The following is a 142,525-nucleotide window of genomic DNA, read 5'->3' on the forward strand; positions in this document are numbered from 1 at the left end:
ATCCTCCTGTCTCCACCTCCCAACATTAGAACCACAGGCACACCACTACAGTAGGTATCCTGATGTACGGATGGAGTTCCGGTCCTGATGTTTGGCGGCGAGCCCTTTCCTATCTCCTGGATCCAGCCCCTGGAATCCATTCTCCTTTCTCTTTCTCTCTGAAGCGGTGTCCTACTACCCACCCTGCCTTTCCTAACCCTGTCATGCAGAACTGTCCATTGTTGACGTGTCCCTGACCCTTTCTCTTCATTCCCAGCTCTTGTCTGAACTGCCTGCATGGCCTAGCTTGTCAGGTGACTGTGGACGTCTTATCCACTCTAGAACATTGTAAGCTTGTTGCCACTCTAGCTTGTCAAGTGACTGTGGACATCTTATCTGCTCTAGTACATTGTAAGCTTGTTACCACACATCTTTTTTTTTTTAAATTGTCTAGTGAACCAGGACTGTGTCATTCTGATTAAATATTTATTGGGGAGGGATATGTGTTTTAAAGTAAAGCTTCTGAGATGGTTCCCCGGGGGTGGGGTGTGGGGAATAACAGGTCATCATCACAGGGAAACGACTGGGAAGATGATGGCACACTCCAGGTTGATTGATGTCTTTGACACATTGATTCAACTCCGTAGAGTTGCTGGTGGCCTCTTCCTGAGAGGATGGTCCCTAGTACTAGGGGTTGTCACATGCTGAGGCAGCCTGTGCCTGCAGTGTGAGAGGCCAGCCCAAGCTAGGACCAGATGAGGGAGCTGATGGGCCCTCTGGAATGTCTTCTCAAACACTCAGTAAACATGTATGATACCAGCCCTGTGAACTGGTCCTAGATGGCACTGTTACTGTTACCCTTTTCTGTGTTTTACATTATTATCATCAATATTTTATTTAACTTCATTTTATGTGCATTGGTGTGAGGGTGTCAGGTGCCCCGGAACTGGAGTTACAGACAGTTGTGAGCTGCCATGTGGGTGCTGGGAATTGAACCCCAGTCCTCTGGAAGAACAGCCAGTGTTCTTAACTGCTGAGGCATCTCCAGCCCTTTTCTGTGTTTTAAAGCACTGTTTCTCTGGAGAATTGGGACAGGGTTTGTTAAATTTATGTTTGGATTTTGATATAATGTCTTTTTGGGGAAATCTCTTCCTCTTCCCCCGATTTCCCTTTCTCCTTAAAAACATTGATTTATTTTTATTTTATGTATATGGATGTTGTACATGCATGTATGCTTGTGCACCATGTGTGTGTCTGCTGCCCACAAGGTTAGAAGAGAGCACTGTATCTCCTGGATCTGGAGTTACAGATGGTTGTGAGCTGCCATGTAGGTGCTGGGAATCAAACCCGTATCCCGTGCAAGAGCAGCCAGTGATCTAAGTCACTGAGCTATCTCTCCAGTCCCTTCCTTTGGTTTTTTGTTGTTGTTGTTGTTGTTTGTTTTGTTTTGATGTTTTGTTTTTTTCAAGACAGGGTTTCTCTGTGTAACAGTCCTGACTATCCTGGAACTCGCCTTGTAGACTAGGCTGACCTCGAACTCACAGAGATCTACTTGCCTCTGCCTCCCTAGTGCTGGGATAAAAGGCATGCACCATCATATCTGGCTCCTTCCTCTGGTTTTTAAGTTCTCACATTTTTATTTAGTGTGCGAGTGCATACACGCACGTGTGCATTTGTGTAGGTTGGAGGGCAACTTTCTAAATTAGTTCTCTCCTATGGTGTGGGTTTTGGGATTGAACTTGGATCAGCTGGGTGGCAAGCACTTCTACTGGCTGAACCACCTCAACAACCCTTCCTTTGGTCTTTCTGAGACAGTCAAGGTTGGCTTCGAACTTATGTCGGTTCTCCTCTTTCTGCCTCCTGGTGGCTTCCCTCCCAACTTTACTGGGCCCCAAAGAAATCTCTTTAGGTTTTGTCTTAATCATCTGGGAACCTGGCCGTCCTTGTAACCTTTCCCAAGTTCTCTTTCCTGGGTACCACACCTTCAGCTCTCCATCCCACTTTGCTCTGAATCTGCAGCATCCTTTTTAGACAGGTGATCTGGCCTACTGGTCCAGCCATTCCCTCCCTTGGTCTCTGAGCTCCTGTATGTGGGTGTGAGGAGTTGCCCCCACCCCACCTCCTTGCCTAGTTCTGATCTCTTGGAAGAAAAAGGATCCCCAAGATATCTAGGAACCCTTGGCCATTGTCGCCAATTGATGACATCATAGAGTTTGAACCAGAAAAGGAACCCCAGAGAGGGTAAACATCCATTCCATGACTGTAGGACTCCATCCCTGAAACACCTGGGACAATGGAGGTTCTCCTCTCCTCAAGGCTTGCTAGGCCAGACCAGTAACTACATCAAGGTAAACTGTCTTTAGGAGAACCTCCTAGACGTTCTTCTTTAGAAGAGCAGCTGGGGATGTAGCTCAATCAGGAGAGAGCTTGCCTAGCACACACGAGTCATGGGTTCTGATTCTCAGCCCTGAGCAAATGTGGAACGGCGAGGCTTGTCCTCAAACCCCAGCACTCAGAGGGAGAAATTCAAGGTCATCTTTGGCTATTAGTGAGTTAGGAGCCAGCCTAGGATACATAGAACCCCATTTCACAATAACATGAAACAGCCTTGGCATCGTGGAGGCAGAAGCAGGTTAGGTTTCTTTGACTCTGAGACCAGCCTTGGGCTAGGTAACAGGGAAAGGAAAGAAAAAAGCATATTTTCCCTCATGTTGCAGCGCCACGCTTACTTTCTCTTGGCTCCATTACAGAAAGAGCTGGTAGGTAGAGACGAGTTAGGTTCCTCCATCGCCTGCCTTCCCAGAACAGGCGGCTTCATTCATTAGTCCTCGTTCAGAAACAAGGTTCTCCTGCCCGTGGGCAATAAAGGGTCTCCATGGCAGTGAGGACAGAGCTCTCATCTCCTCTTGTGGTCTCCAGAGCTGACTGCAGCAGCAGACAGTGCGGGGCCCTTGTTATTTGAAGAAACCAACGTGTGAATGGCCAAACTAGCAAATGAATGCGTTTACTGCTGTGGTGTGACTCCGTTCATCTCTCTCACCCAGCAAGGCCCAAGCTTTCCATACACAGTAGAGGCTCTGTAGGAAATGTGTCCCCGTTGTGCCGTGTACGCGTTCGCAAGAAAGAGAAAGGCTTATTTGTATCTGCAGGACAGCATAGTAAATAAGGAGGAAGCAGACTGTACACTCCGTCCTTTAGATCCTCTGAGTGCGTGCACCCATGCACACACGCACCATGGACCCTTCGGGTAATAGCATAAAACTTACGGATCTTTTCTTAGAAAAGTGTTAAGTGCATAAAATAAATAAGTGCATAAAACAAAACAAAACAAAAATGTTAAGTGCATGAAACCACTTCTTAAGGAAGTGGTACTAAGGCTGGGGAGGCATTCCTATAATTCTGGATTCTTGGGAGGCCAAGCTGAGAGTTACAAGTTCAAGATTGACTTGGGCCACATAGAGAGTCTAGCCTAGACTACCTAGTAAGGCTAACCTAGACTACATAGTAAGTTTCTGTCACAAACCCTCGCTCTACTCCTGCCAAAAGAAGAAAGTGGTAAACAATATAGTTATACATGTACTTACTTATTAATTCATTATATAACAGCCAGGCGGTGGTGGTGCACATCTTTAATCCCAGCACTTGGGAGGCAGAGGCAGGCGGATCTCTGTGATTTCGAGGGCAGCCTGATCTACAGAGCAGGTTCCAGGACAGGCTCTAAAGCTACAGAGAAACCCTGTCTCGAAAAAATAAACAAACAAAATAATAGTTCATTATATAACAAATGCCAACAGAACCTATAGCAATCATAATTTTGAAGCTCTGATGGGTGTAAAACTTATTTTGGAGACATTTACAACAATAGCATAAAGATATCTGTAGTTTCTGGGCTAACAAAATGATTCAGTGTGCTAAGGCTCTTGCAGCAACCTGAACCTGTTCCCCAGGACCCATGTGGTGGAAGAAGAGAACTGACCTCCCGAAGTTGTCCTCAGACTCCACATGCATGAAGTGACACGTGCTACCCACCCCACAAACATAACTTTGAAAAGTCAGTGGTCTCTGCTGAAGACAAAGTCACAGGTGCCGGTCACGACTGTGGTCCTCATCTCTAGAAACATTTAGAGATTTCTCTTTGTCTATGACAGTTCATAGTGTCAGGTGCATGCCCCTCTCTCTCTTGTTAGTAGCTGGGGCTCTTGACTTTTGCAGGCTGTGAGAAATGTATGCTGTTTTATTCAACCGGCTTCAGCCTCCTTCTTATCTGCCTGGCACTCCCACTGTCAGAACCCTGGCTCTTCGGGGTCTAACTTTTGTTTATTTTGCATTCTTGTCTACTTCCTGGGAGCCAGGCGAGTCTTGCAACTAAGCAACTCTTTCTTTCCCCTGCATTAATTCGAATCAGTGGCTATCTAGTGCTTAAGTATGTGGTCTTCTATAGTCTAAACAGTACCTTCAAAAACATTATTACTTCTTTGAGAATTTCATCTGGTCTATTTTGATCATGTTCACCCCAACTCCACCCAGGGACACCCCCACCTCCCTGTGCCAGTCAGTGGTCCTGTAAACAGTAGCTTTTAAAGAAAAAAAAAAAAGGTGTTTAAAGCCAAGAATGGTGGTGGTACATACCCGTAATCTCAGTACTCGGAAAATGGAGGCAGAGGGCTTGGGGATTCAAAGCCAGCCTCAGGTACATAGTGAGTTTGATGCCAGCCTGGGCTACATGAGACTCTGTCTCAAAAAAAGATTAAAAAGAAATTAAATTTTGATGTCTAATTTATTGTTGTGTGTTTTCATATTCTATCGAAAATAACAGATCAAATATGGTCCCATGTTTTTATTATTTTCCAGTGATGTATCTTATGTATTTCACGTGTGCATGTCTAGGTCTTTTTTTGATTTCGGCTCTTTGCATATGTATTTTCCTCCTCGTTTCATTAAGGATCTGCTGCTGTCCCTAAGTGACACTTGGCCTGCCTGTTCTGATTCTTGCTGGAGGTAGCACATGTCACCCAGCTTGGTGACATTCTCTTCGGGTAGCTTTCTTCCTCACATGTCTGGCGACTTTCAGTCCTGTCAGCTTTTCACCCACGGGTCACCCACTGCTCGGGTCTGGAATGTTCTGGGTCAGGGCTCTTTGGTCTGAGTCATTCTGATACAAGAGAAAGGAGAGGTCCCTTGAAAGCAGAGTCCTGGGCACCCTCAGATCCTTAGGGAACCTCTGGCAGTGCAGCTAGCCTTGTTTTTGTGAACTTGACATAAACTAGAGCCATGTGGGAGGAAGGAGCTTCAATTGGCCTCTATCAGGTGGGCATGGTCATGATGAAAGATTGACACGTGAAGGCCCCGCCCATTGTGGGTGGGGCCACCCTGGCTGGTGGTCTTTGGTTATATAAGAGCGCTGACTGCGCACAAACCGAGAGGAGCAATCCAGTACCCAGTGTTCTTTCTAGGTCTCTCCCATCAGTTCCTGCCTTGAATTCCTGCTCTGACGCCCTCACTGAAGAGATGATGGACCCTGGACTGAAAATGTAAGCCAGCTAAGCCCTTGCTCTCCACCCCTAGTTGCTTGGAGGTCATGGTGTCTATCACAGCAACACCAAGCCACCTAGGGCAAGGAGTTAAGAGTTGGTCCTCAGTGTGTTCAGAGTAGGCAGCCCTGTGAGGTTACCCACCCCACGGGACTAGCGGGACTAGCGAGTGAGTGTCTGAGGCAAAGTAAGCCTTTCTAAGCTCTTTGCCCAGTTGTTCCGCTCTTAATCCACCAATGCCTGTATGGGCCTTGCAGGCTGAAGGGTCTCCCAACGGCGAAGGACAGCAATTGCTACTCTTACGGAGTTAATTCACTTTGGCAGAACCCAGGCCCTCACCGTGCCAGGCCGTCACTGACTGCAGAGTGTGGTGTACACCGTCGGCCCAGAAGCAAAATTTCAGGTGCCCTTCTCTCACCTCAGCCATCTTTACCGGCAGAAAATGCCGTTTCCTGGGGTGTAGTTGGTACACAGAGAAGGGACGTCATTTTACACATTGTCGTTCTAAGGCTTACTCTATTATAATCTTTTTCTTAGCCATTGAGGCGCATGCTCTTTGTTTCTTTTTCTTTTTGCATTTTGTATAGCCTCTCATAAGCAGAGATAGGCTCGAGATCCCGTTTTCCAGGTGCCCCAGAGCTGATGAAATCATTTACGTTATGCTTAACTGTAGAAAAGGCTAGTGAGCACACTGGGGTGAGCCTGAGGTGGGGTTAATGCAGAGGGCAAGGAGGAGACAAAATGGATATTTCCTAAGGAAACCAGCAGCCTACTCAGGTCCCAGGTCAGATCAGACCCATCTTGGAGCCGCCCTGCTACCAATCCGACACCGAACATACCCGCCGCTCACATCATGACTGCCTTGACTGTTCCCAGGTCAGATCAGACCCATCTTGGAGCCGCCCTGCTACCTACCAATCCGACACCGAACATACCCGCCGCTCACATCATGACTGCCTTGACTGTTTTGTCTTTAATCTGCTTTGTCTACAAGTTTTGAGCCGGCTGCATGGTTCTGTTCTGGCCATCTCTGACTCCTCATACCCTTGCCCTCCCGTGCCTGGGACCCAAAAGGCAATGGATACGGAGCCAGATCAGAAACCCACCTTTTCTCTCCAAGACAAATGAAGCAGTGTAGTTGGTCTCTGGCCCAGATTCTCGTCTGTCAGGGATTCTGCGTGTGTGTAATGAGCTCAGGGCGGCCTTCAGGCTAAGTCAGGCAAGGGTGGACCGCCCTGGGATGAAAAGCTTGGATCTGAGCTGCTAGACAGTGTCTGGGATTGTACACAAAAGAGAATTGAATTGTAGATCAGCTGGGAAGCTAGCAAGCCGGCCCCAGTGCCCTTGGCGGCCTGGGCTGGAGCCTGTGGGAGCGCATAGCTGACATTTTTTTTTTTTAAAAAAAGAATTGCGATTAGGAAGTCTTTTGCTTCCTCTGGGAGAAGGCTTGGATCCAATGGGCCCGAGGTAGGATGGAAGCTTTTGTTTTGTTTTGGTAACAAAAAAAATAAAATAAAATAAATAAACCTGATTTGGCTTGGGTGTTATGAGGCACCAGGCAGATGAATGTTTTGCCTGGTGTTTAGTGAGAAGCAAGTTTGAGAGCCTGTGGTCACATTTTGGCGACAGCAAGTGTGTGGAGAAGCTGTGACCATGGTTTTGGAAGAGGGGGTTCCTACTGGACTCTCCAGACGCTATCCTTATCTGGGAAACCTCCATGTACCGTTTCACAGTAAGTTCTGAGGTCTGCTCCTGGCTGGCGCCTTATCAGAAGCACTTAGGGCAGCGGTTCTCAACTTGTGGGTCACGACCCCCTGGGTTGCATACCAGGTATTTATAATTCCTGACAGTAGCGACATTACAGTTATGAAGTAGCAATGAAAATAATTTTATTGTTTAGGTTCACCAGAATGAGGGACTGTATTAAAGGGTCGCAGCATTAGGAAGGTTGAGAACCACTGGCTTAGGGGCTGGTACCACCTCCAGATGGTGGAATCACCTCCAGATGGCGGCATCCTGGAAAGCCCTCTCCAGGGCACTAAGGGGAGGCCTGCCCTAGGCATCTCGTGAAACTTCAGGCAGGTTTTCTTTGACACAGAATACTCATCACCCCGCCTCGAGTTCATGTCTCATAGGCTGTCCAGACAGGGCTGGCGAGGTGGCTATGTGGGTAAGGGTGCTTGCAGCCAGGCCTGACTTTGGTTGCTGCAATACACAGGGTGGAAGGAGAGAACCCACTCCTACAGGTTGCCTTTTAACTTCCACATGTATACCGTGTGCATGCACGCTCACATGTGCATGCATGTGTGCATACACACATATAAGTAATTGCCAAAAAATTAAAATTTAAAAATTCTCTTTGACTTTACTGGCATGCTGTCCTGACATCCTTTTGTTATAGTCTATTGTTTATATACTGTGTACGTGTGTGCACACACGTGTGCATGTGTGTGATTACATGCATGCCATGATGTAAGCGTGGGAACGAGAGGACAATCTTTATAGAGCCTTTTCTTCCATCGTGTGGGTTTGGGGGATGGAACTCAAGTTATCAGATCCATATCTACTGAGCCAGCTTGCCAGTCTTAGAGAGAATTTTTGTTGGATTTCTTTCCATTTTTATTCTATGTGTTTGGGTGTTTTGCCTCGATACGTGTCTACATATGGTTTGCCTGCAGTGCCTGTGGAGGTCAGAGGAGAAGGCTGGGTCCTCTGCAAGAGCAGCAAGTGCTCTTAACCACTGTGCCGTCTCTCCAGCGCCCCCTAGGGAGAACTTCTGAAACATTTCTTGTTCCTGTACATTGCTCTTAGAAAATAATGGGCTCCGTGGTGACATTTTCACAGCATGCATGTAACATGCTTTGATCTGAGAACACCACTTTATATACATATGCAGCATGGACTGGCAGACGTGTGTCTAGCGGCATTTCAGGATCTGTCAAAAATCCTGTCCTGATCTAAAGCCACAACCTATTTATTTATTTTTTTGGTTTTTTGATACAGGGTTTCTCTGTGTAATTCTGACTGTCCTGGAACTAGCTCTGTAGACCAGGCTGGCCTCAGACTCATAGAGATCCACCTACTTCTGCCTTCTGAGTGCTGGGATTAAAGGCATGCACCTCCACTGCCGGGCAAATGTTAATAATGTTTTTCTTTTGTGTTCATTGATGCTTTGCCTGTATGCATGTCTGTGTAAGGGCATAAGAAGCCCTGGAACTGGAGTTACAGAGAGGTGTGAGCTGTCGTGTGGTTGCTGGGCATTGAAGCCAGGTCCTCTGGAAGAATAGTCAGTGCTCTTAACCACTGAGCCATCTCTCTGGTCCTCTCCTTCCCCCAACCTTTGTCTTGTCTCTACCATGGAACTCTGGGATCAGGCACAGTTACTATGCTGTGAGGCTTTTATGGAGGCTCTGGGGATGCCATCCTCTGGTTCTTATGCTTGTATGATAAGATGGCAAGTGCCTTACCCAAGTAGCTGAGTCGTGATCTGCAGGGAAAGGGAAAGGCGGAGAAGGGAAGCAGGGAAGGAGGAGGAGCAGGAGCAGAGTGAGCTTTGACCTACAATCGGCTTTTGGAACCTCAAAGCCCACCCCCAGTGACATACTTTCTCCAACAAGGCCACACCTCCTAATCCTTCTAATCCTTTCTAACGTTGCCACTCTGGGTGACTAAGCATCCAAATACATGAGCCTATGGGGACATTCTTATTCAAACTACCACACTGGCCTACATGAGACCCTCATCTCAAAATAAAACCAACACAAATAAGACCTCAAGTGGTCTTATTAGTACTGAACTTTTCTTACCAGCTCTGGGCCTCACTTCTGCACCCTAGAAAGAACTAGGGCAGAAGGGAATGAGTCCTGAACCCAGATCTGCTATTCCTGATCTTCCATGAGCACGGGTATTGACTTCTCTGAGCTTCAGCTTCCCGATGGTAGAATGATCTCTAGGTCCCCTGTTGTTGGAAGCTTCTAGGTGGCCATGCCACTGAGGTCCTCCATGCAGTCCCTGACACCTATTATTGCCACCTTTGTGGCTAATGTCTTCTTCACCCTTGTCTCCACTCTCTGTGGGGCTCCAGTGTGTGTGTGTGTGTGTGTGTGTGTGTGTGTGTGTGTGTGTCAGTGCTCTAGATGTGAACATCAGGATCCAGAGGGGACAAAGGGCAAAGCTCCCATGATGCCCAGGGTCTGCACCCTCCTTCTCAAAGGATGCAGAGTGGCTCGACCCGGTCTAGGCTTTCGGTGACTCTTCTGTCAATCTCTGTTCTCAGAGTTCCAACTAACCAGCCGAGGATTGTCCTTCGGAGACGTGGGAAGAGAGAACCCTCCCCAGTTCCACGTGCTTTCCATAGACTGTTCAGTCACTCTGCAAGGACAGCAAATGCTGCCTCTTGGGGAAAATGCAAGTGAACACAAGTGAAGAGCTGGCAGCTGCAACTCAAGTTCCCCCAAGGCAAGTGGGCAGGCACGTCAGGGATGTGGGCTTGGGCTGCAGACCTGTGACCCGCCTCAGGCGGCTTCCTAGCTTCTAGAGGATGTGTTAGAGACCCAGTGTGGGGATCTGCAGATAGATGTCAGCATTTACATACATTCCAATTCCACTGCCTGGGCCTGGAGAGGGACAGTGTCCCAGGGTTACACAGCAATTTGAAAGGCGCCTAGACTCACTGCAGTTGAGTGTCTGAAGTGATGAGGCTAATGCCATTTTGTTTTTGGGTTTTTTTTTTTTAGTTTTTTCGAGACAGGGTTTCTCTGTAGCTTTGGAGCCTGTCCTGGAACTAGCTCTTGTAGACCAGGCTGGCCTCGAACTCAACAGAGATCCGCCTGCCTCTGCCTCTGCCTCCCGAGTGCTGGGATTAAAGGCGTGCGCCACCACCGCCTGGCTCATTTTGTTTTTTGTGAGGTTTTTTTTTTTTTTTCCAAGACAGGTTTCTCTTTTCTCTGTTTAGCCCTGGCTATCCTGGAACTCGCTCTGTAGACCAGGCTAGCCTCAAACTCAGAGATTTGCCTGCCTCTGGCATTAAAGGTGTGCATCACCACTGCCTGGCTATTAATGCTTTTTATATGATAACAACTCGCCAAGATGGAACCCCCCCCACACACACACACCAGTATCCATTTGATCTTCTTACTATTTTTGGATGTGTACATTTCTGTGTGTGCAGATACATGTGCATGTGTGTGTGTGTACCTGCCCAAAGACAAGCTCAGAAGCCATTCCTCACCTGTGCTTTGAGACAGTAGCTCTCTGGAACCCGGGTTCACCAATTAGGCTAGGCTGGCTGACCAGCAAACCCCAAGGATCTGCCTGTTTCTGCCTCCCCAGCGCGGACATTACAAGTGTGTGCTCCCACACCCAGCTATTTTTCCACGACTTCTGGAGATCAAACTGATGTCATCTGCTTGCGAGACAAGCGCTTTACCATCTCCCTAGCTGCCCTTCTGGCTGTCTTCGGGATAGGATCTCACTATGTAGTCTAGACTGGACTCAGATCCACCATCCTCCTGCCTCAGCTTCCCCAAAGCTGGAATTGCTGGTGTGCATCATCATTTCTGGTTATCCTTCCCTGTCAGCTTGACGTCTGAATGTCTTCTCCTGTGGCTGTGATAGGATCCACTGACAAAAGCAACTTAAAGGGCAAAGCGTTCATTCTGGCCCCCAGTTTGGGAGACTGTCCATCATGGTCCCCTGCCCTCTCGGCGGGGCTCACAGCAGCAGGCTTCAAGCAGCTAGTCATGTGCCATCTACAGCCAGGACACAGAAAGCAGTAACTGCATGCTGCTGCCCCGCTTGCTCTCTCCAGGTTTGACAGTCCAGGATCCACACCAGGTCCTGGCCACAGTTCAGATAAATTGTCCCACATCCATCAGCTTATGATAGTGCCTCACACACATGCCCAGAAGGCTTCTCTCGGGTGCTTCCGGATCCTCCAAGTTGACATTAACATTCAGTGTCTGAGGTGGCGCAGTGTTGTTGAGGGACACAGGGACTAGGAACAAACAGTGTGAATGGCAAGTAGGGTGGGCACAGACCTGTAACCCCAGATGATCACAAAGCTGAGACAGAGGATGGAGGAGATTCAAGGGCTATGCTGGGATATGGAACAAGTTCAAGGCCAATTTAGGGAGACCCTGTCTCAAAAATTTAAAAGAAAAGTAAAATCAGGCTTGAATGTAGTTTGAATGTAATCAGGCCCCATAATCTCATAGGGAGTGGCACTATTAGGAGGTGTGGCTTTGTTGGAGTAGGTGTGGCCTTGTTGGAGGACGTGTGTCACTCACTGTGGGGGCGGGATTTGAGGTCTCCGATGCTCAGGATACTGCCCAGTGTCTCAGTCCATTTCCTGTTGCCTGCAAGATGTAGGACTCCTGGCTCCTAACCCAGCACCACATCTGCCTGCACACCACCATGCTCCCCTTCATGATGATAATGGACTGAACCTCTGAAACTGTAAGAGAGTCACCCTGATTAAATGTTTTCTTTATAAGAGTTGCCATGGTCATGGTGTCTCTTCACAGCAATGGAAACCCTAACTAAGACAGGGATATAGCTCAGTTATGGATAACTTTTGTAGCTGTGTGAGCTCCAGAGTTGGAGGGGCTGGGAAGGGGGGAGAATTAGAAGGATCAGCGCATCACAGTGGGGTGTGGGAAGCTAGGTCTGAAGTCCATCTTCAAACTTCGACTTTGCAACTTACCATCTGTCTGAGCTCAGGACGGTATCTAACCTTCTGAGTCTCAGTGTCTATACCTGTAAAAGGGAGAGACAGCGCAGGGGTTGTTGTGAACAAGTGTTTCTACTCTCTCTACCCGACACAGAACCTGCCGTGCATAACGACTCCACTGATGAGTTGGTAAGAGCTGGTTGAACCCACACGAGGGAAGCCAGAGCTGGCAAGGAATGAGGAGCTCACTCGTCAGCAAACCATGAATGAGCTGTGGGTTTCAGGGTTACTGGAAACCCACACCAAGAAACCAGGAGCCTCAGATGCGGGCAAATGACCCAGGACAGGAAGCCTCTGTCTGAAACTCACAATGCTGCCTAGACCAGGGTTTTTGGGAAGACAAACACTTGACTTACAGAGATGATTTTGATTCTGTCAAAGGAAGAGAGAAAGGAAGGAGGCAAGGAAGACAGTTCTAGATGCCCTCACAGTCCCAGAGAGGCCCCTGGGCTTGCTTGGAGTGATGGAGAATGCCCTTCCACAGCAGGAAGTGTTCACACGGAAGAAACGGCACAGCCCATGCTGCCAGCGTGGTGGGCCACAGATAACGCTCATTTCTGCCTAACCTCTGTACCAAGCAATGTCCTGACAGTGACCTACCATCACCAAGCCTCAACAGATTCCCAGAGCTCCTTCCCCTCCCCCACTCATCTCCTGGGCAACAGTTGAGAAGGTGGTTAGCAGAGGAAGACAGAGGGCCTTGATGTCATCAGCTAGATTCTCCATCATCTTCACTAATGGGATGGGGAACACTCCTTCTCTGTAAGATGCTTCCAGACCCAGGACAGGCTGAGGAGCCACCCCTGTGTCAGAAAGGCAGGCAGGTGTGTGGGGGTAACTGTGGACTTTGTAAGCCTGTCAGGTAGAGACGGCAGGACATTTTCCCCTAATGACGAAGCCAAACCATGCACTGGCTCATGCCTGTAATCCCAGCCCTTTGGAGGCTGGGGCAGGAGGACGGTCTTGAGTCTGACACTCCTAATGGTTTACATAGTAAGCTCCAGGCCAGTCTGGATTATAGAGCGAAACCCTCGAAAACAAACAAGGGCAAACCCATAAACAACAGAAACATATAGTATATAATTTATATTATGCCCAGTGGGTGAGGCCATAAACTCAGCCCTGGGAAGGCTGAGGCACATGAGTTGCCGTGAGATCCAGACCAGCACAGGCTGTTGTGTTGTGTGTTTGGCCCAGGCTCTGCCCTAGGCTGGGTCAGTTACTGGGTCTCGTCAGCACAAGCTGGTGGAGCCTTTGGGACCACAGCAGTTCTTCTGTGCCGGAAGCAGAAGGGAGGACAGGACAGGACAAAAGCCTTCACTGTGTGCCCATCTATAAAATACTCTTGCACGCTTGGCCCCACTGTAATTATCTTGAGGTTCTATGCGTTAAAGTGGAGAGGAGGTGAGATTAGTGTCGTCGGGGGCTGGGAATATACTGCCGATGGCTATGGGGTTCTTCAGGGATGATGGGCATTTCATTCTATGTGTGTGTGTGTGTGTGTATGTTGGTGTATGTGTGCTGTGTATACATGTCGGGGGTGGGGTACAGGTATGTGGATATGAACAGCAGCTAGAAGAGGATGGTGGGCACCCTGCTCTCTCACTCTTAGCCTCAATCCCTTGAGATGGCACCTCTCATTGAACCTGGAGCAAGGCTGGGAGCCAGCAAGCACCAGTCATCTGCCTAATCTCTCCTAGAACTGGGGCTGCAGATGTGTGGCCACGTCTAGCCTTTTTATGTGGATGCTGGGATCCGATCTTACATTCCTGGGCTATGGTCAATTCCTTTTACCCACTGAGTCATCTCCCCAACTCCATAAGAGGCATTTCCTAGCATTAGATAGTGAAGCCACCTGCACCCTATAAACACATGGAAAATAACCAGTCTTTAAATCTCTGAGAGAAGAGCTGTTGGCTTAGGAGCTGCATTTCAAGTTTGAACATTGATAATTAAATAAATGAATATTGTCATTATATGAGCAGCCCCCAAAGAGTACACAGAGAGATTTATTTATTCATTTGGCAGTGGTGGGGATCAAACCTAGAGCCTTTGGTGCCTGTTAGGTAAGTTCTACCACAGAACTACATTCTGAGCCCTATAGGGTAAAAATAAAGAAAAAAAAACTCATAAAGAAGGATGACTCAGTGGTTAAGAGCACTGGCTGCTCTTTCAAAGGACCAGATTCAATCTCCAGCACCCACATGGCGGCTCACAACTGTCTGGAACTCCAGTTCCGGAGAACCCAGCATCCTCTTCTAGCTGCCTTTGGCTCTTCTTATGTATGGTGCGCAGACATGCACGCAGGCAAAACACCCATACAGATCAAAACAAAATACAAAGGAGCAGTGTGGAAAGAAGACAGAACCAGTCAGGGCAGACCAACGCAGTGGGTGCTGTGTCCCATGTTCAATCCTTATGTTTGCACCGCACCCAGCAGAAAGACTGAAGGGAGCTGCGGAGGGGGTCAGTCAAGGATGGGTACAGAAACACTGCATGGTTGTCTGCTAAGCCAGCTCCCCCAAAGTCAGAACCAAGCAAAGAAAGGGATACAAGCAAGACAGGAACAATGAAGATGCCAAAGCAGGCCAGGCACAGAAGGATGAAGGTGCCAGATAATCGTGTGTGTGTGTGTGTGTGTGTGTGTGTGTGTGTGTGTGTGTGTAGGGGGGGTGTCCATCTGTGACTGTACATCTTGAAATACTATCTTATCAAGTTTTACGAAAATGCAGAATTTTGTTTAAAAAGATAAAAGCTAATATATAAAAGTTCCTTTCACTGCTATAGAAAGTTGTGTCGGGGCTGGAGAGATGGCTCAGTGGTTAAGAGCACTGGCTGCTCTTCCAGAGGTCCTGTGTTCAATTCCCAGCAACCACATGGTGGCTCATAACAATCTGTAATGAGATCTGGCGCCCTCCTCTGGCGTGCGGGCATACATGGAAGCAGAATGTTGTATACGTGATAAATAAATCTTTTAAAAAGAAAGAAAGAAAGTTGTGTCCTCCTGGAGGAGCCACTGCCTTGCAGCTTACTTGAGTAAGTTATGCCTCTGCTCAAGCTTTTCATGGCCCTTCCAGTCAGTCCACAGTAACAGGGAGCATGCACTGTGTGTGTACCAGGCGCAGTACTCTGTTTATTCATGAACCTTCGCATCCGGTGTGTCTCCTTGGTCAGACCATCTCATAGTTGAAGGAACTGCAGCTTCTGCAGCTTCCCAAGCAGGGTGCACGCCTTCAGTCCCAGCACTCAGGAGATAGAGGCAGGTGAGTTTCTGTGAGTTTTAGGTTAGCCTGGTCTGCAGAGTTCCAGGACAGCCAGGGCTACATAGTTGAGACTGTCTCAAGACAAAGTCTTCCCAGGTCAAAACTAGTAGAAGGTCAACTGGAGCCTCAAGCTACATATCCTGGCCTCGCATCCAAGCTTCATTCCAAAGCTGCATCCAACACATAACTATGTGAGAGGTGCAGCCTTCTCAACCCCTATCATGATGGGATGTTAGCACATAAGCAATCCAGTTACTGTGATGTGGGAGTGTCATATATCAATCTGTTGATTTCATTGGTTAAGAAATAAAGAAACTGCCTAGGCCCCTTGATAGGCCAACCCTTAGGTGGGTGGAGTAAACAGAACAGAATGCTGGGAGAAAGAAGCTGAGTGAGTGAGTCGCCATGATTCTCCCACTCCAGGCAGATGCAGGTTAAGATCATTCCTGGTAAGCCAGCTTGTGGGCTACACAGATTATAAGAAATGGGCTAGTCCAGGTGCGAGAGTTAGCCTAGAAGAGGCTAGATAGAAATGGGCCAAGCAGTGTTTAAAAGAATACAGTGTCCGTGTAATTATTTCGGGGCATAAGCTAGAGCTAGCCATGTGGGCGGCTGGGTGCTGGGGACGCAGCCCCGCCGCTCTTATTACTACAGAGTGGCGCCCAACGTGGGGCTAAATCCACTTAAAAACCTGAGAAGGCTTAAAAATAAGGGAGTGTTTAATACAGATTTTTGCTGTTTGTTGGTGGCGTGCTGTAGACAGATTTCCTGATTTGGCATTAGCAGCAGAAAAAACGCTGCGTCATTTTAAAACACGGCTTCCTGGGGCTGTGCTGCCAGCGTGAACTCTGGCTTTAAAGCATTTCAATGGATTTGATGGGACTGGATGTTTGTGTTCCCTCTTGGGATCAGACCTGAGACCGTGCTGATGGCTCAGCGCTCCCCAACTGCACCTGGGCAGAAGGCCGAATCAGGCTTAGGCAGGCGGAAGGACATGGCGTGTTTTCAGACTGCGCAGTGCTCTGCCTGTCAGATTTGGCTGTAACTTGGATGAAAAGAATTTCTGTGCTGCACGCTCAGTCTCAGAATTAAAGTGCTGAGTGCCGCTCCTACCTGGCGGCCCCAGAGCTAGCACAAAATGGTACTTCCTCCATTTTGAAATTTTCCTGACTCAGCAGCAGGAAAAAACTGGCTGTTTTCAAATGCCGGCTTTCTGGGCTGTGCCGCCATTGCGATCTCTGTCTGGTTCCTGTGGAAGACAGAACTTTTGAATGGAGCATTTGGAGTAAAGTGCTACGATTTGTTTGATGGCAACTAGACTGCTGTGTGCCTAAAAGGGGGACATTGAGTGCCGCAGCTCAGAGGCACAAGCAGCTCCGCCATGCTAGTGGTGCAATGTGCAAGGATCAGAGGCACGAGCGGCTCCGCCATGTTGGACTGGGCGGGGCCAGCAGGCAGTACCTGTTTTTGAGCTAGGAATGTCACAGCTTAGATTCTTAAGCACCTAGTGATTTAAAGGCGCAAATCAAAAGTGCTCCTGGATAGTAAAAAATTGCAGATTCACAATAGGACAGATTCAGACCACTAAATGAGTCACACTGTTGGATGAATGTACGTAGGCTTGGGAGAGAGAAGAAAAATAATATAGAGAATAAAGTTAATGGTTTTTAAAAAAAAAGGTAAAGTCCTTAAAGAGACAGAGTACAGATAGTTAAGAGATAAAAAGAAATAAAAAAAATAAGCCATGTAAAAATGGAAAATTCACAGAGAGTCTGGATTATGTACATTGTGTTTTCTTTAAAATTTTTGACTGTGAAGGAGCTAAGTACAGAGAGACATTTCATTACATGGGCTGCCAAGCTAAACCAGAATGGATATAAGGGTATTACGATTTCAAAATTTGGGTCTAAGGATATGATGCTTTGGAGAGGGTCTTCTTTTGTTTTCACAGAGGACCAGACCTTGTAGATTACATCTATCCCAATTTGGTATGATAGACCACGCCCTCCTGAAAGGTTGCTGTGAACACACTCAACTGCCAACTGAGATAAACCTGGCACACAGGTTACACCCTAAATGATCTGATTAACAGATTAATTAATTAACAGATTAATTAATTCCTATTCAGTAGGAAGCAGTTTGGAGAGAAAAAACTGTGCCCATGTTCCCAAAATATTGTTTATAAATGTTCTTTTACATTTAAAGGGGGATATGATATAGATATGAATAATTTGCATTGGTATGGATTTTAAGGTCAATTTTGTTATATGTATATGTATTTCTTGATCTTGATTAAGGTATTGTGATTGTGTATTTCATTTAAAAATGCACTGTATAATTAAGAAATATAGGTTGTTAATGGATTATCATCAATAATAGTAAAGCTTGTAGTCATGTTAGTTAGATTTTCTAGATATATAGAGATGTATTTCAGTTAGATAGACATTCTTCATATCTTTCAAAGACTGCAGAATATGGCATTTTAAATGTTTTAATAACTTAGGGCTTTTCATGACAATGAGACACTCTGCTCCTGGCAGCACCAATCTACTTCAAGAGGAAGATGGGCATCGAAGAGGATCCTTATGGAGTTTGATAGCCATTTGGGCAAGAAACTGCTCTTGCCTGGACTGTTGCATAAACTGGACACAGAGAACCCACAGAGAGAGGACTGCTGAACTTGCCAAAAGGTGAGATGGTCTTTCGGGGTTCCTGATTCATGAGAGTCTGCAAGACATTCTGCAGGACACAGCAGAAAGTGATTGAACTGTCTTTGAAAATTCCTGCTTCATGGAAATGTCTGCTGGATATCATGGGCCTGTAGGCCGAAGATGAATGCCCCAACGGTACAGAGGAACTTTGGGTGACTGTCCAGGCAGCGAGATATCTCTGTCATTTCTAGAGTTTGAAGTTTCTTAGTTCTTGTTTACTTAGGTAACATTATATCCTTCTGGAGTCTTTGATGGAGTTGAAGAATGGATAGATAGTTATAGTTTTCCATTGTTATGATAAAAGATAAAGTAGATATAAATATTGTAACTGTAATTCTTACTTGATAACTGTTTTGTTATATGTAATTTTGCTATGTTAAAGTTAAAGCCTTCCTTTTTTTGTTTAAACAGAAAAAGGGGAAGTGATGTGGGAGTGTCATATATCAATCTGTTGATTTCATTGGTTAAGAAATAAAGAAACTGCCTAGGCCCCTTGATAGGCCAACCCTTAGGTGGGTGGAGTAAACAGAACAGAATGCTGGGAGAAAGAAGCTGAGTGAGTGAGTCGCCATGATTCTCCCACTCCAGGCAGACGCAGGTTAAGATCATTCCTGGTAAGCCAGCTTGTGGGCTACACAGATTATAAGAAATGGGCTAGTCCAGGTGCGAGAGTTAGCCTAGAAGAGGCTAGATAGAAATGGGCCAAGCAGTGTTTAAAAGAATACAGTGTCCGTGTAATTATTTCGGGGCATAAGCTAGAGCTAGCCATGTGGGCGGCCGGGTGCTGGGGACGCAGCCCCGCTGCTCTTATTACTACATTACTGTAATCCCCCAACACTCTGAAGGAGAAGAAAACAGATGCCAAATTCCATTTCCTTTTTATAGAGACCTTTGAGTAGAGGGGTTAAGTGTAAATATCAAATCAAAACTGGATGCTGCAGACAAACACCAGAAAGGAAAGTGTGCCAGTTTTGGTTGTGCCCTGTGCCAAGCTCCAGCAGAGCTCCCCACTGCCAACCTTTGTGACTCGGCCAGATGCCTGGCTTTGTACCCAGATTTGAAAACCTGGGCTCTGGGCTTCCCCCCTGGTGTAGGGGACTCCTGTAGAAGCTGCAGCATGCCAACTGTTAGGCAAAGCATGGGACAGTCAGGAACTGCTCAGGTGTTAGAGGTTGGACAATGGGGCCGTCAATCTTGACTATTTGGATAGGATTCACCCCTCAGCTTTCCTGATGTTGAATTAACAAACTATACATTTAGGGAATTTATGTGCACACAGAGAGTGAAATTATTACCCCAGTCAAGTCAACTAACAACCATTATCTCAGTTGCTTTTTTGTTTGACTGGATAAGTTCTTGATCTGCCTTCTTAGTGAGTGCTGATACTCAGTGTATTTAACCATCACCACGCTGTGCGTCAGGTCTTCAACACGTGCTCATTGCAGATAACTGGAAGTTTTCAGGTACATGAGACTGTCTCAAAAAGAAAAAAAAAAGATAAAATGATTTTCATCATAAAGTATTTCAAGGGGGAAAAAAAGGTAGACTTAAAAAAGAACATTTTAGAGCCAGTAAAATAGCTTCGCAGGCAATGGCACTTGCTGCCAGGCCTGACCAATTGAGTTCACGTGGTGGAAGCAGAGACTTCTGCCCTCCCATGCTCACAGTGGTGCATGTGTAAGTGTGCACACAAACAGACGAAAGAATAGCGTAGCATGGCTCTCTCTCTCTCTTTTTTAAGATTTATTTATTTATTTTGTTTACAGTGTTCTGTCTCCAAGTGTGCCTGCAGGCACCAGATCTCATTACCGATGGTTGTGAGCCACCATGTGGTTGCTGGGAATTGAACTCAGGACCTCAGGAAGGACAATCGGTGCTCTTAACCTCTGAGCCATCTCTCCAGCCCCTAGCATGTCTCTCTTCTGGTTGTGTTGGTACGTGGTGACCCAGGGAGACATACAAAGGTCACACACCTAAAGTAATAGACTTCATTTCTGCAGGACTGTGATCTCAAGGGTTAAAACACTCACTGGTATTCTTGGACTTCTAAATGAGCACCGTGCATGCTTTTAGGATTAGAAAAATAGGTTTTATTCTGAGATCCTCATACCATGTTTTAAGACAGACAGAGAAGGGCAGATGGGAACTAGGTTGTGCATCTGAAGCCGTGGCCTTTTAAAGATGCCTCAGCTGGTCCCCAGGTCTGCTGGTCACTTCCCTGAAGTACCGCTGGGCTTCTACCTGCAGCCAACAGTCCAGGAAGTACTCCACTGGAAACTTTGTCACTTTATCCGGTTTCTCGGATCCTTCTAGAATCGGGCCTGTACGCTATCCTAGGTCAGTCCTCGGTATCAGGGCATTTAGCTCCTCAACTGCTGAGGACAGGAGGACATTGCAGAGGCTCTGATTGATCTCTTCTGAACTTAACCTTTCTTTAGGATCAGGAGACCTAGTTTCTGAGAACAGAAGACCCTCGGGGAAACAGTACAGCCAGCGCCTCTACACCATGGGCCAGAGCTGCCAGCGAGGAAAGGTAAACTCCCCACCCCCACCCCAGGATCTCACAAATCCCAGACTGACCTCAACTTCCCATAATTAGGAATGATCTTGAACTCCTGACCTTCCTCCCAACTGCTGGGACGACAAGCACGTAGGTGGTGCTGAGAATTGAGCCCAGGGCTTCTTGCACACTAAGCAAGCACTCTCTCGATGGAGCCACACCACAGCTCCAGAGCGGAGGCTCCTCCATCTCATTCTCGTCTGTCAAACCTAAAACACCTGTTCGGGCTATGGTGGAACATGATGTCACAAAAGACGTCAATCTGAAGGGCCCCTGTGACCGCTGGCCTCTGAAGTATCCACCCCCATCTTCTCCTTTATTCCTCAGCCAGGGTAGAAAAAAAAGTCTGCTCTGGGAAAGGAAAAGCATTTCCAAACCACGAGGTTTATTTGGGATGTCATTGCTGCCTCCCTGTTCCCCCCTTTCTGTGCCCTGTCTGGCTTTGCCAGCCCCAGGCAGAATGCCACCAAGAGTTTATAAAGCAGTCCAGGCCAGCCTCGGCAAGGTGGCACAAAGCAGCTAGTGTCACAGGCACCATGTGGCAGTCAGGAGGCTTGGACGCTTGTCTGGAATACAGGGTCGGTCCATGGATCTAGCCTTGGTCTGTGTGGTGCTTGGGAGGAGAGAGAGAGAGGTGGGGGGGGGCCTTTGGGGTCTCAGATTTAAGGCTGATGGCCGAGCATTAGAAATCAGTACATCCCTCAAGCAGCTAAAGGGAAGCTTCAGTCTTCACTGCCCTGAGCCTCTGTCTGGCGATGAGCTACGCCAAGGCTGCCCCAGTTGCACAAGCCATCCCAACGGGTCTCTACATTTGTGGCTCCTGGGTCTGTGGATTCATCCAATAGTGGGTTGAAATAGTCGGGGGGAGAAATTGCATCTGTGCTGGATAGACAGATTTCTTCTCTTGCCACACCCCCCATGATACATTGGACCAGCTACTAGCACTGTGTCATGTCTCCTAAGTGACCAGAGGTAACTGGAAGTCTATGGGAGAGGCTTGGGACATGGGCTTGGTAGGTAAAGTACTTGCTACACAAGCATGAGGACCCAAGTTCTGGTCCCCAACACCCACGTAAAAACTGAGCATGACTTTGTACATCTGAAACCCCAGTGCTGGGGGAAGGGGGAGGGGGAGACAGATCCCAAAGCCTCGATAGCCTGATAGCCTGGTTGATAGTCACCAGTTCAGTGAGAGACCCTGACTTAAAAAACGCGGTGGGGCTGGCGAGGTGGCTAACGGTGCCTGGCTGTGCAAGCCTAGTAATGGGTTCAATCTCCAGGACCCATGCAATGGTGGAAGGGGGGGACTAATAAAGATATCCACCGATAGCCACATGGGTGCTGTGGCCACTCCCCTCAAATGGAGTAAAGAGTGACTGAGAAAGGTACCCGGTGTCGACCTCTGGCCTCCACGCATGTGCTCATGGATGCACACACACATGTACACATACACAACCACATCAGAACATGGACGTTCTATGGGGGAATGGGCACAGATGGCTGCAGACGCTATACAATATTGCAAAGGGGACTTGAATGTCTGTGGATTTTAGTCTCTGAGGAGACGCCAACTCCTCTACACAGACATAGCAAGGAAAAACGATATGCCCTGTGCCGGCCCCCTTACATGTCTCAAAAGGAGTAATGAAGTAGCAATGCACTCCTTTTACTGATGGGGGAACCGAGACTTGAAGAAGTTCAGTTACTGGCCCAAGCTGGATTAGCCAGCCAGTCTCAGGTCCAAGTGGTTCACGAGGGTCTCCGTCACTCCAGGAGTCTGTTCATCCTTCATCCACATCAAACCCAAGGCTGCGGGCACAGCTTGTGGCTCCATGCCTGTCTTCTTAGTGCCATGCCCCCTGCGGGCTGTCCTGAGCTTAGACACATACTCTGGATAGTAGGTTTTCACTCATGGCTTAAGGAAGAAGCGAAGTCATGGTAGCCCACCAGTAGCTTTCTCCATGACTGCTGTCTTAGTCTTGATTCTCCTGTGCTCTCTGAAGTATCTGTAAGGTTTCCTCCGAGGCCCTTCAATGGGATGTTTGCTTTGATGGGCTGTGAGTGTAAGACCAGCCTAGACAGCCTGGGCCCTGGGTGCATGCAGAGTTTGTGTGGACGGTTCTGTTTGCTCTGGTCTTGGGTCTGTAGTGTGGCTTTCCCCACCTTTGTCAAAACCATGAAGTCTGCGGGGCTTCTTTCCTGTGGAGCCGTCTCGGAAGAGGGCCCAGTATTGCACTTACAAAGAACAAGCATAACATCAAGCAGTTCAGGCAAAAGCAGTTTCTGGCCCAAATGGCTAGCAAACTCCATAAGGAGACTCTTCAATGCCCATCGTCCCCTTAAAGTAATAGGTGCATCCAGGAGCCGACATGCCTCACTATTGAGAAGTCTAAGTTCTTAAAGTATTTTAAATGCCATATTCTGTAGGTCTTTGATGAAAGATTTGAAGAATACCTATCCATCTGAAATATATCTCTGTACATCTAGAAAACCTTGCTAACATGACTACAAGCTGATTATTACAGATATCTATTAATATGTATTTCTTAACTATACATTATAAATGAATTACACAAACAGAATACCTTAAACAAAAACAGAACCATATATACACAGTATAACAAAATCAACCTTGGGCTGGAGAGATAGCTCAGTGGTTAAGAGCATTGCCTGCTCTTCCAAAGGTCCTGAGTTCAATACCCAGCAACCACATGGTGGCTCACAACCATCTGTAATGATGTCTGGCGCCCTCTTCTGGCCTGCAGACATACACACAGACAGAATATTTTATACATCATAAATAAATAAATATTAAAAAAAATACAAAAATAAAAAAAACAAAAATCAACCTTAAATTTATATCAATAGACCAAGATCCATACTAATGCAAAGTATTCATCTTTATATCATATCCCTCTTTTTTTTGACTGCGAACATTAATCACTTATAAGCAACCCCTTTTAAATGAGAACAATCATTTATAAACAATCATTTTGGGAATTTAGACGTAGTTTTCTCCAAACTGCTTCTTGCTGTTTGTTGGGCAAAGTATTTTCAAGGTTCATGGAGACCTTTTGGGGGGATCTTGTTCTATCAAACCACCTTAGCCCAGAAGGAATCAACAGGTTTCCATACTCTGTGGAAACAAAAGCAGAACCTCTTTTCCAAAGCAACATTTCCTTAGACCCAAATTTCAAAGTCAAGATACCTTTATGATGGTTTAGCTTAGCATCCTGTACAATGCAATGCCTCTCTATACTTAGCTCATTCATAGTCAAAAAAACTCAAAGAAAACACAATAATATACATAATCCAGACTCTCTGGCTGGCCTGGAACTCACTATGTAGCAGAAGATGACACTGCACCTCTGATCCTCCTGTCTCCATCTCTTGAGTGCTATAATTACAGACGTGTACCTCCACGTATAGTTTATTTGATGCCCGGGAATCGAACCAAGGGCTTTGTGCATGCCACGCAAGCTTTCTCCAAGCTGAGCTACATCTCCAACCTCATGGAGCTGCGTTTTCATTACCCATCAGCACAGCTGCCTTAGGGGCCAGTCCCTAGTGAGCTACTGACTCTCTGCAGGGATGACTGAGCCTCTGTTGTTCTCCATTTGTTGTTTTCAAAAAAGATTGATTTATTTTATGTACAAATGTTTTGCCTGCATTTATGGTTAGCACGATATTCATACTCAGTGCTCTAGGAGTTCAGAAGAGGTTGTCTGATCCCCTGGAACTGAAATGAGGTGTGGTGGTGAGTTACCACGTGGGTGCTGGGAGCTGAACCTGCGTCCTCTTCTAGAATAAGTGCTCTGAACTGCCGAGACATTTCTCCAGCCCTCTTTCTCTATCTTTGAATTACTGGTGCCTCCCACAAGGCTTGGCTTTTTTGTGAGGACCTGATAAGTGTTATGTGAATGAATTCACGAGTAGGAACTATCTGCGGTCATTGCCTTCCACCCGCAGTCCTTAGTCCCCTTTGCACCATTCCTGGTAATTGCTTTGGTTCCCTGGCTCGACTGATCAGCTGTAGCATCAGTATGTGTGAATGCGGGTGTCAAGCTGCCTCTGTAACACTTGTCTTGTCTTGTCTTGTCTTTAAGGCCATAGATGTTGAACAACAAATACAACCCCCACTCACAGAAAGTAAGGTAAGTTCCTAAATGCATTTTGTTGTTTCCTTCTAAAACGTGTGTGTGTGTGTGTGTGTGTGTGTGTGTGTGTGTGTGCATGTGTGTAAGAGATCTTGTGTGGCTGTTCTGTCTGCTTCTCTGTAGCTTTGGAGCCTGTCCTGGAACTCACTCTGTAGACGAAGCTGGCCTCGAACATGCAAGAGAACTGCCTGCTTCTGTTTTGAGAGGGTCTTACTGTTTAGCCCTAACTGGCTGGCCTAAAACTATGTAGACCAAGTTGGTCTTGAACTCACAAAGGTCTTGCTGCCTCTACCTTCCAAGTTCTGGGGAAAGAAAGGGAAGGGGAGGAAGAAATGGTAACGAGTTTTTAAACCCTCAAAGCCCTTCCCTAGTGACACATCTCCTCTATAAAAGCCACACCTCCCAATCCTTCCCAAACAGTTCCACCAACTGGGGACCAAGCATTCAAAATGGGAGCCTATGGGGGCCATTCTCATCCAGACCACCAAACCTGCCTGCCTTTGACCTTGGATATCTAACCTCCCAAACCAGAAGACAATACATTTATGTTGTCAAGCCGCCCAATCTGTGGCATTATATTATGGCAGCCATACCAAAAATTGACTTAACTCATCAAGGTGGGAAAAAACAAACTATTCATCTGTCAAGGAAAGGAGAAATATATTGTGGTATGTCCACACAATGGAACATTACGTGACAACAGAAAAACAGAGTTCAGATACATAGGCCACGGACAAACCTTAAAATTATTTCAAATAAGAGAAGCCAGTCATGGAAGACCACATATTGTGTCGTTCCATTTATATAAAATAATCAGAATAGGCAAAGATATCAATTAAATGTTTGCCAGTGACCCTGTGTATAGAAATTCACAGACTGATAGCTACCAGAAAGAGGAAGAGGAAATATCCTATGGTTGACTGCGGAGAGGATGTACTCGCTCCGAGACTGTATCAAAAATGACTGAACTCTACCCGTGAAGCCGCTGCATTAGCTGTGTGTGCTGCTGCCTGCCTGTAGTTTCGGCTCTTGGAGGCTAAAGTATGATCCTAGGAGTATGCGGCTAGCCTGGCCAGCCTGGTGAATCCCGCGCCCCCCCCCCAAAAAAAAACCACACACACAAACCAATAGTTAAATAAGGGGCTAGAGAGATGTCTCATCATGGGTTAAGGATACCTTGTTCTTACAGAGCACCACAGGGTGGCTCCAGAAACACCTGTAACTCCAGGCCTAGGGGATCTGAAGCCCTTGCCTGGCCTCTCCAAGCTCTGTACACACATGGTGCACATATATACATGCAGGCAAAACAGCCATACATAGAAAATACAAATAAATCCTCAAACAATGACAAAATCAAATGGCTGCTTTTTGAATTTACATCTCAGGGAGACGTTCCTTTGTGTAGCAGAGATATGGCTCACTGTGTGACCCACAGCCTGTTCCCGCCTTTCTCCCTTCTCAGCTCATTCCCAATTTCTGACTGTTCCTTAGTCGAGTTGCATGCTTGCAGAATGAACACACATCTTTGCATGAATAAAGAAGCAGTACTAGGGGCCGGGCAGTGGTGGTGCACACCTTTAATCCCAGCACTCGGGAGGCAGAGGCCCTGTGAGTTCGAGGCCAGCCTGGTCTACAAGAGCTAGTTCTAGGACAGGCTTTCCACAGCTACAGAGAAACCCTGTCTCGAAAAACAAACAAAAAAGAAGCAGTACTAGGGCTGGAGAGATGGCTGAGTGGTTAAAGAGCACTGGCTACTCTTTCAGAGGGACCGGGTTCGATTCCCAGCACCTATGTGACAGCTCACAACTGTCTGTAACTCCAGTTCCAGGGGATCCAACACCCTCACACAGAAATACATTCAGGCAAAATACCAATGTATATAAAATTAAAAATAAATAAATTACACACACACACACATACATATGCGGTGCTGTTTCTAGTTGATATAATCTTATCTAACAAAAGAAAGTGAAATTCAGATGAATACTTTCAAAATGAGTCAGCCTTAAAAACATGTAATTTCAGCCAGGTGGTGGTGGCCACAGCTTTAATCCCAGTACTCTGGAGGAGAGGCGGGTGGATCTCTGTGAGTTTGAGGCCAGCTTGGGCTACAGAGTGAGTTCCAGGACAGCCAGGGCTAAACAGTGAGACCCTGTCTCAAAAAAAAAAAAAAAACAAAAAACCAAAAACAACAAAACAAAAACCCAGAACGTTCCTGTATACCATGGCTCCTTTATTTTTGTGTCTTATTTTTACTTTTGAGATAGTGTCTCACTTTGTAGACCTGGCTGGCATGGAACTTGCTAGGTACACCAGGCTAACTTCAAATTTGTGGCAATTCTCCTACCTCTGCCTCCTAAGTTTTGAACATAGCAGAGCTTCTTAAGAAGCTACTATGTGGGCTGGAGAGATGCTCAGTGGTTAAGAGCACTGACCGCTCAGAGGTCGTGAGTTCAATTCCCAGCAACCATTGGTGGCTTACAACCACCTGTAATGAGATCTGGTGCCCTCCTCTGGCCTGCAGGGACACATGCAGGCAGAACACTGTATAGATAATAAATAAACAAAAAAAAAAAAAGAAGCTACTTTGTGACCCACCTTGTCTAAGAAATTTTTATATGACCCTAAGTACATAGTTATATAAGGAAGTATACAAATCAAATATTTTCTGATAATAATATTTAAATTATTCACATATATGTATATTTAATTTTTTTAATGTAGGGTTTTACTGTGTAGCCATGATTGTCCTGGAACTTGCTTTGTAGACCAGACTGGCTTCAAACTCATAGAAATCCTCCTGCCTCTGCCTCTGCAGTGCTGGAATTAAAGGTGTTATTGTTACAGTTGACTTTAATTTTTAAGTTAATGATTGTGTGGGAGGGGGTCGTCAGTGCGCGTGCCTGAATGTGTGGCGGTCAGAAGACAACTTGGCCAGGCAGTTCTCTCCTATGAGTTCCATGGGTGGAACTCACTCTGTCGGGTTTGCACAGCAAGAGCGCCCTCTACCAGCTCTGATGGGCGTTCATTTTTGCCATCTATTAAAGAGGAAGGTAATTTGACTGCTAATAAAATGGGCATGCTTAGCCAGGTGGTGGCACAGGCCTTTAATTCCGGCACTTGGAGGTGGGGCGGGAGTGGGCTGAGGCCGATGGACCTCTGAGTTCTGAGGCCAGCCTGAGTTAGTTCCAGGACAGCCAGGCTGTTTAGAGTAAAAAGAAAAAAAGAAGATGAATGTGTTTGTTTTCATATAGAATTAAACCTGGGCTTAATATTTCATCCTCAAGGATATGCCAAATATTTGTGTTTTGTTTTGTTTTGTTTTAGAGACAATAGCTGCTGTTTAACCTTACCATCATCAAAGCTGAGCAAACTGCTTCCCACAAATACACAGAACAGGATGGCAGAAGCACGTTTAGGGTCATTTCCGAAATCGTTAGAAATATTAACCCCAGGCTAAAATCCACTTAACAATTTTTTAATGCTTGTTAGCAACCCAAATGGCACCTTACAGGAGCTGGAGACAGGGCTCGGCAGTCAAGAGCACCAGCTGCTCTTCTGGAGGACCCGATTTCAAACCCCAGCACCCACATGGCAGCTCACAGCTGTCTGTAACTCCAGTTGCAGGGGACCAGACACTCGATGCAAAACATCAAAGCACATAAAATAAAAATAAAAAAGTTTTAAAGAAAAGATTTGAAAAAAAAAAAATACAACATACTGCATAGTCCTGGAACTCACTAGGAAGACTAGGCTGGCCTCGAACTCACAGAGATCTGCTTGCCTTCACCTCTGCCCTGAGTGCTGGGATTAAAGGCCTGCGCCACCACCTCCCAGCCAGTACTTAACTTTTGTTTGCTTGTTTGTTAGATTTGCTCTGAACACTCCTGCCCTGGGAACCCTGTCTAGGCATGGATGTGGACTGTGTGTGTAAGAACTTCCTAGCATATTTTGGCAGGAAATCAAAGGCTGGTGGGTAGAGGCAGGGCCTTTGCTGGCTCTGTGAAGGTGGTCGTGTGCAGAGGAGCGGCCAGCACTGGCCAGGAAACTCAGGGTGGTCAGCAAGGACACCTGTACTTGCTCTGGGCCAACAGGGATTTCTGTGGGGAAGGCCTGGCTTGAGATCAGGAACAGGTGCCTAAAGGAAGCGCCTCGGGCCTTCAGTTTAACCCACCCTCCCCCAGGCCTTCCTCAGCTTCCATGGGATAGAGGCTGAGGATGTGAGGGGTCTACCCTTCTCTAAGGAGTGATGAACCAACCAGGGTAGAGCCAAGTAGGCAGGTAGGAGTCATCATGATACCTGAGGGGCAGGTGTTTTCAGGGTACAGCATTCTCATGCAAAACTTAAATTTGGCACCCCATTTCCTTCTTGCTTTATCCCAACACCGTCCCTATTGCCAGGGGTCCTATCAAGCCCACCCTTTATGATGGAAGCAAGCAATGGTTTAACGGGTGTCATCAATCAATAGAGTGGGTGGGTCGGGTGGGCATGGGCTGGCTACAGGCACCTGCCTGGCCTGAAGAGCATAGTGGCTGCTCTCCTGTCTCGCCCACCCCTTGCTACATAATTTTGTCAACACGTGTGGCTAGACCCTGGCTGCTAGAAATGTGGGTTTTAGTGGAGTCTAAAAATGCTAAGTGTTGGCCAGTATTTACAAAACACTCACTGGGCTAAACAAGACCGGATAGGGTATAGTTTTAGCGTAGCAATTTCCAGTTAATTGACCCTGTTACATCAGAGGGCAAAACTCTGGGCCAGTCAGAGGGAAAGCAGCTGAGAATGTGATTTTACCAGACCAGCCACCCGTCTCTTCATCCCCATGGAAATCCAGGATCTGAATTGGCAGCTCTCGTTGGGCAAGTCCTCAGTCAGGTTGCAAACCACAGAAACACAAAACACGGTTGGGCTGTGGCTTCTTACTGTCGCCGTGAGACCTACAGGCCGCTCTCACACCTCACTAACTGATTAAGTGGGGATAATGGTATTTGTCCTCGTAACCTCTCCAGGCCGTTATAGGGTGAAATGAGGCAACACACGAGGAGAGACCGCTCAATAAACTGGTGACATTGTGTAAACACGATCACTGGTAGGCGTACGCTCCCAGGTGCCAGGGGATCAGCCAGTCTGTGGGAGATCACTGTGGAGTAATACCCAGTCCTGTGGGCCGGATGGAAATTAATAGACAGTCTAAGCATCCAGCCTCTATTTTAGGCAGGTGTGTTTGTGGGGGTGGGGGTGGAGTGCAGCCTGGCATCATTTGGTCCTTCCTGTAACTTGTACCAGGAGAGGCACAGCGAATGAACTGAGAGTTCAGGGGACTTGAGGGAAAGAGGACCCTTTCCAGAAGGGGGCAGGGAGGCTGATACTCTCTGGATTGAGTTTTTCCTGTGGGTCTAGGCAAGGGTTCTCAACTTGTGCATCGTGACCCTTTTGAGGGGGGCAGAAAGAGCACTGGCTGCTCTTAGAGATGACCAGGGTTCAATTCCCAGCACCCACCCTCACGGCATCTCACAAACATCTGTAACTCCAATTTCGGGGGATCTGATGTCCTTTTCTGACTTCCTTGAGCACCAGGCACATACATGGTATACACACACACATACATATATTCATAATACATGTAAATAAAATATTCATATACAAAAAATAAACCTGAAGAACTTAAAAATAAAGCTAGGAATGGTAGTGCATGTCTTTAATTGCAGCACTGGGGAAGCAGAGGCAGGCTTGAACCCTGTGAGTTCAAGGCCAGCCTGGTCTACACAGAGGGTTCCAGGACAGCTGGAACTATGTAGTGAGACCCTGTCTCAGAAAACAAACAAAAAATAAACAACAACAACAAAAAATCCAACAAGGAACATGCATGAGGTGGTCTGTGGCTCAATTGACAGGACACACAGCACAGCCCTGGTGCTAGCTTCAGGAAACTGCCTGATGAGAGCAGATAAAAAAGACTCCCAGCAGACAGCCATCCATATCAGGCAGGCTGTCCTGACTCAGTGTTGCTTATCTGGGACCCAAGCTGCCTGAGGTGGTGAGGTAGGGTGGACAGAGTGCTGGCTGAGCATCAGAACTGGGTTGGAGTCCTGGCTCCAAATTCTACCGCAACCCGCCACTGGGCAAGATGGCCCACCAGTTGTGCGTCCGGCTCCTTGTCTGTAGAGAAGAGCCCTGGTGTCCATTTGCATGGACTCTGAGCACTGTCCGAGTGTGCCCTGTGGAGGTGCTGGGGCCTGGGAGGCCAGGGTGAGTCGCTGAGGTCAGGGGAGGCTGGCTAGGGAAGGAAAACCAGATGCGCCTGCCTGCCTTTGGTTAGAACTTAGGCAGGTGCGGGAGAGCAGAGAAGGATGTGTGAGCAAGGTGATATGAACAGGGGCACGATGGGATGGACTTGGGGGTGCGGGAGACAGTGGGATTAGCCCTCCTGTGGCCAGGGACAAGGAAAGAGATAACCAGAAAGAGTAGGGTCAGCTACCGGGCCAACACATTTAAATTGGCTCCATCAGGCTACAGGGCCCAGAAGAGACTGTGGGCAGGGACATGATGCGATTAGGTTGGTTTTCAGTCTAATTATGTGGCCTGCAGCTTGGAATGGCTTCGATGGCGGGTAGCCAGCATCCATGAAGACAGTTCAAACGTTCTCGTCGCTTTTCTGACTGTAAAGGAGGAGGGTGTGGGGTTGCGGTGATGAAGGGTGAAGTGTGTGTGTGTGTGTGTGGGGGGGTGTTGGGAACAGCAGGGGGTCTGACCTAGAGTTGTACCAGAAAACAATGCTAACCTTTGGAGCTTGGCTTTGCATATGTGCATATGTACTGAGCCTCTTGGTACGTGGGCTGGGGGAAGGGACAGTGGAAGGGAGACAGAGGTCCCACCTCTGGTTTGTTGGGTAAGGGTTGTATGGAGGATGGGAGATAGAGCTAGCTGAAGGCTGGGTGAGGGCCATGACCCTGGGCTCGGAGAGGTGGCCCACTTAACCTCCTGAACTAAGAAACAATAACAACAAAAACAACTCTCCATCCTCAGATTCCCCAGCCTTGAGAGCTAGCAGAAGCACACCTACCGATTCAAATACAGTTCAGAAGGACCATTTTGTCCTTGTGGCCATGATGGTAGTGTTTGTGTCAGCCAGGAAACCCGTTGTTTCTGATTTATAGTTATCCAGGGGTAGGTTGAGATTTACGTGGGACTCAAAGGCTAGGTAATCTTTTTTTTTTTTAAGGGGAGAAGGCTCTATTAGGAAAACTACTTCAAATGTAACTGTTAGGCCCCTGGGTTGGGAAATGATGATATACAGGTGGCAGGCCCCCAAACTTTAACCTGTAGGCTCCCAAGTCCATTCTACGACACTACCCTCCTCTCCTGTTTATTGTATTAGATGCACAGAAACCACGGGTTATAGGCCTCAGCTTTATCTGACCCAGAGAGGTGACTCAGGACACAACCGCACCTGTCCTAAGGCAGGGTGGGGGATGGAGGCCTCCGATCTAAGCTCCTCCTTTTTAGTAGGTGGTGGTACAGGCTGTGAGGGCCATGGGGTACTTGAAAGGTGTCCTGGGGCTTAAGTATCTTTGCCCCCATAGATGCTAGGCCAGGAGCTCCCAAAACCCAGGTGTGCGGTAGAAGCTGGGCTCTTGTCCCCTCAGGTCATCATATGCTTGCACGAATATTCTCAGGAATATGGCCTGCAAGAGAAGCCATACACAACTGCAAGGTCACCAGTGTGGTAGATGAGCAAACGCACGCACGCAGCCTCTACTTCCGAACACAACTGTAAAGTGGGCGTCAGGTTCCTTACCTGTGGAATCAGGGTGGTAGTCACTTCTGTATGTTAGAGTTCTTACCTGAGCAGTACCCCCAACCTCCCAGGGCCTGAAGGCCCAAGAGCCAGAGAAGGCTAGGAGGCTGGGGCCTAAATTCCTCGCGGGGAGTCCAGAGCTGTTGCATAGGGCGACAGAGGCGGGAGTTTTGGGTTTAGCTATGTGAACTCTGGCAGTTTGGAATGTAGGCCTAAGATGGGATGCTGTGCATCATCCTTAGGTCCTAGATCCTCTACGGGCGGGCAGGCACAGGGACCCAGCGCAAGATCAGTGAAGCCGCCTAACTCCGGCTTCCGCTCGCTTTCCACGCCCACTTGTGTGCTTGCCCAACAGTGGGGATGGGGGGGCGAACCCAAATCTCCGAGGAAGGGGTGTGGCCCCGCTCGTGCTCTTCAGTCTGCAGTGTCCGGGGGCAATACTCCAGGATCTGTCTACTCCAGATCGTGTCACACACCTCCTGCACCGCGTTCCACCCACCCGCTCAGCCATGGCACAGTGCCGCCACGCGTGACCGTGCGCTCCCTACGTGGGGAACGTGCTGGGTGCTGCCTCCTTTCCGGCGCGGGAGGGAGCAGCCGTCACTCTCCCGCTCTTGCTGGGAAGTCCCAGCCTGGTACTGCAGAGGCGCGTTGCAGCCAATGGGGACTGAGGAGGTGGGCCGTCTGGCGGCTGTCACCCTCCCAGGGCCCGGAGCTCCGGAGGTCCGGAGCGCGCAGGCCGACGCCCCGCCCGGGGACTGAGGGGGAGGAGCCAAAGGAGGAGGAGGAGTCGCAGATCCGCCACCGGAGGACCACTGCTCACCAGGGCTACCGAGGAGCCACTGGCCCCACGCCTGCTTCCCCGCATCCCCGACCGCCAGCATGATCGCTGCGCAGCTCCTAGCCTATTACTTCACTGAACTAAAGGATGACCAAGTCAAAAAGGTGAGCCTCGCCGGCGCCGCCCTGGCCACAGCCTTGCATTCCCGCATCCGCTCGCCACCGCCTGCATCCTCCCCCAGCCTCTCCCAGGCAGCATCTGGTTGGACTACAGCAGGCGACAGGCCTCGCGCTGGGATTCACCAGGGCATTGTCAGCATGAGAGCGTGTGTGTTCTTGAGCTGGGCGGCTGGCTGAAGACCCCCCTTCCTGAGGCCGGACTGCATACTGCAGTGTCCTTGAAAAGGACGGTGGATGTCAGACGGGTACCCGCGAAGTGCCGGACTGGGACCGGGCTGGGACCTGACTGGGACCTGGCTGGGTGGGGACCAGCGGGCCTGTCTGTAGGGCCTGTTTGCAAAGGTCCACGCGCCGTGGGCGGGGAAGGTGTGATCACTGAGATATGCCTGGGAGGTTAGTGAGCAGCTGGTGGGGGTGCTGGCTGAAAGCCAGGCATCCCATATTTGGGGTTCCCATTTGGAGAACGTGATGCCCTCCTGAAAACTGTCACTGGGCTCTCCCAGCTGTTGCAGCTGCTCCTTAATCTGAGGACGGGGTGACCCGCCTGGCTTTCCGGTGTGGGCAGGGGAGCAGAGGCCACCGGAAACTTTGCTCATAGGCCTCAGGTCTGGAACCGCACGTCTGAATGGAATTTTTTATTCCTCCCAAGCTGTAATTTCCAGGCAGTCTCAGCCTAGGAGCTCAAATAAGACATTTTAGTCACTTGAAGAGCGCGGAGGGGTTGGCGTGTGTTGTCTGTGACATGCGTGTTCTTGCACATGGACACCTGGTCCTAGGAGTGATGTTTGTCCAGTGTCAAGTGCCATGTGCTGGTGGGTCTTAAAAGATGTAGCTCACTTTTCTGCCACCTTAGACAGGATGTTTTCCCAGAAATAGCCTGAGACAGTAGGGGAAACACACATTTTTTTTTTTTTTTTTTTTTAGCGCTGTAGGTATACTTTACTTACCCTGGAGGAGTTGATATTATCAAGGTTAGGTAGGTTCAGTCAACCTGACTTTGACATTCAGACAAGGAGTACTATCCACAGGTGAGAGCCACAGGTGACTGGGGGCTGACTCTTTTTTCACCTGAGACCTCCTCATTTGGCACTTTAGGAAATAGTCTTACTCAGGATTATGACCTCCTGAAGGACACACAGCTAGTTAGGGGTGGAGCCAGGGCGGGGCTTCGGCCTCTTTCCCCCTAAGAGCTTGACCGGGACTCTTGGTGTCAGCTGAAGGGGAGGCGCTGAGTGACAAGCCTACTGGAGACTGCTCCCATCCTTTATCTCAGGCTGGGCGTGGACCATTAGGAGGTGGGTTTGAGAACTTGCCCTAGGCTAGCGTTCCCACACCTCAAGACGTGCGGCCTCTCTCCTGGAGAGACCTGGCCTCAGGGAGTTATGCCTCAGCCCTTGTAATTCCCGAGTTTCTTCCTTGGTGGAGTGCACGACTGATGCTTATCTCATGGAAAGAGGAGACAGAAGTCCCAGCACAGCAGACTGTACTTAGACTAGGCCTGAACCAAGTGTTTACAGCTCTTCTACTTTTGATACCCTCTGTGGCTCTGGAGCACAGATGCCAGGGTGGAGGCCCAATGACCTTGTGAGCTAAGCCACCTGTGAGGCTGTCAGCTGCCTGGCCGCTCCATTACACGGTGCTAGGTGGCCTCCAGTGGTTGGGTTGGACTAAGACCACAGCTCTGCATTCCAACAAGTGGCCTGATTCACCTCTGTCACATTCTGTCTACCAGGCCCCTGTAGGTATATATTGGAGCGGGTGACTTCCAATTCAAATGATAAAACCTAACTAAAGCCCTCCTCACTCTGAGATTGTGATATCCCTTCCCCCATTCCGTCCCAGAGCCTTGCTGGAGGAGGGTTCTGAGGCTGAAACTTTTACCTTGTTTGTGTAGGAGAAGCTTTATTGCTCACACCTTGAATCCCTGCACTTGGGAGGCAGAGGCAGGTAGTTCTCTGAGTTCAGGGCCAGCCTGGTTTATAAAAGAGCGAGTTCCAGGACAGCCAGGGCTATACTGAGAAACCGTCTTTTAAAACAAAAGACCAAAACAGAAAAACCCTGAAAAACTAAAACAACAAAAACCCAGGAGTTCTCGTCTACATCTCACTCAGAACTTCATATACGCCTTAGCTCTCTCTCTTTTCTTAAAGATTTATTCATTTATTTATTATATATACAGTGTTCTGCCTGCATGTATGCCTGCACACCAGAAAAGGGCACCAGATTTCATCATAGATGGTTGTGAGCCACCATGTGGTTGCTGGGAATTGAACTCAGGACCTCTGGAAGAGCAGTCAGTGCTCTTAACCTCTGAGCCATCTCTCCAGCCCCCTTAGCTCTCTTCTAGGGCATCGCCTCTGCCTGTATGGTGGGCTGCCATGTGTGGGTATGGTCCAGGAGAGCATCCCTGGGCATATGGGGGTCACTTGCTCCAATGGGCAGTGTCCTTCTCTGCTGAGCACCTCTGGAACTCACAGTCTTGTTAGGGACCTGTCCTTCCCACGCCACTCACTGCCTGATATGAGAAAGGCTGCCTGGGTGTACAGGTCTTCAAATCACTTTCTTTCTGTGGGGCTGGGCCCTGGGAGCCGCCCTGAAGGGAACCCAGTGGAGACTTTCCTGGTGTGGGCAGCCATGATGATTCAGCCCTCAGCCAGTCGGGCTCTGGAGACAGACTTGGTGCCCTCTGGTAATTCACAGGACTGCTAGGAGGAAGGAAATTAGATCTTGTTGGGGGAAGGTTTTCAGAGTTGCCCAGAATACAAAAGCACCCAAGAGAGGGCTTTATTTCCCTCTGCTGCCTGGGAGGGAGCTGTAATCCAGCCTTGTGAACCACATTCTGGGCGGAAGCAGCAGGCTGACTTAGCTCAGAGCCATGTGCTCCAGGCTCCTCTTGCATAGCGCTGGTTAAAGGGTGCTGTGGAAAAGGTGGCCACATGGAATCATAAAGCATACATTTTTTTTTTCTTCATGCATCTCCTGTTGTTAAGAGGAAGAACAGGCGCACGTACGACCCCTTCCATTCATCAGAATGCGGGAAGTCCTCTAGTTCTGGAAGCCGGAGGCGGGGCCCTTTAACCTCCAAGAGGCTTTTAACGTGCCTTGCACCGCCCAGCCTCCTCCATTGTGTGTCACCAGGAGAGGCCTGGCTCGTGAAGGATTGCACTGTGTGCTGTTTGTTTAGACCGGAAAATGAAGGCGGGAGAGACCTTAAGAGCTCCTACTATTCTTGCCAAGGTCCTGAGTTCAGTTCTCACACCCGCAGCAGGTGGCTCACAACCACCTGTAACTCCAGCTCCAGAGGGCTCTACCTCTGGGCTGCTTGGGGGCAGACACACAGACACACAATCTTGAATGAGATGTGTTCCTAGTCTCAGCATTTGGGAGGCAGTGATAGGTAGAAAATAATAATAATAGTAGTAATAATAGAAATATTAATAATATAAGAAGAAAAATGGAGCCAGGAGTATCAGAGGACTAGATGTCTTTCTCCCTAGGCTTCCCAGAGCAGCAGACAGCAAACATTAGCGGACTTTCTCTGGGTGGATCGCCATCACTCCACATCATCTGCATAGGGAACGCACAGGTGTGGTTTGTCCAGTGGCCCAGGAAAGCCAGGCAGAATGTGCTTATCAATTAAAAGGCCACCAAAGGCCATTTTCTCAGAGGCTGGCAGGCCACTGTAGCTGTAAAAGCAGTGGGAAGGAAGGAGAAACGGAGCTGCCTGTGGAGGCTCATGCCTGTAGTCCCAAGACTTTGTAAGCTGAGACTGGGAGACTTGAGAGTTCTAGGCTAGCCTTGGGTACACCGTGAGACCCCGACTCAAAGCTGTTCTGTTCCTTGTGGCTTAAGGAGGGCGGGTGAGATGATTCAGTGCCGAAAGCACTTATTTCATAAGCCTAGGACCTGAGTTCAATCCCCGGACCCCACAGTTGGACAGAATCAGCGTTCACAAGTTTTCCTCTGACCTCCACAAAAGCCTGCCCGCACTTGCATCAACAGCAGCAAGACACTGAGTTTTAAAAGGAAAGTTATGAAAATTGTTTTGTGCATTTTTTCAGCCTGGTATTGCACACATGGCTAGCAGAGACCTCTTTGGAGAGTGTCCTGTCACAGTCCCTGGTCCCTCACCACAGGTGTGGTAGGCCTCACCACCCCAGTAGTGGGGTCCGTCATTCAGGGGTGGGATCCTGAGAGAACGTTGTCGTGCGGAATAAACCAGGCAAGTGGCTGGCTGCGAGGTTCCTCCTTGTCTGGCCACGCCGGGGCGGTGCAGCCTCCCACATTCCTGCCGTTCCCCGGGGAAATCGTGGACAGCCTTCTCCTTGAAAGACTGGGCATGACTGGATGGTTTGCCTGTGTGCGTGCGTGCATGTGTGCCCGTGTGTTTGGACCTAGGGTTTCCTGGCTGACGGAGCTAGTCTCTGGAGCCAGCTCTGCATGTGCCTGAGGAGGAACTGAGATCCGTTGGCTACACAGAGGCAGCCACTCCCCTGCGTCTGTGTGCAGGAATTAGTAGTGACCCAGCCACCTCCACTTGGCTCCTTGACTCAGGTCCAGGACTATGGAAACCAGGCTCTGCTTGTTACCCGGAGGAAGGGTGGACAAGTGTCCACCGTCTCCCAGCCTAATGTTCCACATCAGTGGGACGTGAGGAAACCAAGCAGTGTGCTGCCTTCCACGAGTCTGATCTTAAAGCGGTTTTCTAGCTGTAACATTGACTTCTGGTGAACTGAACAGACAAGCCTGTTACAAGCTTTGAGAGATAGAGTCCAGAGCACAGCAGCCACCGAGCAGTTTTAAGATCCTTGTTGTAATGACTTCTTAGCTCTGAGCATCTTGAGATACCTTGTGTCCCATAGGATGCTACTTAAATATAATCCTTCGTGAATATTTCAAACCTAGACGCGCTATGCTTATATGTATTCATTTGTTCTCTCAGAGAGGGCCGTGTCCGTGGCTCGGCAGCAGAGCCTTTTTTTCTGGAATGCGCTAGATACTCAGCTCAATTTCCCATCACTGCCAAGTTACAAACAAATCTAATAGCCAGGCTGTCAGGGCAGAAGGCATCACACCTGTGCTTCTGGGTCACCCCTCCCGTGGGCAGTCCCGGATGCTGCAGAAGGAAGGGCTCTTAGTGCCTTCTTAGAACCGGAGGCTGTTCCCCCCACACAGGCAATAGGCAGTCATCACCCCCCACCCCGGGGATTGGGTGATAGGCCATTCCCCATCCCTGGGGTTACGATAAAATTACGGAATCCAGAATGTTCTTGCTCTTCTTCCCTGTTTTAGGAGAAAGGCTCACTGTTGTCTATTTTGCTGATTTACCTCCGAACTTGTATTTTAATTCCCTGCCCTCTCACATAAAAATATGAATTATTTTATTAGGAAAATTTGAGGCACATAAAAATATCGAGGTTTCTGTGACAAATATACATGTACCTACCCCTCGGGTTGACAAGTCAGACACAGTTGACATTGCAGCCACCTTGGATCCTATTCTTTCTTTTCCTTCTCTTTTCCTGTCTCCTATCTGAACACTTTATTTGTCTTCTTTTAAGAATTCTTTTTATCTTATATATGTGAATGTTTTGCCTGCATGCATGTATGCACATTGCGTGTGTACTGGTGCCCCAGGAGGCTAGAAGAGGGTGTCAGATCCCCTGCCACTGGAGTTACAGGTGACTATGCCACCGTGAGCATGCTGGGAGCAGAACCTGAGCAGCAAATGCTCTTAACCGTGCATCCGTCTCTCTAGCACCTGCCCCCCCCCACTTATTTTTTTATTTTATTTTGTTTTTTTGTGTGTGAATGTTTTTGTCTGATTGTGCCTGCAGGGGCCAGAAGAGGGAGTTAGAACCCCAGGAACTGGAATTACAGGCAGTTGTAATTAATTATGAGCCAATGTAGATGCCAAGAACTGAACCTGGGTCCTCTGCATGAAGAGCAGGTGCTTGTTGCAGTCCCTGGGCTATCTGTCCAGCCCCTCTGAATGTCTTAGTGTTAAGGGATTTTATGTGTGTGTGTGTGTTTGGGCATCCAAGGAGGCCAGAAGAGGGCGTCAGATCCCCCAGAAGCTGGAGTTACAAGTGGCTGGGAACTGTCCATTGTGAGTACTGGGATCTTCTAGAAGACCGGTCATCTCTCTTAACTGAGCCATCTCCAGCACCCCCCCCGCACCCCCCCCCACCCCCTCCCTCCTGAACTTGATGCTTGTCGTTTCTGTACATGCTTTTGCGCATGCACCCTCCGTGTCTATAAATAGCATCCGGCACTGTAAACGCGGTGGTGGCGCCGGAATTCAAGCAGTACTCGTGGCCTTGCTTTGTATGGTCGTACACATTCATCATTGGTGCCCTGCAGGACGTACTCTGCCAAATCCCTTCCTTCAGCTCCACGTTCTATTTGGGGGACTGTTTTCATGTTCCTCGGTGGACTTTATTCAAACTGTTCTGTGCTGTGGGAGTGTGACAGGCAAGACCACCAGAGTCGACAAATTTGCAAACTTGGAAAGTGGTCAAGAGGGACTACACCCTCCACCTCATATTTCCAGCCTGCGGTAACAGTGTTGTATGCTATCTTCATCACCTTTTGATGCTCCCAAGACTGTCAGTAAAATTTGTTGACCCTGATGAACTTGCCCTAACACGCTCCCATCAGCGTTTGAGCTGTTTCGCCAGCCATGCCAACCGTGACCCTTGGCATAGTCAAACTTTTACATATATTTTAGTTTTTTGGGGTTTTTTTTTTTATCGTGTTACTTTATTTGTGGGTGTGCTGTGATGTGTGGAGGTCACGTGCCTCTGTCCACTGTGTGTGCTTGGGGATCAAATTCAAGGTTGTCAGGTTCGCCTGACAAGCCCTTTGACCTCCCGAGCCACCTCGAGGTCCTTGACCCTTTCCGGATTTGTAATAGAGCACCTCAGGTCACTTCCTTTCACACCCCAGCACTGGAGTATGTCGTAATTAGCCTCTTTCCTGATTTTTCTTATCAAATGGCTTTGGTGGCTCACAGTTTCAACAAGTGAACCTGACAGCTCTAGGTGTGAGTTGTGCCCCTCCCCCACCCACCCGAAGCTGAGCCTTTTGTCTGGGTCCTGGTGGCTGCAGAGTGCAGAGCTATCCCCCCCCTCCGCCCCCCCACCCCAGTCTGGGGCCCTCTGTGGATCAGCCTGTGGTAGAGTAGTCTTATCTGTCTCTGAAATGTACCCAGCCCTATTCAGACAGAACCCAAACCAACAGCCTCCTCTCTCAGGCTATCTTCTGTGAAAGAAGAGGGTGGGTGTGCACTGTGCTACAGGGAAAACTGAACCAACGGAGAAGCTTGAGGCTCAGCCCTTTGCAAACAGTAACTGAGCCTGCCCAGTGCGGGCATAAAATGTCAGCAGTCACGCGCGCACACACACACACACACACACACTCACTCACTCACTCACTCGCGTGCGCACATGCATGTGCTCTTCCCTCTGGGATCGCAGGGAACCTCCCTCTGGGATAGAAGCAGCAGGGGTGGGGTAGGGTGCCAGGGAGTCATCCTGTGTCTGCTACACGCTGCCTTTTTCTTTGACTTTTTTTTAAGTACACGCATATGCACTTTTGTGTGCAAGTGTATACATGCACGTGTGTGTGTGGAGGCTATCCTAGTTTCTTTCTCTTATTTTTTGAGACAGGGTTCTCACTGAATCTGGAGCTCACCAATTTGGCTGGGCTGACTGGGCCCACCTGTCTTGGCCCTTCTGCTCACTCCCCCAACCCCCGTTGGAATTACAGATCCTGTGCTCTGCCCAGCTTTATCTGGGAGTTAGGGATCCAGAATCAGGTCCTCATTCTTGTACACCATGTACTTTACAGGTGGAGCCCTCTCTCTGCCTTGGTTTTTCTTTAAAAGTAAGATTTCTCTGTGTACTTCAAGCTAGCCTGGAACTTGAACTCAAAGGTCAGCCTGGCTTCAAACTCATAATCCCCAAAGGCTGGGATTATAGGTTTACACGACCTCCACCTTCTTGACTTCAGAGAAGACTGACCCTGTAGCATTCACTGGGATTTTGATAACACATCGCCTTTGTCCTGTTTGTCAGCTGATGGACGCAAACACTGTAGTGGACGTCCATACACACACTCTGGCATGAACGTTTGCTTCTGTGCGTCTCCTTCCTGAGTGTGCAGGAAGAGAATGTTTTTTTGTGAGGCCCTGGGAGGAGGATACCTCCATGTAGAAGTGAGGAAACTAAGACCCCCCCCCCCCCCCCAAATGGTGAAGCTGCTTGTTAGGTGGTGACAGTGGGGTCCCCTGACTCAAACCCACCCAGTGCTCTCACACTGAAGTTTAGGGAAACTGATCCAAAGAAAGAAAGGATGGGTGGAGAGAAACAGAGCTGGCTTGGGACCGTCTAGGTCTGCTTCTCCCCAACACCAGCTCCACTCTCTGCCTTTCGGTGCTTTCGGTGTGGTGTTCTCTCTCTCTCTCTCTCTCTCTCTCTCTCTCTCTCTCTCTCTCTCACACACACACACACACACATACACACACGCACATACACATCCTTTCCTACACACACGCACGCATGCACGCACACACGCACGCACACACGCATGCACACACATGCACACACGCACACACACTGCTCAGAGCTGAAGGACTCTTTTCATTTGGAAAGGAAACTGATCTAGTAAGTTCACGCACAGTGAAATTGTTAATTTGCAAATGACCACTGTTGACCCCTGCCTGATAATGCAGTAAGCCACCGGTGGGTGATGTCATCTGTTGATTGACACATGCAAACTGTCTGGAGCAGCAACACTTGCTCCAGACCTCATTTCTCCCATAGGCCCTGGTGCTTTCCAGGACCCTGTCCAGATGGGTGGGGTGAGTGGAATGGAAGACCCGGGCTATCGCTGTAGTAAAGGTGCAGCTCCCCCCTTGGCAAGGTTTTGCTCTATTTTCAAAATACTTGATTGAACAAAATGCTTTGTGGAGTTGAGTCCCTCCAGTGGGCTTGAAATAAAGTAAGTGTTTCTTCCTACAGTTTACATCGGGTTGCGGATGAGGTCCTGGAAGTAGAGTCGTGTAATCTTGATGGCTAGAAAGCAGTCAGGCTAGTGCAGGGACTCCGACATCCTTGACACCATGGGGTGCTCTCTTTTTTTTTTTTAATTTTTTTTAAAAATATTTATTTATTTATTTATTATGCATACAATATTCTGTCTCTGTGTATGTCTGCTGGCCAGAAGAGGGCACCAGACCTCATTACAGATGGTTGTGAGCCACCATGTGGTTGCCGGGAATTGAACTCAGGACCTCTGGAAGAGCAGGCAATGCTCTTAACCACTGAGCCATCTCTCCAGCCCCATGGGGTGCTCTCTTGTTGGGTATACAGAACCAGGACTGTGGTCCTGGACTTCAGACTCCCAGAGAGCCGCTGATGGGGCTCAGGGCAAGCTATGGCCCCAAAGCTGGAAGGATTTTTCTGGCATTCTACTGAAGCAGGAGACACCGTCACCAGAGCCAGGGTAATGGAAGGTTCTCAGCAAACCTCTAGTAGTTCCCCTCATTTGTGTATGTTGGGTCTTGCTGTGTAGCCCGAGTTGCGCACTGGGATCGCAGGCCTGTGCCAAGGTACCCAGCCCAAAAATTCCCATGTGATGAGGACGCTGAGTCTTTAGAGACAAGATTATGGACACCTCCTCTAATCTGCAGGGCTTGCGATGTGGCCATTAATGACCTTATTGTGCATGAGAAAACCGCAGGCCTCACAGACAGGGAAATTGTCTCAGCTCCCAGGGCAACACAGGCCAACAGCAACAAACTCAGACACCTTCCCTTGTTCGTCATACCCCTAGCCAAGAGTACTAGGATAATATGCTGAGGTCAGGAGCAAGGTCCTCGCTGGTGACCTTGGCACCTATTAACAAGTACTGGCTGGGGCCAGTGGTCATGACCACGGCAGGGAAGAGAACAGAACGTAACTGTGTCATTGAACCAGCTAAAAATTCTGGAGGCTGTGTGCCCTCCGGGAAGACAGCGTCCCTGGAATGCAGCAGGGCGGGAACAGCAGGCCAATCCTTAGCTTCCTGTGGCTAGCCAGGAGGGAATGAACCTCCAGCTTCCCCGTTCCCAGTGTCCTAGGCTCTCTAGCCTAAGGTGACAGGTGACGTAAAGTGCAGACGGTTTCTCTCTTGGGGTCCTGCAGCGGAGGGAGGTGACTAGGCCAGGAATGGAAAGCCCTGACTCAACCCTTGGGGGAACTGTGATAAGTCACTCCCATCTCCATTGTTAAAATAGCAGTGATGGCATGTGGCAGACACAGGGACGCCCCAGAGTGTAGGCGTTTCAGACACAAGTGGCTTTTATCTGAGCATTTGTCTAGGGGGCCATGAGCTCTCACTGGACCAGAGACCAAGGCAGATGGGAGCCAGGATCTTTGCCTAGGGCACTGAGCTCTGATTATCCAGGAAGCCAGGGCCCCTCACCTGGGTGCCCATGGGTGTGTTCTGGGTGAGCCACGATAATCCCACCAGGTAGCGTTCCATGTCACTCCACATTTGTTCTCCAAGGTGTACTGGGTGGTTTTGGGTGTCAGCTTAACACAAGCTAGAGTTATCAGAGGGAAGGAGCCTCAGCTGAGGAAACACCTCCTTGAGATCCTGCTGTAAGGGATTTTCTCATTTAGTGATCAACGGGGGAGGGTCCAGCCCATGGTGGGCGGTGCCATCCCTGGGCTGCTGGTCCTGGGTTCTCTAAAGAAGGCGGTTGAGCAAGCCCTGGTGAACAGGCCAGTAAGCAGCGCTCCTCCATGACTTCTACATCAGCTCCTGCCTCCAGGATCCTGCCTTGTTTGAGCTCCTGTCCTGACTTCCATCAGTGAGGAACAACCATGCTGAGCTGTAAGCCTGATAAACCCTTCCCTCCCCAACTTGCTTTTTGGTCATGGTGTTTTCGTCGCAACAGTAGAAACTGCAAGTAAAAGGCAAGAGTCGTTTACCCTTTAGACAGATAGAGAAACTGAGGCACAGAGAGTTTGGTGGTCACCTACCAGCACCGTCAGCCTGGGCCTTCATACCCAGTCCCAGACTATCTTGAGTGGAAAGACACGACAAGACCTTGTCTTTCAGAGCAACCCACGGAAACAAACAACAGTGGGGGTGGGGGGGAGGGCTCTGTGCTTAAGAGCAACTATTACCCAGTGGACTAGTTCCCAATCCCTGTATCAGGGTGTTCACAACCACCTGTGAGCTCCGGGACACATACACACTAATAAAAATCCCCCCCCCAAATAATTGAAAATTGCCGGTGCTGGGGCTCAGGTAGTACCAGATGCTGTGCCAGCTGAGATAACCTGAGTTTGGATCCCCAGAACCCACCTAAAAGCCGGGTGCAGGGGCTGGAGAGAGGGCTCAGTGGTGAAGAGCATTGTTGCACTTGCAGAGGACCCAAGTTTGGTTCCCAGCACCCACGTGGTGGTTCGCAACCATGTATAACTAGTTGTGGATCTTCTACACTCTGCAAGCGTGAGGCATGTACATGCACGTGTAACGTGCAGGCAGAGTAATCGTACACCTGAATTAAAAAAAGAATCTAGGTCCAGTGTCAAGAGCCTGCACTGGGGAGGCCGAGTGCCGAGGACCCCGGGATTTGGTAGCCAACCAGTCTAGGTAAACTAGTGAGCTCCAGGTTCAGTGTGTGATGACTTTGTCTTAAAAAAAAAAAAAGCCAGGTGTGGTAGATGCTTTTAATCCCCAGGAGGCAGAGGCAGGAGGATCTCTGAGTTTGAAGCCAGTCTGGTCTACATAGTCCCAGGACAGCCAGGGCTACACAGAGAAACCGTTTCTCAAAAAAACAAACAACAAAAATGAAAACTAGAAGTTATAAAGATTGAGGAACCTGGCACCAACGTCTGGTCTCCACACGTCTGTGCATATGTGTGCATGTGAATAAGAACATAAACCAAACAGAAGCTGGGGGCAGCGGTTGTGGATGGAGTTGTGTGAGGAGTTCTTGGGGCTCAGCTGAAGGAAAAGAAACGGTTCGGCAGCATAAGCGCTGCGCTGGAGGGCTGTGTGTGGGCCCAGAAGAAGAGCGACGGTCCTGTTTGTGTTTTTGCTTTGGAGATATTTGAGGCAGGCCTTTGGAGAACCTCTGCAGGGAATTCAGTTTCCCAACATGTGCCCTCATATTCCGGTTCTTTGGTGACTTGCAGATTGCTGGGTACCCTCTTACAGGAACTAAGAATCTGATTAGCTTTAGGGCCCCTGTGTTCTGCTGGGCCTCAGCCAATTAAGGGCGCTATATGAAGGGACGGAGGGGGTTAGGTGCTGGGACAGAAGTTCTGGGCCGTTTGGGGAAAAGGAGGCAGTAGGCCTTATCTTAGTCGGCAAACCCTCTGAGGCCTCCCGCCCAGCCGAGGAGCCACCCAGCCCAGCAGACGAAGCCACATCGTGGCACCAGGCTGAGGACTGGGGTACACACTCGGGGCAGAAGACAAGGCACCTGCCCCTCAGGCACTAGCAGTCCAGCAAAGGTGTGGACCATGCATGTGTTCCTGCGGCATCAGGAAAGACACACACCGTGATGTGTGTGCCAGGACCGGCTGACTTCTCTATAGAGGACACCTAAGGCTGGGGGGGATGCTGAGGAGAGGGACGGACGGCGGCGGCGGCGTGGGGCCGGGTGGATCATGGCATGTCCTGTGCAGAAGGTGAGTTTGAAGGTGGCTTGGAGGAACAAGAGACGGGTCAGTCAGCGTGGTGTCGTCATGTAATGGCAGCGCTCAGAAGACAAGGGCAAACAGGTTTCCGTGAGTTCAAGGCCAGCCTGATCTATGTAGCAAGTTCTGGGCCAACCAGGGCTCCATAGTGAGACCTTGTTTCAAAAGAACGAAAGCAAGACTCACAGAAGCCATTTCCTCTACAAGGAGGAAATTTGGGTGACAATCCTTTCAGAGCATGAGCATACTGTACTGGTAGTTACGGCTACTCCAGGACCTCCCCCAGAGGGTTGTAGATGCCCCCCTTCTCCCTGCAGCTAACTCCATCCCTTACTCAGAAGCTGGCTCCCAGCAGTGGGAAGGATACTGCTTTCCTCCATGGCGGCCATCTGCAGCCGTGAGGTGGGGCTGGCAGCTGGAGAGCCATGTGCGGTAGGAAGTAGACAGATCCTGGGCTGGTCCTGAGATGGCACCAGTCACTAGGGAGGGCCTGGTGGGCCTGGGCCTTCCGGCTTTGCTCTGGTTTCTGAACATTCTCCCCGTGATGACCGGGGAATGGGTGGGTACGTAGGCAACCGGCCCCTGATGGGGAGTGAGTTGTGGCATGCTTTCTGCCAGCCTCAGCGGGCACACTGTTTATGGCTGGTTGGAGTTGTGACAGTAGTGCCGCCGGGGAAGCCCCCGTCCTGACTCTTGAGGACAGCTGTGAATGCAGATCAGCATAAAATTATAAACTTGCTTAAGACAGTATGAGATTTCTTTTTACTCTTTTTTTTTTTTTTTTTTTTTTTTGGTTTTTCGAGACAGGGTTTCTCTGTCTGTCCTGGAACTCACTCTGTAGACCAGGCTAGCCTTGAACGCATGAAATTTCTGTTTTGATTTTGTTTTTGAGATGGGGTCTCACCATCTCTGGCTGTCCTTGAACTCGAATTCACTGTGTAGACCAGGCTGAACTCAGAGATCCATCTGCCTCTGCCTTCTGAGTTAGTGCTGGGACGCCTGGCTCCCAAGCTCACCCTATATAGGTTGCATTGCACTGCAATGTCAGAAGATTTGGACCCATCTGGTTTAGATGACAGAGCAAAGGACCGGGGATGGTGGGGAAGCTTCTCACTGTAGTTCTCTGGCTGGCCAGGTGAGGAACCTCTCTGACCTGTAACTTTTCCTTGGGGTAGTGGAATTAACGTGCTCTGTGTTCTTCAGACTGTGCGGTGGGAACCAGCTTGTGAGAGGACTTGCACAGGGGAGGCCTTTGTGGATCAAGGTCACTGAATACACCCGCAGGATAGGTGGTGGGAAGGGTAGGGGAGGAAGGCTAAGGGGCTGCCAGGAGCACAAAGCCAGGAGTCAGATTAGAGCTGGCACCACCCCACCTTTGTCCTGTGTTCAGCCAGCCTGTGTCCCTAGCAGTGCTCCTGTGTGGCTCAAGCAGGTCTTAGAAGCAATTCACAGAGGCGAGAGGAAGGTGGAGTTAGGGATCCAGTGTCCCAGGGGATTTCCAGTTTTATAAAGCAAAATTTAAGAGCCAGTATCATGTGCATATTTGTGCAGGCGGGAAAGCTTGCCAAGGACACAGAGCCCACTAAGCAGGGGTGTCTTGGGGTGGGAGAGAACTTACACTCTTGTACCCCAAAATAAAAAGTGTATTTGACTGGTCTAAAAAATTAGTACATATTATTGTTGTCATTTTCTTTCTGTTCATCCATCCATCCATCCATCCATCCATCCATCCATCCCTGACCTATGTATCTTGAGACAGTGTCGTGCAGCTCAGACTGGTCTTGAACTCTGTGTGCCAAGGATGACCTTGCACTTGGTGCTGGGATGGCTTATGGTGCTGGCTTGTTACTGCTTTTCAAAGCAGCAAAACTGCAAGTGTTCTGGGGATTTGGGCAGAACCTCTGGTTTGCCCCGAATGTTTTAGGCTTATTGTCTGTCGCCTGTCGTTTTCTACAGAGTGGGTTGATATTAGAGCTGGGAAGGTAACTCCTGGTGTTAGAGCACTAGCTGCTCTTTGCTTCTGCAGAGACCCAGGTGGCTCCAAGGTATCCAGTGGCACCTTCTGGCCTCCACGAGCACACAGTGCACATAGACACATGCAGGCACTCATACATGTAAAATAAAAATAAATGTTTTTTTTTTAATAAAATGGGTTAATATAATTTGTAGTGAAGTCATTCTTAAGGTATTTCTTAAGAACAAAGTGAGTTGAGAACACAGGATTATGTCACTCGGGTGGGGAAAGAAGGCTTTTAGTTCATGATTCGAATCTTGATCAAATATCTGTTAGATGAAAGTATTGTCCCCATCTCAAAAGTGGGAAAAGCAGGACTGAGAAAGATTAAATAATTTACTAAAATCACCCAGCTAAGATATGGCAGGTCCTTAATCTGAACCCAGCTGTTGGTCCACAACCCCTCTGTTCTTTCCAACATGTGAGGAAAAAAAGGGGGAAGCCCCAAGTGAGGGGCTACACTGTCTAGAGTCCAGACACAGCTTCTGCTTAGAAGCCCCGTGACTTTGTAGAGCAGTGGTTCTCAATGTCCTCTCCTCTAACTTGGAGACAATGGCCTTTCCTGATGGCTTTACCTGTCGTAGTGGCACGGAGGAAAACAACCCTGCTTCACGGCTGGCACTTGTCTGACAGAGCCCTCTGCAAGTGTTAACGCCAGTGACCTTAATCAGCACCAAACCCCTTGTCCCCCGTCTCAGTTGCTTGGAAAAGGGAAGTGAGCCTATGTTGAAATCTCCGCCACACATATGCCAACTTCTTAACCCTTTGCTCCCAGCTGCCCAGTTTTCCTCTGTGAAGCGCCTTGCTTGGAAAACTCAGTGTGGAGGCTTGTGCTCCAGACTCCTGTTGCTTTGCCCTCCTCCTTAAACTTTTTTATCTCTGAGTCAGGGTCTCACTAGCTCAGGCTGGCCTTGAACTCCCTACATAGAGTGACTCAAAATTTTTCAGTGTGTGGTTGTGAATGGTGTATGCTGTGTGCATACAATTGTGTGTGGATTATGTATGCACATGTGTAGAGGCCAGAGGAGGACTTTGAGTGGCGCCCCCTCCCCTCTTTAAAGACAGGGTTTCTCTGTGTAGCCCTGGTTGTCCTGGAACTCACTCTGCAGATCAGACTGGCCTCAAACTCAGAGATCCACCTGCCTCTGCCTCCCGAGTGCTGGGATTAAAGGCATGTGCCACCACTCCACCCTGCTGGGTAGCTCCCTTTATCACGCTCCACCACGTATGTATATAGCGGTCATCTCTTATTGAACTCCAAGCTCCCTGTTCAGTTGGCTACTCAGTGGGTTTTATGGGCACCACCTGCCTCGCCTCCTAACACTGTGGATTACAGGAATGTATAGAGTATGTGTGACTCTTACAGGCGTGCTGGGGATTTGAACTCAGTCCTCTTGCTTTCATGGCAAGTGCTCTTACCCACTGAACCATTTTTCTAGCCCTGACCTTGAGCTTCTGTTCCTCCTCTCTCTAGCTCCCACATGCTAAAATCATAAGCTTGTGCCACCACACTTGGGATATGTGATGCTATGGGTAGAACCCAGGGCTTTCTGCATGCTAGGCAACCATGCTAGCAACTGAGCTGCAGTCCCAGCCCAGGTTTACTTAGTTTTAAACAGCATCTTATGCAAACACGGCTGGCTTCACACTTGCAATCCTCCTGCCTCGGCTGCCTCAGTGCCAGCCTGACAGGTGTGTGCCACCACTCCCAGCTTCCGTCCCATTCTCAATTCCCATGGAGAGTGAATGGGAGAAGGGGTGAAATTTTCCATGACCATGCCCTTCCTTTGTAAGCCTAAGTAAGCCTAAATGCCCGCGTTGCCAGTGGTTACTGGCAATCCTGTCAACGACCGGCCTGCCCACTTGGGCATGTCTAGTCTTGAATTGTTTTTTTGTGCTTGTTCTTTTGGGATCAGGAGGTGGGACTGGGGTCAGGCACAGCCATGTGGGTGAATAGTGTCCAGTGCCAGGCTCCTAGTTCTTTCACCGACACAGGGCTTCTGGCCAGGGGACTTGGCAAGGTAGCATTCTTTCTGCTGATGGAGTCTGCAGCCTAAGCCTAAGTCCATATGGGAGGCACTGAGCTTCAAAGCCCCTGAGGTTCCAATCCTCACGGGTAGGACTGGCCCCACATGGGATGATGGCAAAGGCCCTGGAGTCTGATCTGGCTCAGGCAGGAGATACAGGCCTGACTCGGCATGGGGTACCAATGTTCCTGTCAGCCTGAGATCCCTGTAGACTTGTGTGGTGTACCATGTACTAGAGTGAGCACATGGGAGTCCCTGTCGTGTGGCAAGATGTTCCCAAGCCTGAGGCTTGTGAGAACTACCTGGAGACGTGCTGTGCTGAGTCCCCATGATCAGTTATAACATGGAGAGACCGGAGGGAGTCTGGGGTCATTAGTGCCTAACCAGAGCACCTGGGCAGCAGTGGATGGGGCAGACTCGCAGTAGAAGGGGTGGGGCTGTGTGTTTATGGGGTGTTGGTGGGTGTGAGGATTTGGGAGAGAGGGGACTGTCTAGCGTTCTCTGTGGACTCGTGTAACCCATGGCCTTAATGCACCTGCTGCCATGTCTTCTGAGCCTTGATGAACTGTATAGCCGGAACTGTGCACCAGGATAAATCTCTTTCCATTAACACAAGCACAGTCTCAGGCGAAGGGCAGACACAGGCGAGCTTGGGGCTGTAACCATCTTGGAAGGAGTGAAGATGTGTTAAATGGAGGAGGTATTGTCCTCCTTGGCCCATTAGATCTTAGAGACAATGAACCGTGTGGAATTAAAATTTCCCCGGAGTCTCACACTGGGAAAGGAAAAGGCTGGGGTTTTGGTACCAGCCAGAGGAGGAGCTTGTCTCCTCGGCAGACGGTTCACCCAGTGCTGACCACCTGGGGGACCCTCCAAGATCCAGGACCTGAAACAATGATGGGTCCACAGTGGGAAAGACCACATTGATGGGGACTGTTTAGCGATGTATCCTTTTTACCCTCTATTTCAACCTGAACCCCAAAGACAGACTTGGGTGTGCCTTTAAACTTCTGTTGTTCCCCTTCAGTGTGGCCATGTTGACTAAATCGCCTTTCTCTGCTTGCCTAATGAGAAGCTAATGCCTTTGTCTGTTTAATTGGTCTATTGAGGACAGGTGGCCAAGCCAAGGCAACTCGAACAAGATCCTGACAACTCCAGTAACGCCAGTTTCTGGTTTCCATGTCTTTTCTGAGAGGGGTTCTGTCCCACGGTGACTCATACACTTGAGCAGGAGAGAAAGGTCCCCCAACTTGCCCTTTCATTTGAACTTCTTGGCTTTCTATGGGCCAGGATCAACTTGAAATGTTGGGGTTTGTGATTAGTATCTGTACTGAGATAATCCCCCAGTTAGGAGCAAGGACACCTGAGGAGCTTCAGAGAGTCCTGCATTTTCTAGAACCTTCTTTCTACGTATCCAACTCAAGGGTCAAGGATGGTTGCAGGGGGAGCCTTAGGTTTGCTGGTGCAAAACTGTACCCCCTGGTTGTGTTGGAACGGATCCTGTAGGTGCTTGTAGCCATGCTCCTGCAGCCGTAAAACACGGATTAAGAACGTCTCCCCGACAAGGTCTTCTTGAAGGGTAAATGACACGCTGGACGTGAAAACACTTGGTTTGTGGAAACCACACTCAGGCTGCAGCAGGACTCCAGCAGCCAGCAACATCCAAGCTGCCCCTGTGCCAAGCGACTTGCAAAGCTCCATTCAATACACTTCCTTTCCCTGGGGCACCCACACTGTCAGAAGGGATGGGCATGTGCCTGATGAGACAGTCAGGATGTTGTGTGAGAAGGGTGGCAGGTGAGGCATGTCCAGAAAGCTGGGGTGGCCTCATGACTATTTCTGGAGGGTCAGGTCCCTACTCTGTGCAGACACCTTGCTCCTTCGGAAGCGCCATCATCTCACTGGGTCCTCTCTGACGCTGTCTTAGGCTTGCCATGTGTTGGAATCAGGTCTGTATTTGTTGGCATGGCTCTCGGGGCTCTGGGTGATGTCACCAGCTCTGGGTGGTCCTCTTGATTTCTTCACTTCTTGAACTATCTGCTCCATCCACACAGAACTGATTTCCGCTTACCTTCAGCTACATGTGCACCTGCGTTTGCCCAGACACACTTCCTGACGTCGCCCCCCTCAGGGCTTCTCTAGCATGCTTGTATTGTGACCTTTGTTGGTGCCCACGCTGGTGCTGCCAGACTTGGGGTAGAACACTGTGAGTCTCCACCCAGAGCCATGCTTCTGGCAGTTTCTATCTTGTTCTTTGTAGCTTCCGATTGTCCTTTTTCTGACTTTGCATGAAGGAGAAAGGAAAGAGTGGCTGGCTGACACGGGGACGGGGGACAGTGATTCCCTTGGGTCACAGAGGACTGGTAGACTCTTAGCACCATGGTTATCTATGAAACAGGAGACAACAGGGCCTAGAGGGAGGCCTGGAGACTAGAGCAAATATGCAGAGGTGACCTGGCCTGCGACTCTGTCCTTAGTCAGGACATTTCTAGCCATTCTGAACAGTGAGTCCAAGATGCCACGTTCAGCAGCAAGGTCTTATCAGTGTTATTGGGTCATAAATCCAGCTTCAGGGATCCAAAGGAGGGTGGCAGCTCTGGGGAGACTGAGACAGACAGCACAGGTACTGCGGAGGGAACACACACAGGAAGTTGTGATCCGTGCTGAGGACCAAGGGATGGTGGGTCAGCTCCAGCCTTGGGGGACTTGGGAGGTTTCAGGAGCAAGTGACCCCTGACCTAGATCTTAAGGGGCTCATTAGGGCTGGGTAGCTGGGAAGAGAAGGAAGGCATTTCAGGTGGAGGTGACCACCGGACCAGAGAGAGGAGCCTGAGGCAGCAGCAGCAGCAGCAGCAGCAGGAGCTAGGGAGTGTGGTCGGGTACGGTCAGAGAGTCTTGATATTGAGAGTGGGCACCTTGGGGATGGGGTGGCAGTGCAGGGAAGGGAGGGAGAGAACTGACCGGACCTGCCTGTGAGGGGCTCCCATGGTGATGAGTAGAATGGAAGGACAGACATCTTCAGTATTACCTGCTCGGGCTCAGCTGGATTTTATAGGTGCAGAGAAGCCAAGAGAGCAACGGTGGAGGAAAAAAAGCCAGGGGACGTCACAAGGCTCTCCCCACGAGAACAGGTGTCTAGTTTCTGTTGAGCATCGACGGCGCCAGTAATCACTTGCCCCCACTGTGGTGGGGGCCTTGTACCAGGAACTGTACCCCACTGAGCTACACCACCAGCTCCCTCGTGAATACTTTGTTTGAGACAGGGACTCTCTCTATAGCCCATGTAGCCAGGAGGAGCTGAGCTCCTCATCCTCCTGTCTCCACCTGCCTACTGCTGGGATACAGACATGTGCTGCCAGACCTGGGTTTGACCCAGGCCTGCACGCATGCTGGGCAAGTACTCTATTGAATGATACCCCCAGCTCCCAGTAAAAAGCTTTCTGAGCGACTTAAATAGAGAGGACAGTCGGTGACCTCCCAGGGGTTTGAGATTAAGAGCCTGTGGACTGGAAGAGCATCAGGGACTGGAAAAAAGTTTAAAGGGCAGAGATCTATTTTGGAGCTGTGAACATGTTGAGTGGGCACAGAGTCCCCACATGTGGGCATGGGGCCCCTGGCGCTGACCCCATACATTCTGAGGGTGAGGTTAATGCCTCCTCTTGGGACTAGCCACCCGTGTTCTCTGAAAGTCCTAGCTCTTTGGCTGACCACTTCTACCTGCTTAGAAATTGTATTTGGGACTGAAGGGATGACTCAGCAGGGAGGGGCACCTGATATTCTTGCAAAGGACCTGGGTTTGATTCCCACCCACATAGTGGCTCACAACCATCTCTAACTCCAGTTCCAGGGGATCTGGCAGCGCACTTAGATACACACACAGGCAAAGCACTCATACATATAAACTAAAAATAATAAAACTTTTAAAAAGTCACGTGCCCAAGGAAACCCATTGGCACTACTGCTCCATCCATCCAGTCATTGATCATTAATTGATCTATTTGTTTTTAAAGAGCCTTGCTGTATCGTCCAGGCTGACCTTGAACTTGTAATCCTCCTGCCACAGCCTCCTGAGTTCTGGCATTATAGGCATACACCACCCTGCCTGGTTAAGTCCTATTTTATTTCAACTGAATAAACAAATCCATGCAAGTCTTAGATAACAGGGCTAGGCCTTGAAGTTGTGTGGCTGCCCCCAGAGTCCATGATCTTAACCTGTATGGTCCTGCCAACCTTGAGGTACCAGCCCTCACTCATAGTGGGAAGAATGCTTACGGTCCCTCTGTTGGAGGAGGAAACCTGCCTGTATCGTATCCTAGGGGACCAGACAGCATTTGCCTTGTAGTCTTCCAGGATTGGAAGGGGCCTTGGAGTTGTCTTGTTCATTTTGTAGGTGAGGAAGAGGGACGAGCGCCTGTGGACCTGCTCTGGGTGGCCCAGTTGAGGAGCTGGACAGCCTCCTCTGGTCCCCTCGGGGCTGTTCCAGTGTGTCTGAAGTTCAGTTGTCCAGGTCACCACTTTCTCGCCCTGTCTCACCCAGTCAGGCTGGAGCCAAACCGAATCTCCCTTGAACTCAGACTTACTCTTCTCCTTCCTCATCTTTCCCCCAGATTGATAAGTATCTGTATGCCATGCGGCTCTCTGATGAAATTCTGATAGATATCCTGACACGCTTCAAGAAAGAGATGAAGAATGGCCTTTCCCGGGATTATAACCCAACAGCCACGGTCAAGATGTTGCCGACCTTTGTAAGGTCCATCCCTGACGGCTCAGGTGAGTCTCCGAGGTTGGGCTCCGAGTGCCCTGTGACCATCCTGCCTGGCATTTGCTCAGGTGTTGCTTTCCGCTCGCCCATTGGTCCATCTGCCATCCCGCCACCCACCTGTTCTCCCGTGAGTCCATCTTTTCCCTCCATCCTTCCATCCATCCACCTACCCACTCACCCACCTGTTCTCCCGTTGATCTCCCCATTCTTCTCTTTCTCTCCACCCACCCACCCATTCACCCAGTCTCCTACCCACCCACTTGCCCACCCATTCTCTTGTTCTCCCGTTGATCCGGTTATCCCTCTATCCCTATATCGACCCATCTGTCATCTGTCTGCCAGGCTGATGGCACCACATTGGACAAATGCTGACCTGTCCTCCGGGGCAGGTCTATGCGACACTTTGAAAGTATGGCATTTAGGGTTTTCAGGTACTGTGTGGGGTTATCCTCCATCTCTAGAATAAGCCAAAGGTTCGTCGGAATCCCAAGCACCCGGCCATCCTCCCTTTGGTGCCCCAGATAAGTAACACGACTGGTGACCGGGTAGGGCTTGGGCTCAGAGGTAGGGCATTCAAGTCCCCGTTTGGACAAACTCCCTACACAATATCAGGGGAGCACCAGGAATTCTCCCTCAGTCTGCGTTCTTGTGGCTCCTGCCTGCTGCAGGGAGTTGAAGGACTTTCCCCGAGGCCTGACCAGGGAATTGGCATCCGCTCATCACGGGCGAAGTGGAAGCTGGGAGCCCATGGCCTCATTTGCTCAGGGGCAGCCATTTTGTCCAGCCAATTCATAGTTACTACTAGTTTGCAAAGGTACATGCTGAAGTCACTCCAGCACCAGGATGGGGTTCACCCACAGCATGCCGCGAGGGGAGCCAGGTTCCCAGAAGTCATTTCTTTGAGAGTTCACTCCCCTGCGTGTGGCCTCCGCCCTTCTGCAGTTTCTTTGCTGCTCTGGAGGCCTGGATTTTCAGTCTTGAGAAGGTTTGAAACAGCTCGTATGCCCGTGCCGGCAAAACTGCAGCTTTTACAGATGTTTTCCCAGCAAAGGGCAAGTGCTGGGCTTGCTGCGCAATCTGGCTGAGAGCCAGAACAGTCCCGGCTATAGCCGGCCTTACCACTTGTCTTGTTTGTCCTGTTTTATAATGGGACTCACCGTACACATGTTGCTGCCTCTATCTCTGTTTCTTTGTTCAAGAGTTGAGCTGGCTCCAACTCAGTCTGGCGTGTTTCTTCAAGGGTCGGTTGAGAGCAGTTCAGCTTTTGAAGCAGTTCTAATGGGCAGAACAACCCTGGCTGCTAGACTCTCAGAGTGTTCTGGTGCCTGTGACTGGGGAAGGGAGGCCCTGTGTGTTAACTCTCACTGTTTCTTAGCCTTGGGTGAGCCCATAAACAGACAAAGATTCTCTCATGGCTATTAACTGAGTTCAGCTATGCCTTTTGCAGCTGAGAGGGGAGGGGAGAGAGTGGCAAGTGAGCTGGACTTGGGGAGGTGGGGATTCTGGAGGCTTGGGAAGGTTACCTGATCACTGTAATCAGGGAGGAGGAACAGGCAGGAAATGTCTTCTTTTTTTTTTTCTTTCTGAGCTCGCATCTCCCACCTGCCCCGTCAAGTACCCTTATTCAAGCAGTGCCCCTCCCCCACTTTCCCCACCATCCAGGTTTGAGGGTTGAGGGTCTCAAACCTAGCCATCCCCCTCCACATGCTTCCAGACAAAGCCCACTCATTGGGAAATATTCCATTCTCTAGTTCCCTGTGGGGACCTGAGGTTGATATTAAAGGCCCTGAGCAGTCCCGCGTGGGAAGGACTTTGTCTGCTTTAGCATAACTGCTTTCCCCAGAGTCTGCTTCCATGTTTTCTTCATCTGGAATTGTGGTGGTGGCTGACCTGGAACTCACTCTGTAGACCAGGTTGGCCTGGAACTCACAGAGATCCATCTGCGTCTGCCTCCTAAGTGCTTGGAATGAAGGTGTGAGGGTTGTTGGGTTTTTTCTCTAAGTATGTGAATGTTTTGCCTGCAAGTATGTATGTGCACTATGTGTGTGCTCGAGCTCTCTGAAGTCAGAAGAGGGCATCAGATGCCTTGGAATTGGAGTTATGGATGGTTATGAGCCACCAGGTGGGTGATGGGAATAGAACCCGGGTCCTCTGCACGAGCAGCCAGTGCTGTCTCTTCCGGCTCCCTTGGATGTTTTTAGTGGACAGTATTTCTCATGCGGTTGCTCTGGGTTGACTGTGTCTCATTCCTGAGGTTTCCCCCTGCCCCACTTAGTGGTAAGGCTATTATAGGTCCCGATTAGTCCAGGAGCTGTGGGAGGCTGTGTATTCTTGGATGTTTGTCTCTCCCAGGGTTCATGGCATGTTCTTTACAAAGGAGAAGCCACAAAACATTTTCTGGAAACATACAGATGTCCCATTATCTTCTTCCATGCAAAGCAGAATGATTTATAGTGTATTTGGTCATAGTTTTCCCTTCTTGTTTTTGTTTTTTCAAATGAGCTAAAGTCTTATGTAGACCAGGCTGACCTTGAACTAGCTGTCCCCCTGCCTCAGCCTCTCCAGAGGGAGGATTGCAGTTTGTGCTGCCACACTCACAATGGTCATAGATATATCTTTTATACTAATTATTTTTATTTTATATGCATTGGTGTTTTGACTGCATGTCTGTCTGTCTGTCTGAGGGTGTTAGATCTTGGAGTTACAGTTGTGCACTGTCACGTGGGTGCTGGGAACTGAACTCCAGTCCTCTGGAAGAGCAGTCAATGCTCTTCACTGCTGAAACCGTCTCTCCAGTCTGATGATAGATACTTCTGGTGATAGGTCTTACTACACAGTCCTAACTAGCCTGGAGCTCACTATGTAGACCAGGCTAGCCTTGAATTCACAGAAATATGCTTGCCTCTGCCTCTAGTGTGGTAGGTTGAAGGTGAGCACCACCACGTGCTATTTCCTTCCTGTTTTGATCTAATTAGTACTGGCTATGACGACTCGAAGTTCCAGTGGCGTGTGGGTCCCTCTTTCAGAGCTGGTTCTGGTGAAGTTTAGGATGAAGGTTGTCCCTGGGCTGGCTTGCCTGCAGCTCACTCACAGGTCCCTTCATGAAGGCAGCCTCTGTTTGCCTTGTATTCCAACACAGGCTGGTGCTCAGAGAGACACCTGGCCCTGTGTTTGCTTTCCATTATTTCCTGGTAATAATGGCCATCGATGGAAGGGAAGAGATGCCAGGCCCTTCAGAGCCTTGCGTAATGAGCCTTCTTCTCTTGAAGACTGGCTCCCTCCCCCCGGAGGATGGGAAAAGCTGGGAGGGGTTAGAGTTGGAGGCCCCTGGAGTGGGAAGGCAGATCGGAGACTAAGGATACACAGAGGAAATTGGAGGGCAGTCAGCTGCTGGTGCAAGAAGCTGAATTTGAAGGAAGAGGAGGTAAAAAGAAACAAAGTCCATATAAATGGAGAAACCCCCAGCACTTTCACTGACTTGTTCAGAGAAATTACTTCAGCCTCAGCCTTTGTTGCCTCGTCTGTAAAATGGGCATAAGGGAGTTTGACAACTCATACCTATAATCCCAGCAGTTGGGAATGCTGAGGCAGGAGAATTGCCATGAGTTCCTCTGTTTGTTTGGTTTTGTTTTGTTTTCTGAGACAGGGTTTTTCTGTAGCTTTGGAGCCTGTCCTGGAATTCGCTCTGTAGACCAGGTTGACCTTGTACTCAAAAATCTGCCTCCCAAGTGCTGGGATTTAAGGCACGTGCCAACACGGCCTAGCGAGTTCCTCTGTTTAAAGAAATATCTAATTGGACTGAACGAAATAATAAACATGAAATGGAGGGCATGATTCTCCCTGCTCTGGGGGCTTTGGGACCTGTAGGGCACTGTAAGAAGCATAGTGAGTTCTATCAGCATCGCCCTTGCACTGCGGGCGGATGTACTTCGTGGGGAGGGAGGGCCTTTCTAAGCAACCTTTCCTGGCTATAGGACCCTGATGGGGCCTGTGTAAGCACAGTTCCTGAGGAAGGGTGAAGAGGGTTTTAGAATTCACTGATATCGCTGATGTGGAAGGAGATAGAGAGAAGGCAAAACGCAGACCATATTCTTCTGACTCCACCCCCTCTCAGCTGGCCTCATAAGATGAGTGAGCCTGAAATGGGCCTGTTGGCACACTGTAATCTGAGCACTCAGGAAGTGGAGGCAGGGAGATCAGAAGTTCAATGTCATCTTAGCTGTGCCTTCAAGACAAGGCTATGCTGTGTGTGACCTTGTCAGAGAGGAGAGGGGGAGATGAGGATAGGTAGATAGATAGATAGATAGATAGATAGATAGGTGGATAGATAGATTAGATAGGTAAGTAGGTAGGTAGATGATAGGTAGATAGATGCATGTAGATAGATAGATAGATAGATAGATAGATAGGCAAGCAGGCTGGTGCAGGCCTGTAATCCTAGCTACTTAAGCGATTTAGGCTGGAAGATACTGAGTTTGAGCTAAGGAAGTGCCAGGCATCCAACAGAGCTTACCAAATCCCCTGTGGCACTTACCTGAAGCCATTCTCTTTGTCCCTGGCCTGGCAGAACAGAAGAGCAGACAGACCTTGTAACTGACCTAGGCGGTTCCTGCTGAGCCAGCTTAGACACTCAGACTGTCTGCTGTCTGCAGACTCCGCTGCACAGGGCAGCAGTCTCCAATCTGCTTATCATTCACCCAGCTGAGGGAGATAAGGCTGTAGACATCTTAAAAAAGAAAAGAAAAGAGAAAAGAAAAGAAAAGAAAAACAATGAGCCGGTGAGAAAGGAGGGTCCCCTGGCCACTGGTAGGACCAGTTTGCTTGGAGCTTCCTTATCCGTGAATTGTGGGATGGAGTTAATATTGTCCCAGCATTTCTTGGGCGGTGAAAGTGATATTCAAATAGGTGTAGCAACCCTTTTTTTCTGAGACACCTATCAGATGGAGCCAGGGACACCTCAGGTAGGGAGGTTCCTGCTTCAAGAGAGCCCCCTGGCTCTCAGCAGCCACTGTCGGGTGCTCTTCCAATCCATCCTCTTGTTTACTGTCGTCCAGTGTCGTTCAGATGATTTTGAATTCTGGCCTGGCATGTTCTGGTTGTCCTGTCTACTCTCACCTGAACTCCCTGGAACCTTGCTCCCTTGTGCCCATTTCAGAGGCTGAGTAGAGATGGGGGGGGGGGGTGATCAGGACAGGGTAGGATGGGCCAGCCCAGGGTCCCCAACTTTTCAGCTGTTACCTGGAACGTCGATGGCAGGAAACCCACTTTCTTTTATTCATCTGAACACGAGACCAAGTTGGCAACTAAAAAATTTCCCAATTATAAAAGTTTATAATGAATCAAATAGAAGCATTTATCCACTGTATGAAAGAGAATACTCTATTTTGGCAGAAAAGAAACCCTAACTTCAAAAATAAAAATAAAGCCAGGTTTGGTGGTACGTGATTTAATCTGTGCACTCAGGAGGCAGCGATGGGTGGATCTCTGAGTTTAAGGCCAGTGTGGTCTACATAGAATGTTCTGGGCCAGCCAGGGTTACACAGTAAGACCCTGTTTCAAAACAAAACAAAGTAAAACCCAAACACATAAAACATACAGAGAAACAGACACACTTTCATGGTCAGTTGATTTTTGGCAGGGATACCAAGGCTATTCAGTGAGGGAAAAGAGTCTCTTCAGCCTGCAGTGCCAGGACGTTGTCTGTCCACAAAGAGCCAAATTGTATCCTTACTTTATATCCTGTACAAAACATTGACTCTACGTAGATCAAAGACTTAAGTGTAAGAGCTGGAACCGGGAAGCTCCTAAAAGTAGGTATGAACCTCTGTGAACTTGCATTTGGTGGTTTGGATTCTTTTTTGGCTTTTCTAGACAGGATTTCTCCGTGTAACTTTGGTGCCCATCCTGGAACTCGCTCTGGAGACCAGGCTGGCCTTTTACTCGCAGAGATTCTCCTGCCTCTGCTTCCTGAGTGAGGGATTAAAAGTATGCACCACCACAGCCCAGCTGCAGTTTGGATTCTTATACACAACACAGAACTAAAGGGCAAAACCAGAAATAAATGCTACTTCATGAAAACGTAAATTTTTTTGCCTAGCAATGGTATGCCCAGGGCTCAATGCCCAGCCCCACGAAAGTAACAAGAAAAAATTTTAAATGTTTGCACTTTTCTTTATTGTTACTATATTTTAAAACTTGTTTATTTCTTACTATTGTGGAATATGATGCATGTATGGCGGTATGCACGTGCTGGGGTACGTGTGTAGAGCTCAGAGGACAGTTGTGTGGAGTTGGTTCTCTCCTCCCATTCGTTATGGGGGGGGCGAGTCCGGGAACTGAACTCAGATCTTCAGGTTTGCGCAGAAAGTGCTTTATCCATCTCACCAGCCCTGCTGCTGCTGCTGTTGTTGTATTTGTGTGAGTATACGTGGGAGAGTGGCCATGCTTGTATGGGAGCCAGAGGTCGATTTCAGGTGTTCAGGTGCTGTCTGTCTTATTTTTTTTTTTTTTAGCATAGGGTCTTTCATTGGTTTGGGGGGTAGCAAGTAGGCTAGGCTAGCTGGCCAGCGAGCACCCGGGATCCACTGTTCACCTTTCCAGTGCTGGATTACAATACATGCTACTGCACCTGGCTTTCTTTACAGGGTGCTGGGGATTGAACTCAGGTCCTCATGCTTGGGTAGCAAGCACTTTATTGAGTTATCTGTCCAACCCTTTCCTTCCCTCCCTTTCCCTTCCCTTCCCTTCCCTTCCCTCTCCCCTCCCCACCCCCAACTTTATCCCACTCTCTCTCTTTTGGCAGGAACTGAACTTATGTGGTGGTTTGAAAGAAAGTGACCCCCATAGGTTCATGTGTTAGAATGATTGGTTCCCATTACTGGAACTGTTTCAGAAGGATTAGGAGGTGTGGCCTTGGGGGAGGAGGTGTGTCACAGGGAATGGGGCCCACGCCAGGCCCAGTCTTCTCTCTTTCTACCTGCTGCCTAGGTTATCAGATACATGCAGAACTCTCAGCTACTGCTCCGGCACCATGCCTGTCTGCTTCTCGCCAAGATGACTAGCCCTCTAGAACTGCAAGCAAGCTCCCAATTAAATGCTTTCTTTTATTAGAGTTGCCTTAGTCATGATGTCTCTTCATAGCAATAGAGCAGTGACTAAGACAACCCAGGCTAGCTAAGCAAACACTCTACTATTAAGCTACATCCCTGGCCCTACTTACTAATTAATGCCGTATCATGCTTGTGGAGGTCTGAGGACAACTCCTACCTTGTTGACATAGAGCCCCCATTTCCTTTGCTGCAGTGTACACTCCAGGCTGGCCCACAGGCTTCCAGCCCATTCTCTAGTCTCTGCCTCCCAAGTGGCCGTAGGAGTAGGGTTACAGATGTTTACAGATGTGCACCACCGTATCTGGCATTTTACTTTGGTTTGGGGGTTGAACTCAGATTGCCATGCTTGAGTGATCAGTCCTCATACCCCCATATATCTGACATCAAGACCCCTCCTGTTTTGATCTGAGCAAAGGGTCTGGGTGGATATAGATGGGCAGTCTGTAGGTAGATGATGTTCCAACGTCAGCATTCATCAGAGAGATGTGGGTGACAGTGGAAAATGACATCACACACGCGTTCCTGAAGGTTCAGACAAACTAGAGATTTCATCCATCACAAACAGGAAAGTAATGCAGCCAGTTTGTGAGACACTGGCATTTCTACAGGCTAACCATGCTTTATCAGGTGGTCCGACCCCCTGCATACAGCCAAGAGAAATGAGGATGCGTGTCTGCATGTGTGCCAGTGTGCCTGGCAGTGTTGATCATACTAGCCCAAAGTGGAAACGGCCTATGTGGACCAGCTAATGAAGGGATGAGTGAGATGTGGCATGTGTAGACAGTGGGATGGATAGCACTAACCACGAAAAGAACGGAGCAGAATGCTGATAAACAGTGCGGCGTAGAGGCCCGTTAGAGAAACATTTTGCTAAGCGAAAAAAAGCAACCATTTATATGAAATGCCCAGAAAAGTGTTGTTTAATTCCATTTATTTATTTTTTTGTTTGTGGTGTTATGGACCAACCCCAGGGCCTCTCATATGCTGAGCAAGTATTTTACCACTGAGCTATATCCTAACCTTTGGATTTTTTTAAAATATACACTCACCCTAGACAAGTTTTTACTGTGTAGCCCAGGTTAGCTTCGAACTTGTAATCCTTCTGTCTTAGCCTAAGTGCTGGGATCACAGGCATGTACCTCTATCCTTGGCTTGAAACGTACACTTTGAATGAATGAATTGCATGATGTGTGACTCAAATGGCAAACTGTGTGTGCGTGTGCTGTGCGTGTTAGTTATCCTTCTCAGGGAAAGTGAGGTTCCATAGGCTGATATTGATGGCCGTGGATAGGAGGGCTACTGGTACTTAAGGAGACAAGGGTGGCTATCACTCCTGGCCTGGTAATCCGGACTGTAACATCAATGACATTACACGAAGTGAAAGCCACCAGTCACAAAAGACTATTTATGCCTGATTCCACATATGAAATGTCTAGAACGGGTCACTTTCAGACAGTGCAGTAGGGGTTCCTAGGGAGAGATGGGGATGAGGAATTACTGATTAATGGTATCCAAGTCACATTGGGTGATAGACAAGTTTCGCCGGTAGTGATAGCTGCTCAACCTTGCATTGTCCTTCACGACACTGAGCTGTGCACTCAAATGGTCCTAGTGCTAAGCTTCATGTTGTATATATCTTACAACAATAATGGAAAATCAACCCAAGGAGTAACCGGAGCTCTGGGCAAGCCATGGTTGGCATCTGAGCCAACGTGGAAGGAACCCCAGGCATAGGATGGACCTCAGCACAGGCTTTTCCTGTGCTGAAATCCTGTGCAAGCTGGGTGTGGCAGCACACACCTTTAATCCCTGCAGTTGGGAGGCTCAGGCAGGAGGGTTGGGAGTCTGGGGTCATCTTCAGCTACATAGCGATGTTGAGGCTAGCCTGGGCTACCTGAGACCCCATCTCAACAAACTAAAAAGCCAGCGTTGTGTGGTCTTTATTTATGGGTGTCAGTGCTGCTCTTTAAATGGGCTAAGGAATCCGAGGAAGGTGGAAGGGAGCCTTGTGTCCTGTTCCACGCCTCTTCTGCAGTGTGAGACTAGAGTGGCTCCAGCAGGGCCAGGCGAGATGAGCACACTTTCTGCTGAACGTGCCGTATGGCTGGCGGCAGAGACAGATAGGGCCAGATCCAAAGGGTGGATACCGCCCAGGGTCTTCTCACACTTCAATCTGACATGACACCTCTTTCCTCCCTTGTCAGAAAAGGGGGATTTCATCGCCCTGGATCTCGGCGGGTCTTCCTTTCGTATCCTGCGGGTGCAGGTGAATCACGACAAGAACCAGAATGTCTTCATGGAGTCTGAGGTCTACGAAACCCCAGAGAACATCGTACACGGCAGTGGAAGCCAGGTGGGTCCTCGTCTTCCTCGTTCTGTTCAGTCGAGCCAGCATCCCTTGGAGCACCCACAGGGGCCAGACTTCTGAAAGCTGGGGCATGGCAGGACTCACTGGCTGGCTGTCACAAGTGTCGATTGTAAAGGACCCCCAGGGGAAGGAGGAGGCAGCTGTGTGGAGCTGCATATGCCTGCAGAGGCATGCACCGTCTGGTGAACTGGTGGTGTGGATGCGGGTGAAGGCTGTGAGGAGGGAGGCCCCATGGCATTGCTGCAAGTGCTTTTGCTCCTAAAGGATCCGGGGTTGTTTCCTTGGCAGAGGGTTAGCCTACCCTTTGGGTAGAAATGCCCATCTCTCAGACCACTGGCTTCTTCATCCACTCCCTGGAAGCCAGGCCCAGTGGAGTGGTTCCCAGCTTGGGGTATCGGGAGCTCTGTGCTCTTGATTTAATGGTGTGCACACACCCTTGGTTCAGCCAGCAGAGGCTGCAAGCTTTGCTTTGGAAATGGCCATCTCTCCTCGCATTTATACCCCCAGCTTCTCCTCCTTCCACAGGACCTTGAGCAGGGCCAACCTTCCTGACCAAAGGATGTGTGCACACGTGGAGAAGACCTGTTTTGTGATGTGTGGTGGGTCCCTATCTCCCCAGGACCCTGTGACTAAGGTTCTGGAAGTCCCCTCAGGTTTTCACTCATCTCTGGGTCCCCTGAGCCTATCACACGGGGGTGCTCCATTACTCTTATGGATGGGAGCTTGTACCCACCCACATTCCACCGTGGGGCTGTGGTCTTGGTACAGTTAGAAGCTTGCCTGATTCCTGCTGGGGAAGGTGTGAGTTCGTGGATGGCAGTGTTCAAGTTCTCCACAGAAAGCCATGGTTCTGGGGTGGCCTGTGAGGTTCTGCCAGGGGCCTTCTCTAGAGGATCCCACTTAGTGCCTAAGTTACTGTGGCTGCGAGTCAGAGCAACCCACCTACACAGGAGCTGATCCTGGCCTCAAACTCTGCCTGCTGCTTGGCTTCCGAGTTTTTCGGAGCATAACACAGTGAACGTGCAAGGAAACGCTGTCTCTGACTTGGGCTAGGCGCCTTACCATCAGCCACGGAGGCAGGTGAAGCCACGTTAGGTGGGCCTGCCTCCGTCACTGGGCTTTAGAGACTGGTCCCTTCAGCTCAAGGATACTGCATGAGAAAGGGAGATCTCCTACCCATGTCTCCATTGCCCATTGAGTGGCTTCTTTTCTGTAGGTAGCCAGCAGCCTGCTTGGCAGGTCCTGGTCCGCCTAACAAGTGCTGGCTTATCACTGCTGGTGGTCCCGAGGTTGAGCCACTGCTGAGACTGTCAGCGTGTAGACATTCCCTGTGTGCCTCGGCCTCTTAGGAGCAGGGCTTGTTTAGGGGGTGCCTCCATCCTAGGAGACACTTGCTCAGTAATTTCCTTCCAGCCTGGCCCCCAGTTTTCCTTCTTATCCCTGGGATCCTTCGCTTCCTGCTGTTTGTTTCTTCGTTCCTTCTAAGTCACATAAAATGATGACGACGGTGGTGGCGCCGTGTCTTATTTTATAGCACACACCAAGTACCATGCTTGTAATGTGCAAGTGGCTGACACATAAACACTTTCTGTCTCGTGACTCATTTAATCACCATGGCAACCGTGTGGCTAGGTATCCGTTATGTCCATCTTCATGAGAAGCCCTTGTCAGCTGTTTTAGTAGCTGGACAAATTCTGAGATTTTGGAGGTGATCTCACCCCTAGAAGTTACAGTTTCAGCCACTAGGACTTTTTTTTCTTTTCCTTTTTTTCATTTATTTATTTACTTTGAAACCAGGTTCCACTATAGAGCCCTGGTTGTCCTGGAACTCACTTTGCAATCTAGGCTGATCTCAGACTCACAGAGATCCACTTGCTTCCGCCTTCCAGAGCTGAGGTTAGAGGTGTGCATTAGTATATCCAACAAAAATTTAAATTATAGAAATGTGTGCCACATACCTGTAGGTGTAAATACCCCAAGAGGCCAGAAGAAGGCATTGGGTCCTCTGGAATTGGGGCTACAGGTATTGTGAGCCACCTGATATGGATGCCACCAACCTAACTTGAGTGTTCTTGACCTCTGTCTCAGTTAGGGTTTCTATTACTGTGAAGAGACACCGTGACCACAGCAACTCTTATAAAGAAAACATTTAATTGGGTAGCTTACAGTTCAGAGGTTCGGTCCATTGTCGTCATGGTGGGGAGCATGGTGGCATGCAGGCAGATGTGGTGCTGGAGCTGAGAGTCCTACATCTTGCAGGCAACATGAAGTCAACTGACCACTTGGTAGTATCTTGAGCATAGGAAACCTCAAAGCCCGCCCCCATAGTGACACACTTCCTCTGGCAAGGCCACACCCACGTCATCAAAGCCACACCCCCTAACAGTGCCACTCCCTATGAGTTTATGGGGGTCAATTACGTTCAAACTCCCATAACCTCTGAGCCTCTATCTCTGTTTCTTAGATCTTTGATGATGAGAAAATTTGGCTGTGGACAGGAGCTTAGATCAGGATGTGAGGGGAGCAGGGTGGGAGGAAGGATGGGGATGAAATCGGAACATCTCTGGCAGCATTCTGGTGATAGCGGTTGCCTGGTATCGAGTGGCCCATCTCCTGAGATCGCTGACCTCTTCCGTGGAGCTCTGTGGTGACCCAGGTCCTCATATTACCCGTGGAGCTGCTCAGACTCACTGGCTATGAACAATGAAGGCTTAAGGGGCTAGATCCTGTGGGGGATCTCACCCTCTGTGATGTGTAGATGTTTGGGGTTTTGTTGTTGTTGTTTGTTTGTTTGCTTTTTTGTTTTTTGGTTTGTCGAGACAGTGTCTCTCTGTGTAACAGTCTAGCTGTCCTGGAACTAGCTCTTGTAGACCAGGCTGGCCTCGAACTCACAGAGATCCATGTCTATGCCACCCAAGTGCTGGATTAGAGGTGTGCACCACCACTGCCCGGCTTGATGTTTTAAATTGATTTTAAACCTGTCATCTGGACTACTGTTAAGCTTAGAGATGAGCAGACAGTATGTTCACCCTGCAGGGCCCCCCACTCAGTCTCTTTCTTCCCTCTCACCCACATGGTATCTCAAAGCCTTCCTCGGTTTTCAGCTTTATGATTTCAGAAGCTACATACAACATCGCTAAAACATGGCTTAAGTGACCAGGGGGTCAGCTCGGCTGTCATTGTCCTTGGTGCACAAATGTGAGGACCTGAGTTTGGGTCCCAGAATTCACATAAAAAGTTGGGCGTGGCCGGGTGGTGGTGGCACACACCTTCAATCCCACCCAGTACTTTGGAAGCTGAGGCAGGTGGATTTCTTGAGCCCGAGGCCAGCCTGGTTTGCAGGGCAGCCAAGGTTACACAGAGAAGCCATGTCTCAAAGAAAAAGAAAACCAAACAACAAGCTGGATGTGGCTGCCCGAATGGCTGTAACCCCAATACTTTCGGAAAACAGAGACAGGAGGATGGCCTGAGCTAGCTCGCTGGCCACCAGCCCAGCTCCAGATTCAATGAAACACCTTTTCTCAAGGTAATACAACAGAGTGATAGAATAAAACACTTGATATTGTCCCCTGGTGTCAGTTATGAGCACCGGGACACACATGTTGATACACATGTGCATATACATCTTATACACACACACTCACAAACATTAGTTTTGATAATTTTGAATAATACTTAACATTGTTGCTTTTCTTATTTGTTTCATTTTGCCATTATTTGCCTTGCTAGTCAGTTGACTCTCTCCTCTCTCTCTCTCTCTCTCTCTCTCTCTCTCTCTCTCTGTGTGTGTGTGTGTGTGTGTGTCTGTGTAGCATATGTATGTACAAGTTGTGTGGGTGCTCATACACGTGTGTGAGAACACAAATGTAGAGGCCAGAGATTGCTGTCAGGTAGCCCTTCTCCAACACGCTCTACATTATCTGTTTGAGACACGGCCTCTCATTGAAGCCAGGTTCACTGACTGACTGGCCAGGCTGACTGGCGAGCTGCTCTGTCTCTTCCTCCCCCACACCAGGGCCGCAGTACACTACCTCACCTGGCTCTTTATATGTGTTCTGGGGATCTGAACTCGGGTCCTTATGCTTGCGGGGAGGGCACTTTACCAACTGAGCCATCTTGCCCCTCCTTAAAAAAATTGATTTTGTGTGTGTGTGTGTTTGTGTGTACGTGTGTGTGGAGGTGCACACGTGCCACAGTGGGAGCATGTGGAGGTCAGAGGTCAGCTTGTCAGAGGTAGTTCTTTCTTTCCATCATGTGGGGCCCAAGTGTTGAACCCAGTCTCCCAGTCTTGGTGGGAAGCACTTATCTGCTAAGCTATCTCGTTGGCCCTAAAATGTTTGTTTATTTTTAGCTAGCTCAGGCTGGCCCAGAACTTGCTATATAGTCCAGACTGGCCTCACACTCATTTTCCTCCCTCTTCCTCCCAAGTGTGAGATTATAAACATAAGTCACTAGAGCCTCTGTGTGTAGTTTTAAAATAATGAGCATGCTGTCAGGAAGGTGATGAGGATTCATTCATTCATTCATTCCATTTACTTTGTGGTCCTGGGTATTGAGTCCAGGGTCTTGGGATGCTGGACAAGTGCTCCACCACTGGGCTGCATCCCAAGCTCATTTCTTACCTTTGGTTTCAGAAGACAGGGCATCTCTAAGATACCTAGCCTGGCCTGGAACTTAACTGTCTCCCCGGCTGGCCTGAAACTCTGGACCCTCCTCCCGCAGCCTCTCCAGTGCTAGGATCATAGGTGTGCACCGGTACACCCAGTGCATCTGGGCTTTATCAGCTGCTATGGGGAGATGCATTTGACTCAGCTCCAGGTGCTGGGTATGTGTTCCCGGTGCCTGCTGTGGCCCTGTTGCTGCTGAGGTGAGCCATTTCAGGCCCCGCCCTTCCCACACGACCATTTTTCCTTCCTTCAGCTCACTGAGACCAGGAGTGCCTGGAGCCCCCGGTGCAGCTGGCACAGGGCTCAAGAACTGACTTAGGAAGGGGTTTGTATCAGTCTGAAGTAGGTCACAGGAAGCTTAGACTGGTTTCTCCAGAGAGGACGGTCACGTGTCTCTTCAGTCCCAGATACTGCTGCAGTGTGTGTAGCCTGAGTAATAGTGACTCCTCACCAAGGCTCCCAAGTCAGAATGGGCTGGGCGTTCCCTAACCCCAGCAGTGAGTCAGGTCCCCTCTAAGCTGGGTCAAGGTGACTAAGGTTTGGCACTTTGACACCAACCATCCTCTTCTGAACTCCAAGGAGCTCTGTGGGGGCTCCCAAAGGCCCACTACCCTCAGCAGTACTGAGTCAGAGCCAGCGGGCTTGCGTGGCAATGCTGGATGCACACTGTGGGATAGTCACAGCATGGCGTATTTATACAGTGATGAGCGGGGGCAGCCCTTAAAGATGCGTGGATGACTCAGAACAGAGACAGCCGAGAGCACACCTGGCTCCTTTTCCAGTCCTACATGAGAGTGTTAGAAATTGGGGTGGCAGGAGAGACCCCAGGGCCGTGAAGGTAGCATCTGGGTTTTTATTGTTATTGTTTAAAATAGGGTTTCACTCCATTGCCTAGCGTTGCCTTGAACTCAAGGCAATCCTCTTGCCTCAGACTCCCGAGTCTGTGAATTGTGGACTTGCGCTACTATGTCTAACTTGTCATGTGGGTTTGATATTGGTATATTTCTTTGGGCGTTAGGTCCCAGGGATCAGACACGGGCGTTGTGGCTAGACAAGTGCTGTACGCTAATCCAGACCCCCAGCCCCACTTATACTTCTGGACGTGGGTGTCGGCGATGGGGCAGGTGCAGCTTACGAGAGACCTGTGCCTGCCACACTTGGATTCCCTGCCTTTCAGGAGTGCTCATCTTTCCTCCAGGAGGTGAAGTAAAAACACAATGCTTTGATTGATAGTTCCAACCATGGAGCTGCCTAAGGAGTTCCAGGGTCAGCGTGGGGAGTGACCAGCTGATGGAAACCCATGGCCAGGGTGTCATGGAAGACTCTTTGTTGGTTCTCTGTGTTTCTAATGTCCCTTCAGTGCCTAGATGACCAGTGACCTTTGTGGGGCTGGAGGTGTTCTGTGAGAGCTGGTTGCTGGTACAAACACACACAAACGCACGTGTGCGCATACACACGCACGCGCTCACTCTGAAACAGTCCTCTTTCTGCCCCCACCCTGATGTCCCTCTTCTGTACCTTCCAGCTTTTTGATCATGTCGCTGAGTGCCTGGGAGACTTCATGGAGAAAAGGAAGATCAAAGACAAGAAATTGCCCGTGGGATTCACCTTTTCTTTCCCCTGCCGACAATCCAAAATAGACGAGGTGAGGATGCCTTGAGGTCGAATTGTTTCCGAAGATGGCAACCATACCCTCAGGTTTCCCCTTGCTTTTATGGGTGACTTGCATGCCTCATGGTTTTGGAACCATTTGCCAAAATTAATGTGAGCTTGTGGGGTCGTGTTTCTTTTCCTTCCTTACGCCCCACCCCACCCCCAAACCTCTTCTGAGGGGGCAAATGCATCCCAGGCTGCTCTCTAGATAGTAGCCTAGGATGACTTTGAACTTGTGGTCCTCCTTCCTTGCCTGGTTTATGTGATGCTGGGGACTGAACCCCGAATCTAGTGCACGCTGGGCAAGCACTCTACCCGCTCAGCCATGCCTCCAGCCTGTTCTGCTGACCAGTTGCTTTAGTTGCTGGTGTAGTTTTAGCAGTCAGTTATGGTACTTACAGCCACCAGGTGGAAGGAGCCATTGATGGGGCTCTCGTAGGTGAGCAAGGTAGACAGGCTCGATAGCTATGCAGAGAAGCGATATCGGGACTGAAGTGTGTTTAACTGGAAGCCACATGGCGACTGCAAGTCTGGGCAGGTGCTGTGCCTCAGGAATCAGGATGTCTTCCTTAAGAGAAACCTCTGGCTTCCTTGTCGAGCTCCCAGGTGGCCGACTTGTCCCGGCAACTTTCCTGTTTGCTGTTTGTTCATTCATGCATCTGTTTGGCAAGGATACACTCAGCTCTACCCTGCGGTAAAACTGCTCCTCAGAGAGCTGTGAAGAGGTGGAAAAAGTAGGCGGAGCTTGTTCCTGTTCTATGTGAAGGGTCGGAACAAGCCCCCACCCCACTGTGTGTGTGTGTGTGTGTGTGTGTGTGTGTGTGTGTGTGTGTGAACCAATGCCAGTTAACTCTGAGGGCCCAGCAGGCCCCAGGCCCATGTTTTCAAGTGCACTACACAGCTAACACATAATCTCTGTGAGTTAAGTGCTTCTGAGCCCCCTTATGGATGGAGAAACTGAGGCTTGCCTGCAGCCCAGAGCCAGCAGAGAATGTGATTTCACACCAGTCTACTTACTGCAGCATTTAGGTACCGGGTGTCCTGCATGCTTGCTTTTCGGCAGTACCTGGACCCCTTTGTTGATGGGGTCCCTGTTGCTGCTTTTCCTGACGCCGGAGGCTGTGCATTTGTTTGACTTGCAGAATCAGATGAAGGGTTTGGAGAGCTCAGTAGATTGAGCCTCTTGTTTTAGGATAGAGAGCCGAGGCCTTCATGGGGTGACCCGGATTATTCATTATTGAACCGAGAGCACCTGGGTCTTACCTTGCATTTTGTGCCCCCCTCCCTTGAGTACCTCTGAGATGTTCCTGTCCCCACTTCTCTCCATCTGGAACTTGGGTAAGTCCCATCTAGACTCCCTAGATACCTGTCAGTTTGATACCTCCAAGCTGTTCAGAGCAGTTGGGCCCCCAGAGTACCTCTCCCAGCCCTTCCTCAATGCTTGCTATTGTGTGATAACATGGGAGGAAGGTCCCAGTTCCTCAGAAGGCGCCTAAACTTAGATCATGCTGAACTGTGTGTGTGTGTATGTGTGTGTTTCTGCCAATACTTTCACATCACTGAGAAAGTTTAGTTTGTACATTAGGCACATTAAAAGATTAATAACCATTGCTAATGATGGAACAGTTCGGTTTACTATAGCAAGAGTTGTGTGAAGATATGTTCTCAGAATATTCAATTGCTGGGCGGAGATCCCACTCAGTTCAGTGCTTGCCTCATAGGCACGAAGCCCTGGGGTTGATCCCCAGCTCGGTACATGCTCGTAATTCCAACACAGTCATAACCCAGGACTTGGGAGGTGGAGGCAGGAGGATCAGAGGCTCAAGGTCATTCTCAGCTGCGTAGCAAGTTCAAAGCCAAAGTGGTCCACATGAGACCCTGTGTCAAAAAGTCAATTAGAGACCTGGCAGTTGGTCTAATAACCGAGATGGCCGCTAAGTGACCAACGTGACGACTAAGTCCTGAGAGAGCATGGCTAGCGGATATGGCCTAGCCTCCACAAAGCAGTCTTTGAAGCAGGGAGGAAGGGGTGGCAGGAGGGATATCCTCCTGGGGACAGGAGCCTGCAGGATGGAACAGATGTGGGTGTGGGTGTTGTGGGCAGAGGAGGAGCCAGAAGTGTGACTTACGTACCAACCCTGACCCCCACGGAGGAAAGGTTCAAGGCTGGGACCTCCATTGCCCAAAGCTAAACCAACTCCATTCTTCTCAACATACAAAATGTTCCTCAGAGGAATGAGATAACACCCACCAGGAAGTGGGTAGGAGCTTGGCTCCAGTCACCCAAGTCCGTGTTTGTTTCAGTGGAGGCTGAAGGGAAGAAAACAGTGACCAGGGTCATTCCTAATGCTGGGCTTAGTCATTCTTGCTCCAGAGTGTAGGATCACAAACTCAATGAGGGTTTGCCCACTCCTGTGCAGCCCATAGTCTGCACGCCTCTCAGAGCCAGGTCAGGCCCCTCTTCTTTGTATAAGCCCTGGGAGGCTGGCAGGGCCTTGGCAATGACCGTGGCAAAGCTGCTGTGTCTATAGCAACCTTCCCCACTGAGAAAAGAGCGGCCAAGTCGGACTCTTTTATTCTCTCTTTTACTCTTATTTTTTTAAGGCCATGTGTGAAAACCATTGCAATAATACAAAGTGTAATGCGGAGCTAAGTCCCAACTCACGCCTGCTCCCGGGAACGCAGCTTAGTCAGCCTCTCTTCTGCTTGCTGTTGCTCCACGAACGTGCAAGCAGAGATGAGCATCATACTATCCATCCGATGGTGGATGTGTCACGTACAGATTGGGGTGGAAGGCTCAAAGCAGCACTGGTCCCACAGTGCTTCAGTACCACGGCCCTGGCAAGGCTAATTTGCTTAGCATGGCTTTTTCCCCTTTTGTTTGGTTGTGGATTGGAAGTTGAGACCTGGCTGAAAAGTTGAGGAGGTGATCCATCAACCAGGTCTTACTGGTTTCTCTGGCTCTCTCTCCCATCAGTTTTAAGTTTGTGTGCTTTTGGGGAGCACCTTTACCCAGTGAGCCACCTTGCTGGCCCATTGCGTTCCTTGTGTCCCACAAGGTCAGGCAAGGGTGTCAGATCCTCTGGAACTGGAGTTACAGGTGCTTGTGAGTCATCAAATACGGATGCTGAGAACTGAACTCAGGTCCTCTCCCAGCTACCGAATACTCTTTAACTGCTGAGGCTTCTCTCCAGCTCTTTTGAATGGGTCCTGGCTGACATCCACCTGGGTGTGCATAAGAGAGATGGCTCCAAACCGGAGGACCCCGGTTCGATTCCCAGTACCCACATGGTGGCTCACAATTGTCCAGTTCCAGGGGATCCGACCCGCTCACACAGTCGTACATGCAGACAAAACACCAATGCACATAAAATAAAAATTAATAAATCATTTAAAAAAAAGTTGCCCCAGACAACCCATTAAGTGGATAGACAGCTCTGGCTCCAATGTGACTTGGTAGAGGCCACTTGTCACTGAGGGCGTCTGCTCTGTCCCCGTGCAGGAGTAGCCCCCAAGGCCGTGGGCTGCCATTCTGCTCTCATCCACTTTCTCACTTTCTTTTGCAGGCTATCCTGATCACATGGACAAAGCGGTTCAAAGCCAGTGGTGTGGAAGGGACAGACGTGGTCAAGCTGCTGAATAAAGCCATTAAGAAGCGAGGGGTAATTTCTCTTAGGTTGTGCAAATTCGGGTATGGGACAATCTCCATCTTAAAATGGCGTACCGCTCATGCTTCCCGGAGGGGAGGGACACGGAAGTTCTGTGGTCTGAACACCCTGACAGGGGACAAGTGAGAATTTCAGCCCAGGGGAACAAGTCAGATGTGAAGTCTCAGAAGAGCCACCAGAGGTGGCCTGCGGCAGAGAGACCCTCCCGGGTAACCTGCGGGGATTAGAGCACTGGACTCTGCTTTCCTCCTGCGCATGCGCATGCAGAATTGCCAGCTGCGCTTTGGAGGCTTGCAGAGGAATGTAGGTAGCTCCGCAAGAAAAATACGCTCCCCAAAGAATCCCGAGCCAGATAATTAAGAGGACCTTGCAGTTTCCATAACGTAATCACCGCTCTCTAATCCAGTTAATTGAGTTCTGACTGCAGTGAAGCCAGCGCCACCCACTAGCTTGGTAGCGTGTGAGAATTGAAGCATGCCTGCCAAGCTTATCTCTGGGGTTGGGATTTCTGCACCCATGTGGGAGCTGATGGTGACGTTCTCTCCATCACTGGTCCTCAGGACTATGATGCTAACATTGTGGCTGTGGTGAATGACACAGTGGGGACCATGATGACCTGCGGCTACGATGACCAACAGTGTGAAGTTGGCCTGATCATTGGTAGGTGCCTCCTGAGCTCCGTCCTTTGCGCAGCCCATGAGGTCCCCTCCCCTTCCGTATGTGGTCACGACTCCCCACCTTGTTTCTCCCAGGTACTGGCACCAACGCTTGCTACATGGAGGAGCTGCGACACATTGACCTGGTGGAAGGCGACGAGGGGAGGATGTGCATTAACACGGAATGGGGAGCCTTTGGGGACGACGGGTCCCTGGAAGACATCCGGACCGAGTTTGACAGAGAGTTAGACCGGGGGTCCCTCAACCCTGGGAAGCAGTTGTGAGTAGACTTTCTCTTCCCAGCTACATATATCTAACTTAAGAAGCACTTAGTGAAAGATTGGTGGGTAGACAGGAAAGCTATAAATTCAGGTAGCCACAAATGCTGTCACCCATTGGTTTGGTTTGGTTTTGTCACACGGGTGTGGACCACGGGGCTCTGGCATGCTAGGCAAATACTCTACCACCGAGCCACATTGTCAGCCTTTAAACTGTATTTTCTTTGTTTTGAAACGGAGTCTTTAAGTTGCCTAGCTTGGTCTTGAACTTACAGTCTTCCAGTCTCAGCCTCCTGCGTAGCTGAGATGACAGGCTTGCACTATCAGCTCGCCCTCTATTTCAGATTTGCGTGACCGGACTTTTCTTACTTGGTTAGCTGTACAGCTATGGAGTTCATACCTTGAAAGGCAAGGTGGCTTAGTAGATGAGGGTGCTTCGCGTGTAAGCCTGACAACTTGAGTTCGAGTCCTGAAACCCACGTAAAGATAGGGAGAGAGCCACAGCCACAGAGTTGTTCTCTGATCTCCATGTGTGTCATGGCATGTGCGCCCATGAACACATAAATGTGCACACACACACACACGATAATAACAATTTTTTTTTTTTTAATTTAGAGCTGGAGAGATAGCTTTGTGTGTAGAACCCTGACTGCTCTTCCAGAGGACCTAAGTTCAATCCCCAATGCTCACACAGCAACTCCAAACCATAACTCCAGTTCCAGATTTGCACACAGTTCTGACTTTCACGGCGCCAAGCACACACCTGGTACACAGACATACAGGCAGGCAAAAATCTCCATACATATCAAGTCATAGATTAACTGGGCTCCATCCCTAGTATGTCATAAACTGGGTGCAGTGATACATGTCTACAGTCCTGTCATCAGGAGGTGGTAGACGAGGATCACAAGTTCAAGGTCATCCTGTGCTATAGTGTGTTCAAAGACAGCTGAGGCTACGTGAGACACCCCCCCCATCTCAAATGAATATATAAATAGCTTTGGAAGTGCCAGACACAGGCAAGGTCGTAAGCACACAGTAGCCATATTTTATGGACATGACCTGTGTGAACATGGGTCCCCTGTAGAGGAAACTAAGGCCTAGATGTGCAGTGGCAACAGAATTGAGAGGAATCGGCTGTCAGGCCCTGCTTGCCTTCTGCCAGCTCAGGGATTCCAGCCTAGACTCGGCGAGGCTCTTCCCACAGGAGCCTGGGCAGTGGCTGAACAGCCAGGCCATGGAGCTTTCCACTCTCTTCCACTCTCTGGAGCCAAGCGGGCCTGCCTGGGCCTGTCAGGAACAGGGAACAATGAAGACTGTGTTTGGAAGGGGACCGTGTGCTGTACCGACAGGCCAGGCTGGGTGCTCGAGGGCCCGGCAGCATCTTTGGCTGCTGGATGGCTCTGACTGGAACAAATTGTTTTGCTGTGTCACTGCCAGCCCTGGGGGTGCCAGCCAGCCAGCCAGCCAGCCACCCTCAGGAGGAGGTCTCTGGTCTGCGTGGCTTAGGGGTTCCTTCCGGTCTGACTCAAATATGGTGTCAAGCCCCAGAGTTCTCAGACTGAGTCTTCACTTGGCATGTGCTGTTTCCATCCACGGACTCCCCTAGGTACTCCGTCCTCATATCACATTCACTGTGAGATTGGCCCATTCCTGAATTTGGCCAGAGCAGTGGGGTGAGCTGATTGCCCAAAGCCCACCTCTGGCTGTTAGAGGGAGGCCAGAGGGCAAAGGATGCTGTGAGGGGCTGGGGATGCGTAACATACACACAGCCCTGAGTCAGAACCCCAGTACCGTATAAACCAGACCTATTAATCCCAGGTCTTCTGGAGACAGGAGACTCAGAAATTCAAGCTCATCTTTGCTGCAGATCAAACTTTAGACCAGCCTGTAACTAACTAAACAAAAAACCTGAAACCATCAGACACAGAGACAGACATCTGTTGATCTCAGCTCCTTACCAGTTCCAGGTCTCAGCTCCTGCACCCAGAAAGTGAAGATTTAGGGCTCCAGGGCTGAGGGGTCTGAGTTCCAAACCCAGATCTGCTATTGCTGTTCTTCCATGAATAGGTATATTGACTTCTCTGAACTTCAGCTTCTCCATGGTAGAGCGATCCTCAGGGGCCCATGTTATTGGGAAGCTTCCCGTCCCTGATACCTGTCATCTCCAGCTTCGTCATCAAGCACCAAGGCTGTGATCAGCATATGTACAGGGATGAGGGAGATGGTTCAGCAGCTAGGAGTATATACTGCTCTTGCAGAGGACCGAAGTTCAGGATCCATGTCAGGCAGCTCAAAACCACCCTCTGTGAGCACATATACTCTGGCATACAGACAACATACACACAACACATAATTAATAATTTTTAAAACAAGTGTACAAGTAACCACTTTCCTCATGGAGAATAGCTTCCCCCACCTTTCAAAATAGACATTTTTTTCTCTTCTATAGCATAAATTCTAATTTATTTATTTATTTATTTGATTTTTCAACACAGGGTTTCTCAGTGTAGCGTTGCCTGTCCTGGAACTTGCTCTGTAGACCAGGCTGGCTTCTAACTCAGTGCTCCGCCTGCCTGTGCCTCCCAAGTGCTGGGATTAAAGGCATGTGCCACCACTGCCTGGCTAAATTCTAATTGGTCTTAATAATAAAAACTTGGAGTTAGCTATCAGGGTGAAAGCTGAAGGGTCAGAGAAGCAGAGCAGCCAGTTACTAGAGTTCTTACCTCTGTCAATGCTCAGACCAAAGGGGCGACCCTGTCCTCAGACTGACTGCGTCAGATTGCATTCAGCTCCTGTCCCCTCCTGCCTTACATTCCTCTTCACCCAGCCATATCATTCTAGCCTCCACCTCCCTAGTGCTGGGATTAAAGGCAGGGGATCCCAAGTGCTGGGATCATCTTTATGTGAGCTCTGTTTCTCTTTTAGACTGGGTCAGTTTCCCGTAGCCCAGGGTGACCTTGAATTAACAGAGATCCATCTGCCTCTGTGAGTCCTGGGATTAAAGGTGTGCCCCACCACTGCAAGTGGCTTAGCTTGGCACTCTGATCTTCAGGCAAGATTTATTTGTTAAAACACAAACAAAATATCACTACACACTCTTCTGAGCTGGGCATTTCCTGGCTACCTCCGTTCTGGAAGGCTCTGTGGTATAGTGCTAGGAATGACGGTCCCATGAAAGTACATCATGCGGTTATGTAAGAGATGATCCTTTCGTTTGTGTGGCGCCCCTCTCACCTGTCCCCCATTCTAAATCCTAACAGTTCCCTACCTCCAGGTAGCCTTCCTCACCTGTCCTGCCCTGCAGTGTCCTGTCCTCCTGGGTGGCCACCCTGTCTAGAATGAGCGACCCGCTGTTGAACCGCACCAGTGACCTTGCCTACCACAGAGCCTGGGAGCTTGAGAGAGGCAGTGGGTCCCTTCTGCTTTTCCGCTGTCGCCTCCTTGAATGCTGACCCTGGTGTTGGAAGAGAGGGAACTTAGATACCTATGGGATCCCTTCCTGCGTCAGAGGGAACTTAGATACCTATGGATTCCCTCCTGCAGGTTCGAGAAGATGGTCAGCGGCATGTACTTGGGGGAGCTGGTCCGGCTCATCCTGGTGAAGATGGCCAAGGAAGGCCTCCTGTTTGAGGGGCGCATCACTCCGGAGCTGCTCACCAGGGGCAAGTTCAACACGAGTGACGTGTCAGCCATTGAAAAGTAGGTACCATCTGGGGGCTTAGGAGGGAGGCAGGGGCCTGCTAACTCCTGACTGGGGACAGCTTCTCCCCAAACACCAGGCTCTCGGGATCAATCTCCCCTCACCCTCAGGAGCCGACCTAACCCCGCTGGTTTATCTACACAATCTTTCTGCTAAGGTCTTTAAAAAAACAGCTGAGGGACCTAGAGAGATGACTCAGCAGGTTCAGTCCCCAGCACCCTCATGGCAGCTCACAGTCACCTGTTTCCAGGGATCCAACTTCTGGCCTCTGCAGGCGCCGAGCACGCGTGTGGTACACTAGAAAAACCACAGACATAAAAAAAAAATAAGTCTTAAGAAGAAAAAAAGAAATAACTTAGTACAAGTGTTTTATGGATAATTTTCTTGTGTGGTTTCAAAAACCGCGCCCTCCTCGCTCTTACACAAACACACACATCTCACACATACACCACACACACCACAAACACACTGCACACTCGCTCACTAGACATCCACTCCCTAACCTGACCTTCCCCACCCATGTAAGATTCTAATCAATGAAGCTGATGATTCCAGTGTTGAGCAAGGGACTGACCAAAGCTGGGCCTGGATTCTTGGAATTCCCTCTTGGTGTATCATGGCCTTTCCCAAATTGTGTTCTATGGAACCTAGAGGCGTCCAGTCAATGACTGGATAGTTCTGTGGCCTATTCATTAATTAGGATACCAATGAAACCTGACCACTGTGGCTAACCCAACATTACCCAAACTTCTTTTGAAACCAAACTGCCTCCCTGCTTCCATATTTTCTCAGAGAATGCCTGTGGACAGCCATGTTCCCTAAAATTCAAATTTAGGAACTACTGGCTAATAGATAGAAAAGGAGAAAGTCCAGGCAGCATCCTGGCCTCTGGGATCCCATGGGATGCTGAGAATCTACCATCTTGACTGTTAGGCACAGGCCTGCCTGCAGTCTGAGAGACTCACAGTGTGGTGCAGCTCAGGATCCCCAAGCCTAAAGGACTCGTGTGCCATGCATACCTTCTGTGTTCCACCGGGTCCAGGAGGCTTCATGTAGCCACGGGAGGCCATCAGCAAGACGCGAGGCATCTTGCTGCTCCGTGTCATCTGTCCCCACATGAGTTACCTGCAGCGTGACCTCACTGGTCCTAGGAAATTCACATCATGCCAGCAAAACTTTGCTTTGGCTCCGACAGTTTGAACATAGCTGTCCCTGTGGTTAGAGAAAGAGGCCACCAGGAGGACGAGCACTTTCCTGGACTCCCGCTCTTGGCCTGAGCCTTTGTTAGAGTTTGTCATTGGGTTCTCTTTTGGCTCTGGTCCTGAGATTCTGTGTGCAGGCTGTAACTTAATTTCAGAGTCACTGGTGAAGTCCTTGGCCTGTTTCTGCCATTGGGTCTTTGGTTAATGTGAACCATAACTGCAAAGAGAGGGAGGGGGATAGAGAGATTTTAAAAACTAACCTGAAACTAAAAAGATACATAAAACATGTATGCAGAAAATTAGAATTTTACAGAAAACATCGGGACATACTTGTAACCAACCCAGATCCTCAAGAGGAGAGGTTCCCCTTCACTATGAGCACTAACTCCTGGGCGGAAACAGTTCTACTTGCTCACGGGCTTTGTGTGCGGTCTCCCCTCTCTGAGGCCTGGCATGATGTAGTGTTTCCACCAGCCAGATCTTACTTAGGCAAGTGCACCCGTCCCAGGTGTTTCACAGTGCCAGGCTGCATTTTGGGTTCTGCCTTCCCCAGCTTTGCCTCCCAACTCTGGTGCTTGCTCTCCACATCCTGGCATGGTCCCAAACTCACGAAGTTTGGCCTCTCACCTCACAGGAATAAGGAAGGCATTCAAAATGCCAAGGAAATCTTAACCCGCTTGGGAGTGGAGCCGTCTGATGATGACTGTGTCTCGGTCCAGCACGTATGCACTATCGTCTCCTTCCGTTCAGCCAACCTAGTGGCTGCCACGCTCGGGGCCATCCTGAACCGCCTGCGTGACAACAAGGGCACAGCCAGGCTTCGGACCACAGTTGGTGTGGATGGTTCTCTCTACAAGACACACCCACAGTGAGTCCAGCCTATGTTGTATTTATTTATTAGTTCCCCAGTCTGAGACCAGGGCCCTTCCAAGAGGGCAGACTGCGCACCCACCACGGGTCTGGTTCGGGAAGATAAGACAGTGGGGAGTGCCTAGTTCTGGGAAATCGGGCTAGGAGTTGCTCACGTGGGACGTCCCACCCTCAGTGTCTTCTCACGCATTGTTCCTGCAGTCTACTTCTGGGTCTTTCGCTTCCCAAGGTGAGATAGTGTGTTCTAGACAGGAATGTGAGGCGTCACGTGTCTGCAGCCTGGTTGCATTTTATCCAGAGGTATGGCATCCCCTTTAGAACTGGAACTTAAGGCGGGCCGGGTGGCGCACGCCTTTAGTCCCAGCACTCGGGAGGCAGAGGCAGGTGGATCTCTTGAGTCTGAGGCCAGCACGTAAACAAAGACTAACCTGCAGCAGTTGTTTCACATTTCAGAATTACTAGAAACTTGAGACCATTTAAAAAGTTTCTGAGCCAATAGAAATCATTCTTAATCCGTTCCTTGGAGGCTATGACCGCTGGTATTTTGGGGAAACAGCTTTTCCTGTTTCCTTTGGCAGGCAGCCTTCCATGCAGCATGACACAGTTCTGTGTTTCATGCTGGCCTAAGCTTTTCTTCTAGGGAGGAGGGGAAGAGCCGAGTGGAAATAAAAACAGAACAAGAGGGGTGACTGAGCCCTGTCTCTGCGCTAGTTCCTTCTGTCAGCTCCTCACCAAACCCATTTTTTTCTCAGCACTCCACCTTCAGGCGCTGGTCTCCCTGAGTCCAAGGTCAATACTGGCTCAGGTCACTTGCCTTGGCAGCAGCAGTGCTCACTCACCCCGTTTCTTGGATTGAAGCACTTGCCTTCGGCCCCTGTGACACTTTTAATACAGCAGAGGAAAGAACTCCCCCTCCCTTTCTTTTTATCATTTGAAACAAAGTCTTTCTGTGTAGCCCAGGCTGGTCTGAAATTGACTGGTCTGGAGCTAGTGGTGGCAGGCTTTCTGATTCACACAAGATGGTATGGGCCCTTGAATTTTTTTTTTTTTTTTTTTTTTTGTAGGTAAAACTCATTGTAAGCAGTTTTGGATAATCTCCCTTTCCGTGCTTGTGTGTGTGTGCACGTGTGTGTGTTACACATTCCTATAGTGTGTGCCTAAGGAAAGCAGTAGAGAGAATGGGATTAGCATTGCTGACTGGAGAGTTACCAGATGCCCCGACAGGTAGCTTGGTCCGACTGTGGCGGCACACCCACTTCCACCTTCTCCCTCAGGTATTCCCGGCGTTTCCACAAGACCCTGAGGCGCCTGGTGCCTGACTGCGATGTGCGTTTCCTCCTCTCAGAGAGCGGCAGTGGCAAGGGGGCTGCCATGGTGACCGCAGTGGCCTACCGCCTGGCCGAGCAGCACCGGCAGATTGAGGAAACCCTGGCCCACTTCCGCCTCTCCAAGCAGAACCTGATGGAGGTGAAGAAGAGGATGCGGGCAGAGATGGAGATGGGGCTGAGGAAGGAGACACACAGCAAGGCTACCGTCAAGATGCTGCCTTCTTTTGTCCGGAGCATCCCGGATGGGACTGGTGAGGGCTTGTTGGGACTGCCACACCTCTGTCCCAAGAACCAGGGGGGCTGGATAGGGGACATTTTGGACCCCTCCCAAGGATGCTTTTGCACTGGTAATGCCTAATTTGACAAGAGCTGGAATCTTACCCATCCCAATGTGTGTGTGTGTGTGTGCATGCGCTTGTGCTCTGGAGTTTGAGGCCAGCTTCAGCTATATTGTGAGTTTGGGGCCATCCTCAGCTACATTGTGAGTGAGTTTGGGGCCAGCCTCAGCTACATAAGACAGACTAATAGAATAATTCACACACTCCTTTTCAGTAGTAGCAGGGTATGTGTGAGGGAGATGGGCCTGGGGCTTTGCATCCTTGGACAGGTTGGAGAAACATCCTGCCCCTCACTGCCGCTACTTCTGAGGAAAGATTTTTGAGTGGATCCTCAGAATAATGACTAACTGGGGTAGAAAAAAATCTTAGAGCTAAGTTACTTATTGCTTAAATTTGTAAATCACTCTCAAATTTAGTGGCAGAGATCAACTACCATTTACAGTGGCCACGGGCAATTCTGTTCCAGGCCAGGCTCTGCTGAGGGTCAGCTGAGAGGCCAGCCTCAGCCTTTTCTGGATACCCAGGGTCAGCGTGGCTAACCATGGCTTTCCCACCAGTGGGCTACTGCACTCTACCGAAGGGTCGAAGCAGGATCTGGAAGCCATGGCTTGAACCCCAGAACCCCAAAAGGAGAGAAATAGGTTCCTCCATTTTTCAGTGGCAAGACGCTGAAATAGCTTGCACCCACATTGCAAAGAGGGAAGAGAGGCTGTGGCCATTTTTAGGTTGCATACATTGATACAAATTATGCATGTTTTGATATGAGGGTCCTAAAGTCAAGATACTGTTGTCCGGTTTTTAAGTAACCCTGGTGAAGTTTAGCTATTGTGACCAATAGTTCCCTCCTGGGTCCACCCTTCTATTACCAGCCCAGCTTGTCACTCAGAGTCCAGCTCTCCTTTGAGGTCGTGCTGGATATCACAGGCAACATTTATCACGGTCCCTGAAATGCGGGATGGGGGCAGTTGCGGGCAGCAGGGCAGCAGCTACCAAGACGCACATAGCCACCTGTGGCTTTCTCTGTGTTTTTCCTTGTGACAGAGCATGGTGACTTCTTGGCCTTGGATCTCGGAGGAACAAATTTCCGTGTCCTGCTGGTGAAGATCCGTAGCGGGAAAAAGCGGACGGTAGAAATGCATAACAAGATCTACTCCATTCCCGTGGACATCATGCAGGGCACCGGGGAAGAGGTAAGGGGCACGTACGCATGCCTGTCGAGGGTGCATTGGTGGTCACGGGATAACCCATACCTGCCACGTGACGCTGTAGCTGTCCCTGTGGCCCTAAAACATCAAGTTTTTTTGTGCTATGCCTTGCCCATGATTCTAGGATATGAAGTTACCAGAGAAAGGAGCTTTGCATGCGTGTGTGTGTGCATGTGTGCGTGCGTGTGTGCATGTTTGCATGCTGAAACTGAGAAACCAAAGAGAGCCTCGCTAACCCGTTTCTTCTCTCTTAAAGCTGTTTGACCACATTGTCTCCTGCATCTCCGACTTCCTGGACTACATGGGGATCAAAGGCCCCCGGATGCCTCTGGGCTTCACCTTCTCGTTTCCCTGCAAGCAGACGAGTCTGGATTGTGTGAGTCTCTTTCCTGTGCACAGCAGATCTCTGACAGTGCTGACTTCATGTGGTTAGGGCTTTCTCTGACCTCAACGCTGTCCTTAGATGTCTGGGACGGTCTTACATGTCTTATGGGTCACTTCCAGAACACCCTAAGACTACTCTTCTGTCATTGTTGAAAGGAGCCATCTTGCCAGGTGATGGTGAACTCCTTTTATCCCAGCACTTGGGAGGCAGAGGCAGGCAGATCTCTGAGTTTGAGGTCAGCCTGGTCTACAGAACAAGTTCCAGGACAGGCAGAACTACATTGTCTCCAGGCACAAAGAACCATGCCCTTTTCTGTTTCCCTGTGTCCTTGGCTGCCACCTTCGTTGTAGAACTTTGCACACCTCCTAAGTAGCTCACTAACTCTTTCCTTCTTTCCTTCCTCCCCAACCCCACTTCTTTTCCCCCTGTTCCTTTACCCCAGACTGGCTGCCAACTTGGTTGTGAAGCCTTTGATCTCACCACTGCCACCTCCTAGGTCCTGGAGTCACAGGCATGTGCCACCACGCCTGATTTATGTGTGCTGTCATGGAACCCAAAGCTTTGCCCATGCTAGGCAAGCACTCTGCCAGCTAGCCTCATCCTCAGCCCCTAGTGGCTTTCCTTTTGGCTGGTTGTATGGCAAGGAGCTGGATGCCCATAGGCCCTGGCACAGTGCGCTGTTAGAACAGACTTTTGTGTAAATGCCTGAGAAAGCGATGGGTGAAATGGGTCCCAGATGGGGCTTGGGTGTGGGGATGGGTGAAGGTTCCTTTTAGGACTCAAACCCAAGACAGGTCTCACTCAGTACCTGTGGCTCCTCCTAACAGTTCTCGCCCTGCCCCCTCCCCTAAACCTCTCCTTCCCAGGGGCTGATCCCATCAAACAGCCATTTTGGCTACACCAGGCTCCTCTTTTGGTTGATGCCTACACTCTTGCTTCCCCTCCCCTCAGGTCTAATCTGCCAGCCATGTTCAACCTGGACTCTTCCCTCGGCTTGCCTTCTGCCGTGAAAATCATCTCCCTCCTTAGGAGTCCTGTCATCCTCCTATTTCATTACCTTTTCTGTCCTTAGCGATCTATACCAGTGCCAGAGTCAGAACCGTGTGCCAGCTCTCAGCTGTGCAGGAAGGGCCACGGGTGGGTGGACATATTGGGGACAGAGGGATAAGATTATGCGGGACCGCTGAGGGAGGAACAGCCAGCCTGTCTGGAAGATCTGTAGGCAGCCAGTCATGTCACAAGTGGAGACATGGCCAGGGAGAGACCCCAGGTGATGGTCTACGGCCTGATTGGCAGTGCTGGAGAGCTAAGGAAGTTGATGTCGTCAGCCATTAGGCCATGGTGCTGACCTTTAAGCCTTTTTAGATATCAGCAGTTGATTCTTTTTTTTTTTTTTTTTTTTTTTTTTGAGGCAGGCTCTTATGTTGCCCAGGCTGGCCTCAGATTCCTTATGAAGCCAAGAATGGCCTAGAATTTCTAATCCTCCTGCCTCTACCTCCCATGTGCTGGCATTATTATGAGTGTATACCGGCACACCTGGTTTGTACAGTGCCCGCTCAAAGCTAGGGCTTTGTACGTGTTAGGCAAGCACTCTGCCCGCTGAGCAACATCTCTAGCCCTAAACTTTTGTCATTGCAGTTTTCAGAGGTCTGTAGCTCAGACTAGCCCAGAACTTACGTGCCCTAGACTGCTCTTGAACTGAAGGATAATATGTTTGCTTCAGCCACTCAAGTAATGAGATTCTAGGTGTGGGCCACCACATCCATCAGGATGACTCTTCTGTCACCTCCCACTCCTGTAGTGCACACACACACACAGAGCGCGCTTGTATAACTATAGTTTTGCGTTCCTTCCGTTACAAGGTCAGCAACCAACCTTACGTGCCTCTGTTTCTCCATCTGTGAGGTGGGATTGGAGAAGAGATAGCTGTGAAGATGGAGGGGGTCAGCCCACAGGGCCTCCTCACTCACACTTTATTATATTGAGTGTGATGTCCTGGCATCTAGACACAGCCTCCGTGGTTATTGCCGGGGAGGGAGGGTATCAAATTCTCCTGACTATAGAAGGGTTACTCACCCAGGCTCTTTGGCTGCTTCTCTTGTAGGGAATCTTGATCACCTGGACAAAGGGTTTCAAGGCCAGCGACTGTGTGGGTCACGATGTGGTCACTTTACTGAAGGATGCCATAAAGAGGAGAGAGGTAATTCAATATTTTTAAAATAATTTTTTTTTTGCCTTAGGGGGGTTTACAAAAATTAAGCTTGCTTCTTTGTGAAGAATTGGAACACCATAGAAGCATGTAATTAGGGGACAGTAGAGGTGTCCCCAGTCACTGCCAGCATTAAAGTGACACTTCTCAGCTTTATATTGTTAAGGATAATATGGGAGCTGGAAAGAGCCTGCCACCAAGTCTGGTGACCTGAGTTTGGGTCCCAGAACCCACATGATGGAGGGGGAGAATTAACTCCTGTGGTTTATCCTGTGGTGTATGTGTGTGCATGTGCGTCACACACGATAAAGAAATAAGGGGCTGGAGAGATGGCTCAGAGGTAAGAGCACTGGCTGCTCTTCCAGAGGTCCTGAGTTCAATTCCCAGCAACCACATAGTGACCCACACCCATCTATAATGAGATCTAGTGCCCTCTTCTGGCATGCAGGTGTATGTGCAGACAGAATGCTGTATTTATACATAATAAATAAAGGGATGATATACTCAAAGAGGGGAAAAGTCATGGAAAGAGAGAAGCAGTTCCTAAGAGCCCATACGGCCAGGTACTGCGGGGGTTCCCAAGCAGCACATGTGAACACCCTTAGAAGATATTGCTACTCTGTGTCAAAGTACAGACCACTGTCAAGAAATCAGCCCAGGTTCCCAGCAGCATCCAGTCCACAGCATGAACAAGCACGATTCAAGCTGGCCCTTCCCTAAGACCCATGTCCCTTTCTTTTCCAAGGAGTTTGACCTGGATGTGGTGGCCGTGGTCAACGACACGGTGGGCACCATGATGACCTGCGCCTATGAGGAGCCCACCTGTGAAATTGGACTCATCGTAGGTAAGTGTCCTGCCTGGTTTGTAGAGATCCGGCAGCTCAGTTCTTAGTTGGAGACAGTCGATCTGTTGGTCCCATTTATTTACTATTCTATATTGGAGAAAGGCTGCAGGGTTCCATTCCCAACATCCCATAATGCACATCAATTATGATTGGACTGTCAGTCAGTGAACTCTCCAGGAAAGAGGCCACAAACACCCCCCCCCTCCCCCCCAAAAAAATCCTTATGTGTCCTGGGTAGATGGAGTAGGGTGTCTGGAACCAGCCTGTGTGTCAGAGCCCCAGGGCTACAGGCTCACAGGCTGCAAAGGAAGCAGAGAGCATCTTCACTCCTGACCATGGTCTAGCTGGAAAGGGCTAGTGTGATTTTAGACATCATTCGCCATCAGTAGTCACTGTCTAAATGGCCCCAGCCCTGTAGGTTGTTGCCTTGTGTTCCAAACATGGCAGAGACCCAGGCCTCAATAGCGTGAAACTGTATGTGTGTCCATGTGATGGATGGACAGTATGTGTGCAGGAATGCATGTACCCCACAGTGCATATGGGGGTCCAAGGACAACCTGCGGTGTTGGTCCTCGCTTCCATCTTGAGATGGCGTCTCTTGTTTGCCTCCTATCTTGCTATACAGGTAATAGAATTATAGCCACGCACTGTTGTGCTGGGTGTGTACATGAGTTCTGGGGATTTGAACTTAGCTCCTTTTGCTTGCTCGGCGAATGCTGCCCCCACTGAGCTGTCTCCCTAGCCCGAGAACATTAAATTCCTGAAGCACTCTGACTAGGGTGAGAAAATCCTTTGACCTAGCATCAGGGGACGCGAGAAAAATGAAGTGCCCTCTATTCATTCTTGCTGGTATACTAAAACAAACTAACAAAATCAACCTAGGGGAGAAAGGGTTCATTTTCGCTCCCAATTCCAGGTTAGAAACAGGCAAGAACCTGGAACAGCTAGCCACATCCTGTTCATAGAGTAGAGAGAATTGAATGCACAGGCTGACACTTGCTTGTGCTCAACCTGACTTCCCCCCTCGTATCCAGTTCAGGACCCCTGCCTAGGGGATGGTGCTGCCCTCAGTGGACTGGGTCTTCCATATCAAGCCAATGCAGACAATCCCTCATTAAGACTGTCTTCCCAGCTGAATCTAGGCTGTTGTCGTGTTGAGTTGGCAATTAAAGTAAACTATTGCACCTCCCCCAACACTTCCTTAATCGCCAACATCCGCAAACACTACTTACTACTTGGATAGCATGAAATGTCACCCCGGTCTCAGGATCATTTCCGGTGTCTGGAGGTTGGGATGGGGCTCGCAGGTTGTCCTCTGTGCCAGGAAAGCTTTCGTATCAATTATTAGTCACTTCACGTGACTGCTGTGAAAACAGAAAATCAGGAAGCAGGTCCGAGTGGAAGGCGTTTGGCGTCTGCCCCGAGACTTTATTTATCCCTTCCTTTGGCAAAGCTTTCTCCACCCAGCCCTGCCCAGCCTTTTACCTGTTAATGGATTTGGTGGGACCTGCAGAGCCAGAGTGACTAGGCATATTTTCTCTCAGGCCAGGCCTCACCTTCCTGCCTGGGAGCAAAAGTCTGTCCAGGTCGGCACAGTGCTATCAGAGGTTCTGGTGCCAGGATTCAGGCGTTCTTTCTTGCCACCATCCAGAGATCTCTTTGCTCAGACTTCTTGTGGCCAAGAATACAGTTTACGTATCTTGGCTTTCTTTGCATCTTCTATTTCCGGGACTTCTTTTTTTTTTTTCTCTTCCTTTATACTTTGGGTAGAAGGGAATTGAGAAAACAGTAACAATCCAGTGGTATTGTTGGGAGGAGTGCCTTGGGAACTCTGCTTAAGTTTTTCAGAGGGTTTATGCCTTTGGTCTGGCCAGTGAGGTGGGGGAGAGGGACATATCCTTGAATGAGATGAATGCTGCCCACATCCCCGAGGGCTTTGCTATAGTAATGCAGTTTATAGGCAGCTGCACCACCAGGAACCTCACTCCAAAACCCTTGAGTCGAGATTGAGTGAAAACGAGGACATGGCCACTCCAGGGTATGGTTGAGGAGAAGGTTTTTACTGTAGGTATGAGAAAGAGTTCAGCCAGAGGCATCTGGAAGAGTCCAGACTGAACGTGGCCAGCATGATAGACCGGGCTGTGAGAGGAGAGAGGTGGGGGGAGGAGCAGGAGAGAAAGGACCAAGAGAGCACATGGGAATCAGGAGGCCAAGAGAGGAACCAGGAGCCAAAAGAGCACAGGGACAAAATGACTAAAAGGAAAGGGAAGCTGGGGGAGGGGAGCCCAGGCTTAGGGTGGGGGGCAGGGTGAGAAGTGTGGGAGGAGCCACATCTCAGGTTGCTTTGAAACCTACCAAAGATCTTCATGAGCATGGCCAGAGCATCTGTAGGAAGGTCTTCTTGCCTGAGTTCCGGTCTGTGCAGTAAGACAATGACCTCCAGTGACCATCAGCCTGTGGCCATGACATTAAAACTACCGTCAGGGCTAGCGGCGTGAACCTCAGTGGGCAAAGGCACCTGCCGCCATGCCTGATAGATTGAGTCTGATCCCCAGGTTCACTCCACAAGAGAACTGACTCCTGCAAGTTGAACTCTGACTCCACGCATGCGCGGGCCTGGAACTCGTACAGTATAAAAATAACCAAGTGCTCTGAAAGTTTGTTTACATAGCCCCTTGGGCTAAAACTGCAACTTCTGCTCCTCTCCCTGGGTCCTGGGGGATACCAAGTAAGACATGCTCTAGGGAGTTCAAGAATGGAAACCGGAGGCTTCTGAGCCCTGGGAATCAAACTGCCCAGAGGGATGTTCCTTGTCTCAGATCAGCAGGTATTCTATGAGGTCTGTGTCCCTCATCAGATAGGAGGGAGCCTTGTTGAGACAATGTCCCCATAAGATTGGGCTGTAGGCAAGCCTGTAGGGCATTTTCTTAATCAGTGATTGATAGAGGAGGGCCCAGCCCACATTGTAGGTGAGACCATCCCTGGGCTGGTGGCTCTGGTTTCTGTGAGAAAGCAGGCTGAGAAAGCTAGTGAGCAGTACCCCTCCATGGCCTCTGCATCAGCCCCTGCTTCCAGGTTCCTGTCCTTATTTCCCACAGTGATGAGCTAAAATGAACCCTCTCTTCCCCCATGTTGCTTTGGTCAGTGTTTCAATAGTAACCCTAATCAAGACAGTCTGTGATACCAGCCAGGCAAAGGACTGTTGCATAGAAAGGTGGGATGCAAGCCCCAGCGCTCAAGTGTCTGTTGACTAGGTGTAGTTCATGACTGCCCTGTATGAGAAAGGACGAATGGATGAGGTGGGAAGATAGTCCTCTGGCCGCTCACTGTGTTCGCACAACCCTGGTATGCATATGTATGAATTATAGGGGTGCTTGCACAGGTGCGTGCGTGCGTGTGTGTGTGTGTGTGAGCACGTGTGCGTGTTCCCCCCCATCTAAATATTGCCTGAACTCCCACTAGTCATACATTCCTTTATTGTAAGAGTATCTACCAACCTACATATAGCCCTGGCTGAACAGGTCGACAGGTGAGGTTTTAGGTAAATAAAGTAAATCAGTCAAAGTTTGGTGTCATGGGAGGTGGTGGTGGACACATGAGGATTGCTGCAAGTTCAAGGCCAGCCTGGTCAACAGAGTGCCAAGCCAGTCAGGATTACACTAGAAAACAAAGATGTTTTGCTCATTAAAACAAACAAACAAACCACAAAACACACACTCAGCTGGGCAGTGGTGGTGCAGGCCTTCTAATTCCAGCACTGGGGAGTCAGAGGCAGGTGGATCTCTGTGAGTATGAGGCCAACCTGGTCTACAGATTAAGTTCCAGGACAGCCAGGGCCACATAGAGAAATCCTATCTTGAAAAACTATTAATATATATATATATATATACACTATATATAATGTATTACAATATATAATACATATAAATTCATTAGTATATGAATGTGAATATATAATAGTTTATATATAATATATACTACACACATGCTGAGGGCTGGGGACGTAGCTCAGTTGGCAGAATGCAACTGAGTGCACCCAGCCCCCTTCCTCCAAGGCTCAGGGGTCACTATGGGAGAGGAGGCAGAAAACTATAAGAGCCAAAGGCTGCTGTAGAAACAGTCTTTTAGGCTCTGACTGAAAGCATGACCTGTGCGAGATCGAGACAAGATGGAGGCAGACAAAAATTCCAGCACGGGTCTGGTGGGTGTCATGAATTCTACCTCTAGCTGCGGAGCTGTTAGCAGTCAGTGTGTGCGGGGAGGGAGGCTTAGTTTTCTTCAGAGTTGGGTCCCTGAGAGGTTCCCAGTGCTCTGCAGATGGTCCCACCCTAATGCACATGCAGGCAGCACTAACTGGGTTCTGTGGGTATTGGGGGGGGGGGGGCACGTGAAGTTGGGAGGGAAAAGTGGTGGAGGGTGGGGGGAGGAAATGGGGCATAATTAATTTAAATATATGCATATATTAATATTAAAGAATTTTTAAGTAGCTCTTACCTGACGTCGGAGCTCCAGGTGCAAAGACGCCTTGGCACGGGCCCCATCATTCACCTCTGCCCCTGTGTTTTAGGGACTGGCAGCAATGCCTGCTACATGGAGGAGATGCGGAACGTAGAGATGGTGGAGGGGAACCAGGGGCAGATGTGCATCAACATGGAGTGGGGTGCCTTTGGCGACAACGGATGTCTGGATGACATCAGGACAGACTTTGACAGAGTGGTGGACGAGTATTCCTTAAACGCTGGGAAACAGAGGTAATCAGCCCACGAAGCAGCTCCGCGCATGCGGGGTGATGTGGTCCGCGTTCTGTTGCTGGAGGAAGCGTTTCTAGATGGAGGAGTCTGCGCAGAGGCTTGGAAAGCCATCCCTCTGGTATTATACTAACCTTGGGTTTTTGATTCTTGGCACAGTGCAGGATTATTTCCAGAAGTGATGGTGACAGCAGACACACCGCCTCATTTGCCCTTTGGGGGTCTCAGAGTTTAGCCAAGCCCTGTTTCTTCCCTAGGGTGGACGAAGTAGATGCCATTCCAACTGCAAGCTCCTGCGCCCCCTAGTGACCGCTCCAAGTTTTGCAGCTTAGGTCATAGATTAGTTCTAAAATGGCAGCGTCCACCCAGAAATGAAGTGGCTGCCCCAGTCTCCCAAGAATCAGGATATTCAGTGGCATAGCCAGGACAAACTTGTCCAAGTCATGTCTTTTGGAAAATAAACTGGCTCCAGTTTAACCCGAAAGTGTTGTGGCCCACCCGACTTTCCTCCACTTTGGGCTTAATCTGCATTTGGTTGATGGCAAAACCATCCAAGAACTAAACAAAACAAAACAAAACAAAAGACTTAGCAGTTTGCTTAGTCTAAAACTGCCCTCAAACGCTTTACTGAGGGACTTGTGCTGTGTTGGGCTGTGACCTCACGGAGACACCCACCCCCGTCCTCTCAGGGCCATCAGTGTGGAGGAAGGGAGCCTGTGTGTGTGCTGTAAAAGGGTGGGTGTGTGAGCGCCTGGAAGAGCGGGAGCCAGTCTGGGTGGGCCTCTCTGGGGTGTGGCTAAGAACCGAGCAGGATGGGGCCTGACAAAGACCAGGTCGTCACTGGGAGGGAAGCCACCCAGCACAGTTTTCTGTGACCGCTGAAGGCATCGATGTGGGGAGGGTAGAGGGCTTTCTAGGTCCCTCTCTGCCTGTGTGGGGACACACAGGGCAGGCATGTGACTGGTCAGACCCTGGCCAGGCAGTCCTAGATCCAAGTGACCGCTGGACTGCAAGGGTGAGCAACCCCCTGCTCAGCACCCCCCCCCCTCTTAATTCAGGTTTGAGAAGATGATCAGTGGAATGTACCTGGGTGAGATAGTCCGTAATATCCTCATTGACTTCACCAAGAAAGGCTTCCTCTTCCGGGGACAGATCTCCGAGCCACTCAAGACGCGAGGCATCTTTGAGACCAAGTTTCTCTCTCAGATTGAGAGGTGAGGAGGGAGGGTGTTTTTTCCCACCATTTTGCTTTCTGCTTCTCTGAATTGGACTATTCTGGGTGCCTTGTGGAAGCAGAGTCCTATGGTAGGAATTTATTTGCGCTTAGAGCGCTATCACTCCACTTAGCATAACATTTGTAAGGCCTGAGTAATATTTCATTGTGCATAGCTATCACATTTTGCTTTCCCGCTTCTACTACCTGGCAGCTTGGGTTGTTTCCACCTTTTCATGTCTCTGAATAATGCTGTGAACATGGGGGAGTAAATATTTATTTGGTCCTTTTATGTCTCTCATGAATATACAAGTGGACTCGCTGGACCCATTTTAAATTTCCTGAGGAACTACTATATTGATTTTCAAAATGGCCACTCTATTTGACATTCCCAGCATCCTCACTCAAAGTTACCAGTTTCTGACAGTCTAATAGTAAATGAGAAGAAAAGAGCGAGCTACATAAATTCTATAGGGTCTTTTTAAAATTAGTATTTGGGAGAAGGAAGCAAATAGCTTTGAGGAAAAAACATTTGCTCTGTATGTGACAAGAGGCAGAAGCATGGCACGAGGTGGGGCTGGGGGCCAGATCCCAAAGTTCTGATCCTGAGACCTGCCCTTGACTGTGGGCCTCATTCCCTCCTCTTTAAAATGGGAACAATGAAAGCTGGGTATAATGTGCAGGGCAGAGGGTCAGGAGTTTGAGGCCAAACCTACTACATAGTGAATTTGGGGCCAGCCTAGGCTGAGATTCTGTCTCAAGTGCAGAGAAAAGTAGTGGTTGTATCCAGGCCGTGCATATAAAACACATGCCGTGTAAGTCCTTGGGAAAGGCTGGCCATTCTTATTTCAGCTTTCGGTTTGCTGGAAGGGAAGCCAGCCTTGGGACACGCTAGATAGTTGGTGTGGCCACTAAGTGCGGGAACAAAGGCCATCTTGCTAAGAGAAGAATGCCAATTAAGCCAGTGTGGTAAGAAATGGCATTTTAAAAAAAGATGATTGTGTGTCACAGCGTGCGCACACGGCAGTCAGAGGACTTCAGTAGCTTCTTCCCTCCCTCCACCTTGCTTTTGAGGGGGCGACTCTCTTGTTTCAGGCTGGTCACCCATCTCACTGTGGGGTGCTTCCAGCTTTTGACATGGGTTCTGGAGTCGATTTTGGTTCATTATGCGTTCATACCCAGTGCTTTACTCGTGGGCCACCTCACAGCCCCGATATGGCTCCTAGGAAAGGGAGGTAGGCAGATGGTGATGGCCCCAAATTCACTATGTAGCTGAGTTTGGCCTCGAACCCCTGACCCCGGGCCACACTCTATCTTAAGAAAAAGGAGGAAGGGTAAAAATCTAAAACTGTGAATAGCAGTTTCTCTAAGGTATTGGGACTATGGTTAGTTTCTCGATTTTCATTTTTCTAGGTTTTTTCCATATTTTATAGTTTAGCATATACTTACACACTTTTGAACTCATTAGAAAAAAGTTTTCCTCCATCTTCCTAATGCTGAGACCCTTTAATACAGCTCCTCATGCTGTGGTGAGCCCCAGCCATAGAATTATTTTGTTGCTTCTTTGTACCTGTAATTTTGCTGTTCTGAATGGTAATGCCAAGACCTGTATTTTCCAATGGTCTCAGGCGACCCTCGTGGTCATTCACCCACCAATGGATCGCAAGCCACAGGTGGAGAACAACTGGTTTAAAGGGATGAGGTAGAGAGGTGGCCATTGGTTAAGAGCATGCGCTGCTTTTGGAGAGGACCCAATGAGTCAGTCAGGTGGCTCACAGCCACCTGTCACTCCAGTTCCAGGGAACTCGACAGCTGTGGCTGCCACAGGCACCCCATGACTCGTGTACACACTTACACACACAATTTTAAGTTGAGGGTGGGAGACACAGCCTGGCTTATAGCTATTCTAGAGGCCCACAGTGTGATTTCAGCCTGTGCAGTTAGGCAGGCCACAGAATCTTGCACATCCAGCGCCAGAGAATCCGACATCCTCTCCTGGCCGCCATGGCATAGACATAGACACAGACACACCTACCTACAAATATATATTCCTTGCATTTAAAAAGCTAACCAGAAAGGAAACAACCCCCCATGATGTCATCTACAGCCCAGCAGAGTGCTTTGGGCCGGGCCCTTTGCTCCAAGGGGGGCATGCTCCATCCAACTCACTGGCTCTCGTCCTCCACAGCGACCGGTTAGCGCTACTGCAGGTACGGGCCATCCTTCAGCAGCTGGGTCTGAACAGCACGTGTGACGACAGTATCCTGGTCAAGACTGTGTGTGGGGTGGTGTCCAAGAGGGCCGCGCAGCTGTGTGGTGCTGGCATGGCCGCCGTGGTAGAGAAGATCAGGGAGAACAGAGGACTAGAACATCTGAACGTGACCGTGGGAGTGGACGGGACGCTCTACAAGCTTCATCCGCAGTGAGTACACAATTCTCCATGGGAATGCACGAGCCCGAGACGAGTGACCCCGGTGTTTGAAGGGAGTTTAGGGAGCCAGGGAAGGGCTTCACTGAGCAGCTCACACGAGCGTGGTGTGGCGCTGTCCCCCTCTGAGAGTATGTGTGTGAAAGAGTGAGAGAGAGAGAGACGGCCTACTGTGATTGGTAAGAGGGCATTCAGAACCAGGGAGGTGACCTGTTATCTGGTTCACCAGTCAGTTTAGGCCAGGGCTCTGCTGCGGGAAGGGAACCTTTTCGTTAGAGTAGTGAACCTGCTCTTGAACCCATTGTATGTTCCAAAGTTGGGGTCTCAGGAGCAGACCCCAGCGTGTCTGGACAGAAGCCCTCTGTATTAGTCAGGGATCTATAGAGGAGCAGAACTGGAGAGGATGAATCTCCTTTAAAAGTAGGTTTATTAGAGTGGCCTACAGGCTGGGAAAGACTAGGAAACAATGGCTGTCTCCCAACAGAAAAGGCCACCTCTCCGGAGGAGGCTGGACATCTTAGCTGGTCTTCAATCCAATTCGGAATCCTGAATACCAGTGAAGGAATGCCTCAGCAACTAGATGGATGCACTTGGCAGGGAGGGCAATCAGGCATAAAGCAAAACCTTCCTCCTTCCATGTCCTTTTATGTGGACTGTCGACATTTAGGTGTGGCCTACATTTAGGGTGGATTGTACCCCCTCCAATAATCCAATCAAGGAAAATCTCAGATGTTTGGGTTTTAGTTAATTCTAGATGTGGTCAGGTTGACAACCAAGACTAGCCATCACCTAACTGGACTTGTTAGAAAAGTTTAAAGCAGGGGTTCCCAACCCTCCTAATGCCCACAGTCTGAGCCATCACTTAGAAAGTTATCCAGCGGGCTTGCGACTCAGTTCGCAGAGTGCTTACCTAGCATGCGAGCAGCTCTGGATTCCATGCCCAGGACAACATAAACCAGGCCGCTGAAGGATCTTGAGGCTGCCCTGGACTGCCTCACCTCAGTGATTCTAGCTCCTGGAAGGACTAGAAATTATGTGTATCGAGTATGGAAACCCCTAGCAGGTGTCCAACAGAGGCAAGTGTCACTGTTCAGAGCCTTAGCCTGACTCTGTCGTGTTTAGCACAGAGTCTCAAGGGTCACCTCCCTTCTTTTATGGGGCTGCTTTCTCCTGCTGTAGGTACGGGTTGCCAGCTCTGGAGGAGATGAGTTCGGCGTCTTAGGCTGCATGTTTCCAAGCTCCAGAAACTCTGTTTGTTTCAGGTCCCCTAAGACCACCAAGATCTTGGGTGGGGCTGGGTTACAAGTTGCTGAGTCTGAGATCTATATTTATCCATTCTTCCCTGTTGGGGACTCTGATGGCACACCTGACCATAAGCCTGCATCTCCAGCCCCTCTCAACCATGCCTGGTTTTTGTTGTAGAATTTCTGTTGTATATTTTTAACATACATACCTCCTGTAGCTTAGGTTGACCTAAAACTTAATGGTTGACCTTGGATTTGTTATCTTTCTGGCCTCCACCTCCCCAGTGCAGGGAAGCAGATTCAAGGCCTGGGCCTCCTGAATGCTAAGACAGGCACTCTACCACCTGAGGGAAGCGAGTTTGCAGCCCAGCCACAGCTGACCCACTCTCCCCTTTTTCCGTCTTCTTAGCTTCTCCAGAATCATGCACCAAACCGTGAAGGAACTGTCACCAAAGTGTACCGTGTCCTTCCTCCTATCTGAAGACGGCAGTGGCAAGGGGGCCGCCCTTATCACAGCTGTGGGCGTGCGGCTCAGAGGAGAGGCTACGACCGCCTAAGCACCAGGATCCTCCCAGCCCCCAGCCCACCACCCTTCCAGCACTCCTGTCTAGAACCGATGACCCCTGTTCCACCCAGCAAGCCCTGCTGGGAGACCCAGCGCCGGAGCCCACAATGCCGCCGAGGGAGGAAGGGGACCACGGTAATGGAGCTCACTATAGAATACCACACAGAGTGCGTGCTGTTGATCTCGCGCCTGGACCCCTTGACCCCCACCCTGCCACTCTGCATGAATCAAGTTCGACCTGGCCATGCTTTGCCCATGCGTGAATGTAGTGGCACCAAGTCTATGGCAGACGTCCAGCCAGGAAAGAGTCCCCCTCTCGGACCCACCTTCTGGGCCTTTCAAGCCGGTCCTTTGGAGTCTCCTCCCCACCCTGTGTGAAGTGTATAATCACCAGCAGACACTGCCGAGTCCTGCCCACAGGGGCATGGCCTGAAGGGCCAGCGTGATACGTGACGCTGACTGCTGCTGTCTCCTTCCCCTCCCAGCACCCGCTGCAGCCTGCCATCCCGTCTGGATGTATCGATGCCACTGAATTGTTGTGTCCGTGGAACCAGTCCTAGCCACGTTATGACAGTCTTGCATTTTGTTTGTCTTGTGGTTGTGGTGGTGGTGGTGGTTGGTGGTGGTGGGGTAGGTGGGCAGTCCTGTGGGAAAACATCTTATCTCCATCTTGATGGAAGGAACCAACCCACATGACGACGACGACGCCATCACTGGAATCTCCCATTGCTTTAGTGAGCCTTGTTGTACGACTAGTAAACTTTGTACCAACTCAAAACCCTGGACTGCAGCTTCTTGTGGGGGAGGGGATCTTAGGATATGGTTACAGCCAGGCTGGGGGTTTTTATGAGAAAGTTCAAAAGCATCATAGGTGTGCCTATAATCCCAGCATTTGGGAGGTGGGGGCAGGAGTTCAAGGCCCCTCTTGTATAGTTTCAGGCCAGTCTGTCCTACATGACATTCATCTCAAATGAATCAATAAGAAAGTCTCCAGGCCTGGGAGTTAGTTCAGACAAGGGCTTCTCTACTTCAAAATATCACAGAAGCAGCCTCAGGACCTGCCCTGGAGTCCCCACACCCTAAGTCCCAACCTCATGGCCTAGAAAAGCGTCTGTCCTTTGGTTGGGGGACAATAAACATGACCTTCTGGGGCTGGCTGGATTTAGTGAGGAGGCAATGCGAGTCTTTTTAGCAGGGGTATTGGGTAGTTGTCGAGATTTCAAGGTCGGTCCCTTGGACAGACAAAGAAATGAATGTCCAGAAAGACAGAAGACCAAGCCATGGGAAAAAAGCAATCACTTTGGGAGAGGAGGGCCCTTAAGACTTCTCAACTGACTGGCTTGGGTGTTCCAGAGAGCTTCTCTCTATGGGTTCTGTTTAGACACCCACTGCCCCCCCCCCCCAATGCCTTCCCCAGCACTGTTTTCTGAAAACCAGAAGCTGCCATCTCAGGGGGCCTGCCTTCCCTTTCCCTGCCTGCCCATGTTCTAAGCCCCATTCAGATGTTGAGAGGCGGCCATGAGGCAGAATTCTGGGGTTCGGGGGGGCTGCAGTAAAATTCCAGTGAGCAACGCACCCATATGTAGGACCACCTAGAGTAGCCAAGGAGGTAAAGGGGTGACGAGAACATCAGAGGCCCTTACAGTGAGATGGATATATCCCAGGCTAGAGTGACCGTTCCCACTTGGTGACAGCCAGTTGAACAGAATCCAGCTGGGGATAGGGAAGAGCACAGGCAGGCTCCAACTCACCTGAGACTCAGGGCCTCCAGTGGTTCACAGCAGTCGGATCTGCTGCTGGAGAGGTGCTTTCTCATAAGGTGGGGACTCTGTAAAGTGTTCCTTCTTGGCCCTGGTGTGATGGATCCCAAGTCCATGCCAGCCACCTTAGCTTCCAGAGGCATAGATAAAGTGACAAAAAGGAGGTCCCAACTGGGATTTAGAGAGGGTGACTCTTTGATTGTCTTGACGAGAGAGCTAGGTCCCTGGGACACAGTGGGAAAGGTCCTATACCTTCATTCTTAGGCCTCCCTGTTTCACAGTTCTGAAAGGATTTTGTTGGAATTTGGTGACATGGATGGTTGATTAGTTTCAGGCTTGTGTAGCAAATCCTTGAAAGGAAAAACTTGTCATACAAACAAGGCTTTCAGGGGGACCAATCCCAGGTGACTTTAAGCCATCAGGGGGCTAACTAAGGGTAGCAACTTGGTCCAAGGAGTTTCTTGCATTGGTTTAGCAAGGTGCCCTTTTAGTAATACGTTTGTCCTGTATATCTTTCTAGAAGGCTGGGGATGCCAGGCAGTGGAGGATTAAATTGTCCCCAAGGTCCAGGAAAGTCCCTGGATAGATTGTGCTTTGGAGGCTGGGCCATTGTCACTGTCTAGCCTTAGGTACCCCAAACCCAGGAATTATTTCATTAGAACAGTTATCATTCCCTCCTATGCCTTTTCCACTTCACAAGGAAAGGTTTCGACCCAGCCAGTGAGAGCCATCACCCATACAAGGAAAAGATGGGCTTTGGTCCCCTGGTCAGTGAATAAAGTCCCCTAGTCCTTTCCTGGGGACTTTGCTTGCCTCTGTGTACCAGCAGGGGACAGGTCAGATTGGCCTTTCGGCGTGTCTCTTGTCTCTGAACCATTGAGTGATAACATCTGATGTTCCCTTTCCCATAAACATTTTCCTCTCTAGTTGGAGTTTCCCCTCTGTAGATGATATGATTTTATAATTCCCCATTGTACCGAACTAGACAGTCATCCCCTCGCTGCCCCCAAATCCACGATGGTCCAGGAGGGTACAGCTATCTTTGGGAGCCTCTTCCATTTTAGGGATGGTATATAGCATATTTTCACATTGGTTGGAGGAAGGAGTCTTCCCATAACAGGCGTCTTAGTTACTATTGCTGTGGTGAAACACCATGACCCAAAGCAACATGACCAAAAGAGATTATTTGGCTTATATACCTGAGTCAAAGTCCATTGAGGGAAACTGAAGAGGAACTCAAACCAGGGCGGAGGTAGGAGCTGGTGCACAAGCCACAGAGGCCTGCTACTTACTGGCTTGCTCATCATGGCTTGCTCAGCCTGCTTTCTTATAGAACTCAGGACCACCCACCCAGGGATGGCACCACCCACAATGGTCTGGGCCCTCCCACGTTAATCGCTAAGAAAGAAAGTGCTCCACAAGCTTGCCTCCAGCTAGGTCTTCTGGAGGCATTTCTCAGTTGAGGCTCCCTCCTCTCAGATGATTCTAGCTGTGTCAAGTGGACATGAAACTAGCCGGCTCAGAGGAACATTCTGGTCTCAATGCAGCTGCTTTAGGAGCAGGACCTGCTGGCTTGGTGGCTACCCCAGGTCATGAGTCCCCTCCCTTTTGCTGTCTCTGGCAGCGCATGGCTGCCACATCAGTGGGAGCTAAACTGTCCCAAATGGGGTCCCAGATGTTACTAATCCTCGTTCCTTCCAGACAGCTGCATTCAAGTGCAGAACCAGATAAGCACATCTGGATTCAGCACAGATGTTCACCCTCAGTGTCTCACTATAGCGCAAAGCCTGAGCCAAGAGTCTCCTCTTGTTACAACGGAGTACCTTCCCTTTTGAGCTCCAACCTGAATGGCCATCAGTTAACAGAGTTCAGGCTTTAAAATCAGGTCTAGCAGTGTAGAGTTCCAGCAAGACCTCTTGGCATGAATGTTCAACACTTTCCGTGTCAGGGAAGCAAGTAGCAGGGCTGAGACAAGGACAGACCTTAATGATCACTCTGGTCTCTCCATTAGGAGCCTGACAGCTATAAGTGTTCTTTAGAATTATTTCCCCAATGCCATGGAGAGAATAAACAGAGAGGGTTTTTTCTAGGGCTCATTTATAGTCTTCCGGGACCAGGAGCCTCACAGCTGCAATTGCCCTTGGGTATCCTGGGCATCCCTTTGTCACTGAGTCTAACTCCTTGCTAAGGTAGGCCACTGGTTGTGGTATGGGTCCTATTGATTGGGTCAGAATGTCTATGTCAATTCTCTTTCAGAAACAAACCAGTGGAAATTGAGGCTGAGTGGGCAACCCCAGAGTAGGGGCCCTTGGTTAATACACCCTTGAATACTGGGAGGAATGATTAGCCTCGGGTTCCCATGTTGGGGGGTGGGGGGAGGTCTAAGGGAGAGTCTTGGCTGGTTCTGAAAATCCGGGAAGCTAGGTACTTGGGAAGCCCATAACCTAAGGAAGACACCCAGCTGTCCAACAGTGTGGCAAGGGGGAAGCTTGGATAGGAGGGATCCGTTCAGAGTTCAGGTTGCTCCTTTTCTCCCTCTGGCATTGCCCTCAAGTATGTGACTCGAGATTGGCACTTTTCTCAAGAGATCTCATTTCCCTCACATGGCTAGAGGAGGCTGGGGTGGTGGGGGAGGGGTGGAGAAAGTTGAGGAGACTGGGGTGGTGGTGGATGTTGGAGTGTAGCCCCCAGCCCCTGACATCCATTACAGTGCCCCCTGGCCTGGGAGTTGCATTAGTCTGGACTCCAAATCCCAGCATGCCAGGTCCTGACTCCTCCCACATGGTATTTAAGTGGGCTCCCAGAGGAGAAACACATACATGTGCTCCCCGCTTTTCTGTCTCCCGGCCACCTGAGAGTGTCGTATTTAATAAAACGATGGGCATTTAAATTTGTTTTGATCTGAAAAAAAAAAATCCCCCCAGCTTAGGAGTTTATTAGAGGGGGTGTGTACAGGCCTGGGGAATTGGTGTGTAGAGAGATAGAGAGAGAGAGAGGGATGGGGAGGGAGGGAGAGAGGGGGAGAGAGAGAAGCTGCATCTTCAAGAGGGAGATGGAAAAAGAAGAGACTCAGGCTGCAAGCAGGAAGGAAGATCTGCCCATCTTAGCAGATGGGGGAAGGAGTGGGCGTGGCTTATGACTTGTCTATTAAAGAGACAGAACAGATAATTACAGGGTGGAGAAAGTTGAGAGACTGAGTTCCCTGTCAGCATATCTTTGCATGCTTCCCAGAGTAACACATCTACCTATTGGTGCAAAGTTACATGGGGACTGACCAGTCTATGAGGTCCTGGACCAAGGCAAGTGCAAAGAAACAGGGACTGTCCCTAAACCTTTAGGGCAGGACAGTCCAAGTAACTTTTCAGGCCTTAAAAGTGTGGTCTCCAAAGGCAAATAAAAGCCAAGTATCCAGGTGCAGATGGTACCAAAAAAAGGCATTCTTCAAATCCAGGCAGAATGGTAAGTTCCTCGAGGCTGAATCTGGGTCAGGAGGGCAGAGGTGGAAGGGGACCACAGCCTTGATTAATCCGAAGTCTTTTACTAACTTCCAATCATTGGGGCTTGTTGAACTTCCAAAATAGGTGGGTTATAGGAGCCAGAACAGTCCTTCCCTCCAGAGTCCCTATTTTTTAAGGGCCAAGATGATAGACTCGAATCCTGTCTCTTCAGGCTTTAGTGAGTACTGTTTCTGGTGGGGGAAATGGGTGGGGCCTTGTTGACAGAGGTTTCTGTCCTACCCAGTCCCTCTATGTCAGCCACGCCACCCACATCCGTTTAGTCCCAAATAAACAGACAGAGGTCTACATTAATCATAAACTAGTTGGCCTATTAGCTCAGCCTTCTTATTAACTCATAACTTATATTAGTCCATAATTTTTGTCTGTGTTAGTCACGTGGCTTGGTACCTTTACTGGCGAGGCAGTCACCTCTATGTCTGGGTGAGGACTGCAGACTGACCTTTCCTTTTCCCAGAATTCTCACTGCCCTGCCTCTACTTACTTCCTGGTCGCCCTGCCTATACTTCCTGTCTGGTTACTGGCTAATCAGCGTTTATTTAAAATACCAGTAACAGTACAGACCATTGTCCCACATCAGGGCCCTTGAAATATGTTGGAACAGGGGCTGGAGAGATGGCTCAGCGGTTAAGAGCACTGCCTGCTCTTCCAAAGGTCCTGAGTTCAATTTCCAGAAACCACATGGTGGCTCACAGCCGTCTGTAATGGGATCTGGCGCCCTCTTCTGGCCTGCAGGCATACATGCAGACAGAATACTGAAAATACTGTACACATAAAATAAATAAATCTTTAAAAAAAGAATATCTGTACATTAAAAAAAACAAATTTATAAAAAAATTAAATAAATATGTTGGAACAGGTGAAGCATTAAAGATGGACCTGTGCATAGCGGTGGTTCTCAACCATCTCATAGTTCGTGTTGTGGTGACCCCCAACCATAAAATTATTTTCATTGCAACTTTATAACTGCAATTCTGCCACTTTTATAAACCATAAGGTAAATATCTGTTTTCTGGTGGTCTTAGGTGACCCCAAAGGAACCACAACCCACAGGCTGAGAACCCCTTCCCTATAGTCTCCTCATCTGCCCATACTGAGAGATATATACTGACTTCTACCAGGAGCAAGCGTAGGTTCCCTCCCAGAGGCAGGACAAGTCCAACCGGATGCTTGGAGACAATGTCGCTTCCCTAAATGGGTGCAGGGGTCTCTAGACAATGAGAAAATGGTGTTGGAATAGAGATCTCCCTACTGGCAGGCAAGAGGCTGTGTAAAAAAAAAAAAAATCAGGCTGACCTGATATGCCCTCAAAGATGGCAGTTTGGGGATCTAGGAACTGGAGAAAGGGCAGTACTGCACATTGGGGTTCCATTTGCAAAGTTGGGGCTCCTCAGGTTTAACTGGGATTATGAAAGCCTGGAGAGGTGGCCTTGGAACCCACAGAATGAAGGTGGCGGCCTTGAGCCTTAGAGTTCAGGGATGCCTTGTCCTTATCCGGCGATTGTCTTGACTATTGGGACAGGGTCCAGGTGGGAGCTGAGACATATTTCTAGCTTGCTCTTTCTTGGGACATTCCTTCTAGAAGTTTCCTGACTGTCCACAGAGACATGGCCTGAAGGGACCCTTCATCATGCCCCCTCTCCTTGGGTAACTCTCATGAACAGCCAGTAGGCCAGCATGTCATTTGTCCTTTCTCCTTTTCAGGTTCAGGTTATGATGCAATGAGTATCAGTTTAGACCAGTGGTTCTCAACCTGGGGGTCTAATGACCCTTTCATAGGGGTCGCCTAAGACCAACATAGATATTTACATTATGACTCATAAATTTGCAAAATTATAGTTATGAAGTAGCAACAAAAATAATTTAATGGTTGGAGGTCACCACAACGTAAGAAATTATTAAAGGATCGCAACATTTGGAAGGGTTGAGAATTACTGGGTTAGAATAATTGGTCTAGGTGCTTACCTGGTTCAGCTACCAGCTTCTCGAAAAATAGATCAAAAAAAAAAAAAAAAGACAGGGTCTCATTATGTAGCTCTGGCTATCCTCAAACTCACCATGTAGACCAGGCTAGGCTGGTCTCAAACTCAACATGAGATCTACCTGCGTCTGCCTCCTGGGTGCTGGGATTAAAGGCGTATCCTACCACAGCTGGTTCCTGCAATTTTCTATGGCTCTCTGGGGCTGACTGGGTCAGGAGTTTGTCTTTCAGAGTCCTCCTCTGAGGACTCAGCGTGTTTTCTGACAGCCGTCTTTAATCTCTGAGAAAGGTCATGGGAGATTCATTTGCTCCCTGGTTAAAAGCCAGCCTCTGGGAGTAAAAAAAGAGTTTCGATCTTGGCTTTCCTGAAGCCCTCAGAAATGAGATAAAATGCTTTCTCTCCCAGTGACCTCTGGGGTCCCTGACATCCCTAGATGGATCTCTGGAAGGGACAACCTGGGCCCCTGTGAGTCTTGCTCTGGGCAAGTAGTCAGTACCACCCTCTGCTTTTCCACTGAAGCTGAGGTCTGTAAGACTAGCATCCATCCCTCCAGGCTGTGCAGTAAAAGACTTTGAAGGTGTGGGTAGGCCTGTTCATATTGGTCAGGATTTACCTCAAAATTACCTTCAATCTTGCTTTTTGTTTTGTTTGAAACAGGTCTCACTATGTAGCTCTGTCTGGCCCCAAACCCACTATATAGAGCAGGCTGGCCTGGAACTCACGGAGATCCATCTGACACTGCCTCCCAAGTGCTGGACTTAAAGGCACGCGTAGCCATACCTGGCTCTCCCCAACTGGTTTGATATCTTTAAGCTTTGTTAATGAACAGGCTCTGTGAACCTACCTACATGGGTCCTAAATCTCCCACCATTTGTTGCAAGGGAAACATCTCTAGAGCCCCTGGGGTTATTTGGGGAGCTTGAGGTGTAACTCTTCGAGGCCCTCCAGCATATGGTGGACAGGGTTTGGGGGACGCCAGACAGTCAAAGTAGCGGAGCCCAGCTGACAATTGTAAGCCAATTCTGAGTGGTCACAAAGGTAGAAGAAGAGCTGAACATAAGGGACCTTAGACCATTCTGTCTCCTGCACAACTAGTGCACCTGAAAACAGTATTATGAGCCAGGCATAATGGCACACACCTTTCAGCACTCAGTAGACAGAGGCAGGTAGATCTCTGCAAGTTCGAGGTCCGTCTGGTCTACAGAGTGAGTTCCAGGACAGCCAGGGAGACATAGTGAGGCCTTATCTCTAAAAAAAAACTAGAAGGGAAGGAAGAGAGAGACAGTGAGAGAGAGAAAGGAAGAGAGAGACATTTTAATTAGGGTTCACTGAGGTGGCCATCTCTTTTATCACTCAGGGGATAGTACTTCCTAATAAAGAAAATCGGGGTTTATTTGTTTGTTTGAGTGTCTGAAGGTCCAAGTCTTCCCAGTGTTCTCGGGTATCCCTTCCCCTCTCTTCATCCACCTGGATGAGTAGGTAGTGCCTATCGGCAGGCAGATCCCAAACCTGCATGGCTCCGTGCCCTGCCATCTCCTGGTTTCCTTCTTTAGTGTTCCACAATGTTTGGTGCCACCAAATCCTCAAAAACACTTGATTTTGCCCCAAGAGCTGCTTTCTAGGTAATCTGCGCACGCTCCAAAAGTCACGGGAAGCTCTGGGTATCGAGTTGACTGAGCAGGTGTCTCTGCTGAAGCCTTGTCTGATTCTATAAGCCCACGGTCACCCACTCAAGTCCACACAGCTTGAGACAGAAGCAGAGAGGGTCAGGTCCAGCCCATTAGCCAGAGGGAATAGGGGCCAATATTTATCTGCCTTTTTCTGGGACCCAACCACCAATTGGAAATTCAAATCATTAGCAGAGACCCTAGAAAAACCATTAGAACGACACACTTTCTCATTCTAAGAGGGAAGAACCAGGCAGGGCACAATCAGAAACAGCTCAGTCACATAAATGACCCTCATAGAATCTTTGCTTTCCCCAGAACTTCACAAGCCAGGCAGCTAGCTCGCTATGAGCCATAACCAACAGGCAGGGTGGGTCCCCCTCACAGACTTGCTTCTGATGTCCATCACATCTCCTTCTGGTCCCCAGATGAACAGGCTGGAAGCCTTTTGGGGAGACAATACCTGACATACCCGTGATCTATCCTTGAGTCTTGTGGCATTCAGATGAAACAGGCTCATGGGACAGTGAGATTTCAGGTTCAGCCAGTAAGGTTACAGACACTGGCTGGGTACTGGGTGGGCCTGCATTCAATGCCACCTACCCATTGTTCAACAGCAACAAGAAAAACAAATCAAAACACTGGGTTATTTGTGGCTATCTTCCCCCACAACCGCAAGTTCTGCAACAAGTAACCCCTGCATCTGTCACCCCCATCCTTTATGTATACGCATGCCCTATACATGCATGCCTGCCTGCCCAAAGAAGCCATCGGATCCCATTATAGATGGCTGAGAGACGCCATGTAGTTGCTGGGAACTGAACCTGAGTCCTCTAGAAAAGCAGTCAAGGCTCTTAACCACTGAGCCACCTCTCTAGCCTGCCACACCCATCTCTTAACCATAGCAAGCAAAACTTAGAAAGAGAACCATGTCAGGAACTCAGAATGCGGCGGTTTAACTCAAGCCTAACCCCCTCTGGTTCCCCTGACCCTGCAGGAGTAGGTGGTTTTTAACATTCTATGCGTCCATTTTCTGAGGTAGTCCCTGAAAGCATTACCTTCCTTCATTGGCAACACTTGGCAGATGCTGAGGATGCGCTTAGGAAACAGGGGCCTGTAAACAGCCTACCCATCAAGCCCGGCCCAGCGAGAAACCATCCCTCAATGACTTGAAGCTGTGGAGACTTTGTACTTGGTTCACATACCTTGTGTTGGGGCTAGTCTTCTTGAAGTAGGTTCTACAGAAGGAAATGAAATCAAAAGTGGGGTGCCCAGTATGCAATGGGAGCAGAAACAGAAGCAGGTGGCTAGCCAGGAAAGAAGAGAGAAAAGCAGACTGACTATGGAAAGAACCGGTGGTAAGACCCAGCGGACCGCTCAGCTCCAGCCTCCTGCCCAGGCAGCCCGAGCCTCTTTGCCTCTAGCTGATATCAGCGGCAGATTGGGTCCGTGCTGCTGCAAGTTTCCAGTAATTAAGATGGAACCAGGGCCTCCTGCATACACCAGTAAACCTTCTACAGCCAATTCGTACACCTAGTCGCTCACCGCAGTCGGTACCCAGTTTCTCCTGTCTTAGTTACTGTTCTATGGCTGTGAAAAGACACTGTGACCAAAGGCATCATATAGAAGAAAGCATTTGATTGGAGGCTTGCTTACAGTTTCCGAGAGTTAGTTCATCCAGGACCATCACGGAAGGGAGTTGGCTTCACGCAGGGACAGTACTGGAGCAATAGCCGAGAGCTTTACATTTTGATACAAAGGCAGGAGGCAGAGAGAGGCTGGGCCCTGGTGTGAGCTTTTGAAATCAAAGCCTCCGACACACCTCCTTCAGCAAGGCCATGCCTCTTCCTCCAACAGGCCACACCTCCAAATCCTTCTTAAATAGTCTACCAACTGGGAACAAAACATTCAAAGACAGGAGCCTATGAAGGTCATTTTTAGTCAAACCAATGCACTCCCTGCTTGGCTTGAGGACCTTCAGAGGCCAACGTACTTACTAAACAGCCCGGGCTGGGGAAGGGGCTGTGTGTGGAGGAGACATCTGCCCCACCACAGAAACAGTAGCCATGTGGGTTCTGAGCAAACACCCAAAGCCCCTCAGGGGTGCCAGGATACAACCAAGCTTTCCTACCTGGAGACAAAAACTCCTCGTACCCCCAAAACCACCAGGAGCCATGTCCATTTGAATTTTAAGGCTACCCCACCTTGAACTTGAAGTTTGGTAAACTTTAGGGTTTGCCTACATGCTAAGACCCTTCAGCTTTCATTCTCCAAGGAGACAATCCCCAGGTGCCTATCCTTAGCTATTCACAGCTCGTGCGCCAAGGCCAGGTGTGGGCAGAGGAGTGGCTTTTCCCAGTGTACTGAATGGGGTGGGGTAAGGGCCTCACTGGGAAGGGTCCTTGGAGTACAGGGTAGTCCTCACTTCCAGGTTCTCCTTGATTTTCAGTCAGATAACACTGGCCTTGGAAGATCCCATGAAATATAATGGGGTGCTGGTAGTTGTCTGGGGGCTGAGCTCTTTCCTTTGTACAAAGATTTGAACATCTAAAGCGTTGACCCTCCAGAAAGATTGAAAACCAAGCCCCAAGGAAAGTAAACATTACTGCTTTAGGAGTGGAGGATTGCTAAACCAGAAACTGGCCTGGCTATTTCACAGGCCCTGGGCCCTCCCCTTCCCCCTGTTGGTCCTGTTTAGACACTCACCCCATGTCTCTATGCCCTTTTCCCCCTGGTCAGTGTCTTCCGGGAACAAGCCGCTGCCATCTCCAAGAACCTGCCTTTGATTTCCCCGCCTACCCAAGTTTCTCTTGAGTCTAACCCGTTTTCACACATCATCCCCCTTCCCACCCCCCACACACCCCAAGCAGCCTTACCTCCCTCTCTGCAACCTCCAGCGGTCAGACAAACCCTCTGCTCTGGCACATGACCATCCGGGGCAGTCCAAAGAGGCAGAGTGGCTGCTACGTCACTTCCCCAGACTTAAGGATCCAATCTGTGAGACCTTAGCTCCTACCTGGGTCTTTTACCCATCTTAGCTCAGGAGATGGCTGCTTTTAGCCCAAGGCTGCAGTTTGGGATTCATCCCCAGCCCTTCGCTGGATTCCCCCAACAGTGGCTTCTAAAGTCCTCTGTGATGTCCCGGTCATGACTATAGGTCTAAGTGACATCAGAGCCCTTTATTGGGGGTACTAGCAGAACCAGCAGCTGGCATAGTGATCTCTGGGTGAGCTTGGTTAAACTTTGAGCAGACGTTTACAGCTTAGGTGGTTTTCAGGGGGCCCTGGGTAAGCTGTGAATGAGTCCCCACCAAGCAGGGAGATGTGCAGTCCTGGAGAGGCCTGAACCAGGCCTGATGCTTTCCCAGACTTGCGACAGTCAGTGTCCTCTGCCTGCCAGCTCCTTGCCGCCGAAATGAGGGTGGGAACTGTGTTCCTGACTTGTAGGTGGCTTTTGTGTCTTAACAGCTGGCACGGTGTTTGTTTATTTATTGAGTGCTAATCTGAGTATGACCTGCTGGTTTGTAGGCATCACTTCCAGAGAGCCTCATGGCAATCCTGCCATCAGGCAGAGGGACAGAGTGACTTACCCAAGCATCTCAGCTGAGGTTCCTTTGGACTATTAACCACCGTCTACTCTGGGCTTGTGTTTGAGTTGCTAAATCCTAAGGCAGAGAAGCCCTGGACCCACTCACAGCCAAAGGAAGAACTTCCTCCTGTGTGTCCTGTCTTTGGCAAGGGGTCTGTATCATGGTTGTTGAAAGTATTGGAGTCGGCACAAAACACCCCAGACCCAAAATCTCAGCCCAAAGAAAATTTATTAGCCCAAGAGGCCAAAGGGCAGGGAATAAGAGACAAAGACAGGAGATAGAAGATGAGGGAGAAGGGGAAGGGGACAAGGGAGAGGGGGCAGGAGTACTTCAGAGGGGCAGAGGACTGGCTCTGGATAGAGAGGAGACAGACATGGCCCACAGGTAAATGGTAATTGATAAAGGTAAAAATGGAAACCCCATGTTAGGATGAAATATTTAATTTTGGGGGGCATGTTAATTAAGGCAGCCAAAAGGGGGCTTGTGATTGCTGGACTTCAATACTTTGATAGCTGGACCTTGGTAGTCAGCCTCAGGAGGAGGAAGTGGCCAAATAAAGGAATACACCTTGATGGCTAGCTTAAGGAATGGAATCTAATGGTTTTTTTTTTTTTAAATCATTTTTTTTAACTTTTTTTTTTTTTTACTTATTTATTTAACTTTATTATGTTTGTTGGTGTGAAGGTGTCAGATCTCATGGAACTGCATTTTCAGACAGTTGTGAGCTGCCATGTGGGTGCTGGGAATCGAACCCGGGTCCTCTGGAAGAGCAGTCAGTGCTCTTAACCGCTGAGCCATCTCTCCAGCCCCAGAATCTAATGGTTTTTAACAAGGAGGGGGGCAGATAGTGGAAGGGCCAGGCCTGCCAGAGCCATGACTGCCGTACTGGGGCTGCTCGGGTCCCTTCAGCTGTGCCCTGCTTTGTTTGGCGTATCTAGCATTTCTAAGCATTTTCATGACCATGTTCAGAAGCCTGGAGCTTCCATATATTAACTGGATTTCAGGTTTTATTTCGAACATCTGGCAACAATGGTCCAGAGTGAAGCAGCTGAGTATTCTTGTGGGGCCTTGTCTTTTTCAGGCTGCTACAGTCCCCACCTTTTCCTGTGACCCTAACACTGAATGCCCCTCTTTTTTTTTCTTTTTTCAAGATAGGGTTTCTCTGTCACCCTGGTTGACCTAGAAAACTCCCTCTGTAGACCAGTCTGGCCTCAAACTCATAGAGATCTGCCCACCTCTGCCTCCTGAGTGCTGGGATGAAAGGCGTGCGCCACCACTGCCCAGCAAGTACGCCCCCTTTTTTCTTTTTTAACATTGTGTGTGTGTGTGCATGCGTTCACATATACACTTGGGGAGGTCAGAGGACAACTTGTAGGAGTTGCTTCTTTCCTTCCACGTGGGATCAAGGAATTGAACTCAGGTCACCAGGCTTAGCAGCGAGTGCCTTTAGTATCTCACTGAGTCATCTTGCCATCCCCTCACCCGCCTCTTCTCATGACAAGCACAACTATCTTTAACAGGATCCAGTTTTTTCCCATCCTTCTTTATATTCCAGGGAGACATTTTGCTTTGCAGCTCCTGGATTGGTCAAGTGTTGGCTCCCAGTCTTCCTGGCTCCTTCCTCCATCCCTGGAATGCTTAAGGGGGTGTGTGAGCTCTGAGATCTTTGTATTAGCATTGCCTTTGGAGCTCCAGACACCATCTTGTTTTTCTATTAGCGTGTTGAAGAATAGAGTGTCGGACAAACTATGACATTGGGGCTTCTCAAAGGGACTAAGCCTGGCCCTATAGACAGGCTCAAGACTTCAGAGTCCAGCAGTTTCCCCATCTTGGGGACTCCCAACCTGCCCGTTGGTAGCCTCGGAGTGGGTCACGTCAGCAGCCATGAACAAGGTCTCTTTCGTGTGACACCTGTTGACTCTCCTCGAGAGCGATGGCGTGCGAGTCAGCTCCAGTCGGTCTTCCTCCGTCGGTGTGACCCAGGGGCAGCACCGGAAAGCCAGCCTGAATCCAGAGCGAAACCTGAGGGGTGTGAAGAGTCACTTTATTAGTAAAAATCATAAGATATAAATTTCGATAAAACAACAGCAGTCAGTGCTCTTAACCCCTGAGCCACTTATCTGGCCCCCAGGGCTGGTTCTTTTGAAAGGTAAAGCAGAGCACCTGTCTCCCAGGTCTCTGCCTCAATGCCTTATAGAACTCTCCCAGCTGAAGCACCAGATCAAGCGCCGACCTTGACCACAGGGCTGTTGATTTGGGTGTTCCTTCTGTGTGGAATTCTTGCTCAGGCCGCCGGGCAGAGTCAGCCACTCCAGCTTTTGCTCCAATGTAAGCTGCAGCCCCCTGCCCAGTGGTGAAGTCCGTCGGCACGTCCTGCCCACACTCACACATTACGTTAGCCTGCTACGTGATGTCTAGGCCATCAGCTTTTGCAAAGAAAAAAAAATCTTTGCGGGCTGAAGAAATGGCTCAGTGGTTAAGAGCATTGCTTGCTCTTCCAAAGGTCGTGAGTTCAATTCCCAGCAACCACATGGTGGCTCACAACCATCTGTAATGAGGTCTGGTGCCCTCTTCTGGCCTTCAGGCATACACACAGACTGAATATTATATACATAATAAATAAGTAAATATTAAAAATATATTTTAAAAAAAACCTTTGCTTCTGCTCTCTCCTCACCTCCTGGGGCTGGAAAAGTGCTGGGCACCTGGAGCCACTTAGTGAGTGTTTTCTGAGCGGAGAGGCCAGGCCAGAACACCGGATCTCTGTGATAATGTCATTACAGAACAGCACAGAAGCTACTTCAGAAGCTTCCAGGACTGAATATGGTCACAACATCGGATGTGACCAGGACACAGGAGAGTGACATTCACACAGGCATGGGGTGCTGGGGGTGTGTGTCTCTCCCTGATAAGACAGGGCATTCTCCAGGTTCTCACATCCATCTCATGAACAAGATGCGTGAGGGGGAAGCATTGGAGATGCACGGAATTCCAAATCCCGGAGCCATTGCCTGTGCAGGGGTTAGGAGGATCCACCCTTAGGCTCCGTTTCCCTATCTGTATAATGGGAGACTCCCTTTTCTCTCTTATCTACTTACCTCTTGGAGCTAAAGATTCTAGGCACCCAGTAAGCACTCACAGAGCCTGCCCCAGGTGAGTGAGTCAACTAAGTAACAAAGACCTCCGTGGGAGCCTGGGCACCTGCATAGACGGCTGATAAAAGTTATGAACAAAGAGGCCCCAGGGTCCATGTTGCTCACATCCATCCAGCAGACTGAGCTGATGCAGTGTCTACCTCTCATGCCCTCTTGCCTGCCCCCTCCCAGGATAGAAGGCTCACTCTCTGCACAGGGCTCCTGGGACTCGGATTCTGTCTGGCTTACCACCTCTTCCGTTTCTAAGAGACCCAGATCAGGTGCCAGCGTATCCCAGACTCTAGGACCTTAGGAGCACCAGGGGCAGGAGTAAGATAAGATCCCAGCCCCTCCTTCCCAGGTCACATCCTGGGGGATGGGGTGGCAAGAAATATGTGATTCCCCAGCCCAGCCCCATTCTCTTTAGACAACCTGCCCACCTAGACTACGTGCATCCTTAAGATGAAGCTCTTAGAAATGCCAGCTCTTTGAGCTGGCGAGATGGTACAGTGGGGAGAGGCACCTGCTGCCAAGCCTAGCAAGCCGAGTTCTATCGCAGAAACCCACATGGTAGAAAGAGAGGTAGCTACTGCAAATTGTCCTCTGACCCCCAAACACATGTGCCATGGCATACACTCATTTGCACACAGGCACACACACACAACATTAAAAAGAAAAAACACTAGCTCCGAGGCAGTGCTACCTCTTTGTCCCAGCTCTTCCTTCCTCTCATTCTGTCCTTCTGCCTCTCCCTGCTCCCTCCTTCCCTCCATCTCTCTGATCCTGACTTCTGCCCTCTCCCTTGTCCCTGATGCAGACCCCAGAAGAGACAGAAGGACAGAGAAGAACACAGGCACCATGGCCCGGCAAAGGACAAGGCTTTGGGAAGGAGATGGGACTCAGGCTAGATCCAGGCCACAGGGAGCATTGTGCTGTGGGCTGACCTGAAGGGGGCAGCATTCCTATGTGGGAATAAAAGGGGCAGAGCCAGGGTGGCACTCACCTGTGGTTGAGGCAGCAGTAAATGATGGGATTGTACATGGTGGAGCTCATGGCTAGCCAGAAGAGGGCCAGGTAGACATGCTGGATGAACTTGTGGTAGTAGATGTCCTCTTGGAAGCTGCCCAGGATGAAGTAGAGGTGGTAGGGCAGCCAGCAGATGGCAAATGTCAGCACCACCAGTACCATGGCCTTCACAAACTGGTCAGGGAGAGGTTCGGGTCAGTCCTTGGCTCCTCAGTCCCAAGTCACCCCTCCTGGGAGTGCAGGGTACCCCTCAATCCTGGCCTTGACAACCTTCTATAGTCAGAGCCCGTCTACCTCTCTGCCCTCCATCCGCTGGAATGTGAATTTGCCGCATGCTCCAGAGCCCACCACCTCATGGCTTTCCCACAGGCTAGTTTCTCGGTGCTCACTGCTGTCCTTCCATTGAAATCCTCAAGTCTAGCAGCCCCGTTCTGTGGTCCACTCTCCCAGGATTCTCTCCCACGGGTCACCTCTTCATCCTGTGCCTCTCTTAGGAGGTCAAAGCTCTGGGACCCCAGCCACCCTTCCCTGGGATCTTTGTCTACTTTAGCGCTTCTATGTAGGCAGTGATGTTCCAACCTGACCCATCCTCTCCCTAGAGGCCAGGTTCCTGAGCCCTTCGGGGCACCTCACTCGCCTGGAATTTACAGGCACACTCCTCATTGTCCAGCACTCCTGAGGACCAGAAGGCAAGTTGAAGATCGCAACTGGAGACCAACTTCTCAGTGGAAGGGACACTAAGTGTCCTAAGTACCCTAAGTACCCCGCTGCTTGCTATGGTGAAACTTTTAGAACACAAAAAACTCGGTCCAGCATTGTCTCCAGACGGCAGAGGTCTGTAGCGCTGAGTGACCTGGATTGTTTGCTCCCCGCTGCCCCCTAGCGGGCAGGCTTGGGGCCCAGGTGACTCCAGGAGGTCCCGCCCTCTCTGATCCCCTTCTCACCTTCTTCTTGGCCTGCAGATGGCGCAGGTTGGCGCCGTGAGCCTGGTGTCTGGGGACCGCGCGTTTCCACAGCGTGAGGCCAATGACACTGTAAGCCACGAACATCACCACGAGGGGTAGGAAGTAGATGAGGACAAACACCACCAGATGATACCTGAACGGAGAGAGAGCCATGGACCTGGGTGGGCAGCAGGCGGCCAGATCCACCCAGGCTCGCCCACGCTTAAGGTCCGTGAACCCCACGGACCCCCACCCTTGAAGCCCCACCCTCGGTTTTGTTTGATTTAAAGAAAAATTAAGCAACATTGGCTAGTATATGTGCCAAAGAGGGGCTTTTCTCACAAAATGTCACCGGCATCAGCCCCAGTTCTGTGTTACTGAAAAGGCTAAAAGGGTGGGGGGAAAAGGAGAAGCTAATGCAATTTTATGTTTGTTTAACGTATAAAATAAAACACCGGCGCCGGGGAGACGGCTCTGTGGGAATCCGGGCTTGCTGCCAAGCCCGATGATGACCTGAAGTGGATCCCTGGAAGCCACGTGTAGATGAGAGAGTGGCCGTAGAGTGCTCAAACTCTGCCCCCCACCCCGTGCCCCATGTTCTAAAAAAAGAAACCTTACAATATATATATATATATATATATATATATATATATATATATATATATATATAAATATATATATACTCTAAACTAGGTGTGCTGGCACATGCCCGAAATCCCATCAGCACAGGTATGGAAGCAGGAAGATGGGGGAGTTTAAGGTTATTCCTCTGTTCACAGCGAATCAGAGGCCAGGCTGCGCTATATGAGACCCTGCTTCACACAAATGCCATCAAGCACAAAGGTCAACCCTCCCGCCCCGTTCACAACGTATGTTTTCTCCCAGAATCATCTGTGTGTGTATAGCTATGTGGTGAGTGCAGGAATGAACATGTGTGCACATGAATAGATACATAAAGTAGAGCAGACGTGATAATTCAGGAGCTACCGTGTAGTAAAAGCCTTATTCAGAGATGAGCAGCGGAGACTGCCGCCCTGATAGCTACTGGTCCTCTGCGTCCTGCTCCTCAACACTGCCTGGGTACACGGCGGCATCGGGCAAAGACCTTTGAGCCAGACCCAGCCAGCGCTGCGCCTTCTGAGTCCCCAGGGAGGATTCCTGGGTTGTACTGAAGCCCACTATTTCCTCTGAGGAAGGCACTATGCCAGAGACGTGTCACTGGCTCCATTTTTCTGAGGGTGTCAGGATCTCCTGAATAAGCCACAGTTCCCCTGACTCCCAGGCAGGTGGGGGTGGGCGGTGGTCCTTGAAGCAACAAGGAATGGGTCTGAGAGTCCCCTTCTACCATGTGACTTCTTTTTTTAAACAATGTGTGTGTGTGTGTGTAGGCATGTATGCATGTGTGTGCATATCTGTATGTGAGTAGGTACACGTGGGGCTATCTATGCATGCATGTATGCACATGTGTGTGTGTGTGTGTATGTGTGTAAGTCTTCCTTGAGCCCTCTTTCCTAATATATATTGAAGCAGGGTCTCTCCCTTGGAGAGCTCTCTGACGTGGCTAGTCCAGCTGACCTTGCTCTATATCACCGTCTCCACCTCCTGAGATTACAGGTAGGCTGTCATAACTACCTGGCATTGACTTCCGTACAGACTCCACAAACACATCTAACACTGGCCTACCTACAGACACCAGTGGCAGCGCGTGTGTGACCTGCAGAGCCACGCACTCCATCTGCAGACACACATGGTCCATGTTCATCCTGAGTGAGGTGGCAGGCAGGCTGAGCAATCAGGCTCCAAGGCAGTTTGGCCCGCGTTTGGTTCCCCTGCTTTCCCATTCACTGGGTTGTCTGGGGCACGTCATGTAACACAGTTTCTCTACCACCAAGATGGAAGGATACAATACATGTAGTGGTCGTGGTGACTTGCGAGATGGAGGCTGGAGGGTCAGAGTTCCCGGTCAGCCTAGGCTACATACAAGAGGTGGCAGGGGAATGTAGCTTAGCTGATAGGATGCTAGCCTAGCACACACGGGCCCTTGCATCCCCTGTACCACATGAAGCAGGTGTGGTGACATCAAGGTCAGCATTGTTTAAAATAAATACACAAAATATGAGCCATATTTGCTCCATAACATTAGGAGAATTAACAGTATCAGTATATATGAAATGCTTCTAACAGGCCTGGTACTTGGCATTGCTTTTCATATAGATGGTCCCCTACTTGACTGTCTGGTGATGGAAATAAAACACTCACTCAGCAGAAACCACACCTTAAATTCTTACCTTTCCATTTGCTTTTCTATGAAGAAACTGAGCAGTGGCAGTGAGTGTCACCTCTAGTTAGCCACCAGGTCACAGTTATGAGGGCATTTCCCACACTTGACACTGGGTATTTTCCACCTACAATGGTTTGTTGTGGCGTAGCCTCACTGTTAACTTTGTTTTGTTTTGTTTTGTTTTAAAACAGCCTCCTAGAGACCACGCTTGTCTTGAGCATGCTGTGAGCTGAGGATGACCTTGAATTTATGATCCTCCTACCTCTCTCTTCCAAGTGCTGGAATTATCGGTGTGTATCACCACTCTCAGCTTATGGGGTTCTGGGGATTGAATTTAAGGTTTCCCTGGATGCGAGACAAGCAGTCTACCACTGAGTCACACTCCGTACCGCTAAGACACACCCCCATACCACTAAGACACACCCCCATACCGATAAGCCACACCTCCAGCTCCTTGCTGGCAGTCAAGGAGATTCAGGATAAACCTGAACTCACATGATCACACATATACCTGCAGAATAGTGCGAATATCTCTAGGCACATGCTACACACAGACGTGAATCAACATACAAGCACATGTATGCCCACCCTCATCCCTGGCGTGGGGCTTACAGAAGAAGCATCTTGTCTCCGTTGTTATTGGGCCAGGCCACCACACACTTGGTGGCCCCCTGGTCCACGGTGATGGTGGAGTAGAAGCACTGGGGAGAGGCGAGAGCCAGGGCTACCAGCCAGATGCCAGCGATAACCGCCTTGGTGCTGGGGGCGGAGAGCCGTGGCTGGAAGGGATGGACGATGGCCATGTACCTACAAGCAGATCACAACATCAGCTGACATCCTCCCCTTACCTTGCTGTTCAGGCCAGCATCTCCCTGTTCACACAGCTGCCCTGTAGGCAGATGCTGGAATCCCATCCAATCTGCAGAGGTGGTGATGGGGAGGTAGTGACTGTCTCCAGCCATAGCATGCTAGTACCCCAGAATCTAGCCCAGGAACCCATTCTACTGCCTCCCCCTGGGCGTGGACAGGCCCTTGGCCAGTCAGACTATGATCCAACCCAGAGCAGGGTACAGTCCAGCACTAGCCTGAAGCGCAGCCTGACTTGAGTGTGTGTATTCTCGTTCCCAAGCCAGCTTCCCACCACTCTTTATGGTACAAGCATTTTCCAGACAAAAACCAAACCAGTGATGCCCTCTGGAACTTTCTGCAGCAGTAGCTGTATCTGACACACACAGGGTCCCATTCAGTGACCACTCACCATAGGTGCCATAGGACACAGACGATTGTGTCTGAGGATGAGCAAACATTTTATTTTTCTTTGAGACAAAGTCTCATGTAGCCCAGGCTGGCCTTGAACTTGCTATAAAGCTGAGGATAACCTTGAACTCCTGATCCTCTTGAGTGTAGTGAATTACAGGTATGGATTGCCATGCTTGATTTATGCAGCACTGGGGATAGAATCCAGGACTTCAAGCTGCTAGGCATGCATTCTACCACCTGAACCCGTTCTGCAGACTTGTGCAGGCACAAGCTGAATCCTGCAGGCATGAATCTTTCCAGCAGTTCTTGGCCTGTGGGTCACGACCCCCACAGGGGTCACACATCAGATATTCTGCATATCAGATATTTACATCACAATTCATAAAAGTGGCAAAATTATAGTTACAAAGTAATAATGAAAATAATTTTATGGTTGGGGGGGTTACCATAAAATGAGGAACTGTATTAAAAACACTAGGAAGGCTGAGAACCACTGCTTTAGACTCTGCACATTGCCAATGCTTGGTTCAGTCCGCTCTCACAGTTTTCCCTGTGTCTTAGTTAGTTTTTGATGTTGTTTATTTGTTTGTTCAACCTGACACAGCTAAAGTCATTTGAGAAGGAACCTCAGTTGAGAAAGTGCCCCCACCAGATTGCCCTGTGAACAAGCCTGGGGGACCTTTTCTTGTTTAATGTTTGATGCTTTGGGGGTAGGGGTCAAGCTCATGGTGTCACCCGTGATTAGGCAGTTCCGTGCTGTGTAAGAGAGCAAGCTGAGCAAGGCACAGTGTAGTGATGTTTTGTTTGCGGTTTAAGAAATAAAGCGTGCCTGAAGATCAGAGCACAGAGCTAAGCCACTAGAGGCCAGGGAGTGGTGGTGCACACTTTAATCCCAGGGCTCTGGAGACAGAGGTAGAGGAATTTCTGGGAGTTCAAGGCCACCCTGGGCTACTTAAAGGTGAGTCTGTCTAAAAGAGAAACAGAACTCACACAAAGGTGATCCCAGTACTTGGGGGGGGTGGAGACAGGAGCGATGTGGGTGGGCAAAGAGAGAAATATAAGGCAGGAGAAGACAGGAGCTCAGTCAGCCTAGGTAGTCAGTCAGAGAGCGCAGTCTGAGGACAGGATCACCCTTTAGGTCGGAGCATTGGTAGAGGTGAGAACTCCCTAGTGGCAGGTTGCTCTCCTTCTCCGATCACTCAGCTTTTGTCCCTAATATCTGACTCTGAGTTTTTATTATTAATACCAATTAGAATTCACGCTACAGCACAGGAAGCAAGTCAGTAAGAAACATTTCTCTATGGCTTCTGCTACAGTCCCTGCCTCCAGGTTCCTGCCCTGACTTCCTCATGAACTGTTACCTGGAAGTAGAAAATGAAATAAGTCCCTTCCTTCCCAAGTTGCTTTTGGTCTTGGTTCTTTATGACAGCAATGGAAACCTTAACAAAGACGCCCTGGAAGAGCCCGCACGGGGGCTTTCCTCCCCTCCCCTTCAGAAGCTCCTCCTTCCTGCCAGCACTCGCTGAGGTCATAGACCACCTTCTTGATGAAGCTGTCCAGAACAGGCTCTGCTGATGTCTCTCTGCAGGGCAACGCAGGGACTTGGGTTGCTGTTGAGCCCTATGTCTGGGGAAGTGCAGTGGTCTGGATGGTGAGCGTCATCTCCATTTTCCACTCCAGGAGACAGAGCAACGCTGACTTTGAATCCTGGTTGGTCTCAGCTGTCTACTCCTGAATTGCTCTGTTCCCTGTTCTTCAGGACCCACACAGGGAGCACCCTGGACTTAGTGGGGGCTCAGGCTTCATCAGCCTAGGGCCCAACCGAGGAAGGCTCACTGCCTGTTTCTCAAAGGCTAGAGGACCCAAAGGCACCATTCTCCAAGGCTGAAACCCATCTTCCTAATATGCACCCTAACCTAAGGCTTGGTTCCCTTTTAGCAGAGATCAGAGCAGGATTAGATTGGCGACTCCATGGGTCACAATGAAGAACACAAACTCTTCATTACAGTAAGATTAGCTTATTTCTTTTTGAAACATAGTCTTACTACATAGCCCTGACTGGCCTCCGGCTCACAGAGGTTTGCTTGCTTCTGCCTCTTGAGTGCTTGGATCAAAGGCAAACACCACCGTACCCAGCAGTTCATTTGAATTTTGAGGCAGGGTCTCATGTAGCCCAGGCTGGTCTCATACTCTCTATGTAGCTGAGGATGACCTTGAATTTCCAATTCTTTCATCTCTATCTCCCAAGTGCTAAGCCATGCACCACCATGCCAAGTTGAAATATTTGCCTCCATGCAGGTATTTGTACAAGTGTATATACTGTATAGAGTCCAGAGACCGACTTTGGGGGTTTTTCCTCAAGATACTATCTTCCTTGATTTTTGAGACAGGGTCTCTTGATGGTCTGGAACTCACTAGTTGGGCTAGGCTGACTGTAGTAATTTGAATGTAATTGGTTCCCATAAACTCAGAGGGGGAAGCACTATTGGGAGGTGTGGCTTTGTTAGGGTAGGTGTGGCTTTATTGGAGGAAGTGTGGCTTTGAGGTCTCATATATGTTCAAGCCACACCCAGTATCTCAGTTCACTTCCTATTGCCTTTGGATCAAGATGTAGAATCCTCAGCTCCTTCTCTAGGACCATGTCTGCCTGAACACTGCCATATTCCCAACTGCCATGCTCCCCGCAGTTGCGGAATGTGTTACTCTTTAGGCTTTTTGAGGGGTCCACCACCCAAGTTCCCAAATAAATCACACAAGGAGGCTTATTCCTAGTTATGAATGCCCAGCCTAAGCTTGGCTTGTTTCTTGTCAGCTTTTCTTAACCTTAAATTACACAAGTACCTTTTGCCCCTGGGTTTTTATCTTTCTCAATTTCTGTATACCTTTCTTTGCTTCTTTCTCTGTAGCTTGCTATGTCACTGATCCCTGGTGTCCTCCTCTCCTTGATCTCAGGTCTCCTTCTGTTTATCCTCTCTCCCTGCCAGCATGCCTATCCTTGCTCCTGCCTCGCTATTGGCCATTCATCTCTTTATTAGGACCATCAGGTGTTTTAGACAGGCACAGTAACACAGCTTCACAGAGTTAAACAAACGCAGCGTAAACAACAGTCACACACATGAAAACAATATTCCCCAACACCCTACTATGATAATGGAGTGAACCTCTGAACTGTCAGCCATCACCTCCTTAAGCGGTTTCCTTATAGAGTTGCCATGGTCATAGTGTCTCTTCATAGCAATAGGAACCCTACCTGAGACACTGACTGTCCATCAAGCACTGGGAATCCTCCCATCTCTAACCTCTCCTGCTCTGGGATTACAAGTTTGTGCTAGCATGGATGGAATTCAGGTGTTCATGCTCACACTGCAAGTTCTTCACCGGCAGAGCTGCCTCTGCCTCCTGAGTGCTGTGATTAAAGACGTGTGCCCCCACCCCTGGCCTAGAAAAACATTTTAATATGAGGGCCAGCTATAGGGTGGCTCATGCCCCATTAGCAGAGGGTAAGGTCCTGGGAGTTTAGAATCAGGCTGATCTGGGTTCGAATCCTGTCTCCACTACTTCCTGACAAGATCTTGAACAAAGAGCATTAGCTTTCTAGACCTTCCATTTCCAGCTCCATGAAAATGGGGTCATTCTTGCATGTAGGCTGTCGTATGGAGGAAGGGATACATGCGCACAGGAAAGAGAACAGTCCTATGAATTCATTGTTTTAAATTCATCAGAGAGGGCTTTGGTGGGCAATGCCTGGCCCTCCCTCTCTAGGATGAACCTGAGCTTTGAGACAAGGTAGGAACTGTAGGCTGTGGCACGGAGTTGCATGTTTCCCGTTTGTTGAGATAGAGGAGTCCACACTGGGGCATCCTGGGTGTTAAGACTGAGCCCTGAGAACCTTACCACCTTATCCATTGCTTGGAATGTTTGTCTCTAGAATTCTCCAGGCTGCCCTAATCTACTCATCGTTGCTCGGATCCCAACCTCCCAATGGGTCCATCCATGTTCATTTAAGCCCGTAGCCCAGTGGTTCCCAACCTGTGGGTCTTGACTCCTTGGACAAACTTGTCTCTAAAAATATTTACAATTCATAACAGTAGCAAATTTACAGTTATGAATCAGCAGCAAAAATAATTTTATGGTTAGGGGGTCACCACAACATGGGGAATTGTATTAAAGGGTCGCAGCGTTAGGAAGGTTGAGAATCACTGAGTGTAGACTATTCCTCCCAGCACATCTTGGTGCCAAGAGAGCCCCCTTTAGCCAATATTTGTTTGCAACACTCATGGCCTCAAATACAATTACAGTTTATTTATTCGTGTGTTTAGGATTTAAATCCTTACCCTAGCAGGAACATTTACATGGGTTTCCCCCACCTAAACCCCAGAACAATACTTACACGGCACACACTGAGTATATATTTGCTGAGTGAAGAAAGTGAGAAAGGGGGCCAATGAGAGGGCTCAGTAGGTAAAGGGGCTTGATGTGAAGCCTGAGGACCCAAGTTCAATCCCCAGAACCCACAAAAGGTAGAAGTTAAAAACTGAGTCCTACAAGTTGTCCTCTGACATTCCCAGGGGTATTGTGAGAAGTGTGCATGCTAGCACGTGTACACACACACACACCAAACAAACCAATGTGATAAAAAAAAATTTTAAAAAGGCGTGGAGAAAGGAATTGCGAGTCTCAGCTGCTGCCAGCTTGCTCAGAGCCCTGCTCGGCCACCGGTCATTACCCTCCTGCTTGCCTTCCAGGCTCCCTGGCTTCCACCTAGTTTCCTGTGGTCCAGCCTCCCTCTGAGGTGGAGGCTCTAAGACCTCATGTGCTAACACTGTTTATCCCCCCGCATCAGTGGAGGTTCCCCCAAACCTGGAACTGTGCCCAATACAGAGGAAGCACCCCAAATTTGCTGCATGACAAAAGAAATCCTTAGGGGACATTCAGACAGACCCAGGGAGGAGGGAGGGATGTTCAGCAGGCACCAGCCCAATTTGGAAAGACTTCTCCTGAACCCACTGCCCAGAGGGCCCTGGCTCTGCCCTGACTCACTGGATGACCTTAACTAGCCCCACTTATCCTGATTCCCCAGTTCTCTTGGGTGTAAAGACAGAAGCTGTACCTAATGAATGGTATTCAAAAATTTTGTGTGTGTGTGTGAGACAACTGTCTTTGGAGCTTAGGATGACTTGGGCCTCTGGCCCTCCTCCTGCTACCTCCAAGTGTGGGAATTGCAGATGGTGGCGTGCACCACCATCTTATATCTGATTTATGCAGTGCCGGGGATCACAGCCATAGCGCCAAACACACTAAGCAAGCATGCTGCCAACAGAGCTACATCCACAGCCCCAAACTTCTCACTTTTAAAACATTGTCAAAGAAAAAAAAATGTTTTGAAAACATTGCCTCAAAGGAAATCCCCAGAGAACCCCACAGAAAACCATCGATAGCTATAGCTCGATAGCTCAGCAGTGAGAGGCGGTGGGGGAAGGTTGCTGGGAGAAGTTGGGGAGTGGTGGGGGATGAGGGGAGAAAGGAAAGCTCACATCTACCCAATCATTGTAATCGGTACTCTTTGTCCGAGGGTCTCATGGCTCTGTCTCCGTCTCCTGGACTTCCTTGGTCTTTGAATCATCTCATCATACTGGCTGTTAGTCAGATTCCCACTCCCCCAGGCATTTGAGTCTCCTCTTTTACCCCAGCCTGCCTGCCCCAGAAGGTCTCAGTGCTACTTCTTCCACCCCATCCTAGGCCCATTTCTCAAAGGCTGGTACCCTTCCATATACACACTAGCAACATCTCCCCCCCCCCCCCCCAAAAAAAAGCATAGATCTAACCAGAGGCAGCACTCTAACCCCATGCAATATTCAACTTTTTTCCAAATACAAAAACAATCTGCACAATTTCCTTGTATAAAGACAGTAAGATAGGAAGAATCACACTTCCAAAGTCGCTGGGAACATCGTCCCTTCCCACCTTGAGCAAGCTCCTAGGGTAAAGTCATTCTGTGTCTAATCTCCACTTTCCCTGCTTTGGCTCTGTATCCCCCTGTCTTCTTGCTATGAACCCAGACCAGGTCTAGGAGGCAATCCTCTGAGCTCTCCAACAAGATGCCCACCCCGCTTCCCTGGTGCCCGCTCTTGCCTGTCAGCGGCGATGGCAGTCATGGAGTAGATGCTGACGAATATGGCTGTGATGGGAAAGAGGTTCTGGAAATAGCAGAAGGCGCGACCGAAGTACCAGATGTTGTGACTGGCATAGACAAAGTTGAAGGTGGCGTTGAAGGCTGCCATGCAGAGGTCTGCCAGGGCCAGGTTGATGATGAAATAGTTGGTGACTGTACGCATTCTCTCATGGGCCAGAATGATCCAGATGACTGTGGCGTTGCCCATGACAGCCACCAGCACCAGGGCCAGGTAGGCTATGGCCCACAGCGCCAGCTGCCAGGCAGGCATGGAGAAGGCCGTGATGCCTGTGGTGTTGCTCTCGAGGCCAGATAAGATGCTGGTGTCAGTGACAATGGCATGGGCCCCCATGTCTGATCCTGGGCCTGGAACACAGGGTCTGACCCTGCAGTTCGTACTGAAATTGCTACAGGAGAGAAATCCTCTTTGGAGTGTAGATATTCGGGGGGGGAGGGGGACAATTGGAAAGCAGACACGTGTAGCCAGAGGACCACACCTATGGCTCAAGCAGGAATGAGTTAGGGCGAGCAGAAGACAGGGTTCCAGCCAGACTGTTCAACCATCTTGTGGAGACGGAGACCCCAAACTCCAACCTTAGAGCAGGAGGCATCCCGATAGCCCGTTGTTTCTGCTCCTTCAAACCAGAGTCAGAATGAGGACATGTCCAGCCGTGGGCATTTAGGAAGTTGGTGACAATCCAGGACTTGAATTCATCTCTCTCTTAATGCTACACAGGATACGTGCCAGTTGAGAGGTGTGCACAGCATGGCGAGTCTGTGGGTCCTTCAGGTCCAGTGTGCAGCCAGCAGACCTCCAAGCTTTGCAGGGTAGCCTCCCAAGGCTGCCAGCGGCCAGCCAGCCGCTACTCCCAACTCCTCCTTACAGGCTAGGTCCTTGGCAGAGTTGCTGCCTGCTCCCTCCCTCATCCCACCCCTTGCCTGGATGGCTGGGCTGTGTCTCTGGAAAGATTTAGGACCTGCTGGGAAGCTGGGAGAGACCTCGGGAAGCAAAGCACAGCCTGGGTGGGGGTGGTACAGAGGGTACAAGCCTCAGTGTTTACATTCTGCCTGGTGGGAGCTGTTCCACACTGGCATTTGTATTTGGGAACGAGAATGAGTCCAGGCTGGCTTGGGAACCCCAGGAAAGACATTTACTCCACTTGCAAAGAAAGTCTTCATGTTCAGACGTACCCAGGGGGTATGAAGGTGAGTTTGATGTGGTTTCAGTCACGTGGTAAGGGCTAGGTTCTGGGTCTCTGCCCCTGCCCCTGACTTATTGATGGACCAGGCAATCCTGGTCATTCCTCATCTCAAGCTTCAGATTCCTTAGATGTAAAATTAGAGACTGAGGGTACTGGAGAGATGGCTTAGTGGTTAAGAGCACTGAGAGCTCTTCCAGAGGACCTGGGTTCAATACCTAGCACCCACATGGCAGCTCACAACTGTCTGTAACTCCAGTTCCAAGGGATCTAATACCGTCACATCAATGCACATATCATAAAAATGAATTTTTAAAATATTAGCAATTGAGCTTAGACAAATAGTGCTCAAATTTTCTCCACCCCCCACACTTCTCTCTCAGACACGGACTCATGTATCCCTGGCTGACCTCAATCTTGCCATGTAGTTGAGGGAGACCCAATCCTCAACTACAAATGCTGGAGTTAAAGGTGTGTGCCGCTCAGCCTAGTTTATGAAGTGCTGGGGATTGAGCCCAGGGCTTCCTGCAAGCTTAGACACACTATCTATGAACAGAGCTACACCCAGTTCTGAGCACTGTAGGGTGGAAGTGAATGCAACTACAGACTCTAAGATAAAAACAATGCTAAACCACACATCCTGAGGCTTTTTTTTCCTCCTAGTTTTTCGAGACAGAGTTTCTCAGTGCAGCCTTTGGAACCTAACCTGGGACTACTCATTCTGTAGACCAGGCTGGCCTCAAACTCACAGAGCTCCACCTGTCTCTGCCTCCCAAGTGTTGAGATTAAGGTTGTGCCAGTACCACCCAGCAGGTTTTCTTGATTTTTTTGAGATCGGGTTTCTCTGTAGACCTTGAACTCAGAGATTTGCCTGCTTCTTCCTCCTGTGTGCTGGGATTAAAGGCGCGTTCCACTACACCTGGCTGCACGGTTTCTTTCTAAGCAGTTCTTACTGTGAGCTTCCTGATGAGCTTATCAACGCCACAATAGTATCTATTGTGTTTGCTGTCCCCACTAGACCAATGTGAAAAGTATATTTGGGGGCTGGAGGACCCAGCTTTTGACTTTGGAGAAGAGGTACTTCTGGGACCCCTCTCTCATCTTCCCTGGAATGAGCTAGAACAGTGGTTCTCAACCTGTGGGTCACAACCCCTTTGGGGATCGAAGGACCCTCCCACGGGGTCGCCTAAGATCATCAGAAATATCAGATATTTACATTAGGATTCACAATGGTAGCAACATTTCACTAATGAAGTACCAACAAAAATAACTTTATGGTTGGGGGTCACCACATCATGAGGGCCTGTATTAAAGAGTCACAGAATTAGGGAGGTTGAGAATGGCAGCCAGAGGATCCTGAAACTCCTGAGCCCAATATGGAGCCGGCCACATTCTTTGCCAGGCCACGAAGGCTTATTTCTTCTCTTAGATGGGCCACCATGTTTAGACGTTGGTCTCTTACCAGAGGGCCTATGTCTTTGACCACGTGGTGGCAGCAGCAGTATCCAATCGATGCTGGGTTTGCTCCTGCCCTATGCTTCTTTGGCCTCCCTCCTGGAGGGCAAAGTCTGTAGCATTAAGAACGGAAGCCATTTTCTCCTTGCTAGCCCAATCTCCTGGGCTCAGGCAGCTGCACTTGGTTGAGCTTTGGTCCACAAACCCAGCAGAGAGCTAGGATGCCTGAGAGTGTGTCACCAGCTCCAGAAGCCCGGAATAGCACATCCCCGCCCGGGCCACTCCACTGTGTATGTAATAGGGATTATACTTTGGAGCTATTAAATCTGAGTTTTTATTTCCTCCTTAAATCATAAAGTCTTGCTGCTTTCCAACAATGTGCCGGAAGGCTTGTAGGCTCAGGGAAGGAGAGGTGCAAGATGGGACACAGTGTGGCTGGTCAACTGTGCTATTTCAGGACAGGCACTTGGAATCCACAGGCCAGTCTTCAAGAGGGAAGAGAGGTGTTGTTGGTTGTTTTTACATTTTTTACTCTTTTGGCCCTTTTAGGCCGGCAGGGGGGGGGGTGTTGAGGCACCCAGCTGCCAAATAAATCACCCACGGAGTCTTATTCCTTCTTATAAATGCCCGACTAAAGCTAAAGCTTGGCTTGTTTCTAGCCAGCTTTTCTTAACTTAAATTATCCCATCTGTCTTTTGCCTCTGGGCTTTTATCTCTATTTCTATATTCCTTTCTTTGCTTCTTTCTCCACAGCTTGCTGTGTAGCTGGCCCCTGTGGTCCTCCTCTCCTTGTTCTATTTTGCTCCTTCTTTTTCTCCCAGATTTCTCCTCCTATTTATTCTCTCTGCCTGCCAGCCCCGTCTATCCTTTCTCCTGCCTAGCTATTGGCCGTTCAGCTCTTCAGTAGACCATCACGTGTTTTAGACAGGCAAAGAATCACAGCTTCACAGAGTCAAACAAATGCAACCTAAAAGAATGAAATACATCTTTTCATCATTAAACAAATGTTCCACAGCATAAACAAATGTAACCCACCTTCAACTAATATCCCGCAAAAGAGAGATATTTTAAAGTCCTTGTTGGGACATCAAAATGGGAGGTTTAAGCCAGGCTTGGTGACACAAGACAGAAAGATTAGGACTTAAAGGCCATCCTTGGCTACATAGCCTGCTTGAGGCCAGCCTGGACTACATGAGACCATATCACAGACAAATGGTCTGGGGAGATAGCCTTAAAAGCATGAGGACCTGAGTTCCACACCCAGAACCCACATAAAATGAGATGGATGTTGTCTCAGTTAGGGTTTCTTTTGCTGTGAAGAGACACCATGACCACAGTAATTCTTATAAAGGAAAACATTTAAGTGAGGTGGTGGCTTAGACTTTCAGAGGTTTAGTCTATTCTCATCATGGCGGGGAGCCTAGAGGCATGTGGGCAGTCATGGTGCTGGAGAAGGAGTTGCTACATGTTGCTATGCAGGCAACAGGAAGTAGACTGAGACACTGGGAGTGGCTTGGGCATAGGAGAACTCAAAGCCCCTTTCACAGTGACACACTTCCTCCAACAAGGCCACAACTCCTAATAATGCCACTCCCTTTTGTAGTAATAAGGGTGGCGGGGCTGCATTCCCAGCACGCTGGCCGCCTGCTCGGCTAGCTTATGCCCCGAAATAATTACACGGACACTGTATTCTTTTAATCACTGCTTGGCCCATTTCTATCTAGCCTCTTCTCAGCTAACTCTCACACCTGGACTAGCCCATTTCTAATATTCTATGTAGCACAGCTAGGTGCGCTTACCGGGAAGATTCTAGCCTAAGTCCATCCTGGGTCGGAGCTTCATTGCGTGCATCTTCCCTGGAGCGGGGAGCATGGCGTCTCTCTGAGGCGTCTGCTCCCGAGAGGAGAGCTGTGGAGTCTGAGCTCACTTCCTCTTCCTCCCAGCGTTCTGTTCTGTTTACTCCTCCCACCTATCTTTTAACCAATGAGGGCCAAGCAGTTTCTTTTTATTTAACCAATGACCTTCCTCCATCACCCTTTGGGGGCCATTTTCTTTCAAACCACCACATTCCACTCCCTAGGCCCCAAGGGCTCATAGCCACATGATAGCAAAATGCATTCAGTCCAACTTTAACAGTCCCCATAGAGTCTAACAGTTCCAAACTTATTTAAAGTCTAAAGTTCAAAGTCTCTCCTTTGAACTTTAGATTCATGAACTTTGAGAATCATGTAACCTCTTAACTATAATCCCCTATAAAATCAAAATCAAAAAACCAGATCACATACTTCCAACATATGGCACAGAATATACATTACCATTCCAAAATGTAGGGGAGGCAGCATCATGAGGAAATACTGGGCCAGAGCAAGACCAAAAACCAGTTGGACAAACTCTAAACTCTGCATCTCTGTGTCTAATGTCAAAGTACTCTTCAGACCAGGTGGTGGTGGCGCATACCTTTATCCCAGTGCTTGGGAGGCAGAGGCAGGCGGATCTCAGTGAGTTTGAGGCCAGCTTGGTCTACCAAGCGAGTTCCAGGACAGCCAAAACTGCTTTACAGAGAAACCCTTCTTGGAAAAAACACTGAAAATAGAAAAGAAAAAAAAAGCATTCTTCATGTCTCCAACTCCATTCAGCTTTGTTGACTGTGACACACTTCTTTCTCCTGGGCTGGTTCCACTTCTTGTGGTCAGCTCTCCTTGGCAGCTATCCCACAGCTCTGGCATCTCCAACATCTTGGGGTCTCCAAGGCAATTCAGGTTAGCCTCAAGCTTGAGATCCTCCCACCTCTGCCTCCAGCATGCTGGATTTACAGGTGTGCTCCCATAAAACCTGGCTCACGAGCTGTCTTTAGCGTTTGGGCAACTGTGTGTTTGTTCTGTAGACTGTGCTGGGTCACATCTTCGATGGGTCATCCGGTCACCACAGGGCAGTGATAAGAGATGGAGGGTCACCTGCACCAGACAAACTAGGGACAAGAAGGACAACTTGGTGAGAAGTTGAGCCTTTTTATTCAGCTCCATGAAGTCAGTAGGGTCATGTTTGCCTGCCTGCTGGTGACAAATGTGAATGTCCACAGGTACTTGGAGGTAGAGGCAGGAGGCTCAAGGTTAGCTTGGGCTACATGAGACTCTGTCTGAAAAAAAAATACAAAGGTCACTCTGAAGCTTTGGCCTTAGTGTTTGGGTGGGTGGGGGTAAAAAAATGTCCCTTCTTTCATGAAGGTACTGATGAGGGCAGGCTGTCTTTGTTAGTTTTCTTTGCATTGATAAAGTATCATGATCAGGGCAACTTATGAAAGAGCATTCAGTTTTGGCTTATGGTTTCAGAGGGTTAGAGACCATGATGGAGGAAGGAAGGAACAGCTGATAGTTTACATCTTGATCCATAACCATGATGTAGAGAGAACAAGCCTCGAGGATCACGAGTCTTTGAAATCTCAAAGCGCAGTGACACCTAGGGATGCAGCTCCTCCAATCCTTCCCAAACAGTTCCACCGACTGGGAACCAAGTATTCAAACATACGAGCCTGTGGGGGCCATTCTCGCTCAAGACACCACATAGACATAGACCAGGCTTTGTTTCTTTTCTCAAGTTCATTGTTTGGCTGAATAAAAAGTTGGTGACTGTATGGTTTCCCCAGTTAGGTTACTGCTGGGTCTATGAGATTTCAAAGCCTTAAGCCCTAGTCCAGTCTATTGCACAGCAAAGAGCTGCGTGGACCCCAGAGGGGAGAGCTACCTAGGTCCTACCCCCAATGAGCTGCCCTCTGTCCTACATGACCTCCACTGGGCTGAAGTTCAAGGTCACCCTCAGTTACATTATTAGTAAAATATTGAGGCCAACATAAGCTTTGTCTCTGTATCAGGCTTGCGGGGTACTGGAGGAGGATTTGAAAGTTTGCAGCAGTCCTGGGCTATGGATCATAGATCGCTCTCCTCTGTCTATAAATGTCAGGAGCCCAGGATGGATCCTCTGGGAGGCGAGCCATGTGCCCCTTGGCTGGGAAGTCAGTGGCCCAGAACATTAAGCTGAGAGACAGAGCGCCCGCTTCTGCCAAGAGTGCAGGCTGCTGTTGACATCTTCTTTAAACAGAGGGAGCGTGCTGGGGTAGTGCCTTGCCCTAAAAGCTTGAAGTTTATCTAGGCAGCAGAGAAAGGCCAGAGTGTTTACATCTGCCGTGCCGCTGGTATACACAGAGCTCAGAGGCTCTTAACACACTCCCAGCCCTGGGCTCTCACAAAATCTGTCCATCTATGGCAGGCAGAGGAGGAAGTGGTGAAGCAGCCTGACCCCCTCCCAGAGTAGGGAGAAAGGGTTCAGCCCTAAGCCAGCCTGGGTATCTCAGACAGAGGGGACTTGGCATCTACCCAGAATGTCGGCCAACTGCAGCCTGGCTGAGGTGAGGAAAAGAGGTTGCCAGCGTCAGTCTGCCAAGTGACTCCAGCCCCAAGACCTGGGCAGGTGGCTAGCAGACCAGGTGCTTGGACGATCGGCTCAGAGCTGGAAGAAAGTGATCATCTATCTTCATGAGCTCCTCAGTCAGAACAGGGAGCCAAGTCCCAGCCTGGCAGCAGGAACTCCCTGAAGTTTCATGGCTGACATGAACCTTGAGCTTCAGAGGAAAGCAGAAGAGGCCTTTAGTGGCTTCCGACAGAGGAGGGGATGTGGAATGATCTCTGATATTGGTTGGTGGATGGAACCTAGCTGGATTTTAGGCTAATGGGAAAAGTCCAGGAAAAGCATAAACCTCAGTGCCTGGGCCCAAACAGGCTTCTGTTCTTTTTTCTCTGAAAGCGAGCTTCATTCTAGCTGGGGGCTCCATCTTGTTCAGCTGGCATGGGTGCCAACGTCATCAACCCCAGAGCCGCTCTCCCTAGCTCATGAAGCTGTGCACGGTGCCAAGGCTTGTCAGGAGGTGCCTGGATGGCCACTGAGACTTCTCAGCCCCTGTTTCTGCAGGGTTCCAGAGAATGGTGGGGGTTGGGAGGCTCTTGTTTCTGCGAAGTGCCTGGGGCCCAGGAATTTGGGGGTTCTTCTGGGGAGTGAGAACTGAAGGGCCATCTCTCCGGACCCCACCACCACCTTGTGGTCCTGGGCCTCACCATCATTTTTCCTCAAGGAAGCCAGCCTCTCTCCTGGGAATCTCCCAGCGTCCTCTGAACCCATCATCCTTTGCTCTTAGCCATGGGGAGATAATCTGATTTCCTCCAGGACTGAAGACTTTTCATCTTCAGTACTTCTTAGGAAATGAAAAAAGAATTGCATCCCTTCCAACACAGGGGAAAAGGGCAGGGAAAACAAAAGCTAATTTTCCACATTAAAGCCACTAGGAGTTACTGGTGAAGGTCTGTACTTCAGCACTTGGGAGGCGGGGGCAGAGGTTCAAAGTCAGTCTTGGCTTCATGGAAAGTTTAGGGGAGGCTGTGAGATCTGATTCTCTGCCTCCAAAATAAGCTAAAATAAAGCAGTCAGAATATCCACCTCCTGCCTCAGAGAGGAGACCATCAGGGAACAACGGGAAAATTTTGGATGCTCTTTTGGGGACACTGAGTCTGAAGTCGCCCTGCTGGTCCTCCAAAGACTCCCAAATGTTAGGGACTGTGGGCCACCAGACTCTGAATTTCCTGCAAACTTGTTTTCCTCTGCTCTGAGCACGAGACCCTGATGGCAGGGGAGCGGGTTCTGATGAGTCTGCAGCTGAAAGATCCTGAGAGCTGGGGCATGGCCAGAGCCCCATATAAGCTACACCTGAGCTCAATAAAGTTGGCAGATCTCTGTGAGTTTTGAGGCAGGGTTCTCACTGGGACCTGGATCCTGTCAACTGAGCTAAGCTAGCTGGCCAGCAAGCATAGCAACCCTCCAGCCTTAGCCTTCCAAGCATTGGGATGACAAACACGGGCCCCCAAGCCCAGCTTTTTACCTGAGTCATGGGGCACGAGCTCAGGTCCCCGAGCATGCGCAGTGAACTTGAATTATTTTATTTTTATTTACTTTTTTTATTTTACTTTTTTGTTTTTTTGAGGTAGGGTTTCTCTGTGTAGCCCTGGCTATCCTGTAACTCACTTTTGTAAACCAGGCTGGCCTTGAACTCACAGAGATCTGCCTGCCTCTGCCTCCCGAGTTGGGGTTAAAAGCCTGGAGCTCGGACCCTGACTCTTGTGCAGCGATCACTCTCCGGACTAAGCTACCTTCCCAGCTCCTCATTAAAAACAAACAAGTTTGAGATGGGAGGGGATCTCACGAAATTGCCCAAGCTGGTTTTGAACTTGTGATCCTCCTGCCTCAGTCCCTGGAGTAAATGTAACTACAGCTGTGCATCACCAAGTCTGGCTCAAATGGCTTTCTTTTTTTTTTTTTTTAAATTTATTTGTTTATTATGTATACAGTATTCTTCCTGCAGGCCTCATTACAGATGGTTGTGAGCCACCATGTGGTTGCTGGGAATTGAACTCAGGACCTTTGGAAGAGCAGGCAATGCTCTTAACCGCTGAGCCATCTCTCCAGCCCCTCAAATGGCTTTCTTGACCACTGATGTTGACCCAAGGGTGGCCTACCCAAGGCCACTTAATCAGTGGTTCTCACCTTTGTAATGGATTAAGTAAAAATGCTGAGGATCCCCGAGGGGCTGCGGTGACAGAAATGCTGCAGGTCCCCAAGTGGCAGCAGTGGGTAGTGGGTTCTGAGAGCAGCCAGTCCCAGGCAGGGATGGCACAGTTCCCAAGTGGCTGCAGTGGGCCATGAGGGGCAGTGAGTCCCACGAGGGGAGACAGACAGATGGGTATGCCACGAGACCATGCCACAGGCCTCCAAAGGTGGCTGTTCCTGGGCAAGGGAGCCATGCGGTGGGCCAGAGACAGAGACATGGATAGGCACACCATGCAGAGTGTGGTTGGATATTTATTTAGTGTGTTGTGGAAGGGAAAGGGGGGGGTAAGGGAAAAGCAGAGAGAAATGGAGAGAGAGAGAGAGAGAGAGAGAGAGAGATGGGGAGGGGAGAAGGGGGAGAATGGAGCTAGGCAGAAGCTGCCTCTTCGGGGGAGGAAAGACAGAAAAGAGAAAGGATTCAGGCTGGAAGCTGAAGATCAGCTTGCTTGGGTGGATGGGGAGAGGGAGTGGTCGTTGTTTGTTTCTTAAAGGGACAGAGTAGGCCATTACATTCCTATCTCTTTTTTATAATAAAAGGGTTGGAGTTTAGGCACCACAGGTTAAAGGAATTGGGGCAGCAGATTCTCAAAACTGTTTCCTGCCTATCTACGTCTCTGTCTCTCTCCTGCCATGTGGCTCCCTGCTCAGGACCAGCCGTCTTCAGAGACCTGTGGTGTGGTCTCATGGCATGCCTATCTGTCTCTCATCATGGCGCACTGCAGCCACTCGGGAACTGTGCTGTCTCTGCCTGGGACTGGCTGCTCTCGGGACCCATTGCTCCCCGCCACTGCTTGGGATCTGCAGTATTTCTGCTGCTGCAGCCCCTCAGGAATCTGCAGCATTTTACTTAATCCATTACAACCTTCCTAATGCTGAGACCCTTTAATACAGTTCTTCATGTTGTGGTGACCCCTCAACCATAAGATTATTTTTGCTGCTACCTCATAACTGTAATTTTGCTAGGGTTATGAATTGTAAGGTAAATATCTGTTTTCTGATGGTTTTGGGTGACCCCCATGAAAAGGTTGTTTGACCTCCAAAAAGGGGTCATGACCCACAGGTTGAGAACTGCTGACTTACATTTTTACTGACCTCATAGGCGGGGAGCACAGGTTGGCACTGGCATGGCTGGACTAAACCGGAAGTTATACCAGACTGGCCATCACATTCCACATTTGGGGTACTCAAGACTACCGAAAAGACCCCATGCTGCTGGGAAATGAGCCCCCCTGATACACAGGAAACAGGGAGGAAAGAAAGTGGTGTGTGTCTTCAACTCCTATCAAATCCCTTCTAATCGTATTTGTTATAAACAATGTTACACACTTACCAGGATGTTCATTGTCAAGCACGGGTCTGCATCTTTTATTTTTGTGTCTCTTGTGGGGCCTTGTGGGGTGGGGCACAGATGCATGTGTGTGCTCCTGGAAGCCAGAAGAGGACATCAGACACCCTGAAACTGGAGTTACAGACAGTTCTGTGCCACCGCGTAGATGCTGGAACTTGAACCTGCGTTCCTGAAAGAGCAGAGCCGTCTCTCAAGCCTACCTCCCTTATTTTTTGAGGTATAGTCTCTTACCGAGCCTGGAGATCATCAATTTGGCCAGCTTGGTGGGCCAATGAACTCCAGGGAATCCCTCTGCTTCTGTTCTCCCCATCCTTAGTGTGGGAATTACAGAATTGCACTGCCAAGTCTGGCTTTTCTGTGGTTTCTGGGGACACTTGGGTCCTCAGCTTGCACAGATGGCTCTGCTGACTGCGCCATCTCCCCTGCCTGTGTCCAGGAAAATTAAATGAGTTGTCTGGGGTGGGATGGTCAAAGCCTCACGCACTGTTTTCTTTTCTTCCCACTGGCTTCCCGTAGAAGTTTCTTCCCCAGAACAGATACAACGTATTCTCCGCTCTTTAACCCTTAGATACTAAAGATGCCACATCCTCCAGGAAGCCTCTGAGTACTTCCTGTTGGCCACTCAGGAGCGCTTGCATGTCCTTCCATAGCTGTCCCTGTCCTTTGTGTGAGGGACGGAGATGATGAGCCTTGCGCTCTCCTGTGACCCCTGACAAAGCCACAAGCCATGCGGTTTCCCAGCTGGCAAGGTACTCACTGGCAGAGCTGGGAAGGGAACTCAAGCCTCCAGGCTTCCTGTTACTGCCCAGGGCTTCTGTTCAACACAGTGTTCTGCAGAGACCCCTAATCACTGTTGCAGCAAGACGGTGGCCATTCCAAATAGTGCTGGCCTGAGTACCAGGGGAAGGCGTGTCTTTCTCATCCCTGATTTTCCCTTTCCACCCCTGCTCCTCCCTGGGCTCAACCTCCATTATCTCCGCCATGGTTTGGGCGACTGTACCCTCACTCTCTGTAATACACAGATAAAGCCACCAGGGAGCAGACTTACAACACAAATCCTCTGTCTGCAGCATGCTGTTTTTGTTGTTTTCCATAGAACTAGGATTTATAGCTCTGGCTGGCCTGGAACTCACTCTGTAGACCAGGCTGGCCTCAAACTCACAGAGATCCACCTTCATCTGCCTCCCAAGTGCTGGGATTAAAGGTGTGTGCCACCATGCCTGGCCCTGTGACTACAGGACTTTTAGGAGCCTCTTCAGGTGGCTCCTAAGGTGGCAAGAACAGGGACTATGGTCAAGCCTGACGTCGGGGTGCCCTCAGCAGCTTCGTTCTCTGTCTGTCTCTCCAATCTATGACTTCTGTTTGCAGCAGCTTATATATTTTTTCATATTATTCTTTTCTTTTTAGCTTTCTTTTTTTATATTGATTTTTATTGAGCTCTACATTTTTCTCTGCTTCCCTCCCTGCCTCCTCCCTCCCCTTCAACCCTCCTCCAAGGTCCCCATGCTCCCAATTTACTCAGGAGATCTTATCTTTTTCTACTTCCCATGTAGATCAGATCCATGTACATCTCTCTTAGGGTCCTCATTGTTGTCTAGGTTCTCTGGGATTGTGGTTTGTAGGCCGGCTTTCTTTGCTTTATGTTTAAAAAACACTTATAAATGAATACATACGATAATTGTCTTTCTGGGTCTGGGTTGCCTCACTCAAAAGGATGTTTTCTAGCTCCATCCATTTGCCTACAAATTTCAAGATGCTGTTATTTTTTTCTGCAGCGGCTTATATGTTTTAGCCCACCAACCTCTCTCCGTGCTGCATTCTGTTTACCACGAGCCACGCGCTATACTGCTTCGTGTCCTAACGAGGCCTGGGGCTCCTGAACTCCACAGCCCATTGGAATCATACAGGAGCTTTGAAAGCTCCAGCTGAGACCAATGGAGTCGGGATGCCTGGGGCAGGCATTTTTGAAAGATCCCAGATGGCTGCAGTTGGAGACCGAATTTAGACACCACCCTGAGACTCTTTGCTATGTCTTTCCACCTGGACGCTCCATCTGTCAGGCCCTTACGTAACATGGCTCCTTTTCCTAGAACTCCAAGAATTAACTGAAGGCTCTTCAGGCCCGCACACTCACTACCCAGTACGGCTCCCCCCCCCCCCCAACAGACTCCCTGCTGTTTCTGCCTGTGACAACTTGAACGCAACAGCGTGACAATGTAAGAGGCTACTTTTTTTTTATATTTATTTATTTATTATGTATACAATGTTCTGTCTGTATGCCTGCAGGTCAGAAGAGGGCACCAGACCCCATTACAGATGGTTGTGAGCCACCATGTGGTTACTGGGAATTGAACTCAGGACCTTTGGAAGAGCAGGCAATGCTCTTAACCTCTGAGCCATCTCTCCAGCCCAAGAGGCTACTTTTATAAACAAAGATTTACCACAGGGCAGGGTGGCACACACGTTTAATTCCAGCACTTGGGAGGCAGACAGAGACAAGAACTCTATGAGTTCAAGGCCAGCCTGGTCTACACAGTGAGTTTCAGGACAGCCATGACTACATGGAGAGAGTCCGAGAGGCTACTTCCTGGTGGTGCATACCTTCAACGCGAGGCAGAGAGGCAGGTGGATCTCTGGTAGTGCGAGGCCAGCCGAGGGTGCACAGCGAGACCCTGCTGTGTCTGTGTCTGGTTCTGTGCACACATGTGCAGGTGGCCACACAAGCCAGAGGCTTTGGGTCCTTCTGCAGCTGGAGTTATAGGTGGCCATGAGCCACCTACCTGACATGGGTGCTGGGAGCTGAACTCAAGCCCTCAGCAAGAACAATAAGAGGGGGCTGGAGAGATGGCTCAGTGGTTAAGAGCACTGCCTGCTCTTCCAAAGGTCGTGAGTTCAATTTCCAGCAACCACATGGTGGCTCACAACCATCTGTAATGAGGTCTGGTGCCCTCTTCTGGCCTTCAGATATACACACAGACAGAATATTGTATACATAATAAATTAAAAAAAAAAAAAGAACAATAAGAGCCCTTATGTTGAGCTGCCTCTGCAGCCTCAGAGGTGGGGTAATTTTTACCCTTGCCATGTTGAATTTTGCTCCAAATTCTGATTTTGGCAGTTCAACCATTTAGAGCAGCAACCTGTAGGTCGAGATCACTTTGGGAGTCAAAGACCCCTTCAAAACAGTCACCTAAGACGATAGGAAAACACAGGCACTTCCAGTACATCATAACAGTAGCAACATTGCAGTTATGAAGGAGCATTGGAAATAATTTTATGGTTGGGGGTCACCACAACATGAGGAACTCTATTAACGAAGTCCCAGTGTTAGGAAGGTTGAGAGTCACTTCCTTACAGGGTTTCATGCATACCAACACATTTCCTTTCTGTGTGCATGTAACTGTCAAGAAATCTGTTGTTCGAGACTGCTCGAAGCCATTCTGTACTGATTTCTCCTTGAAATTTCCAAACTCTGGCCCACAACAGCCCAAGACTCTCAAAACTACAGAAAATATGGTTATGAATTTTGGTTGGTTTTTAGGTTTTTGAGACAATCTCAACCATGTAGCCCAGGTTACCCTCACAAAGTCTTTTCTTCTGAGTCAGGGTCTCATGTAGCCTAAGCTGCCCTCAAACATACTAGGTAGCCAAGAATGACCTTGAACTCTCGATCCTCCTGCCTCAGTCTCCTTGGGTAGGATTATAGACACGACACACCACACTTGGTCTGTGCTCTGATTTAAGTTGCGTTTTGTACAGTACCTTTCTGGAGAGTTCTTAGGTTACAGAATTCTCTCTGAGGTGTTGAGTGTCCTTCAAGAGAATGAGATCTTGGTAACAAACAGACACTTAGATGCAAGCCACTTCCTCTGCATTCACATTTCTCTGCCATTCACATTCAAGAGTTAAAAATGGAATACTGGGGCTGGAGAGATGGCACCGGCTGCTCTCCCAGAGGTCCCGAGTTCAATTCCCAGCAACCACGTGGTGGCTCATAACCATCTGTAATGAGATCTGATGCCCTCTTCTGGCCTGCAGCCAGGACACTGTATACATAGTAAACAAATACATCTTTTAAAAAAATATGAAATACTAATGATTGCCTGGCAGTCATTTCTCCAGGAACTTTTTTTTATGCTAGATGTGAGTAGATTTAAAAGAAAAAAAATTATAGAGAACTTGGAAATTAAAAAAATAAATCACACACTAAAATGAATCAGACCCCAAGTCCAAACATCTCAGTGAACTTCTAAGCAGTTTGAACAGCCATTCTGAAGCTGTGGAGCTCCAGACTAGATTTCACGCCTTCACTATCAGATATATTTTATGCACTTATCCACCACAACATAAAACAATCCATGACGGAGTCGAAACGAAAAAGCAAAACAAGAACAGAAAACCCAGTTAGCTTTCTACTCTTTCTCCCGACTCAACGTCCTTTACCTGCACTGGGTCCTTCCTCCTCCCTCACCCAGTGTTTTCCCTTTCTACAGGCTGAGAAGCTGAACTTTGCTCCTGCAAAAGGGTTAGGCTAGAGAGATGGGGCAGAGGTTGAGCACTTGCTGCCCTTACAGAGGGTTTGGGTTAACTCCAGTTCCAGCGGGTCCAACGCCCTCTTCTGGCTTTTTTTGGGTATTACATGCACACGGTGCTTTTCCATGCAAGCAAAACACTCATACACATCATATAAAATTATGAGCTGGAGTGATGGCTCAGTGATTAGGAGAACTTGCTATCCACTGGCAAACCCCAGAGGACCTGGGTTTGGTTCTCGGAACCCACATGACAGCTCAAAACCACCTGTAATTCCAGTTCCAGGGACTGTGATGCCTTCTTCTGGCCTCTGTGGGCACCAGGCAATCAACTAATACATACAGGCAAAACACTCGTACACATACATAAAAACAAATAGAGGAAAAACAAATATTATTAAAAGTTTTCCTTCACTTTGCACAATTTCTGTAATCACCACTCCTCATATTAGTTAGGAACATCGTCAGGGGAGCTGGAGAGAGTAAGACACTGACTCTGCTCCTGCAGAGGACCCGGGTTCAGCTCACAGCTGTCTCTGACTTCAGTGCCAGGGGATCCAATGCCCTCTCCTGGCCTTCCTAGAAACTAGGCTTGCACCCAAAACAACCATAAAATAAACTTTTTTTTTTTAAAAAAAGAAACAGTTTTCAGTAATTTGAGTAAAAAAAATGACTGTCGCCAACAGTTGCTGACTTTTCTTATTTAACAAGAACCTCATAAAGAGGTATGTTCTGGCTTTGGTTACCTGTTTCTTTCATAACAGCCCAGTTTGGATCGGCATCTGTTTGGCTTTCTCAAGCTCTCCTTGTAGGTACCTGATGGCTGCTGCGGTTCCAGGCGTCGTCTCTGCATGGCATTTATATCAGAAAAACAAACCAAACTCTCTCTAGAGGCTAACTTCTGGGTCTGAGGACAGCGAGGGACCGCGGTAACGAGCCTTCAGCATGGAGTCAGCGATGGATGGTGGCTGTGGGCATGGGCTAGGGCAGCTGGCTGATACCACGGGCCACATTTATTCTTCTCTACTTTGCCTTGCATCTCTTCCCCGCCCCCCTTGTTTATTTTGTTTGGACAGGGTTTCTCCGTAGCTTTGGAGCCTGTCCTGGAACTCGCTCTGTAGACCAGGTTGGCCTTGAACTCAATAGAGATTCGCCTGCCTCTGCCTCCCGAGTGCTGGGATTAAAGGACTGCGCCACCATCGCCTGGCGACATCTCTTGTTCTTCACCTCTTCGTTTGTATTGCTCTAGATTGTGAGCTTTCTCTCTCACTTTATCTTCTAGGCCACTGAGTGAATTTTTTAATAGTTACAATTTATTTATTTATTATTTATTTATTTTGTGTGTGTGTTTGAGCCACTGCAAACACTCCTACCCACTGAGCAATCTGAATTCTCAGTATTAACTGCCCCCTGTTGGACACAGGCTCACTGCCAAGAAAGAGGGATCCCTTCTGCCCTGAGGATGTCAGGCCTTCCTCTTGGTCCTGTCCTTCCACCAGGGCTCAGGAGAGCGAAGTCCCACTGGCTCTTGTCCTTGCATGGAGGCATATGTGGTATGAATATTCTCGTGACTCAGTTGCCCCTCTGATCTAGGCCTCCTGATCCTCCTGGCAGGGGAAGAGGGATAAGGAGACACACAATCCCGACACAATCATGGAAATGGCAGGGGCCACTCGAGCCAAATTTGAAAAGGTTATGCTTTGATTCATAGATGGACATTTTCTGTGTAAGTGGATATTGCAAATCTAGGTGTGGCTTCCATGCATGACGCTGGCCTGGACTTCTCCTGAGGTTCTGTATACTGGTAACTTTGTATCCCGGTATTCTGGAGGCAGAGCCTAGAGGGTTATCAAGGGCAGCCTGGGCTACATAATAAAATATAACGAGGAGGTGGGGCAGAATGTGGTCAGTCACATCTATCTTCCCAGCACCCAAGAGGCAAAGCAGCTAGCCTCAGACATATGAACAGTTTATCCAGCCTGTATCAAAACAAATAATAATCACACAGGGCTGCCAAGCTGGCTCACTGGGTAAGGGTGCCTGCTGCCAAGCACAGCCGCCTGGATTTGGTCCTCAGAACCTACATGGCAGAAGGAGAGAAACTATTCCTGTAAGGTGTCCCCTGACTGTCACACTTGGG

General features: G+C 49.3%; 2 protein-coding genes across 2 annotated transcripts; one reads left to right on the forward strand and one right to left on the reverse strand.

The window, feature by feature from the left end:
• Positions 1–33,466: 33,466 nt before the first annotated feature.
• Hk1 (hexokinase 1) lies at positions 33,467–98,651 on the forward strand. Its single transcript, XM_041655743.1, has 18 exons — positions 33,467–33,672; positions 55,037–55,199; positions 64,505–64,653; positions 70,861–70,980; positions 74,555–74,650; positions 75,217–75,316; positions 75,409–75,592; positions 79,137–79,292; positions 81,130–81,363; positions 82,640–82,944; positions 84,073–84,221; positions 84,493–84,612; positions 86,726–86,821; positions 87,576–87,675; positions 92,243–92,426; positions 93,482–93,637; positions 95,825–96,058; positions 97,718–98,651. Exons 1-18 carry the CDS (start codon positions 33,610–33,612, stop codon positions 97,863–97,865), a joined length of 2,757 nt encoding a protein of 918 aa, XP_041511677.1. The 5' UTR covers positions 33,467–33,609; the 3' UTR covers positions 97,866–98,651.
• A 13,049-nt stretch (positions 98,652–111,700) lies between these two features.
• Tacr2 (tachykinin receptor 2) lies at positions 111,701–126,088 on the reverse strand. The gene is made up of 5 exons (XM_041656230.1): positions 125,164–126,088; positions 118,384–118,578; positions 115,491–115,644; positions 114,524–114,720; positions 111,701–112,408 (listed from the first exon to the last, which is right to left on the reverse strand). Exons 1-5 carry the CDS (start codon positions 125,553–125,555, stop codon positions 112,192–112,194), a joined length of 1,155 nt encoding a protein of 384 aa, XP_041512164.1. The 5' UTR covers positions 125,556–126,088; the 3' UTR covers positions 111,701–112,191.
• Between the last annotated feature and the right edge of the window lie 16,437 nt (positions 126,089–142,525).

The sequence above is a fragment of the Microtus oregoni genome, unplaced genomic scaffold (assembly GCF_018167655.1).
Source record: "Microtus oregoni isolate MIOR12 unplaced genomic scaffold, Mior012 000007F_ref0000211, whole genome shotgun sequence".
Taxonomy (NCBI): Eukaryota; Metazoa; Chordata; class Mammalia; order Rodentia; family Cricetidae; genus Microtus; species Microtus oregoni.

Excerpts from the sequence above, each read along its gene's own strand:
- Hk1 (XM_041655743.1), top strand. The coding sequence starts at position 33,610 with ATGATCGCTGCGCAGCTCCTAGCCTATTACTTCACTGAACTAAAGGAT. Across the intron at positions 84,222-84,492 it reads TGCAGGGCACCGGGGAAGAG|CTGTTTGACCACATTGTCTC; the intron begins GTAAGGGGCACG and ends TCTCTCTTAAAG. Across the intron at positions 93,638-95,824 it reads TTTCTCTCTCAGATTGAGAG|CGACCGGTTAGCGCTACTGC; the intron begins GTGAGGAGGGAG and ends CGTCCTCCACAG.
- Tacr2 (XM_041656230.1), bottom strand. The coding sequence starts at position 125,555 with ATGGGGGCCCATGCCATTGTCACTGACACCAGCATCTTATCTGGCCTC. Across the intron at positions 118,579-125,163 it reads ACTGCCATCGCCGCTGACAG|GTACATGGCCATCGTCCATC; the intron begins GCAAGAGCGGGC and ends ATCTGCTTGTAG. Across the intron at positions 112,409-114,523 it reads TACTGCTGCCTCAACCACAG|GTTTCGCTCTGGATTCAGGC; the intron begins GTGAGTGCCACC and ends CACACCCCTCAG.